Source organism: Ceratotherium simum, chromosome 28, assembly GCF_057802395.1.
Source record: "Ceratotherium simum simum isolate JZ-2026a chromosome 28, ASM5780239v1, whole genome shotgun sequence".
Classification (NCBI taxonomy): domain Eukaryota; kingdom Metazoa; phylum Chordata; class Mammalia; order Perissodactyla; family Rhinocerotidae; genus Ceratotherium; species Ceratotherium simum.
The window spans coordinates 16174423-16294366 of NC_141927.1; the positions used below are offsets into that span (position 1 = coordinate 16174423).

Consider the following 119944-nt stretch of genomic DNA (forward strand, 5'->3'; position numbering starts at 1 on the left):
CATATAACGTAAAATAGGAGTGATAGAAAGGCACCAACAAGCCCATTTTGGGGCTTGTACCAGCAAAACTTATTTAACAAACATATGCATTTCCATCTCCATGTAAATTGTCTTCCTCCCCTCTGAAGTCCCAAACCACTACCCCCAACATCCTCCTTTGCCTTTAGCTGAAGATGATATTTAAGGTGGCAGTTTTGGCCAGATGGCCGTTACTCAGTTTTCCTGGGTTTCTCCCATGTGTACATTATAAAGGTTTGTTTGATTTTCTCCTGTTATTCTGTCTCATGTTAATTTAATTTGTAGCCCAGCCAGAAGGACCTAGAGTAGGTAGAGGAATTATCTTCTTCCCCTACACAATGCATATTTAAAATGTTAATTTTCTCTGAATTTTCAGTAGCTTTTCTCAGCTGGCCACTTCCTCTGGAAATAGTTTCTTCCCTTGGCTTCCCCACCTTCGGCTCTGGCAGCCCTTTTCAGCCTCCTTTCCTGGGTCTCCAAATGTTGGAGCCTCCTCCCTTTTCATGTGTACCCTCTCCCTCAGTGGAATCTCTAGGTACAGCATCTACAAGGCCCTGCACCATCTCCCCTCCCGAACTCATCTGCTCTCCCTCTTGTTGACTCTCCTACAGCCACGATGGTCTCCTCACTGCTCCTTAAACCTGCTAGGCAGAAATGAGTTTTTGGAAATATTTCAGTAAAATCAGTGAATTAGCTTTCAACACACTGGCCAAGCATGCGTCCCTCTAAGGAAACTGTGTGGGCCTATTAGGTCCCTGAGCTTACATTTAAGTCACCTAAAAACAAAGCATAAGAGGTAGATTAGATAATGAACTCTTTCAGCTCAAACATACTACTTAACAGTTTTTGTATCAAGTTTTTTTTTTTTTTTTTTGTGAGGAAGATCAGCCCTGTGCTAACATCTGCCAATCCTCCTTTTTTTGCTGAGGAAGACTGGCCCTGGGCTAACATCCATGCCCATCTTCCTCTGCTTTATATGGGACGCCGCCACAGCATGGCCTGCCAAGTGGTGTGTTGGTGCACACCCGGGATCCGCACCAGCGAACCCTGGGCCACCGGAGCGTGCGCACTTAACCGCTAGCACCACTGGGCCGGCCCCTGTATCAAGTTTAAATCTGGCAAAAACATTTTCTTGAAAGGGAGATGCTTGCTTTTTCTGAACATTCCTAAACATATCAGTTCTTCAGTTCTGTTCGTTATCAATGTAGCAGAGATTCTGTGCATGAAAATTCTTTTGTGGATATTTTTGGCCTGCTCATCATGAGATAATTTATTACCATCATCTTGCAAAGGATAAGGATGGAACAATTAGAGAATGAATTAAGAAACGAATGTGAATAGACACTTCACAGTTTGCTCCTTCAACTAAAAAGCTGATACTGATGATTACTTCAGGCTCAAGTTCTAATATTAAGCTTGTTATGATTTCTCAAATAATACCTACAGAGGTTGAGGCAAAGAAGAAAATAAATAAGCTAAACAAAATCCCACAGCATGGCTATTGGAAAGGGGGACCCTCTGCTCCTCTCCCCATTGGACTGATCCATGTTTTGTGCCACCCCACCCCCCTTGATGCAATTGCATTTTTGAAGCCAGGTAATACATTAACATGGTTCAAAAAAGTCAAATGATATAGAAAAGTAAACACACACGGAATCTCACTTCAATCTGTGTCCTCATCCACCATTTACATTTTTACTAGTTTCTTTATCTTCCTGGTGCTTCTTTATGCAAATGTATATTCTTATTCCTGCTCCCTTTTTACACAAAACACAGCCTACTATCTATAGTGTTCTGTGTTTCATCCTTTTCCACTTAATCATATATGCTGGAGATCGTTACCTATCCGTTGAGGAGGGTCCTCCTCATTTGGTTTCACAGCCAACTGTGTTCCATTGTGTGGATGCATCCTCGTATACTTGTCTTCTTCACAGTTGGGCTGCTGCCATTTTTCACCATTAAAACAATGTTGTGATGAATAATCGTGTATAGAATTTTGTACACATACAGGTGTGTGAGTAGTCTGGATCCCAAGAAATGAGACTGCTCCTTCAAAAAGTAAATAATTTGATAGGTATTGCCAGATTCTCCTCCCACTAATGGGAGAGTACATTTCCCCATAGCCTTGCCAACAGAATATCAAACTTTAGGATTTTTGTCAATCTGATAGATGACGGATGATACCTTAGTTTAATTTGCATTTCCCTTATGATGATGGATATTACGCTTTTCACCTGAGTGTCAGGGACATTTGGTCGTTTTCTGTGAACTCTCTATTCGTACCCTTGGCCCATTTTCCTATTGGGTTCTTGGTCTTTTTTTTTTCAAGGTAGTTTATTATTTCTTAAATTTTTATTTTATTGAGGTCACGCTGGTTTATAACATTACATAAACTTCAGGTGTACATAATTACATTTCAGCTTCTGTATAGACTGCATTGTGTTCACCACCAAGTCTAGTTTCCATTCGTCACCATACATATATGCCCTTTTACCTGCGTTTTGCCCTCCTGGTCTTCTTTTTAATATCTAAGACTTATTTATAAATAGTAGGGGGATTAGAATGGGCTCAATTTTCTCAACATATTACAGAACTACAGCTTTAAGAGTCTTAAAAAAGTTATTCATGCCACCCTCTACTCCCTGGAAACAGGAATCCTCTATTCCCAATTAGCAGAATTTTATTTAGTTTTCTGACCTAAAAGTAATATATGTTCATTAGAAGTATTGGAAGAAATTTAAAACTACTCATGTTAGCACTTTCTTATATTCCTTTACTCACCACATAAAATAAAAAAAGGGGAACATCTTTCGCTATCACAACCTCATCTCCCAGAGGTGGCCATCAGTGAACATCAATGGTTTGTTGCATAATCCCCTAGTTCTTTTTCCTCCCTCTATTAGTCCTATTTAAAATTTATGTGGTGAAAAATGGTTTCATTTCAGCAATATCCTTTATACTCTGTTACTCACCATTTCACAAAACAAGGAAACAAAAACATGGTCATATTTAGGGACTGCGATCCACGCAAACCCAGTATCCTTCCTGGCATCATGGTTGTTTTAGGAACAGGGCCTTCTGGGAGGGCCCGGGAAGAACAGAAGTCTGCTTATTCTGTTTGGTAATTTGACACCATTTCAAAATATTTGATTATAGGGTCCTGTTGCATCCTCTTTGGCCCTTCCAATTTAAGTTCTTGGTTAAAAATATTTTAACTCCAATTAGCAGCACAACATCAGAAACAATAACCAAAAAAACTTGAACGTGTTGGTAATTTTAAATTAGAATTTATATTTTGAAATAAAAATTCATAATAAATTTTTAAAAAATTGTCACATGAGAACACATCTTAAGATACCATTACATACTTCATTTACTCTGAAAAAGTTACAGACACAATAAAAACAAATAGCTGTCATTTATAAATGTGAGTTGTTTTCTTTGAGCACAAGCAAGCTCACGTGGAACATCAGACTGACAACCAGTGAGGCACCAGGATGCAGAGACGGCTCAACACCTCCCTGAGTGAGGAGGCTGGAGCCTGGCCTCTCTGGCCGGGGGCCCCTGCTGTTTCTTCTCTCGGCCTTCAGTTTCCCCATCCACCAAAGGAGGGGAAGACCAGATGATTTCTCAAGTCCTGTGTACCATGGTCTTTTCACTTCAGGGAACAGTATGTAATTATAACAGTATCATTTTCGCTTAACTGTAAACTTCAACAGAAAATAACTTAACATGTTAGCTCAAAAATTTTACTACAAAGAGAACTATGGTTTTTATTGTGACCCTCATCAACTTTGGAAAATTTCCATTTCAGAAATTTCTGATTTGGTTCACTTTCTTGGAGATTTCTGCCTTGGGGGCATCCTCCACACACATCAGTGCATATGAAGAAAGCAGCCAGCAGTCCTTTGTCTGAAGCCACGGTCCCTGGCTCTGCCTTCCTCACACAGGCTGCACCATGCCGCTGCTGGGGCTCAAACCAGCTTCTAATTACAGAGTGCCCCGCTGACTGATTTATTGTTTCTTCCTTAATTTCACTGTTTATTGCAGAAGTTGTATTTTAGTATGTTCCTGTAGAATTTCTTCAAAACACACTGCTATTCAGTTTGACCAATAATTTCAGGTTTTTACATAATAGCTCTTCAGATATTTTGCTGGTATGTGAAGCTCAAGAGATTGCACAGGGACGAATATGGCAGGACACATATGCTGGTGGATGAGCTGTATTTCAGCACCTTATAGTTCTAACTCTGTCTTCCTCTATTAATGTTGCATTTAGTCTTAAAAGAGTCAACTTAGCTTGCTCACACTTTCTCCCAAGTAAAATACGTAGTTTCTTTTTCAATATTAAACACAATTTTTTTTTACAAAGACATGCTCAGGATAAACATCACAAAACTATGCACTCAGATATATGATCTAAAAATACAGTTGACTTATCTCCAAATACCAATGCTAAAATCAAGGTCTTTGAGCCTTTGACCATGCCCATGGATGGATCCCAAGTTCTAGGATACATTATTCCACATCATCATTTCTATAGTTTGACAAAAACTAGGATGCATACTTAAATGAGAGCATATCAATACCACTGAAATTCATTACTGCAATGTTTACCTTTTTCCATAATTACTTGAAAATTCATAGCACAGCATCACTAAAAATTGCAAATGATGAGAGCTGTTAATTTACAATCATTTTCTCTCATGATTGTACCACTATCCATTTTTATTTATTCCTAATTAAATTCAATTTCAACTACCTGATTCTGAGTTTGAGGTAGCTTCCCAGTAGTTCTATTGTGAAAGTGGCATGTTTCAAAGTACCACCTGGAGGATCAGATTAGAGTTAAATGAGAAAAGAAAATATAGTATCGATTATACCATTTCCTCCATTGACATACAAACTTAAAAAAAAAAATCACCCATTTCTTTAGTGATAAAAATACAGTTCTTTTGTCAGCATAGACACAATACATGGAATCTGCTTCTTTGCATGAAAAGCTGCGTCAAGGGAAAAGGACTCAAATTCCATGGCTACCTTTCGGTTAACCCGAGTAAGAATGTGCATAAGCTCGAGCTTGTGAGCGTACAGTTTCAGCATAGCACAAAGTGACTGGATGAACCAGGATCCCTCCTTCGAATTTCGCCAGGAATAGTAACCTGCAAAGCAAAATATAACCAAAATACCATGGATATGTGATCTTATAAATTATTACATAATCATAAAGGTAAAAACAAGCATAAACTTTCACAGGTATTATTAGCTATATAAACAACAAACAAACGACACCATTGGTTTCAGGGGAAATGATGCTGGAGGGGAAAAAAAAAAGTATGTTGTGTATACACCTATGCTTTCAACAAGGCAAAAAGAGTTGTGGACTAACTTCACTGTTGAATTTTTTAGAGTTCTACTGTCTGGGCTTCCCTTCCAACAGGGAAGAACAAGGAAACACGCAGAAGAAGATGCAAACGCAAAGATACAAAAAGGATCATTCTAAGAAGCATGGTGTTGCAATCAGACTATTGGCTTATCCAAGAAATAAACTGCTTATGCACACACACACATTTGAGTGTCCCAAATCTGTCTACAAGGCATCCGATTAAAGTATAATAAATATATTACAGAGTATTAAAAAAGGACCCAAAAGGGAAAATAGTGTATTGTACTTTTTTCATCTTAACTACTGGATCCATTGTTTTTAATTTAGAAGTACTTTACCCGGAAAGATGCTTGGAGATTAAGAAGGAAACATGTTGACCACATTTGAAAATGTAACACTGTTTAAAAATACATTTGTCCTATATTTCCAATCTTTGTGACACCCTGAGTTAGTCATACAATAAAAAAAAACTGTATGACCAATAACTATTTATTTATATGATGACATGCAACATAACTACAAAGAAGTGGAGGTTAGTAACCTCTTCATACGTCATATTTTACTTTATTTCTTTACCTCATTCCATTTCAACCCTCTCACATACTATTCATGTTTCTCTTTTTTATTTTATATCTTCCAAAGAATTCCCGGAAATCCTACCTCTCTCTCATTCTAAGAAGTGGACGAAGCTCTGACTTGGCCTATAACACAACATCGTATCCTACCTGGTATCCAGTTCATGAAGACACTGGGTAAGTATGCTTTCTTATATAGGCATATTTTCTAGCCAACCTTGGCTAAAGACAATTTTTTGAGACTTCTCTGTGGTTAAGGTACCTTGAAATACAGCCACGTTAGCTGTTTTTATGGATATCAAAATCTTGACAGCCTTTGGCGTACATTCTTCATTGTTTAAAATCTACATGTAACATTCCTTATCTGTGGCTTTCTCACCAGGTGCTGTAGAATAAGCGTACAAGAAGTCCGCCTCAACTGGTATTTTCTGACACGCCATGTCATCCTCAACACCACTGTCAGTCTCAATGCCACAGTCCAGGTCTGTACCTCGGCAGGCCTAGAGGTTAAAAAACAAACATTTATTTAAAAAAATGTGTGTGTCGGGGCCAGCCCTATGGCGTAGTGGTCTAGGTTGGCATGCTCCGCTTCGGCGGCCTGGGTTCGGTACCTGGGTGCGGACCTACACCACCCGTCGGTGGCCATGCTGGGGCGGTGACGCATATACCAAACAGAGGAAGACTGGCACAGATGTTAATTCAGGGCAAATCTTCCTCAAGCAAAAAAAAGAGGAAGACCGGCAACGGATGTTAGCTTAGGTCAAATCTTCCTTAGGAAAAGAAAAAGTGTGTACATAAATAACTGTAATTTCTACGAAATATAAAAGCCGTGTAAAAATTGATGTTAATTATGCAGAATCTTTCTGATGTAAGTCTAAAATTAAAATTTATTCTGTATTTCCTAAGTGGTGGTTTAAATGAATAAAAAAGTAACAACAGTTCAGTAGCTTCAGGGAAAAAAATAAATCCCTTGGATAATCCACAAGTGAGTAAATTAATCTCCAATTAATCCTCAATAACCGAGTTGCTCAGTTATCTATTACCTGAATAATGAAAAGTTTGGGTTTTCCAGTTAGACTTCTGCAATAATCCCCTCTGAAGAAACATGTTAATTTTTTCAGGTCAACAGGTCCATCTGTTCCAAAAATTATTCCTTCTTCACCATGGCTTAGAAACACACAAATAAAACTGCTCCTTCTGCTATGATCTTCTTTAGAAACTGGAAAAATGTTTACGAATAAGAAAAAACAAACAAAAAACAATGTAACTTTATTCAATAATCTCATATATACTATATGGGAATAAGATGAAGAAACCTGAGAACAGAACTAAGAGATCATCTAAACCCCGCTTGGAGCAGAGCAACATACCTCAAACCATTTTAGGTAGTGGGCATTCAATGAATAACTTCTATTTTACTTATATAAAACATAGAGTAGGATTATGTACAGTATAGTTCCACAATTCTCATGCTTTATTATTATATGTGTAATTATATCTAGACTGTAATACAAAAGCGGACAATGAAGGTAATTCTTTTAATTATTTCTTACCACTGCGCATCAATGCCACAATTTCTTCACGTGTAAGATCATTTTTATTCCTGACTTCGTATTTCAAGTTTGTGAATGTTTCCCTGAGGTTTGCTGCATCTACATCCGTACCAGACCGAGGTGACATTCCTTGGAACGGAAAAAATTACTTTTAATTGCATTTTAAGAAAGATAACTGCTCTGAAATGAAATAAACTATTCAGCAATTCACACGATCCACAGTAAGTTTTTCCTTTCAAATGCTAAGAAGATTCAATTATTCTGATCATGGTGACACAAAGTCTCTTTAACTTCTTAGCATTTATAAGACGCTTCATAATACAAGCTGTATCAGTGTCACAGTCACAAGGATATCTTTCACTGCTGCTTAGACAGTGAACAACAGAAACAAATGCCTACTGAGAAGGGTTTGGTTCAACAAATTATGATTCATTTATATAATGGAATAATGGAATACTATGTTTCATTAAAATTTTTGTAAACAAAATTTTGCCAGGAAAAATTGGTCATTGTTTAAAAAAAAAAAAAGACTAGGAAACAATATGATCCTACTTTTAAGAAAAAATTATATATATGTAACAATACACACATCTCGCACACTCAGAGAAACTGTATTTCTTTGATTTTAAGTTCCCAATGATTTTAAGATACATTACTACTTTCACAGTATCTTTTCAGGAAAAAAATCACAAACCACTACCACGTTAATACTGTTCATCAGGCATTCTGCTGTGGGTAATCTCCTCTAAGCCTTCCATCCACCACCAGACAGTTATTATGACTGCTTCATTGTGCAGATGTGGGACGTGGAGCACAGAGAAGGCCAGGAACTTGTATGAAGGACACAGCGTGTGCTAGATCTGCATCCCAGGGTCCCGGGCTTTCCTCCCTCCTTTACAGTACCTTCCACAGAAACATACGGACTGACTGTACGACGCACTCAGATTTGAAAATGCTAAAGCATTGGGGGTAACACGTCTTAGAAGTGAGTAAATTTAATACGTATGAATGGAAAAAAGACTAAATATCTTTATCGCCAAAATATTGTTCTCTCTGAGTAGTGTGATTATGAGTGATCTTAATTTTCTCTTTTGCTAATTTATAATTTCTGAAATTTCTATTATGGTCGTATATTATTTCTGCTAAATTAAAATAAGCTCATCAAGGTTTGACATTGGAAAGGCTGAGGACACAATGCAGCTGTGTGACTTGGTGACTGAATTCTGGTCCTGGTTTGTGAGCCACTTAGCAGTAAGACAGAAAACACCAGGCTGTCAGAGATCGTTGTGAGAATCTGACCTTCAAATTTCAAAGCAGAAAAGGAGCTCACTCTAATGCCTAAGCCAGACTACTGGTCCAAGTATTTTTGGGGAGGAGTGGAACTATGTGCTTTTTTATTGTTAAAGAATAGGTTCAGCAACGTGAATTTCTATAGGAAGAGGGCATCATAACTAGCAATGTGAGGCAGAATGTCTAATGGTTGAAGGTGGTATCTCAACTTATAGCCAAAAGTAATAAAAATGATACCATTCAGACTTCCATTTTCAACTACTCTTTCTCTCACTCCGTATAATCTACCACCAAACCCTGCTTATCTTTCCAGTGTAATCTGGCTTCTTTCCATTTTCACCAGCACTCTGGTAGACAGCCTCCTAAACTGGATCTGCTGCTTCTAGTTTCTTTAATTAAAAATTAATTCTAATATGATTAATATGCCAAGTCAAAGAATTATCACATCACCAATTTGAAAATATAAAATGGGGAAATAGCCAAAATGTTCACTCATAGGGTAGCTTATGCAAATTAAGGGAATGGGTATGTTTCAGGAATGGAGTATCATACAATCACTAAAATAACATGAAAATTCTACAACATGAAAAACGCTAATATTACATGAAGTGGAACAAGCAGGATACAATATTGCTTGCATATTATGAATAAAATTAAGCTTTAAGAGAAATTGTCAAGGAAAAATGTATCAAGTAATACATCACGATGTTAATTAGCTTTTTAGGATCATAAAGGATTTGATTTTTTTATATTCTCTGAAAAAAAAATTCTAAAATGCATTTATTAGATTCAATAGTACACAGAATAGAGACTGCGAAGGGGATTTTGTGATCAGGCCATGGTGAGCCTGAGAAGGCAATGTCAGCAGAGTGGCAGGGGTAGAAAACAGAAAAACAGGTTCAAGAGAGATGGAAAGAAGTGAAGATGGCAAGCTTAAAGTACATGCTTGCAAAATTTAAGGAAGGAGACAAAAATCAGATCAAAGCTTAAGAGGAAGCAGAGTAAAAGAAAGGTCTCTTTAAGATGCGGTCTGTCATCTTTGTAAGGAAGAAGAAAAAGTCAGTAGAGCAAAGGAAGACGCAAGGGAGTGAGGCAGCACAAGTGGATTCAGAGCTTGGACTGGTGGGTAGGCACAGCAGGGCTGTGTCCCAGCGCTGCTACTGAAGTATCTGTGTGAGTCTGTGCAAGGATGCTACTTTCCGCATCTAATAGAGGTTCCTTTTCAGAGTTGTAAAAATTGAATGAGACAGTATCTGCGAAGTACCTTGCACAGTTCCTGGAAAGGAAAAATACTACTACTTACTATTTGTTGTGACCCTTCCATTAGCATAAAAGAGGGAGCAGGAGGATAAAGAAGCAAGGGTTACAGAGAAGTCAGGGCAGAAGAGGCCAACATACAGATAGGAGGCTAGCTGTTGGAAAAGGGAGCGATTTTGATGATGGGCAGAAGATTAACAGCTTATGTTGTATTGTAGGACCTGTAGGTCCTGCTCTAGCTCTACTTCATGGCTATTGTGTCATAGTTTACTAACTAATAATATCAACACTATTATTTATACTACACCAAATACAAATGGTACAAATATTTGAAAAGGATTAAAAATTATGTTATGATACATACCAGTACTTTTATGAAAGTTCTTATTATTAATTATTATACATAAACCCATTTCAGGATAATCCATTTTGTAACTATTATCCAAGGATATTCCAGAGTCTGTTGATTTGCTTCCACGTAAGATCCTTCTGTTTGGAAATCAAACAATAGTTTACACAGACAGAAATGACCAGTGCTGCTGTTCACATTAATACAACTTTTAAAACACGTAAGAACAGTTAACATTTTTGGATGTAATGTGTCAGGCTATGTGCTACAGGCTTTTCCTCACTTAAATTTCACAAAAACCCATTTCATAGATGAGGAAAGGACCACCATGAGGGTAAGGAACGTGCTGACGGTTATGCAGACACCATGGTGTCAGAGCCAAGGCTGAAAGCATCTGTTGGACTTCAGAGTTCAGGCTTTTAATCTCCATATTTTGTTTCCCTGTAAATTTTATTAAAATTTCATCAAACACATTTTATACTTTAAAAATTTCTTGTAACTTTGTGAAATATTTTATCCTTCAAGGTAAGAGTAAAATCTTAAAAATTACCCTGGAATTATAGGAAATCAACAAAATGCAAATATGACTCAAAGCACAATATTTAACACAATTGCTAAATTGTTCCTTAAACCCTATGAGCTGAATAAATCAATAATTTATTAATACATAGAATGACTATTGTGAACAATTGATAATACTTGTCTGAAGGTCACTTATTGAAAAATCTCTGTTATCTAGACCAGGATCAGTAAACTTTCTCTCAAAAGGGCCAAATATTAAGTCTTTTAGGCTTGTGGGCCCTACAGTCTCTGTTGCAGCTACTCCATTCTGCTGGTGACAGCAGCTCAGGACAATATGTAAATGAATGGGTGTGGCCATGTTCCAATAAAACTTGACCAAAACAGACTGCAGGCTTGACCCCTGATCTAGACCAAGAATCAGGATGTAACAGGTCTAGGAACAGCCAAACATGGATACCTAAAGTCCATGTACTCATGCACTTAACCTGCCAGTATACCACATTACACACAATTCTAAAAAGATTAAAATAGTAAATTAGCGCAGTCAAGGTCAGAAACAAACTATTATATTTAGCTAGAGGTGAGGATCCCCACATTTTACAGATGAAAAAATTAAAACTCTTGAAAGCTGAGTGACTTGTTGAAGGTCATACAGACAATGGATCACAGAACTGTAATTCCCTACCACCTGCTGCAGCCTCCTCAGGAGGTAGGTGCCCCTCTACCAGCAGTATGATAGCTAGACAGGCAGGGGGCATGCCTGACAAAGAGCAGAGACTCCAAAGGCCTAGGAACTCGAGGATAATTTATCACAGGATCAAAACAGACCTAAATCTGTTTTGGGCTCCCATGCCCTTTGCTATTAAATTATATTCTGTACGATATGAAAAGGTTAAGAAATGTGTAAATCACTTTAAAAGGGTTTTTTTAAAAAAAAACAAAAAACTTCTAAAATGAGATCACATTTCAAAAGTTTAATTTCTAGGAAAATTCCTTTGTGAAACAAATATTGCTAAATCTTTATGGGTAACCTGTTAATAGTATTGCTGTAATACTATTGTTTAGTACTAAAATTAGTTTGTAATTCCCTGGGTTGTTCCCAATAATAATACTGGGTCTCAGAAATAAACTTTTAGAATTAAAAGTATCACAAGAGATCCCAAATGGTTAATAACAGATGTGAATTAAATCAAGAGTGTTTGAGTTTTATCTTTTTCCTTTCTCCCTCTGCTGGTTATTGGAAGCACTAATAAGCAGAATATTTCAAAAAAAGGAAGACTGAGAAAAACAAAGCCTAAAAGATAATCTATAAACAGGCAATTCTTCCCCAGACTGAGAATTAGCAATTCATTTTAGTCTTAAAACTTATAAATAGATAGGAGGCCAAAACACTCCCTGAAACATAAAACCTCTCATCCTACAAGTGATTTGGGAAGGTACAGAAGCATCCAGACTTGCATGTTCTGCCTCTCCCATGCATCCTTCTGCTTCTGAGATGGGGTTTCCACTATGGGTAAGACACAGTACCTGGTCTTCCCCTCAATCCTCCGTACAGTTCCATGAAAGTTTTATTTTAAAGACGAGATTCTAGGGCCAGCCCCGGGCTTAGCAGTTAAGTGTGCGCGCTGTGCTACTGGCAGCCCGGGTTCGGATCCTGGACAAAAGGCGGCGTCCCACAAACAGCAACTAGAAGGATGTGCAACTATGACATACAACTATCTACTGGGGCTTTGGGGAGAAAAAGGGGAAAAAGAAGGACGAGGATTGGCAATAGATGTTAGCTCAGGGCCGGTCTTCCTCAGCAAAAAGAGGAGGATCAGCATGGATGTTAGCTCAGGGCTGATCCTTCTCACCAAATAAATAAATAAGTAAATAAAATAAAATAAACAAATAAATAAATACGAGATTCAGAGAGGATCAGTTAACACGTGTAAAGCCACACAGCTGGTGAGGTAGAAAGTCAACTGGGTCTCCCTGGCTTGAAAGCCCACCCTCTTTCTGCTTCCTCACTCCTCCAAGTCTCCTGTATTACATACACCTGTCTTTTCTGATTATAAAAGATTCCATTTAAATACTTACGTTTCCGAATTTTTAAAGGATTTTGAATCCACTGAGTTTTCAGAGTTCTCCATGGATACTTTTATTAACTAGAATATATAGAAAACAGAAGTTAATCAAAGTCAGTCATTAAGAGCACTGCACTATATTAATTATTCCAATGATTATCTCTCCAAATACTTTATATGGACATTTTCACATTAGGATTATCACTCCTCCCCAAGCTTCACCTCTACTGTTAAAGGTTTCTGTGAGTCAAACTTGAAAACAATAATCCTTTGTAAGGGTATGTGTAATATAGCCCATCTCTCTCTCTCAATCTCTTTTAATTGAGCTATGAAGTACATATAGTACACAGATAAGAAATGTGCAGCTCGATAAATTTTTACATTTGTATACCCCCACCACATCAAGATACAGATTGCCACTTGTTTCTATTACAATAGATCAGGTCATTGGTAAGAACTCAGCCTTCAAACTCAACACAGTTAAAAACCAAAAACTTGAAAAATAAGGACGAAACAATCTTGACTTTCTCCAGCCTCTAGAAGCCCTGGCAATCTCAAAAATTCCAATCAAAATACAACTTTAACTTAACTCCTATGCTAAAATCATAAATCTTAAAAGAATACACAACCCCATCAACAGGACTCAGTCAACCATAAAAGCCTTTACAGAAAGTCCAAGCCTCCCACCCCCTTCTTAAATTTTTTAAATTGTCATAAAATATACACACATTCTACCATTTTAACCATTTTTAAGTGTACAGGTCAGTGATATTAAGTACAGTCATCCTGTTGTGTAACCATCACCACCATGCATCTCCAGAACTTTGTTATCTTCCCAAACTGAAACTCTGTACCAAAGCCCCTTCTTTTCAAGGTCTCCTGAAAGCTAAGTTCTTTCTTAGCTCTCTCTTCTTGCAAGAACTCTCAGTTCTACTCTTCTCTAAAGCTAAGTTCTTTCCTCCTCTCTCCATAAGTACTGTGTGCACGTACAGTGGGGAAAGATGGCAAAAACAATATGGAAAAGAGGAAGTGTCAGGACCCCTGTTTAACCACAGGGGAGGGCAGTGTTTCACCTTCTCTCAAAGGTAGTCTTTGTTTTTGCATTTCTCTAACGGCTTTTTGCTTTTCTACCATCTTACTTCCTGTAGGTTTTCTAGAAAACCAAGGGAAGATGACTACAACTGGAATGACACATCTTTTAGTCAGTAAGCAAATATCTGGTGGCACGTGCTTTGTGCCAGCTACCATTTTGGGCACTAGGACAGGGTGGAAGATAAGACAAAGTTCCTACCTTCAAGAATCTTTCATTCTAGAGAGGAGGACTAATTATAGATTGATAATAAGATTTCAGATACTGACAGGGGCTATGAAGAAAATAAAACAGGGTAAAGGAATAGACTGGGAGTGTGAGCTCCTTTAGCTAAGGTGATTGGGGAAGTCATCTCCGAGGTGACATTTACACTGAGATCTAAGTGACACAGAGGCTACCAACTGAGGCTGTTCTTGCTGGAGGAAGGACCAGCAAGTACAAAGGCCCTGGAAGAGCTTGGGGTATTCATGGTGCAGAAAGAAGACCAGTTCGACTAGTCCAGGGTGAAGGAAGGGAAGGCGTGAGAGGAGATGAACCAGGAAAGGCAAGATCACACAGGGCCTTAGGAGCCAAGAGGAGCTTCCAGTCTCTCCTAATTGCAAGGAGAAACCTTTGGAGTGTTTTAAGCAGATGAGGGACGCATGCTTTAAAAAAATCACTCCGGCTGCTGAGCAGAGAATCGACTGTAGAAGGTTGAGTGGAAGCATATAGGCCAATGAGAAGCCTTCTGGAACAGTTCCGGAAAGAATGCTGGAAGCTTGGACTAGAGCTCAACAGTGGATATGGGTAGCTAAGAACCTGGAACTGAGAGGGACATCAGGGCCGGAGATTACCGGGGCACTCTGATGTTTAGAGGGTTATTAGAGGAAGCAGGGCCAGCAAGAGACTAACGAGAGTGAAGGAAACGGGGGAAAATCAGATGACTGTGCTGTACCCAAGCATGCAGAAGTCTTTCAATGAGTGTTGGATAGTTTCGAGTCTTGCTAAGTGGTTAATTTAGATGAGGAAAGAAAACCACTTGCTTTGGCAAGAATGTCCATATAGTACAGATTGTCAAAAAAAATTGTCCAAGACTTGGAATGGGCAAAAGAAATTACTAGATAATTTTAGTGCAGTGCTGGGCACTGTCTAGAGGAATCTCGGGGATTATCTGATTTTATGGGGTGTCCTCTTTTGATCGACCTTCTACTGACTAGGCTATTTTACAGCTCTGTGGGAAGTTAAGCCATAAAAAACAGATAACCAGACAAATGACTCTTGTCTACAGAAATGAAAATTAATTTTATCTTGTTGTCTTTGATGCAATGGATTTCCAACCTGTAGAAGAGATGCCCCTCCCAAACTACATTCTATTGCCTGACAGGACATTAACCAGTTTTGCTTCTATTAGCAAATTCGTTTTATTATACCCAACCGTCTACATCTACGTCTGCTCTTCAAATTCTCCTTTGAACTGGTCTTAACATCTTACTGGTTCTATTATTAATCAATCAATTGAATAAAATATTTGACAATTTATTTTATATTTACACAACAGCCAAGTTTTACTTTTTGAAAATTGTATTTTAAAAGGATCAAGGTTGCTGCAGTGAGTTGAAAGAATGGGAGAATGAAGATGAGTAAAGATGACAAAAGTGAGTTAGCACAGTTTTGCCATGAAGGGGAAAGGAGAAATGGGACAGTAGGTGGAAGGGGACAAGAGGTAGAGGAGATTTCTTGTTTTGTTTGGTTTTAAAGATGGGACATATGTGTCCCATCAGCATGTGTTTATGCTGATGAGAATGATCCGTGGAAAGTGAGAAACTAATAATAGGCAAGAGGAGAGAAAGTGAAGTTCTTGATGGGATGCAAGGCTTTGCAAATCTAGCTCACATATGGAGAAGCATTAGTCTCAGATAAGAACAAGCAGGGTTCACCTACTGTATTGTGAAGGAAGGATGACTAACTCTTTGCACCCAACATGTGGAGGCTGGTGAATCTGATGGAAGGACGATGAGGTATTTCTTATATGATTGCACATGATAAACTATGAGACAAGAATCCCCAAATATCCTACCTCTACTTTCATGTGTACTTACCACATATTTTACCAAGTAGTACCAAAAACTAATCACCCACAATGCTAGCAAAAGTGTATCAGACAGGCATTCTCATATACTACTAGAAGGGACACAAATTGGTATCATCTCTTGAGAACATTTTGACAACGTGTCCCCCCACGCCTCAATAAAAGCCTTGACGTTTGATCTAGTAAAATTACACTTCTAAGAATGTAGCCTAAGGAAGTAACACCAGAGATTGGGGAGAGGCGGGAAAGAGCAGGAAATGCATTATTCATGAAAATATTGAGAATTTGAACAGAGAAATAGTTAAGTTATAGTATATCCATACATTGGTTAATACAGCCATAAAGCTTTTTGAAAGAACCTATCAATAACCTGGGAAACGCACGTAACATAAGGCTAAGTAAAAAAAAGGCTATAAAACTGTGTAAAACAATATAATCTCAATTAAAATAAACACAAGAAAAAGACCAAAAGGAATTATACAGCATCTTTACATATTAACCTATTTATTAACAGTGGCTATCTCTGGGTGATGGGAATACTGACAACTTATTTATTCCTTCATATTTTTCTGTATTTTTTCATTTTTCTGTAACAGCTGCATTGTTTCTTAAGTTATAAAATAGTAACAAAGATTATTTTATAGAATAATATCTATCGGGGCTGGCCCAGTGGCATAGTGGTTAAGTCCGTGCGTTCTGCTTCAGTGGCCCGGGGTTCGTGGGTTCAGATCCTGGGTACGGACCTACACACCACTCATCAGGCCGTGCTATGGTGGCATCCCACATACAAAATAAGAGGAAGATGGACACAGATGTTAGCTCAGGGGCAATCTTCCTCAAGCAAAAAGAGGAAGATTGGCAACAGATGTTAGATCAGGGCCAATTTTCCTCACCAAAAAAGAAAAAAAAAAAAACTCTCTCAACAATGGTAGACTGCATCAAACAGGATTATGCTAGCCAATTTCAACTCTCAGCCCTGTTTCAAGAGTGACAAAAATAGGGATTCTCTACTACTATGAAAGTTGCAATGCTTCCTTAACTGCTCTCTACCATGTTCCAGGCCATCTGCTTTTCTCTTTTTCTTTCATACATACAATAAACATGTATTAGGTGCAGGGAAATCTCAACTTCCTTGAATCATAAATATCATAGAGACCAACTACTTGCCCCTATGCATGCCAATGCTAAGTGGGCAGACCATAAGTCAAAGTAATTATCCATCCATGCTTGAAAAACAAAGTTGTGGTTACTTTGATTAATTGAGAGAACAGTACAGAGTGGCTAACAATTCTGGAAACACAGGCAAATACATAATAAGTAGTTTATTGACATTACAATCCACAAGAAAATAATCTTATCTGTGTTTCAAGGCTTTATGGCCAGTCTGTAGAAAATCTGGAGTGAAAACACAGTGGGAAAGAAGACTTAATAAACATGATAATTTCTGAAGCTGGACACGGAGCTTCTGCCAGTGTCCTTTCTGGCCCCAGGGTTCACCTCAAATTGGCCCTGGGAATGAGTTTGCCAAAGTAGGGTACACAGTATGTGTTCAGGAACACCTAAATGCTGATAGGTTCCCACCAATAATCAAGGCCCTAACAATATATCTCTTATCAAACACTTCTGCAAACAGTGCAGTGATTCTTGGGCTGAAACAATAACTTCTTACAACCTTTTGATCTCTTGCCAATGATAAAGCTGTGGGATAAAACAATTCTATCCTATGATTGGAATAGACGGTTTAGATTTAAAGAGTGATTAGCTTTCCAGAGTTTAAAAATATTTGGATTCTCGGCTTGTACCAATGTTAAGATTTAATCGAAATATTAGGTAACTTTTAAGTAGTCGTTTCCTTTCCATACATTTAATCAACTTTCTTTAACCAAATAATCCTTAAAATTTAAAAGTTTCAGATAGATCAGCCCTAATACAAGTAATTGTAATTTAATCATTTCTGATATTAGACATGAGATAGACAATTTTGTTTGAATACGGTAGTTGGTGGCTGAAAGGAAAAAACATGACTTCTTCTAAAATAGGATCTAAAACAGTGTTAAGACTATTTTGATAAGGATTTCTCAGGAATGCATACACATATAGTATATAATGGACTACATATAGTCCGTTCCCTTCATTATTAGTATCTGAATAATATATATTGCAACAGTATCAGCTGACTTTCATATACTATTAAAAATTTAGAGGCCGGCCTGGTGGTGTAGTGGTTAAGTTCCTGTGCTCCACTTTGGAGGCCCGGGGTAAGCGGGTTTGGATCCCAGGCGTGGACCTATGCACCACTTGTCAAGCCACGCTGTGGTGGCATCCCACATATAAAGTAGAGGAAGATGGGCACAGATGTTAGCCCAGTGCCAATCTTCCTCAGCAAAAAGAGGAGGACTGGCAACAGAGGTTAGCTCAGGGCTAATCTTCCCCACCAAAAATTATAATAAATTATACAACAGTAAATAAATCCTGTTGCATCAGACATGTGCATACTTGCTCTCTACTTGTCACCATCTGCTTTTTCCACATGAACACACCAAATCCACCCTCTTGGGAGCAGAGCTTTCTTGCAGAACGTACTAAAGTGTTAACACTTAGCATTACCTCACCTCCATTAGCTAACGCCTGGCTGAATACAAGTTATTCTGGGGATGGTGATCTCATCCTAGGAAGACAAAACATTATCCCCCCAAGGGAAATATTTAATGCCCTAATCAATAACAGGAGTTTAAGTTCTTAGAACATTTTAATTTGACAAAACATAAATAGGAAAATATACAACAGGGGTTTAAAAAATATATCCTGGCATAGCAATGGACTTAACACTACTTGTTTCTTACTTACTGATGTATGTAATTCTTTCCATCAATTCATGATGCTGATGATAATAAAGTAAACTTTTTAATATATATTAATTAGATCTCAGAGAAGTTCCAAGTGGACCAATGAACATTAGATGGCAACCTGGAACTCGGGTCTTAGCATCACCTCTCTAGTTCCTAAACCCCTTTAGCACTTGCCACTAAAGCTACAACAGATAGATCTTCAAAAGTTAAAATATGTTGTCAATATAAATTTACTGTCACTCTAAAATAGATATTTAAGTATTTCATGCTGTGTTTTCCTAAAGTGAAAAGTTGTAATGTTTTCCCTATTTATATTGTGGTTAAGCCAACTAAAGGGACTGTTGTATACTGCAATAATGAAGTAAAGCAGAATAAATTAGCTACAGAGTTAAGGCAGAGAAATAAAAATTAATTTCTAAAATTGAAATTTCTACATGAAGTTATAAAGTATTAAAAATTTGAAAAAAAAAACCCGTTATTAAAAATAAATAGTTTGAAACTGTGCCTATAGTAGAGATTTCAAAATGAGATATGAAATTAGTATAACCAGTTTGAGAGAGTCCTACTCAGCTAACCTGTCACCTATCAGTAGGCTGTTCTTGGTCCTACAAGGAAACTGAGGTAAGGGATAAAACCTGGTCTCTGCTCTGTTTAAATCTCAAAATGAGACATAAGAAGCAACACTGCTTACTTTTGAATCATCTCCATGAATATAAATATCTTTAAAAAAAAAATTTATAAGTAAAGATTTACCAAAACAGGTAGTCAAAGAAAGGGCCAAAGAACCACAATGTCTTGTGTGATTAGAGTGTTATGTAATAACAGTTCCTCTCACTGCCAGCTCTTATGGGCTTGGCTCTGAGCTAAAAGGTACTTTTATTGATTGATTGATTGATTTGTTATTTATTTATGTATTTCTGGTTAGTCCTTCCAACGATGCTGAGGCATAATGATCCTCTTTTTAGAAAAAGTTCAGTTGACTGAGACTCAGAGCAGGTAAGTAAGTAACTTCCAAGTGGCAGAGCCAGGATTCAAACCAGGATTTGTCTGCCTTGAGAGGGCAGACACCCGCTCTTCTACATGGCTTAGTACCATATAGGAGGGAGAATACTATCTATGATTTCAGGGAAGGAAACAAAAGTCCATAACCTAGAAGCTCTAATTAAGATGAGACAAAGAGCACAAATAACACGATAGAAACTGACTGCAGAGACACTGAAATAGTGTAAAGCTCACTTATTCTTATTAAAGAAGAAAACAGGTTATGGTGTTTCTGATGCCTCTCGGTAATTCACTTCTAAAAGTAAAATAACTGGTGTCAGGTTAAGCATTCAGCATAAGTCAGTAAGACATATTTTCTACATCTCTGTTTGCCTCTAAAGGAAAGGTGAAGTCGTTCCAGTATGACCTCTAGGGAGACTAAACTTCTGTCAAAAAACTTGAAAAACACCAGGATTGTATTTATCATCAATCAGAGAGGAAAAAGTCTCAAAAGCAGTCCCATTTCCAGATTTAGTAAGTGAAACAGAAAGAACATACTTTTCACAACAGTTTACATAAGAAGACTCTAGCTGTAATGTGCCAGCAGTTTTATTGAAATTGTTTCCCATCAGGTCTCTGAATTTCTTTGGAAACTTATGACAATCACCAAACTGGATACTGTCATTGGGCCTGATAAAGCCAATCTTTTAATATTTATTTTGTAATTAAGGTGAAAACACACAAGCAGCAAGTAAAATTAATTACAGAATAAACTAAGTTCAGTTGTGCCATACAAACAAATAAAACCATTCTTTCCTTTTCTCTGGAAAGGGCGACCTGACCAGGCAGACAGACTGGTGAGCTCCCCACTATTCAAGGCCATTGGCCAGAGAGAACACAGAACTTACTATGCAAGGGGTCTGTCTTCCTCTCACCTGAGGTCCTATGATGGTACCTTTAGAGGGACAAAAGGAGAAATGGGAAAGTCCTTGCAAACCTAAATATTTTGTATCAAATAAATGTAGAATGAAGGATCTTGGATGCCTTTTATAAAAATCACAGGGGCTAGCCCAGTGGCACAGTGGTTAAGTTCGGCACATGCTACCTCAGAGGCCTGGGGTTCGCGGGTTCGGATCCCGGGCGCGGACCTACGCCACTCATCGAGCCATGCTGTGGTGGCAACCCACATATGAAAGAGAGGATGATGGGCAGGAGGAAGATGAGAAGAAGATGAGATGAAAGGAAGACGTTAGCTCAGGGCCAATCTTCGTCAAGCAAAAAGAGGAAGATTGGAGATGGATGTTAGCTCAGGGCCAATCTTCCTCACCAAAAAAACAGAGAAAGAATTACAGATAACTTGTAAGGCCTCTTCCCTCCCCCTGAGAACCACTCCTCTGTAGAAGCAGATTTAGGTTTATAACCACCTGATTCAAGAAATCCTGCCTTCCAGAGAAGGTTTGAAATTGTGAAAAGTCTGAGTCAGTAGTATTTACTCAATTGTCATTTGTGCCATTAGCATTTACTGAACACCAACTGTGCACAGAGTACTGTGGTAAACCCTGAGTGTATGAAGTAATGGAAGACAGAAAGACCCTGTCCCTGTGTGGGACTCACAACCACGCTCACCGGCATTCAAAAGTAGCTCAGCAAGGCAGATGCCAGACAGTGTGCACTACACATCAGATAACTTTATCTTACTCTCCCCTAATTCAGAAGCCCTATAAGCAATCTGAAGGCAAGAACAAATAAGCAGAGAAATAACAATATTACACAGAGATTTAGAAAGCACTGTCACAGACATTATCTCATTTTATCCTCACAACCCTGTGAAGTATGTATATCACTTATGCCTATTTACGGATGAGCTAGTAAGTGTCGTCCTTGGGACCTGGCCTTAGGTCATCTGACAAGAGTACCTATTCCCCTCCATTACATTTGTATTTGTTAAATATCTACAAAACAGTTATCTAACAGTCTAAGAATTCCCACATCTTTTTTTAGGCCCAAACACCAGTGCTTCCCATCTTTGAGGCAGAGCTTAAAGAAGTATCTAATACTAGGCACCAGAATCAATTTAATACCATTCATAAAAATAAAGACTGCTTTCTAGCATTACAAGGGGGATGCGGCAGTAGGAGACTGTGTTATAGCAGGTTTGAAAGCAAAACAGTAAAGAAGCATTGCAATCGCCCATATCAGTAAGACGTGAGTCTCTTAAAACCGCAGGAGGCAAGGCTTTCTCAGGATAGCAAAAAGAAATCCGATTTAATTAGGCACAATGTTTCATTTCTTTTTTACTGTCAACAGGTTTTATTGCCACACTCCAAAAAACTGTCCGTTCATTAAAGCACATTCTAACTTTCAAAAGCCTTCTTTTGCAAAAGAGCAAAGCAAAACCAAAGCTCAAATATCAGGTTGCGATAGGGGTGATTTAAGCTTTACATTTCATTCTTAGAGATTATGTAACCACAACACATTCAAAGCGGCCAAGCACGTTTTGATACAGGCTGGTCTAAACCACCTTGCTAAGCAGCTCCTATTACTATCTTGTATACTCACATCGTGAGTATCCATATTTCACCTCTACCATTCCTTCCTAATCCAATCTTTTAATTATATTTTGCTAAGTAATCCTAAAACACGTTTATTTTTTCTAGATAGGGCATAATTATTAAAAAGCATAAGACTGTAGTATAGGCGTTCACTTGTGCAGGCCCTGGACATGGGGAAGGGCAGTAAAGAACAAGACAAACGCAGTTCCTCACGGAATTTGCTTACAAGCTAGTAGGAAAGATAGGAAACAAGCAACTGCAAAGGATATGACGTTTTCCTCTATGAAAATCCCGATGCGAAAGGAACACATAATAGGAAGACTTAACCTTGAAGTGTTGAATGAGAACAGAAACTAAGTAGGAGTTCTTCAAGCAGATGTGATGCAACCAGAGTGGGAATGCAGGAATGTTCCAGGCAGAGAACAGGTATTAAGATCAGCCTGGCTGTGTAGAAAGTGAAACAGGCTATAATGAAATATAAGGCAAGTGAGGAGACCAAGGAGCCAACCTGTGCTTGGCTATGTTACCATGCTAAGGGACTGGGATTTTCCTATGGGCAAAGAAACAGTTTTCTAGATTTTTATTTTGTAAAGATCCCTCAGCCTGTGCTGTAAAGAATGGAGTGAAGAAGGGCAGAGGGTCTGGAAGTATGGAGGCCAATGAGGAGGCTGCTGTAGCCAGGTAAGAGCCTAGGTTGACTTAAATCAGAGATGGAGCGCAGTGGACAGATCTAGCGGACATTTAGGAGGTCGAGGAGGCTTTGGTGGCTAACTGGGGAAGGACCGGGGACAGGTAGCTGAGAAGGTTGGTTCTTGGTTTTTTGGTTTGGGTTCCACTTACTGAGAATGGGAGAGAGGCAGCTGCTTGGGAAATAAGGCTTGAGAGAGAACAAGGGTGACAAGTGTGAGAAAGGCACTCGCATTCAACATGGCCTGAGTGAATTTCAAAGCAGCTCCTAGGTGGATTTGGCCATGGACACACAGTCACATGGCCGAGCTGGACGGACTCACGGAGACCTTCAGGTCTCAAAAGGAATTAGAGTTTAACGCCTGAAATTGCTTCTCCCGAAAACTGAGTTACATAGTCAACCAGGGAAAATCTAGGCCCGAGACAGAGAAGGCCGCAGAGAGCACACCCTCATCCAACAATGGGAGTGAAGTTCAGCCCCGAGGGCCAGCGCCACTGGGACGGCACCGGGCCCGCCTCCTGCCCTCGGGGCATCGTTTCTCCGCGCCGACCATCCGCTACTCCCGTCCCGGCCGCGCTCACTTCCCTGGCATCCCGCTGCCTGCCGCTCCCGGGCCCGACCTCCCACCACCCGGCCTCGGCGCCCCCCTCCCCCGCGCCCCGCTCCCGGGTCCGACCTCCCACTACCCGGCCTCGGCACCTCGGCGTGGCCTCTCGGTTTTCGGTGCGCCTCCCGTCCCGCGGGCTGGGCATCTCCAGTCGGGTCTCCCCTCCGCGGCCTCCTCATCCCGGGCCCGGGCTCCCGCCCCCCACCCGCCCCCCGGCCTCGAGGCCCCCAGCCTGGCCTCTCGATCTTCGGTCCGGTGTCCCGTCCCCCAGGCTCGGCATCTCCAGCCTGGCCTCCGCTGTCGGCCTCCACACCCCCAGCCCGGCCCCCCGACCCGCGGCCGGGCCTCCACACCCCGGGCCAGGTTTCTCGCTCCGCGGGCTCCAGCGCTCCTCCTCGCGCCCGTCGTCGTGGCCAAACAAAGGATCCGCCGCCCGGAGCGTGCCCCTCTCCTCCGTCTCCCCGGAGCAGCTGCAGGCCCCAAGGGACCCCGGGGCGCGCGCCGGGCTGGAGGCGATGCAGGGAGCGGGCCCAGGGCCGACGGCGCGGCGTCGGGAAGACTCGAGGGCGGCACTCACCGCACAGCCTCCACGCACCAGCCAAGCGTCCACTCCGCTCTGCGCCCCGCCAGGTCGGCTTCTGCGGCCCACCGCCCCCAGCCCGCCGAGCGGAGCTCGGAGCAAGGCCCGCCCCCCGCTGGCCCCACCCCCGGGGCCCCGCGCTCCCCTCCGCGCTGACACGTCCCTCCCGCCCCGGCCCGCCCCGCCCCCGCCGCCGCGAACGCCCCTCCCTCAGCGGCCCCGGGCGCTCTGGCCCGCCTTCCCGTCCCGGCCCGCTACGACCTCGCGCTCCGGCCCCGCCCTGCGTGCCCGAGAACACCGCTCCCTCAGAGTCCCGGCGCGCTCCCCGCTGCCCCGCCCGCCTGCCGGAGAACACCGCCCCCTGCCGCGTGGAAGCCGCGCCCTCATAGGCCCGGCGCGCTCTGGCTCCGCCCCCGCCCCGAGAACACCGCCCCCTGCCGCGTGGAAGCCGCGCCCTCATAGGCCCGGCGCGCTCTGGCTCCGCCCCCGCGCCAGGCTTGAAGTCGCGACCGCGCCGCGGCGCGGGGTTCTGGACGTGAGCGGAGGGAGACCTCAAAGCCGCGGCAGGCCCGAGGGGCGGAGAGAAGGGAGTCAAGGTTGGACGTCTGGGAGGAAGGAGAGCAGGCCGACCCGCACTGGTAATCTCTTCCCCTCGGGTGACCTGAGGCCTTTCCTTAGGTCACCCCCCCCCCATTCGTCCTTAAAGCCTTAACTGCCTACTGGTTCCCGCCTATTTTGGGTCACGAACGCCTTTCAGACCCTGATGCAAACTCTCAGTCGTTTTCGCAGAAGACTACACCAACTCGACTGAGCAGGAAATTCTGCATCAGATTTCTAGAGCTTCATGACATTCTGATAAGTCAGGGACCCCATGTTAAGAACACTTCTACCTATTCGGATATAAATCAGGGGCCGTATTTTGTACATGAACATACAGCGTTATATACGTGGCTACCATTTGTTGAGCGCTTATTCTGTGATGTTACGTGTTCGCAATACACTTTCTTATTTTATCCTTTCAACAACCCCGGGAGGTAGGAATTCCAGTTCCCATCAGGGCTTAAAAAGGTTAAGTAGTTTGTTCTCGCTAAAAGGAGAGTTACAGAAGTTAAACTGGGATCCCAGGAGTAAAACTTAGCCCTTTCTTTATCCCTCCCAAGTTGAGAGAAGACAAAAGTGTGGCAGTCCTTTTTCTGCTGCAATAAAACTGAAGAGGACCCACTCCCACCCCTAAGTGGTTCAGCATGCAGCTATTCGTAAGGGAGGCACCAGTATAGTTGAACAAGTCCTCTTACGCCCTTGTGATGCCCAAGCCTCTTCCTGTGCTAAACTTTCTTACCAAAATGATGCTTCAGTTAAGGCAGCAGCAGTTTTCTGCTTTCGTGTAATTATACTAGTTTACTTAGTCTAGAGAAACTTTAATTATAGTAAAACAGTTGGCTGGAGCAAATGTCTTCTGACCGAGTCCAGTAATTTGTTTTTACAGAGGTGTCTCAGAGGTGGCGGAACTTGATCCGGGCCTTGAAAGGGAAGAATTTGGAAAAGGGAAGTGGGGCATTCCAGGTGAGAGAAACATGCAAAGGGACTTTTGGAGTGGGCCAGATGCAGGAAATGGTTATTATCATTCATTTGGTGATTGCCATTTGGTGATTTTCATTCATTTGGTTCAGAAGGCTGAAAGGTAAGAAATAAAATGGGTAAGTGGTTTAGGGCCAGATTCTGGAGAGAGTTTGGACCTCTTGATGTTAACTATAGTGTGAATTGAGTGATGCTCTGAATCATTAATGGGTGTCCCTATGAAAAGTTATGAAAATGGTTTTAAAAGTCATTAGTCTGGCAAAGTTAGGCTGTTTGGGTGGGAGAGCCTGTGGAGATGGTAGAAAGGGGTAACTGGAAAAGAACAATATATCACTGTATGTTTTCTTATCCCTTACAGGAGAATTTTGGGGGATTTAAATGAGTTACTTCTGTTCAAGCATAGAGCGGCAAAGTGACTGAAGTGGAAGAAAAAGAAAATTCAGTCAATTAGTATATTTCTTAAGGTGTTACTTCATCTGAGAAGTAAACATATAATATTACTATTAATGAATTTTAATTACATACTTTATTATGAATACTTTAGCAGTATTCCAAGAGGCCACAAAAGGGATTATATTAAGAAAACATTGCCAGATACCAGAACATTACTAAATACTAGAACTAGAACATACCTGCAGAAAACACAAAATACTGATGAATCTATTCTGAGGACAGAGGAAGAGGTTGGAGTTAGGGAATAGGAATTGACGTGTGATTAGACAAACAATGGGAAGAATCTAGGAGAAGTGGACTAGGGAGAATCATGGCAAGGCAGGCTTCAGATCTCCCTAGAAGCCAGTAATCATGAAGCACGTGCCCCCTATCCAGCTGCTCCTGGGAACCAGGGCATCAAGTGTCCTAGCTGGGCAAGTCTAGGCATAAACCCAGGGAAACCAAGGCCATTACATAGGATGGCCATCTGAGTCATCTCTCCACCTCCATCCCCACTTCCCCTTTTCTCACTACACTACAGTTACTCCCAAAGGACTAAGCCAGACTCTTTTCTAGCCTGACCACGTTTAGTTGTAAAATTGGTATCCAACATGGTTAAATCAACATTCTGGTGCAACGTTAAGAAACGGTAGTGCTCTTAAGCCTACTATTTTAAAATACAACAAATATTTTTCTTTGGAACTTGGAAACTGTTACCAAAAATAGTTATGGTCCCTGTGTGAAAAGGGGTTTTGATGTACAATTCTATAAAAGAAAGACAGCACTCTTTCCCCACCAGGAATTAAAAGCATTTCTAAAATGGTGACGTTCTCTCAGAGGATAGGAATAAGGAATATGATAGTCCAAAACCAGAATGCCAGATGCCTTCCTGTTCTCTGTTTCCTTTGCTTTTGTCATTCACCCTCCTGCTCAAATAGTCCAAGCCCCAGTTGTCTTCTAACCCTCAACCCAGCTGTTAAAATTTTCAAACTGTGCAAAGAACATGAGGGTGTGGGGGAAGAGGGAGAAGCCCCCTCTGCCCTTTCCCTTAAGGTTCTTATGGCTGGCCAAATAATTAACAAGATAGGTTAGCAGGAGAAAATAATACCAAGTTTAATAACATGTATACATGGGAGAAAGCAGGGACACTGCATTTCTCAACACAATAGCAGAAATTCTAGTCTTAAATACCATCTTTAGCAAAAGACAAAGGAGGATGTTGGGGGTGGGGAGTCAGTTACTGGAGATTACCACTAAAGCACAGTAAACAAGAGTAAGGTTATTATGCAGATTTAAGGCCTCACCTTCCACATTGATAAGTTTCTAGAAATGAAGTCATCCCGCCTCTTCCCAATACAGAAACGAGATACCTTTACAAATGGAGATTTCCCTTATAAATGTAAATGTTTGTCTGGCAACTCCTCTCAGGGCCATCCAGAGAATGTGCCCAGAGAGACAGAACTTCTGATAAGATGGGCTTGTTGGTGCCTTTCCTATTGTAACATCTATTTTACATTATATTACAGATCTTCTATGTCAAATTCTTTAGGCAGTTAGTGGGGGAGGTCAAATGTCCATCAGAGAAAACAATCAAGGTAAAGAGAGATGTTTCAGGGTAGCCAAATCTTGATCTCCCACAAGGGCATAACATATATTGTACTTCTCTTTTTTGTTTCTGTTGACATTCATGGTTTTCTCAGTCCAGTAAGTGTCAAACTGATTTTCCACTCTGACTCCTTGATTTTCATGTATGACACACTTCCATGGTCATACCAACATTTTTACAAAATTAAAATTTTCCTGGTATCAGTGTCGATAAGTGTGAACGTCCACATGGTTATTCCTAGTCAGTTATTGGGTAGATACTAGAGCTATAAGTCACATCTGATTGTAGTCTATTTATTTTCTTCATTAAGTTCTCAGTGGACTTTATTGAAAGTTAATTTCATAGGAGAAAGTCAGTTTCTCCGTTAGGTTGCTTAAATATAGGGGATTTCTATCTGTATGTGAAGCAGATTAAAGTAAACAATACTCAGATTCTATCTAGCAATAAGGAGCCGTATAACTTTGTACTGAAAAATTAAAGCAGTTTTATTTAAAATTGCCCCATCTTTTTAATCCAATGAAATTGTATTCCTTTCCTAGATATATCTGTTATGAAATTTATGTTGATACCTTTAGAATTATGTTTCTATTTCTTGGTTTATAATTATAATTTTCATGTGGATTAGGTGTAACTCTGAGAGAATAATCTTTCTTAGGTCTGCTATAGTTGAAGTCAAATTTGAAATCTAACAATGTCATGACATTCCTACCCTGTCTTAATCTTTCAGGGTGATTCTATTTTTCCTTCTAGGGGACGGATCATTTGCCGTTGAGTTTGTGTTGTTGCAGCGTTTTTGGCTAAAATTCAAGAGAATATTTATCAACTTGATAAACACAGGTACTGGAAAGCCATTGCCAAAGGTACATAGGAATATCACCCTCAAATGCTCTAGTATATATTATTATTTCACTTAAAAAAACTAACATATCTGTTTTCTACATAAATTATGACCCATGGATGATATTAATGAAGAGGGAAACTGTATCAGTTACCTATTTCTGTGTAAAAACCAGACCAAAACTTACTGGCTTTAAAAAAAAAAAACGAGCAACAGATTAATTTTTTCTTACAGCTCTGTGGGTTGGCTGGGCTGTTTCTTTGGCAGATCTCACCTGACTCACTTGGGCTGACTCAGGCATTGGATTCAGATGATGTCTGGATGATCCAGAATGTCTTAACTCACATGTCTGACAGTTAGTCGGTGCTGGCCGTTAGGTGGGATCCCTTTGTTCATCTCCAGATGGCCTTTTATCCTCTGTGAGGCTGGAGGTATAGCATGACAGTTTCAGGGCAGGACTCCAAGATAGCCAAATCCAATGCCAAAGCAATTATTAAACCTCTGCTTGCTTCACATTTGTCAATGTGACATTGGCCAAAGCAGTGGTTAAGCCCAGAGTCAGTATAAGGGATTGGCTTTAGTATAATGGAGGGATTTAGATGGCATCTCTTGATGGGAGGAGTGGCAAAGAATTTGGGGCCATTTTTTATCTACAATGGAAGCTTTTACCCCCTTCTTCTAAAAAAACCTATCCTTTTTCCTTTGTAAGTAAACCATAATCCCAGATTGGAAAAGTATTGCCTGGCCCCCTTACCTTGGTATGGCTAACGTGGAAGCGTTGTCTGCAAAGAAAAACACGTGTCATTAATAAACAAGGGTTAAAATACAATCATTTCAAATTGGCTAATCACAAAAATACAATCATTGAATTAACAGACATAGCTTAAGGTTTATTTATTCCTTTCTTTAGTCATGCTTATGATAACCATAGACATCCTAAACCAAAACTAGCCAATATTGTAATTCCCATTGATACACTGGGTTATCCTCCCAACGTACAGTTGTGTTGGGAGAAAAGAAGAGCAATGAACAGAAACAGAGGAAAAGGGAGCTAAGACCTGCACAGCGGTGCCTAGAAATAAACTTTACACTAAGATATAATAGCACAAGAATGGTGGCCACGGTAGCAGCACGAGCTGGGCAAGGTAGATAGCACTTGACGCAATAAAATGGTTATAATAAAAACCATAATGATACAAAAACGCTTATATTTACATGAGGCTTTGTAATTTACAAAACATTTTCATGTATCTTATCACATTTGTCCTCAAGTAACTACGTAAAGTATTCAAGATGATAATGATTCCCATTCTGCAGTTAAGATTCAGGAAGCTTCATTAACCTGGCCAAAATCCTATCACTCTTATTTGGAAGAGCCAAGATCTAAAGATTTCTGACAACCAGGCTTGTTCTCATTTCACATTAAAACTTCATGCAAAACATAAAATATAAGGCAGATAAGGAAATAAGCATTAGGAAATGAGTTTTGAAGTTTTACTAAAGAAAATATATTCTAAATGAAGAAATTGATGTCCTTGTTTGTTTTAGTAGTAATCGATAGGAATCTTACATGTGATAGGTTTTAGTCTCCCCATAGTTCTGAACCAATGAACAGAACATGGGAAGCAAAACTGAAGCAAATTGAAGAGCGAGCATCCCGTTATGAGAGGAAACCGTTGTCCTCAGTGTACAGACCAAGATTGTCCAAGCCAGAGGAGCCACCTTCCATTTGGAAACTATTTTATCGGCAAACTGAAGCTTTTAATTTTGTTAAAAGTTGTAAAGAGGTAATTTTCTCATCTCCTGCTTTTTTTTAGAGCTACCATAATTTAAGATTTCTAAAAAAAAATGTATTGTTTGTCTTCATTTCAGGCCACATACTCTACCAAAAGAATTTAATTGTAATCCTAATATCACAGTATTACAGAAAAATATCCCTATGAATCATTAACCATTTACTTTATACTAATAATGAAAAAGAATGACATATCTAGTGTCAGTTAATTTTTAAAATTTGTAATGACGTTTAAATGAAATTATGCTGAAAGGAAGAGTGACCATATTATTGGGCCAAAAAATAATAGAATGACTGAGTTTAAGAGTAAAACTAAAGCAGTACCCACAGAAATATGAGGAAATGAAGGAGTGAAGTGTGAGATTTTTAAGGATGAAATTAGGGAAAAGAGAATTGAATTTATTTATTTATTTTTTATTATTTTTTTAAAGATTTTATTTATTTATTTTTTCCCCCCAAAGCCCCAGCAGATTGTTGTATGTCATAGCTGCACATCCTTCCAGTTGGTGCACGTGGGACGCGGCCTCAGCATGGCTGGAGAAGGGGTGCGTTGGTGCGCGCCCGGGATCCGAACCCGGGCCGCCAGCAGTGGAGCGCGCGCACCTAACCGCTAAGCCACGGGGCCGGCCCGAGAATTGAATTTAAATGATAAGAAATGAAAATGTCTCAAATACTATAGCTTAGAGTTTATAAGGACTAGAATTTAAACCACAGTGTCAAAGCACACAGGTATTTATCTATCCCTATCTCCTTTTGTGCTTTGGAGTGGTAGAGTGGATGTGTCATAATTTCCAGCATATATGGGGCAAGTGCAAGTAGAATAATTTCCTACACAAGTGTGAGGAAGAAGTGCTTGCTACAGGCTGGCCTCGCGAAGGGTATGGCACTCAGAAATGAACAGATGTGTACTGCACATCATTTGTTTATTGGGCGCTGTGGGGAATGTAAAGAAGTATAATGAAAAGATGCATATACGAAATCTGACATTGTGATTCTGCATTCTAGCATTATGATTCTAGCAAATCATATTGTGATTCTGATTATTGATGCTGTATAAAAACTCAAAGTACTGAAAGTTTTTTAGGAGGAGGATCTTTCTTTCCCTACTAAGGAGATACTAACTCAGATCTCATCAGAATGGTTTAGGAAATGTAAGAAAAATCTTTTGTGCTTATTTTGTGTAAACCTAATTCAGGTATCAGAAAATACTGACAGATTCATTTGATCTTGAATTAAAAAAAATATAGGAGTGGGCCGGCCCCATGGCTTAGCGGTTAAGTGCGTGCGCTCTGCTACTGGCGGCCCGGGTTCGGATCCCGGGCGCGCACCGACGCGCCGCTTCTCCGGCCATGCTGAGGCCACGTCCCACATACAGCAACTAGAAGGATGTGCAACTACGACATACAACTATCTACTGGGGCTTTGGGGAAAAAAAGGAGGAGGATTGGCAGTGGATGTTAGCTCAGAGCCGGTCTTCCTCAGCAGAAAAAAAAAAAAAGGATTAGCATGAATGTTAGCTCTGGGCTGATTTTCCTCACCCACACGCACACACACACACACAAAATATAGGAGTATGATTGCTGGACTTACCAATCACCAGTCAATAAAGTTTATCTCGAAGATTTTTTATAGGGTCATGAAACTTAATCCTCCTCTGATTTCTCACTCATGAAAATGAAAGTTTGTTCCTTCATAGGCTCAACAGCTACCTTTAGCTAAATGGAAACATAAGAACTTGTGCATTCCTTTATTAGAAGAAACTCTTCATGGCCGCAGACATAAACAGTTAGATCAAGTGCCACAGCAATTAACTTTTAAAAAATTGGTTTCTCACAGAAAAGACAATTTATAGTTACTTGTTCAAGTTAAGCATTTAAAAACTTTCCTGAAGCTTTTAAGATTAACTTATAAATATTTCATTAAAAAAATTGATTCCCACATATATTTTTATAGGTACTAGAGAACTTAATTAATTTTAGCCCAAACTATTTAAAATAATGTTTAGGTAGTTTTAAAAAATAAGTTTAATTTTATAAACTAACAAAACTATACGAAGAAGTTAAACTAGAGTGTTGAAAAGTGAGTTTTCTCCTTTTTTTCTTTTTTTTAATTTGGATATTCTAATTGTTTCTGCCTTGAACATGTATTACTTGAATAATGAAAAATAAATACAAATAACTAGATTTTGATTGGCATATAACTAGTGATTATTTTTCTTGTTTTTAACAATACAAATGTTCAAATTCTAGTTTTCGAAAATTTGAATGGTAAAGTTTTTATGAACATTGAATAGCTACAGTTGATTTTAGATTTGCATTTTATTAAATTTTTTAATATTATTTTTGATTTTATAAAGGATGTTCATGTATTTGCTTTGGAATGCAAAGTGGGTGATGGACAACGTATTTACCTCGTAACAACCTATACTCAACTTTGGTTTTATTATAAATCCCGGTAAGTAGTTTATAAAGGACAACACATTAAACTAAAGTTACATTTCCTTTATCTAGTAATGTCTGTGAAATTAATTCAGGCAGAATTGGCCTTCATAGTTCTCAATCACACAGTTAGTTACTCCTTTACTGTTAGAATTGAATTCTGGAGTTTCCTTGTCATAGCGACATTGAATTATCTCACCAGGTGTTGGGAGAAAAGAAATTGTGTGTGTTTGAATTCCTTTACTTCTGGTGCTACTTGATGACACAATTCCCCCATTACTTTTCCTTGTTCAAATTACTACAGAGCTTTTATTTGTGTAGGATGCCATCGAACTTCACCCAGCAAAAGTTAGCATTTACGTATCAAGTCAGCGTCTATTCTTATTAACCCACGTTAAAGTCATACCTCTTGATGCCAGCAAGAATGTTAACTACATACGTAAGCACTGAAAGCTCATTGAAGTCAAGTGATCTGGAATGTTTCTAACCAGTTTTTAAAATATCTTCCTAATGAAAATAGGTAACTTAAAACCTCTCATAAAAAAAATTTATGGCAGGCCGGCCCGGTAGCGTAGTGGTTAAGTGCGCGAGCTCCACTGCAGCGGCCCAGGGTTCGCACGTTTGGATACTGGGCGTGCATTGATGCACTGCTTGTCAAACCATGCTGTGGCGGCGTTCCATATAAAGTAGAGGGAGATGGGCACAGATGTTAGCCCAGGGCCAATCTTCCTCAGCAAAAAGAGGAGGATTGGCAGTGGATCTTAGCTCAGGGCTAATCTTCCTCACACACACACACAAAAATTATGGAATCCCAAGAATATGTGATTCTGGGATCCTAGTTTGAGAAAGAAAGTTCTTTTCTGAAACAAAATTTGCTTCATGGTGACATCAAAAACAAATAAAGCATTGTTACACAATATCAAAATCATCTGTGAATAAATAACAGTATGAAGTTGACCATATTTTCAAGTTAAATAATGTTACAGAACATCTTGTTTAATAGAAACTCTTGATACTATGTTCTGTAAACCTATGGTGAGGCATTTATCGTGTCTTCATTATGTCATAGTTATATGTCATTAAAACACAGTTCACACAATATCTTGAGATGTAAGATAACTTCTGTGATTTAAAAGGTATAAGATATAAACCTAACAATCTTGAATTATTCAATTCAGAAAGAATCTGTTACACTGCTATGAAGTCATTCCTGAAAATGCTGTGTGCAAACTGTATTTTGATTTGGAATTTAACAAACTTGCCAATCCAGGAGCTGATGGGAAAAAGATGGTTGCCTTACTCATTGAGGTAAATAACAGACTTAGGATTTTCTCCTTATATCTCTCTGTATATCTCTTCATTCACCATTCATTCATTAAGTGAATCCAACCTATGTAATATATAGGTTCTGTGTTTCTCCTCCCTTTTCTTGCTACTTTTTCCTTTGACTTTCGTTTCTTAGTATCACTTCTCTGAGTAAACTTCTAAAAAAGGAGAAAGGTTCAGTTTATGTCTTTATATTTCATAATAATATATCTAATAAAAGCTTTGAAAAAGGTGGCAGTTTGGGAATTTTCTGTGTTTTTGGATTATATATTCTCTGAATTACATTACAAATAGCTGACTCTTATAAGGATTAGGCAAAGTAATTTTTATTGTAAGATAAGCCTCCAGAAGACCTTTGATAAAAATAGTACCAGAATTTTTGAGCTGGCGGGAATTCTGGAAATTATTATATTTTGCACCATCATAAATGAGGAAACTAAGGCCTAGAGAGGTGTAATTCCTACTCAAGGTCCTACAGCGAGTTATTGGCAAAGCCTGGTCTAGAAATACAATTATCACTGTTTTTAACAAAGAGAAAAGAGTGTAGTTCTACTATATATTTTTGATTTAGCAGTGTAGACCAGGAAGTTACTAACAAAAGGAATAATTTGGACTTGTGCAACTAAGCTCTATTAGGTTTGTTTATAAAATCCTTTAAGATTGTATTGCATTAAGTTGTATTCAAGTTATATTGACTATTTTTTGGCCTCAGAGTAGGTATTAACATTTATTAACTATTTTTTCTTTTAGATGTTAACTGGAGATGACTCATTTGATAACTTTAAAAATATATCCAAATTAAAATATTTTTGATAAAGACTATCTGCTGATTATGTTGGATCTCTACATGTTTTATTTGAAAAATATCTAATTTATTTGAAAAATGTATGTAAACACTGTTTTTTAAAAAATCATAATGTTAGCTTTCTCCTGGCTTTGAAGCAGAAGAAATATACATAAGTCTCCCTTCCCCCAAAAAACAATAATAACAAAAAGGTTATGTTTTTTAAAATAGCCATTGGACTCTTAAAAGTAATATTAAATATTTTATTTCATTATAGTTGATAAATCGTGTTTAATTTTTAGCCTTAATTACATTTTTAATAATTCATAGATATTGACTTTTTCCTGGTGTGTGATACACTTCTGTAGTTTAAGGTGGGATTTATTATGTGGCCTCTGTGTGGCCAACAAGGAATTAAGATTCAGGGACTTTGATTGGCGCTTTCATATGGTCATACTAGTAACAAAGAAGTACCACATTGTATTATAAACTAGCAATATCCCTAATGGAATCAACACTCTAGTGCAAATCCCATTTGTAGCATAGATTAATAAACACTGGTGTGGCAAAGATAATGTAGGTGCTTAAAATTTTTTTCCTTCTAATTCTTTATACAGTCTTATCCAAATGAGTTTTGAACAACTAATCTTCTACATTAGCAAAAGCTGGAAAAAGTTGTAGACATCTGAGTTTAAAATTATACAGTGTTTTTATTTAACATGTTTGTCATGTTGGTAAAAAAGCTATTAGGATTATTTTACTTATTATAACCTTTATAAATTATTATATTGAAATTAATTTCATTTATTGGTTACTTTGTATGTAACAGGTATATAATGCAGTAAGTACTTTTCCTTTGAGTCTCTGTGTGAAGAGACGTAAATTAGATTAGCTCTGCTAATCATGGAAGCTCACCGCTTCCGTGGCCCAGATTCACTTCCCAGTCACAGAACCACACCACCTGTCTGTCAGTTGCCATGCTGTGGCAGCGGCTCACTTAGAGGAACTGGAACGGCTTACAACTAGGATGTACAACCATTCACTGGGGCTTTGGGGAGGGGAAAGGAAAGAGAGGAATATTGGCAACAGATGTTAGCTCGGGGTAAATCTTTCCCTGGAACAAAAAAATTAGATTAGTTCCTATCTTAATTTAACAGATGGTTAATAAACAACTGGCTGATAATAACTAGTGATACTATATAATGCCCTTTCATTCAATGATTTACTGAAAAATTTCAGTAAGCCACTTCTCCCAATTGGAAAGAATTCTGATGCTAAAGCATTTTATAAAACTATGTTGACAGGTCACATTGCTCAAATAATCATATATTTTTAACTTCTGGATTTTTCAACTGAAATATTTAAATAACTTAAAATTTTAAAGTTTAACTTGGGAAAGAGAATTTAGGAGATTATGATTACTTTTATTACCTACAGAGTCATTACATTTATTCTGTATAGTTCCAAGGTACAAAACTAGACTTCATTCAGTTATCAAAATTTTTTCAGCCTCTACTAAAGTGTCACTGTGCTAGGCACTAGGAATACAGTGGTTAGCCCAAAGAGACATGGTTTCTGCCTTCATAGAATTTATAGTCTAATGGAAGATAATAAATTAGGATAGATTTAGCTGCCATAATAAAGACCTAAAATTAAAGTGGCTTAAACAAGATAGAAATTTATTTTTCTTTCATGTAATATCTGGATGTGTCTGCACTGTATTAGGGACTAGGCTTGCTGCTTTGCTCTTCCTAAGCTGTCCAAAATGGCTCACCATGACTGTCTGCATTCTAGTCAGTAAGAAATGAGGGAAGGGCGGGAATGCCACTCGCCTTAAGAAGTGGCCAACTTTCCTTCTGCTCACATCCCATTGGCCGGAACTTAGTCACATGGCCACACCTTACTGTGACGGAGTCTGGGAAATGTGGTCTTTATTCTGGAGGGCCTCATATCTAACTAATAATCAGCGTTCTATTTCTCCAGAAGCAGGAGAGAACAGATAGTGAGGGGTAGCCTCTGTCATACAGAGGAAACAGATGTCAAAATAATCGCGCAAAATAACATAAAATTGTAGCTGTGTAAGTACTACAAATAGAATATATAGGGCGAATTTGATGTAGGTGGGGAAATTGAGGAAGCCTTCTCTGAGAAAGTGAGAATTTACTGAAGAAGACTAGGATCAGAGAGCGTGGGGAAGGGGGTGCTATAATAATGCCAAAATAACATGAAAAAATTTAATTTACTGCGTAACTGTTAGGTATCTAGGTGCTTGACAGTTTACATTTTTGCAGCTCTCAAGATAACCCTGCATGGTAGTTCTTAGTAACTTCGTTTTGCAGACAAGAAGACTGAGGCTTCAGAAGTGTCTTGTCCTGTGGCTGTACAGCTAATGCTTTTAAGCAGTTACATGTGCCAGGCAGTGTGCTAACTCTTTCCTCTCATTTTCTCCTTTACTCTTTACAACAACCCCAAAAGTCAGGTCCTATTATTATCCCGTTTTGCAGCCGAGGAATGTAAAGTTTGGACTTGACCAAAGTCACAGAACTGGTAAGGGGCAAAGCCAGAACTCAAACCTAGATCTTTCTGACTCCAAGTCTTGTGCTCCTAACCTATGCCTGCTGCCTTCCTATAATGCAGAACTGCCTTCAATATCATGTCATCCAGCCCTCCCTAGAGGCTATGTTCTTGGAGCTAGATTTGGGCTCACTATGTTTGAGGAACTTCCAGAACAATGGAATTAATAACTTTTAAATTCATAGATGATATTTAAAGAGATACTTAAAAAGAAATATTTTTGTGATTTTAGAGGAGATTAATGTGTAAGATAAATTGTTTGACTTCTAAGAGGCCTTTAATCCTGACAGCCTGTGAATTTTTGAACATAAACGTGTAATAATTTAAATACGATATATATTTCAATACATAAGTAATTTGGTAATATTATTACATAATAAATATTCTGATAGCAAATAAAAATAAAAACAAGTTAGACTTGTACCAAGATATTTGAATTTTGCTCATGGAAAAATTTTAAAACAAAAAATATTAATTATTTACATTTTACTTGTGGTTTTAGCATGTTTGTAAAGCACTTCAAGAGTTATACAGGGTTAATTGTTCAGCTGAAGATGTTTTCAACTTGGATTCTAGCACTCATGAAAAATTTAGCTGCCATTTAATATTTCAACTCCCTGATGTGGCATTTAAAGATAACATTCATGTTGGTAAGTATACTATTTTTTTAAAAGTCATGGGGTTATATTAAAAACTCCTATTTTTCTTTTCCTCTTAAAATTTTGTAAGTATTAGTTAGATTTATTGTTGTTAACCTATTCTAAAAAATGAAATGTGATTTTTCACATTTTCAGGATTTGCCTTTAGTTCTAGATGTATCTTCCTATTCTAGACACATTTTAGATACACTAACCTACTGAGGATATCCCGGGCATTAGTGCCTCTGGCTATAGATGTTGGGATGGCTATGCATGCCCTGGTACTGGTTTCTGCTCTAACGGAGTCGTGTCAGAAGTTTTCTGGGTAATACATGAGGGGCCTAATTCAAGTCTTACCTGTGATGTCTCACATCTGGATTTCTGACACTGGCTTCAGCCTTGCCTTAGCCTCAGCTTTTAGTGCATGAGGACTGGGACTTCGGTTCCAGGCCACATCCAGGAAGGCTTGTTTATTGTTCCAGGCTGAACTTCAGGGTTGGGAAGTCTAGAGGTGTAAGCCTGAAAGTGTAACCAGAGTATTTGTTCCAAGACTGGACATTTAGAGATATAGGCCCAGGTATAAAATGAAGTCAGTCTGAAGGGGAACAAATAGGCAGAATGAGAACACCGAAAACCACAGTCTAAATAGAAGCCAAAATCCTGAGTGTTTATCAAAGCAGGTGTAGGCCAAGTATTCCTAGGTCCAAACAGCAGACAGTTAACTGAAGTTCAGGTAATCCATTTCAGAACGACAAGTGTCTGACAGTTTCAAGGGTACCAAGGGTAAAAGGCGTGAACATAGTCACTGAAGGACTGGTGTAAAAGTCAGGAACCTAATTGCTAGATTAGGGTAGCACTAGGTCACAGTGACCTGGCGTGCTATGTACGTGGGTCTCATTATCTCCCTGTTTTCTGTTAGCTTAGTTGGACATTCCTTCTCTGTCTCTTTCGTCCCTTAGATATTAGTAATTATAGAATCTATCCTTGTCCCTCTGTTCACTCTCTCTGTAACCTTGATGATCATCCTCTGTCATGGCTTCGATTACTATCTATGTGTTGATGACTCTCAAATCTTTATCCTCAGCCAAGATTGGTTCTCCTCCCCACCAGAGTCATACAGCCAACTGGCTATTAAACATCCTCACACAAACACTTCAAACTCAGCGTGTCCTAGACCAAACTCCTCATCTTTTCCCTAGAACTTACTCTTTCTTCTGTGATAGTTATATCAGTGGGTGATAAACCCAGTTAGCCAAGTAGAAACGTTAGTGTCAACTTTGACATTTATGTGTCTCTCAGCTTACTTTTTAGTCAGCTAGTTAGAATGATCTCATTCTACCACTTGTGTGCCTTAGACCCTGCAAGGATTATTCATTGCCTTCAGGAGAAAGTCCGGATGTCTTGGTTTGCACAGTGAGGCCCACTCTCCAAGGGCCCTTTCACCACCCGGCCCTCCTCACTCTGTCCTACACTCAGCTCCCACTGAGGCCACATTTTCTATAGTCCTCCTGCCTTTGCACTTTTTCCTGCTGCTGTCTCAGTGGACATACTTCCATTTCACCTAGTCTGTTAAGACTCTGTAGGTGTTGTCATCGGAGATGCCATTTCTGTCACATCGCAAACCCTAAGACTTAGCGTTTCCTCGGGGTTGCAGAGAGCACCCGGTGCTTATTGTGTCAAAGCTTTCACCACTTCCTGAGGTAATTTCCTGGGGGTTTTTTTTTGTCCTCTCTATTCCCACTAATATTTGTTTAGGGCACAGACTCTTTCTTATTCACTATTGTATTCCCAGAGCTTATCGCATAACAATATCTTTATCAATAATAATAATATAACAATAACAGCAGCAGCAATAGTAAATACAAGTAGGCATTTAATAAATATTTGCTGAATGAATGACTGAATGTTAAGTAGGCTCTACTGTGAGAGTGTAGGGGCAGAGTCCTAAGCAAGATATTTCTTTGATTCCTATTTACTCCTCATAGTTTGCTCTATGACTCCTAGCCACAAGGCTGAAAATTGAGATTTGTTGCTAGGGAAGAAGGGGAGGACAGAAATTTGTCAGGTAATTAGCAGTGTCTGCTACAGATCTCTTCTGAAAGAAGATGACATTCAAACTGGGCTTCAAATCAGGTACCATGATATAGACAAAGGTAAGAAAGACTTTACAATCAGAACAGCATAAGAAAAAGTATAGATATACGAGTTAGTGGCTAATTTGGGGAGCAGTGGGAGTAGTATGTGGCTAGAGTGAGAGACACACACAGTCAGACTTGATACGTGGGATGCTATCAAAGGGTTCTTTCCTCTAAATTTATAAACTGCCAGAACCAGAGATGCAGACATTATGAAATACTAATCCAAATTTTCCCTTTAAATTCCCCTCCTTCAGTGTATCTCTTGGTGACATCTCTAGTTCCTATCGTCAGCCTTTCAGAAAGGGGAATTAGGGTAATTGTAAGAGATCATAGAATGTTAGCAAAACATGTAAATTTGATTCTGCCAGCCTACCATAGGATGTGAAATTTCTATAATTGATACTTTCTCTTGAGTTAATCACAGCCACTAAAATTGTCCCTGTATTAATGATGAGGTGAGGGTGGTAAGATTGGGGAAGGGAAGTAGAAAGCAGAGTTGTTTGCTGGGAGCCTGTGTTAGTAGTTATGCTGGTTGTACTGTCATCATATCCTGGCTGTGTCAGCTCCCTGCCAAAGGTCAAAGGCCTTCCTGGCCTCCTTCGTGCTGCCTTAGCAACTGGTTCTGCAACCGTGCCTTCACTCTCTCGTTGCCTAGTCTCAAGTAGATGTAATTCTGTATTTCCAGGGAAATTAACTTTATCAACTTATGTTTGTGTTGCTTTGTTGTCTTTTGATATATCACGATTTCTTTTCACTCGGTATTTACCTTATCTCCCTCATTCCAGAGATAATCATGTCTGCATATCATTGCGAGAATCAAATTCTTTTGCTTTCATTTTGGTGTTTAGCATTTTATAAGATAGTGGATTTGTTTCTTTGAGTAGGGAAGTAATTAAGTCTGATTTGGAGAAAGAGAATTTTGAATTGAGAGTATGCGTATCGTATATAAGGGTTCAAGTTGTCTGGTAAATAAAGTGACAAACCCAGATGTACCAGTTTTAGGTTAAGTTTTTCTTACAGTATTGCGTTTCTCCAGTATTGTTATACATGAAGCAATTTAACCAAATTATTACTTGATTTTATGATATAAATAATTTATGAGAGCTTAAAGAAGTTCCAGTTTGTTATGTCATCTTTTCTTGGTAAAGATAGGACCACTAATATTTAGAGCTCTTAGAATAAAAGTTGAAATACAATAAATGTATTTAATTGCTGTAGTCCTGGACTTTAGTTCTGAGGCCACAACCCATCTAGTGACCAAAAATAGGAAGAGGCAGGAGGAGAAACAACTTTGGAACTGATAGCTATGGATGTCAGCGTCCTTCGGGCATATTATATCAGGTAAAGGAGAGAGAATAAGCTCCTGAGAAATTTGCTGACGTCCTGACTCAAGGAGAATATGGCAGAGATTCTCTCAGTGTTTCTGTGCATTATCTTGGCAGCACCATTTACTCATGTAAACATTTCATTCTTTAATCATTGATTGTGAAGATAAAATTCTACTCAATTTCTGTTTATAAAAGTGGTGGTTTTTTGGTGACCGTACGTTAGGCTCAGGCCCATACCAGCAACATTGACACATCTTCTCAAATTAACTTTCCGTTCTAAGATGATTTGTTTACAAATGACGCCAAGCTCCTGTGTGCCAATGGGAACTGAGAAAGTAAAAGATCGCGCAAGTGAAAGGAAGTAACAGGAGAAGCATATTACAGTTTGTAATAACTCAGGGTTTTTTTTTTTTTTTTTTTTGGTGAGGAAGATCAGCCCTGAGCTAACATCCATGCCAATGCTCCTCTTTTTGCTGAGGAAGACTGGCCCTGGGCTGACATCTGTGCCCATCTTCCTCCACTTTATATGGGATGCGGCCACAGCATGGCCTGACAAGCGGTGCCTCTGTGCACTCCCGGGATCTGAACCCCGGGCTGCCAGCAGTGGAGCACATGCACTTAACTGCTACGCCACGGGGCTGGCCCCCATGTAATAACTCAGTTTTAAAACCAGAAATCAAAAGAAGAAGGCTTACTGTGTAAAATAGTCATGTGTAGATTTGTGCCTAGATCTTAAGTTTAGCTTGCGGAAAAGAAAAATTAGATTAATCATGATATTTTTTTTCTTAGGGAATTTTGTGAGAAAAATTTTGCAGCCTGCTTTTCACTTCATTGCTAGTGAAAATGATGACAGGATTCCAGAAACAACGAACCATGGATTTTCCCATTTTTCTGCAACACCAACTAAACAAGGAATTTCCTTTAGCAAAACGTCCTCAGAGAAGGATATAGGAGAGAGCTGGACGTTGAATTCAAAGAAACTGGAAAGGCTGGGGTCAGCTAAGCAAAGCAGTCCTGATCTTTCATTTTTAATTGTCAAGAATAACAAGGGAGAAAAGCATCTTTTTGTAGATCTAGGTAAGTAAAATTGACAGCTCTCTATTACCCTGTCCTTGTCTACTTCTGTGAGAGACCAGTCTGTGCCTACTTGTCACTTTGTTTAGGATTCTCGCTACCACCACTACTCCACCGTGACAGTGGAGTCACTAGCGGAATCTGATCAGTGACCTCAGGTGCTGGAAATCTACTAGGTTTCTGTTCAGAGATCTTAGAGAGGCCCCTGTGGGACATAAGCACCAGGCTGACCTGAGCTCCAAAAGAGAATGGTTGTGGGTGGCTTCTGCTCTGACATGTCCAAAGGATTTGTATCAGGGGAGCCTTGACAGGATGTTTGGACCAGCATTCTCCAACACTGCTGAGAGGTTTAATCAGATGAAATAAATTTTAAAGACAGACACAATATAAAAACGGTGCTCTTATGTGTCAAAGTATGGCTGGTGTTTTCTTCACTGAAGAGCTTGGCAGTAGTGGCAGGGGCCATTTCATCAACTTTCCTGCTACGATCAAACTGGTGGCTTCTTCAGCCGTGCTGTCTTCTGCCCTGCTTGCTTCTGGCCTGTGACCCTGAGGATGTATGAAGCACTGCGCAACAAGACTTCAGCCTGGTTAGGTAACACGCAGGCCAATCAGGACCCCCAATTCAGCCAGCTCCGATTTGGTGAACTAACCCTGATTTTTATATTGAGATTCTAGCTCGTGATTCGAAAAGCCAGAAGAGTAGCATTTGTGCCATTGACTATTAGAGCAACTCAGCTTTGATGTCTACAGGTTGAGAGAAAGTAGATTTAAATTATAGGCAGGATTACCAGGCCAACCATGCCCAGCGTAGGAAAGTGTTCCTGCTGTGTTGTGTATCTTTCTAGCACCGCTGACAACCAAGTACCAGAATTTGGAAATACAGACAGATAGGTGCAATGTACTGGTTTGGGTCTGAACAGTACATATGAGTTATGAGTAGAGGAGCATTCTTCCAAATGACAAGTTTTGTTTTGTTATCAGAACGTCCTCTCCAAGTTGGACTAGTGTGCAGTAGACTAGGAAATATGCCCAACAGGAAGTTGAGTCAGGGAGAACAGCGGTAGCCATCACCTAGCTCTACCTCTACCCCAGTGTTAAAGCCCCAAAGCAGAATACCCCAATTCATGACAGTTCTAGCCTTGAAAGTTAGGTTACTGGACTGGCAAGGAAATTTCTCTGATATGCTTGAAAGAAATATTTCAATAGTGTACCCAGATTTGTTTATATACCAAAGCAGATGGGGAAATCATTCCCTAAAGTGTCCTTTGAAAAGTTTGGAGATTTAATAGTACAGGCCAAAACTTTTTTAGGAAACTTTTTTATTGAAGTATAACATTGAAACAGAAACATGCATAATTTGTGAGTTGAGTGCACAGGTCAGTGAATTATCACAAAATGAACATACTCTATACCACACCACCCAAGACAAAAAAACAGATTGCCAGGACCCCAGAACCTCCTCCCTGCCCCTTCTGTTTAGTACCCCCTCCTCCTCCCCAGAGGTAACCACTAATCTATCCTCTAACACCATAGATTAGTTTTGCCTATTTTTGAACTTTTTATAATCTGAATCATATAGGATGTGTTTGTGGCTCGCACTTTCACTCTCTTAATGATGTCCTTGATGAATAAAAGTTACTAACTTTAAATAGTATTAGTAGTCTTTTCCTCTGTGATTAGTGTTTCTTGTATCTTGTTAAAGAAATCTTTCCCTATCCCAAGGTCATGAAGGTATTCTACTTCTAGAAGCCTTATTTTTTCACCTTTTATACTGTATTTAGATCTACTCTCCACGTGGAATGGATTTTTCGCTTATTGAATAAAGAGGAGTCAAGATCCATTTTTTCCTATATGGATATCCATTTGTCACAACACTATTTGTTGAAATAACTGTCCTGTTTCTGAAAGGACATCTTTGTTATAAATCAAATATCCGTATATATTTAATCTGTTTCTGGACCATGTTCTGTTCCATTGTTCTGTTGATCTGTTTTTGTGCCAATACCACAACTGTCTTAATTAATATGGCTTTTTTTAAAAGTCTTGTTATCCAGTAGAGTAAGTCCTCCAACTTTGTTCTTTATTTCTTGGCTATTCTTGACCGTTTGTGTTTCCATTTAAATTTTAGAATCAACTTGTCAGGTTACACACACACACACACACACAACCTGCTAGAATTATGATTTAGATTGCACTGGATCTATAGATCAACTTGGGGAGAAATGACCTTTTTATAATATTGAGTCTTCCAATCCATGAACATGGTATGTCCCTCCATTTACTAAAAATAGATGTTCTCTAATTTCTCTCAATAATGTTTTATAATGATCTGAATAGACATCTTGTACGTCTTTTGTTAGATTTATTGGAGATATTTGTTTTTGTTTGCTTGTTTTTTGGCTTAAGCAACAAATATTTATTTCTCACAGTTCTGGAAGCTGGAAGTGCGAGATCAGGGTGCCAGCCTGATTGGGTTCTGGTGAAGGCCCTGTTCCTGGTTTGCAGATAGCTGTCTTTTCATTGTATCCTCACATGGCAGAGAGGGGGTGAAATTTTATTTTTTGATGCCTCCCTCTTCTCCGAGATTTTGGCACCACAAATCCTCCCTGCCTTGGAAACTGTCCAGTAGTCTCAAATTTTTTTTCTACTACATTTGTCCAGCTTTTCTATTTATTTACAAATAGGAGGGTTGCCCCCTAAAACCTAGTTTGCTGTTTCTGGATGTGGCATTCTTGCATGCCAACTCCAGTTTATTTTAATGTATATATTGCTTTTATTTTATTTACAGCTGATAGAAAATAGTTTCTTTTTTTTCATTTTTATTTTGTATTTTTGTCTGAGATGATTTTTTTCACCTTAATTTTATTATTTTTTTAATTGAGGTATAATTGACATACAACATATTAGTTTTGGGTATACAACGTAATGATTTGATATTTGTATATGTTGCAAAATGATCACCACAGTAAGTCTAGTTAACATCGATCACCTTATGTAGTTACAGAATTTCTTTTCTTGTGATGAGAACTTTTAAGATCTACTCTCTTAGCAACTTTCAAATATGCAATACAGTATTTTTTTTTTTTTTAAAGATTTTATTTATTTTATTTTTTCCCCCCAAAGTCCCAGTAGATAGTTGTATGTCATAGCTGCACTTCCTTCTAGTTGCTGTATGTGGGACTCGGCCTCAGGATGGACGGAGAAGTGGTGCCTCGATGCACACCCGGGATCCGAACCCGGGCCACCAGCATTGCAGCGCGCGCACTTAACCACCAAGCCACAGGGCCGGCCCTGCAATACAGTATTATTAACTATAGTTGCCATGCTGTACATTACATCACCATGACTTATTTATTTTGTAACTGGAAATTTGTATCTTTTGATTCTCTTCACCCGTTTGGCCCACCCTTCACCATTCGCCTCTGGCAACCACCAAACTGTTCTTTGTATCTATGAGCTTGGTTTTTGTTTTTAGTTTTTTATAGAGTCCACATATAGGTGAGATCATATAGTAGTTGTCTTTCTCTGTCTGACTTATTTCACTTAGCATAATGCCCTCAAGGTCCATCCATGTTGTCACAAATGGCAGAATTTCTCCTTTTTTATGGCTGAATAATATTCCATTATATATCTATACCACTTTTTTTAATCTATTCATCCATTGATAGACACAGGTTGTTTTCATATCTTGACTATTGCAAATAATACTGCAGTGAACATGGGGGTGCATATATCTTTTTGAATTAGTGTTTTTGTTTTCGGATAAATACCCAGAAGTGGCATTGCTGGATCATATGGTAATCCTATTTTTAATTTTTTTGGAACCTCCATACTATTTTCCATAGTGGCTGTGCCAAGTTACATTCCCACTAACAGTGTACAAGGATTCCCTTTTTCCACATCCTCGCCAACACTTTTTTTTATCTTTTTGATAATAGCTGTTCTATCAGGTGTGAAGTGATTTCTCACTGTGGTTTTGATTGGCATTTCCCAATGATTGGAAACGTTGAGCACCTTTTCATGTACCTGTTGGCCATCTGTATGTCTTCTTTGGGAAAATGTCTATTTAGATCTTCTGACCATTTTTCAGTTGGATTGTTCGTTTTTTTGCTATTGAATTGTATGAGTTCTTTATATATTTTGGATATTAACCCCATGTCAAATATATGATTTGCAAATATTTTCTCACATTCAGTAGAATGCCTTTTCATTTTGTTGATGGTTTCCTTTGCTGTGCAGAAGCTTTTTAGTTTGATGTAGTCCCACTTGTTTATTTTTGCTTTTGTTGCCTTTGCTTTTGGTGTCAGATTCAAAAAATCATTGCCGAGACCTGTTTCAAGGAGCCTACTTCCTATGTTTTCCTCTAAAATCCTCTAGGAGTTTTATGGATTCAGGTCTTGCATTCAAGTCTTTAATCCATTTCAAGTTAATTTTTGTGTATGGTGTGAAATAGTGGTTCAGTTTCATTCTTTTGCATGTGGCTGTTCAGTTTTCCCAACATCATTTATTGAAAAGACTGTCCTTTCCCCATTATATCGTCTTGTCTCCTTTGTTGTAAATTAATTGACCATATATGAGTGGGTTTATTTCTGGGCTGTCTATTCTGTTCCATTGATCTACGTGTCTATTTTTATTGCCCATACCATAGTGTTTTGATTACTATAGCTTTGTAATAGAGTTTAAAATCAGGGAACGTGATGCCTCCAGCTTTGCTCTTCTTTGTCAAGATTGCTTTGGCTGTTTGGGGTCTTTTGTGGTTCCAAACAAATTTTAGGATTGATTGTTCTATTTCTGTGAAAAATGCCATTGGAATTTTCATAGGGATTGCATTGAATCTGTAGATTGCTTTGGATAGTATGGACATTTTAACAATATTCATTCTTCCAGTCCATGAGCACAGAATATCTTTCCATTTATTTGTGTCTTCTTCAGTTGCTGTCATCGGCATCTTATTGTTTTCAATGTATGGCTCTTTCACCTCCTTGGTTAAACTTATTCCTACATATTTTATTCTTAAATTTATTTATTTATTTATTTATTTTAGTGTGTGTGTGTGTGTGTGTTGAGTGTGTGTGTGTGAGGAAGATCAGCCCTGAGCTAACATCCATGCCAATCCTCCTCTTTTTGCTGAGGAAGACTGGCCCTGAGCTAACATCCGTGCCCATCTTCCTCCACTTTATATGGGATGCCGCCACAGCATGGCCTGACAAGCAGTGCATCAGTGCATGCCCAGGATCTGAACCCAGGCCACCAGCAGTGGAGCGCGTGCGCTTAACTGCTACGCCACAGGGCCGGCCCCCACATATTTTATTCTTTTTGATGCAATTGTAAGTGGGATTGTTTTCTTAATTTCTCTTTCTGATAGTTTGTTATTAGTGTGTAGAAACACAACAGATTTCTGTTATTATTGCTATCAGATTATTTTATTAGTTCTAACAGTTTTTTGGTGGCGTCTTTAAGGTTTTCTGTATATAATATCATGTCATCTGCAAATAGTGACAGTTTTACTTCTTCCTTTCCAATTTGGATAACTTTTATTTCTATTTTGTGTAAATGCTCTGGCTAGAACTTCTAATACTATGTTGAATAAAGGTGGTGAGAGTGGGCATCCTTGTCTTGTTCCTGTTCTTAGAGGAAAAATGTTCAGCTTTTTATCATTGAGTATGATATTAGCTGTGTGCTTGTCATATATGGCCTTTATTATTTTGAGGTGTGTTCCCACTTTGTTGAGAGTTTTTCTCACAAATGGACGTTAAATTTTATCAAATGCTTTTTCTGCATCTATTGAGATGATCATATGATTTTTATCCTTCATTTTGTTAACGTGGTGTATCACATTGATTGCTTTGCAGATGTTGAACCATCCTTGTATCCCTGTAGTAAATTCCACTTGATTGTGGTGTATGATCCTTTTAGTGTAGTGTTGAATTTGGTTTGCTAATATTTTGTTGAGGATTTTTTCATCTATGTTCATCAGGGATATTGGCCTGTCATTTTCTTTTCTTGTGGTGTCCTTGTCTGGTTTTGGTATCAGGGTAATACTGGCCTCATAAAGTGAATTTGGAAGCGTTCCCTCCTCTTCTGTGTTTTGGAAGAGTTTGAGAAGGATTGGTATTAATTCTTTGAATATTTGGTAGAATTCATATTTGAAGCAGTCTGGTCCTGAACTTCTGTTTGTTGGGAGGTTTTTGATTACTGATTCAATCTCCTTACTACTAATTGGTTTGTTCAGATTTTCTATATCTTCATGATTCAGTCTTGGAAGGTTATATGTTTCTAGGAATTTATCCATTTCTTCTAGATTGTCCAATTTGTTGGTGTATAATTATTCATAGTACTGTCTTATGATCCTTAAAATCTTATAATCCTTTGTATTTCTGTGGTATCAGTTGTAATGTCTCTTCTTTCATTTCTGATTATATTTTTTTTCTTGGTGAGTCTAGCTAAAGGTTTTTCAATTTTGTTTATCTTTTCAAAGAACCAGCTCTTTGTTTCATTGATCTTTTCTATTGTCTTTTTAGTCTCTGTTTCATTTATTTCTCCTCTGATCTTTTGTTATTTCCTTTCTTCTACTAATTTTCAGCTTTGTGCTTTTTCTAGTTACTAGAGGTAAAGTTAGGTTGATTATTTGTGATTTTTCTTGTTTCTTAAGGTAGGCATTTATCGCTATGAACTTCCCTCTTAGAACTGCCTTTGCTGTATCCCATGAGTTTTGCTGTTGTATTTCCATTTTCATTTGTCTCAAGGTATTTTTTGATTTCTTCTTTGACTCATTGGTTGTTCAGTAATGTGTTGTTTAATCTCCACATTATTTGTGGATTTTTCAGTTTTTTTTTTGTAATTGATTTCTAGTTTCATACTAGCGTGGTCGGAAAAAGTTGTTTGATATGATTTCAATATTCTTAAGTTTGTTAAGACTTGTTTTGTGGCTTAACATATGATCTATCCCAGAGAATGTTCCATGTGCACTTGAGAAGAATGTGTATTCTGATGCTTTTGGATGGAATTCTCTGTGTATATCTGTTATGTCCATCTAGTCTAATGTGTTTAAGGCCAAACCACTGCTCTAGTATAAAACTAAGGCTACAGGAAGTTAAAACTGGCATTTTAAGAATACGGGCAATTGACATGAACTCAATCTACACAGCACAGGATGATTATGCATGTCATTAACAAATTAAGAACTATAATTACTTTATTTAAAACAGCAGTTAATTCTTTCCTGTTATCTGTTTAGAATGTGCCACTGTGTGCGTGTGTGTGTGTGTGTGTGTGTGTGTGTGAGAGCATGAGTTTCATTTTAAATAAATTTGAAGCTTCTCTGACAGCCACAATTCTACTAGTAAGTGATCTTTGGAATACTTTTCTTCTCACCAATAATAATTAGATATTCTCTCTCAGTAGCTATAGAGACAGGATGATAGCAAGAGTGTCTTCTCTAACAGAAGCACCTCTTTCATGTTTTTTTTTTTTACTTTCTGGGAAAAAAATCCTTATTGATCTTCTGTCTGGATGATTTATCTGTTGGTGTAAGTGGGGTATTAAACTCTCCAACTGTTATTGTATTGCTGTCTGTTTCTTCCTTTAGGTTTGTTAATATTTGCTTTATATATTTAGGTGCTCCTATGTTGGGTGCATAAATATTTACAAATGTTACATCCTCTTGTTGGATTGACCCCTTTATCATTATGTAACGCCCTTCTTTGTGTCTTATTACAATCTCTGTTTTAAAGTTTGTTTTGTTGGATATAAGTATAGCTACCCCAGCTTTCTTTTGGTTTTCATTTGCATGGAATATCTTTTCTATCCCTTTACTTTTAGTCTGTGTGTGCCCTTATGTCTGAAGTGAGTTTCATGTAGGTAGCTTATGCATGAGTCTTGTTTTTTTAATCCACTCAGCCACTCTGTGTCATTTGATTGGAGCATTTACATTTAAAGTAATTATTGATAGGCATGTACTTATTGCTGTTTTGTTAATTGTTTTCTGGCTGTTTCGTAGTTCCTCTGTTCATTTCTACTTCTTTGATGACTTTCTTTAGTGTTATGCTTAGATTCCTTTCTCCTTGTCTTTTGTGTATCTACTATAGGTTTTTGCTTGTGTTTACCATGAGGCTTACATATAGCAACTTATATTTATAAGTCTATTTTAAGTTGATAACAACTTAAGTTTGAATGGTCTACATTTTTACTCCTCCCTCCTACATTTCATATTTTTGATGTCACATTTTACATATTTTTATCTTGTGTATCCCTTACCTAAGTAGTTATTTTTACTACTTTTGTCTTTTAACCTTCACATTAGCTTTATAAGTTATTAATCCACTATTTTTGCTATGTATTTACCTTTACCAGTGAAATTTATACTTTCATATGTTTTCTTGCTACTAATTAGCACCCAATTTTTCCAGCTTTAAGAAGTCCCTTTAACATTTCTTGTAAGGCTGATTTAGTGGTGATGAACTCCTATAGCTTTTGCTTGTCTGGAAGACTCTTTATCTATCCTTGAGTTATGAATGATAACTTTGCTGGATAGAGTATTCTTGGTTGGAAGTTTTCTTCTTTCAGCACTTTGAATGCATCATGTCACTCCCTTCTGGCCTGCAACGTTTCTGCTAAAGAATCTGCTGATTGTCTTATGGGGATTCCTTTGTATGTAACAAGTTGTTTTTCTCTTGCTGCTTTTAAGATTCTTTAACTTTTGACATTTATAATGTATCTTGGTGTGGGTCTCTTTGGATTCATTTTGTTTGCAGCCCTCTGGGCTTCCTGCATCTATATGTCTATTTCCTTCCCCAGGTTAGGAAAGTTTTCACCCATTATTTTTTCAAATAAATTTTCTGCCCCTTTCTCTCTTCTTTTTCTGGGTCTCCTATAATGCAAATGTTAGTCTGCTTGATGTTGTCCCAGAAGTCCCTTAAGGTATCTTCACTTTTTAAAATTCTTTTCTCTTTTTGCTGCCCTGTTTGGGTAAGTTCCTCTGCCCTGTCTTCAGGTTCACTGATCCTCTCTTCTGCTTCAAACCCCTCTGGTGTATTTTTCAGTTCAGTTACTGTATTCTTCAGCTCTGTGACTTCTGTTTGGTAGTTTCTTATATTTTCTACCTCTTTGTTGAAGTTCTCAGTATATTTCAGTGAACATCTTTATGACCATTATCTTGAGATCTTTATCAGGTAAATTACTTATCTCTTTTTCATTGAAGTTTTTTTTTTCTGACGTTTTATCTTGGTCTTTGTTTGGAACATATTTCTTTGTTTCTTTAATTTGTTTGATTCTTTGTGTTGGTTTCTATGCATTAGATGAAACAGCCACCTTTCCCGCTCTTAAAAGGTTGGCTTGTGTAGGAGATGAACTTCATTGTTCAATTCTGCCTTAGCTCTTGGTTGTCTCTCAAACCTTTGTGATTGTGCAAGCAGCCTGTTTTATTTTTAATAGCTCCCAGTAGTTGAGACTATGCCAAGACTGGTCATTATCTCAAAGGAGATCTCTGTTAGCACTTAGATTCATGCTAATTAGAAGCTAAACCCTCAGGCAGCAGCTTTTAAAGAATGCAAATATATACAGTCCCCAGGGCTGCAAGTGTAAGCCTTGATGGCCACCAGAGCCAGGTGATCTGGAGGTATCCCTTGGGCAGCAGTCACAAAAATCAGGGCTCCAGACGAGTGTATAAGCTCCTTTCTGGGAGAAACCAGTGAGCTGTATTGAGGTAGAGGGAGATTGCAAAGAGAGCATCCCTTGGCCTACATTCCCTGAGAGCAGCTCCGTGTGCAAAACCTGAATCCTACCCTTAAGGCCAAAGCTCCAGGACAAGCAAGTAGGCCTCTTTCATAGAAAGGCTGCAGGTGTGTTTCAGTCTGCTGTCTGTGCAGTGCCCTAGGGGTGGTAGCCTGCCAAGAACTGTCTCTCTGTTTGTTACAGCCCTGTTGGACCCAGGAACTCAAGCACCCCTGGCCTCTAGACCCAGACGATCAAGTGGTATCCCCTCAGTGGCAGCTGCAAAAATTGCGTCACAACTTGTAAAAACTGGGGTACCGGACATGTGTAGAAGCTCCTCTCTGGGAGATACTGGTGCTCTGGAGCACAGCAGAGGGAGAGTATGAAGGTGGTGCCCACTGGCTGGAGCAAGGCAGAGGGGAGTGCAAAGATTGCAGCCGCTGAAAAAAGGAAAAAGAAAATAAAAAAGATAGCACCTGGCAGTTTAGCAAGCAGGAGATCATGGAAGCTGGCACCCACTGATTGGAGCCTAAATCTTTAGGCTTTAGTTGCCATTTGGCAACTGCCCGAAAAGAAAAAAAAGACGGCACCTGCCAGCTTTAGCAAGGCAGAGGGAGAGCAGGAAGATGGCGCCTACCAGCCTCTGTCCCTGGAGAGTATCCTAGCAGGAGCCCTGGCCTATCAGACTAATGCTTTAAAATTAGCAAGTGAGTCTCTTTCACATAAAGTCTGGGTGCTTTTTAAAGGGCTGCTTCTGTGTTGGGCTCTGGGGTCGGTGAGTGTGCACACGAGCCCTTTATGAGCTGTTCCTCAGTTTGCCACAGCCCAGCTGGTCTTGTGGGTATGAGCCCAGTTGGTCTTCAAAGCCAGATGTTTTGGGGGTTCGTCTCTCAGATGCCACTCTTAAAAGTTGGTGCCCAGTGTGGGGTGCAAACTCTTTGCTCCTCAGGAAGAAGCTCCAGGTTCTGAGTTCCCTCCCGATTGTGGGTTGCTGTGCGGGGGCGAGGTTTATGGCAAGATGGTCTCAGCCTTTTTTACCCGCTTCTGTGTGGTTTCTCTCTCGTTTGCCCAATGTGGATGGGTTGCTCCACCAGTTTTCAGTTTTTTTTCACAGGAAGTTTTTCCGTATATAGTTGTAGATTCAGTGTGTCCCTGGAAGGTGGTGACTTTAGGATCTTCCTACGTTGCCATCTTGAGCCAGAACCAATTGTTTCTTCTAATAATGCTATACAAATTAATTTAGTATGTGCTGACTATAAAAATAAGTCATTGAGGGCCGGCCCCGTGGCTTAGCGGGTAAGTGCTCGTGCTCCGCTGCTGGTGGCCTGGGTTCGGATCCCGGGCACGCACCAACACACCACTTCTCCGGCCATGCTGAGGCCGCGTCCCACATACAGCAACTAGAAGGATATGCAACTATGACGTACAACTATCTACTGGGGCTTTGGGGGAAAATAAATAAATAAAATTATTAAAAACAAAAAAAGTCACTGAAAACGTGTTCATTTTGTTTTATTAATTTTTGATATAGGAGTTTATACAAGAAATAGAAACTTTCGTCTATATAAATCATCAAAAATAGGAAAGCATGTGGCTTTGGAGGTCGCTGAAGATAACAGATTTTCTCCTACACAGTCAACGAATATTTCTGAAGAATATCAGTATTTCCTCTCTTCTTTGGTCAGCAATGTCAGGTATATGGTACCAGAATTAAACCATTGTGTATTCATGAATATTTATTAAGCAGTGAATGGCATTGTATAGTACTAAAATGAGAATTGTGTAAACTCATTCTTCCTTAAGAAAAAGAAAGTCAGTTCTTGGGGTTGGCCCAGTAGCTTAGCGGTTAACTTCGTTTGCTCTGCTTTTGCGGCCCAGAGTTCGCAGGTTTGAATCCCAGGCACGGACCTGTGCGTCGCTCATCAAGGCATGCTATGGCAGCATCCCACATACAAAATGGAGGAAGATGGGCACAGATGTTAGCTCACGGCCAGTATTCCTCACCAAAAAAAAAAGAAAGTCAGTTCTTTAAATTTTAGATAAACTGTTCTCTTTTGTCCATTAACTGAAAAATGATAGTAAAAGTTCTTTTTTAACCACTTAGTCTTCTCTTTATATCCTTTTACAGTTACATTTTATATATTTTCCAGTTTTTCTAAAATGATTATCACTTCTGTAAAGAAGAAAATAAAAACTACTTGTATTGCATTGGGAAACATCTCATTTTCTTTTCATATGTGCACTTACATACATATAATTTATATAGCTCGTTCCTTCAAAAAATATTTCTTTAAATCATTATTTATATGGTTATGTCACCTGTTTGATCCACTCAACATTACATCATTAATATTTGCCAAGTTAATAACTTGCTAACAGTGAACTGTAAGTAAAACTTTTAATGCCTATATAACTTTCCATTATATTGATATACTCTAATTTTTTGTAAGTTCTATTATTGAACTTTTAGATTTTCATGTTTTGGTCATTTTTAAAAAGTGTGAAAGACATCTTTCACAGAAATATTTACCTGCATTCCCTTTCATTCTGGGCTGGCAATTTTTGTTTAGTCTAAACCATGTGATTAAGGATCAGACTAAATTGCCTTGCTAAATTAACTTGCTCTAATTCTTCTCCCTCTGACTTCCCTAAATATAATTTTAATGAGAAATTTCATAGAAATGAATTTTAATAAAAATATTTAGAATGCATTTCTCTAGGGAAAGTTATATCTGGATGTCCACTTGGCAGCGGTTGGTTACCCAGGAGCGTGGGAAGATGCGTTGTTTGTCTTCCTATATTTCTGGACTTTTTTATTTCTTTCATAACATATCTCAGAAGTAACATCAAAGTCTTAGTTTCCTTACCTTTATTTATTTATTTATTTTTTTGTGAGGAAGATCAGCCCTGAGCTAACATCCATGCCAATCCTCCTCTTTTTTTGCTCAGGAAGACTGGCCCTGGGCTAACATCCGTGCCTGTCTTCCTCTACTTTATATGGGATGCCGCCACAGCATGGCCTGACAAGCTGTAAGTTGGTGCGTACCTGGGATCCGAACCCGGGCCACCAGCATCAGAGTGCACGCACTTAACCGCTACGCCACAGGGCCGGCCCCTCCTTACCTTTAAAATGGAAATAATATCAACACCTATCTTCGGGAGTTGTGAAGATTAAGTAAGTTAAAGCTGTACATGTAAGACATTTACAGCAGTGCCTGGCACGTGGTCTTTGTTCTGTAAACATTAGTTGTTAGTAGTAGTCGTCTCTGAGATTCTAGAAGTAGTATGGTAGTAGTGTAAAAATTATAAATTATATGACTGTTGCTGCGTACTATGTTGACATCAGAATAAGATCACGTTCTATAACGTATGGGAAAAGCAACACAGTTGGCCTGTAGTACAGCCTCAAGTACAGGTAGTCTCCCGATTCCCAAATCCCATTTCTTCTGTAGTTTCAATGTAATTTCACAGAAGTGGAGAGTTCTTCTACTCAATAGGGTTACCTTAACTGTCTTTTGTGTATCCTAGTAAATTATCAGGTATTTTTCTTCCTGAAATAAAGGCTAAATTCTTTATGGTTATGAATATATCTTTTCTTTCAGTTAATTTGAATCCATTTTCCCCATTACTTTCATCCCTCTTTTCTTCTGTCTTCCTATTATTCACACTTTTTAAATTATTGTAACAAACGTTTCAAAAGCTCTGTATGTTTGGGGACTAGATTTATACTTTATTCTGTAGCTTCAGCTGTCCTAGAGTCCTCTGATGCACTTTATAGTTTAGGAAAGTTATTTTAAATGTTCACCAAACTACTCTTTTTCATATGGGTAGGGTTGGTGCTTTTGTAGGCAAATGTGGCATAAATGTCCTAAAACAATTAGCTGTTGAACAAAGGATTTTAATATGGAACTATTTGAAATTCATTTTTTCTGTAGCCGTGTCTCTTTTTATTTATTTTTATTGATTTATTTATTTTATTTTATTTATTTATTTTTTTTGAGGAAGATCAGCCCTGAGCTAACATCCGTGCTAATCCTCCTCTTTTTGCTGAGGAAGACCGGCCCTGAGCTAACATCTATTGCCAATCCTCCTTTTTTCTCCCCAAAGACCCAGTAGATAGTTGTATATAATAGTTGCACATCCTTCTAGTTGCTGTATGTGGGACGCGGCCTCAGCATGGCCAGAGAAGCGGTGCGTTGGTGCGCGCCCGGGATCCGAACCTGGGCCGCCAGTAGCGGAGCGCGAGTACTTAACCGCTAAGCCACGGGGCAAGCCCAAGCCATGTCTCTTTAATTCTAATATAATGTTACTATGTTGTACATATTTTCTTCTTCAGATTCTCAGATACTTTACGAATTCTTACATGTGACACATTTCAGAATGAACAAAAACGAGTCGAGGATTTTAATGGTACCAGCACTTCAGGTAATTTTAAGAAAACAATTTCCTATGAAAATTTAAGGATACAAAATTTATTTTATTTTAAAGCTGATTCACAAATTTTCATTTTATGATGTTTTTGAAAAAAATACAAAAATAACCTAGATTGTTTGTATAAATAAACACATATTAAAATAAAAAAAACTAAAAGTTTTCTTCACCCCTCTGTCCACAATCAAAGATGGGTAACCACTGTTAATAGTTTCCTATTTAACCCAGCAGAGCTTTTCCTGTATTTCCTATATGTGGAGAGCTTCCTTATTCTTTTAACGGCTGCATAGCTTTTCATGAAATCTGTATGTCCTTCATTTCTATACGGAAGAACAGATATGTTTTTTCTAAGATTTCAGACATAAACTCTCCAGTAAACATTTTTATACACATATTTTGGGCTATAATTGTTTATAATAGTGAAAAACTGAAAACATTCTAAAGGTACAACAAAATGGGATTGGTTACATTGATTACATCAAAATACTCTGTAGCCGTTTAAGTTTATAAAGCCTGTATAAGATGGAAAACGTTCATTTATGATGTTAAGAGAAAAGGTAGACTCTAAAATTATATGTGAAGTGTGATCACAAGTTTTATTAAAAAATATGGATAACATATATTCTTATATGTGTTTCTTCTAGATGTTTAACAGTTATTTCTAGACATTGATTTGAAGTTTATTTCTCTCATTTCTGCTTTAATATATTTTCCAAAATTTCTCCAATTATGCATATTACTTTTGTAAGTGAAATATGGGCTTTCAGAAAACTAGATTATTCTGTATTTAGAAATTAAATGAGATTTTAAATAAATTATTCTAAATTATTCCAGTAGATTCTTAGATACAAAATATAACTGAATTGTCAGTGCCCTACAGCTAAAGACCACATGTGTAGTGAGCAAGCTGAGTTTATCACTGGCAGCAGCGATGGAGAACGCACACCATAGGGAACCGTGGGGCATCACAGTGAAAGGGTGTTAGGAATAACTTACAGGATTAAGGCTTGGGTTAGGTGCTTTTGAGGAGTGTCCAAGGAAGCGTGGCTTTGTTCTGAACTGTGTGCTGTCAGCGACAATTCAATATTTGAATATGTTGATAAATCTTATCTAGAAAGAAGGCAGACTGCAGACCGACTAAAACTATATAGTTAGTAAAGAAGGAACAGTTACTTATATTAGACAGGATGGGGGTGGTTGGTCATTTTTGTGGTCTGGAAAATGTTCCTGTTTTGTCTGTGCTCACACATGATTACAGAGTGGTCTTGTTTTTGTCTTGAACCGTCATGGCCACAGAGTCATCTTATCTGATGTTGAAGTTCTGTGGAATGGTTTATGATTAACAGGAGAACACAGGGCTGAGCTGTGAGTGCCCGGCCAGCTTATAGCAACACCAAAGCCTAACTGATAATAATAGGCCAGCTCCTGGATGTAAGGGGCTGCCTTTCTCTTTATCAGAGTGAAGAAAGCAATTGAAATGATTATAAATGCTTTTCAAGAAAATTAGTTAATATTTGACCTGAGAGGTTTGAATCTTCCTGCTTCCTTGTAGGTGAATAAGAATCCATGTTACTAGACTTATTGTGGTGATCGTTCTGCAATATATACAAATAGCAAATCATTATGTTGTACACCTGAAACTAATATAATTTATGTCAATTATACCTCAATTAAAAAAAAATAAGAATCCATGACTGGATGAAAGGCAAATTGCCAAAAAGGAAAAATATCTGGAGGGTTGCAAATTGTATTAAACAACAACTTAAATCAAGATTTAACTCCTCACCTTTTAGCCATTATAATTTGTAATTAACTTTTCTCTCTGTTGCAGTAGAAAGAATTGAAGGTTTTCAGTGTTCACCCTACCCTGAAATTGATCAATTTGTTCTTTCTTTGGTGAATAAAAATGGAATTAAAGGAGGTAAAGATAATCTTATTCTTTATTAACTGTTATATGATAGAGTAAAAATACCTTTAGAAATATTATTTGCATTTTAGGAATTCGGCGTTGGAACTACTTTTTCCTAGAAGAATTATTGGTGTATGATATTTGTAAATATCGCTGGTGTGAAAACATTGGAAGAGCTCACAAGAGTAACAATATCATGTAAGTAATATTGCTTATTAATGAATTCTATGTATTTAACCAATACTATGTTTTAAATATTTATAATTTTTAAATAAATTTGAGAATATAAAGATGATTTTGTCTTTTTGATAAATTTAGTTGTAATTCAATTTATGTCATTTTTGGTTCGTGTTTTACAGTCTTTAATTTGAATATCTTAATTATTACCTTTTTCTAGCACATATTATCTCTATTTGTACTTTATTTGGTAAAGTAATCTAGATAGTATAGTCTGGAGAAGACTAGGGTAGACTTGAGTAGGGCTAGAAGGAAGCTAGAGGCGGTGGAGAGGTGGATGAGCAGTGATGATGGAGGTATGTTTCTCCTTTGTGGCCCCTGGCCTTTGGCACCTCGTGGAGTCTAAATCGAAACTGAGCAAACCTGGGCAAGAAGGAAACTACTCAGTGTTAGGCGTTGGAGTTAAGGCTATGTTGACATGTTCAAGACAAAGAACGGTATGGAAGGGAACCAATAGTTATTGAATGCTTGCTGTATATGCCAGGCCCTGTGTTAGGAGTTTTCTTTAAAATGCCCCTGGCAAAAGGAGAAGTAAAGGATGAAGTAAAACCAGAAATAGAATTTTAAATAATATAAAGATATGGTTAGAATAGGGATAAAATACAAACTTAGTAGTTATCAGTTATGGGAAATTTTGCTGTTTTATATTTAATGTCAAAGCTGAGACTTCTGTACATCAGGCATAACCAGCGCATGTGCCAGACATGAGAAGATGCTCATGAAACTTGCTAGAAAGCTGGAAAACATGTTGGGTAGCATGATTCAGTGCTATACTTACATATAGATTAATTCAGTTTAAAAAAAAAACTTCAAAAACTAAAGGTTTAGTACACAAAACTATAACATAGAAAAACACAAAGGAAAAGATCCCCCATAGTCACAGAACCAGTAATAACTACAGTTATGATTTTGGTGTGTCTTTCTAGTTTCTTTCCTATGCATGTAACTTTACAATGATCATCTTTTAACTTTTCGAGATTCTCAAGTTGCGATATATTTCTTTCTGAAGAATTACCGGGTTGTATTATGTATCCATAATCTATTCTTTTTCTTAACTGTAAAATATATTGTACATATAAAAGAGTGTATGTAATGTATATATACATTTTAAAGACTAACACTAGAATGACCACTTGTCATATCTGCTACCCCCCTTAAGAAAGAGAACTTGATCAGACCTCAGAAGCACCTTGTGGGCCCAACCCCAATTTCTTCTTCTCTGGCCCTCAGAGATAATAGCTATTATCCTGGATTTGTGTTAATCTTAGCTTTTCTTTATGGTTTTTTCCATATATATTTGTATCCCCAAACAATATATTGTTTCATTTTATATATTTTTGAATCTTATGTAAATTGCATCCTTTGACTTGCCTTTTGGTCAACACTATTTGTGAGGTTCATCCGTATTACAGCATGTGGCTGTAGCTTCCTCTTTTTTCTTTATTGTATAGTATGCCTTTATATAACTATACATATGCCAGTTTATCTGTTGTCCTACTATGGACATTTGGCTTACTGTTATGAACAGTGAAGCTACAGATATTCTTGTATGTATTTCCTAGTGCACATATGCAAGAGTTTCTCAAAGGATATATCTAAAAGTAGAATTTCTGTGTCATGGAATGTGCACATGCTTTACTAGATAATAAATTATTTTCCCAAATGGTCATGCTAACTTATACTCCTACCAGCGGTGTTTTCAGATTTCCTGCTGCTCCGTATTTTCACCAAGACTTTGGTATTGTTAGGTTTTGAAAATTTGTTTTGCTAATCTGTGGGTATAAAAAGATTTGTAGTTTTCATCTGAATTTCTCTGATTACTAATGAATTTGAGGATTGGATTGTCCAACCTCACTCATACGAATCAGAGATCTTACCCGATGTCAAGCCTTACTAATAATTTTAAAGGTACAAGGAGTCAGAAGGCACAGGTGAAGCAGAGTGAGGGCTGAGGCATCTGGCAGGGTTGGCGCCCCCGGGCCTTCTGCAGTGGACACTCTCTTGACCCAGGGTGAAAGCCGAGGCAGAAGTGAGCAGTCACCGCACAGAGCAGGGAGCACTGAGGTTATGAAACATCTGCATTTTATACTCATATAGTTAGATAGCATGTGTGACATTTCCAGGGAACCGTGCCTCATAAATAAATAGACTCTAGGTTTATTTCCTATAGGCAGAAATCAGAAACATCCTGCAAAGAGCATTCTGTAGCTAAGGACACTCCCCCTAGCAAATACCATCGGCCCAGAGGTTCCCAGGCTTTCTCGGTTCATGTAGCCCTTAGTATCTTAGTAATTTTTTCACATTGTTGTGAGGCCAAAAGAAATACCTAATGTTCTGTTTATTAATTAGTTTCAAACACCTTAATAAGTGTTTATGTTCTAACAATTTAGTAGCTCTTTGAAAAAACAATATTCATAAATTGAAAGAAAATAATATTTTTATTTCATTCTTTTTTTATTTAGGTGTAATTGACATATAACATTATATTAGTTTCAGATGTACAACATAATGATTTGATGTTTGTATATATTGTGAAATGATCACCACAATAAGTCTAGTTAACATCTGTCACCATACATAGTTGCAAAATTTTTTTTCTTGTGATGAGAACTTTTAAGATTTACTCTCTTAGCAACCTTCCACTAGGCAATACAATATTATTAACTATAGTCATCACACTGTACATTATACCCCCATGACTTATTTATTTTCTAACTGGAAGCTTGTACCTTTTGACCCTTCTTAATACAGTTACTTATTAATGGAATGTGTCCTTTTGAGCACTGCATAACCTCTTAAACCTTGGAATCAAATTGGACACTGCTGTCCCCACCGTCATGTCTCGTTCCACATTGATGTTTATGGTACTTTTTATCAAAGCTCTACCAAAAAACCCCCAGCTCTACAAAGGTAGGACATCACTGAAAGGAATGAAAGGTGATGTAATATTGAAGTCATGAACTGCAAGCAAGTAGTTTGTGGGGTGCTTGACAGAGGTCAAGTATCACTGTGTTTCTCTGGGAAGATGTCACGGTCCTACATGTCCTGGGGTACTTTGGTAGACAGTGGGGATCTGCAGCATCAGTCTGTTTATTAGTAAATCTATTATTGGAATGTTTATGAGGCGACTAGACTGAGTCACCTGCATTTTTCTCTCCTGGGTACGTGTCCCACTGCCGCAAGGAACGTTAGCCTTTTATGTTTCCTTTTCTGTGAAATGTGGGAAGATTTTAAGCTACTTAATCAAATTTTTAGAATTTTATTTTTTATGGTTATAGGATTGTCTAAGTTTTCTGTAATGTTTTTTTTTTTTTTTTTTTTTTTTTTAAGATTTTATTTATTTATTTTTCCCCCAAAGCCCCAGTACATAGTTGTCTGTCATAGCTGCACATCCTTCTAGTTGCTGTATGTGGGACGCGGCCTCAGCATGGCTGGAGGAGTGGTGCCTCGGTGCGCACCCGGGATCCGAACCCGGGCCGCCAGCAGCGGAGCGCACGCACTTAACCGCTAAGCCACGGGGCCGGCCCTCTGTAATGTTTTAAGTTTGCTTAGTTTGTTATATTTTTATCTAGTATTTTGTCTATTTTACCAGAATTTTCAATGTTACTGGCAAAAGTCGTTCATAATATTCTTATATTTTTAGTCTATTCTGCATTGGTACTTACATCTGCACTGAATTTGTAATTACATATGTGTCTTTATTTTTTGTTTAATCTTGCAAGAAACTTATTAGTTTTCACATTTTGGCCTTGTTGATTCTTTTTAATTTTTTCTCTTTATTACTTCTTACCTTTTATTTTATTAAGTTTATGCTGTTGTTCATTTTCCAAGTTACTTACTTAACTCATTTGTCTTTAGCCATTCTTTTTTGTAAATAATCTTTTCAGATTCTAAATTTCCCTCTATAGATTACTTTAGCTCTATTTCACATATTTTAATATGTATTTTCAATTCCATTCAGTTCTAAGCATTTTCTAATTCCCATCATGATTTTTCCTTGAGTCGTTGGTTATTTAGAAATGTTTTTAATTTCCAAGTTATGGGTTTCTGTTAAGTGTCTTTTTGTTATTTCTAAATAATTTGCTATGTACTCAGAGAATGTGTTGTGTGAATGAATACTTTTAAATTTGGTGAAATTCACATGGTACCTAGCATTGTCAATTTTTTTTTTTTTGCCGAGGAAGATTCACCCTGAGCTAACATCTGTTGCCCATCTTCCTCTTTTTGCGAAGAAGATCAGCCCTGAGCTAACATCTGTTGCCAATCTTCCTCTAGTTTGTATGTGGGTCACTGCCACATCATGGCTGCTGACGAGTCGTGTAGGTCCACACTGGGGAACTGAACCTGGGCCACCAAAGTGGGGCGCCCAGAACTTAACCACTAGGCCAGAGGGCCAGCCTCTAGCATAGTCAGTTTTTATCATTGTTTTATATGTGAATGTAAAGAGCTGCTTCTAATTATTTGAAGCATTATTCATATATGACTATTATATCACATTTGTTAATTGCTTTTTAATTATGTCATTTAAATTTTCTGTATCATTACTGAATTTTTTTGTGGTTGTTGTATCAGTTATCAAAAGAATGCTTTTTAAAATCTTGATTTATGGTAGAAGATTTGTTTATCCTGGAAGTTCTGTCAGTTTTGCTCACATACTTTGAAGTATCTTGCTGGGTACAGATTGGGAATTAGTCTGTCTTCCTGGGAGGAACTTTTGTCAATATGTCCTTTTTGACCTAAAGTCCATTTTTTTGTGATTTTTGGCAACCACAGTTTGCTTTTGGTTGGTGTATATCTATGTCCATCCTTTTACTTTTTAACTCCTCTCCATGTTCTGCATATCTCTTGTAAACAGCATGAAGCTGAATTTTGTTTTCTATCCAATCTGGGTATTAAGTAATAATTTTTTTCTTTTTTTTAACGTAAAGGATTTTGGTTGATCTGAAAAACGAAGTTTGGTATCAGAAATGTCATGACCCTGTATGTAAAGCAGGAAACTTCAAATCTGACTGTGAGTTATTAATTTTTACTTTTACCACAAAGTAAAAATTAGGTACCTATATAAAATAATTTTACTGTTTCTGATTCAGGTTTTCCATTACCTGCTGAAGTATGTCTCCAGTTTCTTCTCAAAGACGTAAGTGCAGTTTTTATTTTCTTTCTCATTACTAACTAGTTCTTGGTACAACAGTATAAATGAGCTGTGAGTAGTGTCCAAATGTGTCCAGATTTCAATTTCTAGAATTAGAATTGTGTCAAAGGGTATATGCATTTTTAGTTTTGGTAGATTGCCAAACCAACACTTTGCCTTTAAAAACTTTTATTGGGGCCGGCCCTGTGGCATAGCCTTTCAGTGTGCGCCCTCCACTGCTGGCGGCCCAGGTTCAGATCCCGGATGCGCACTGACGCACCGATGCACTGCTTTTCAGGCCATGCTGTGGTGACGCTCCACATAAAGTGGAGGAAGATGGGCACAGATGTTAGCCCAGGGCCAGTCTTCCTCAGCAAAAAGAGGAGGATTGGCATGGATGTTAGCTCAGGGCTGATCTTCCTCCCTCACCAAAAATAAAACTTTATCTACCCAAATAATTCACATTCATTGTAGGAAAAAATTAGAAAATACATAAAAAGCGAAAGGGGGCAAAAATAATCATCCTAACTCATAATTTGACCACTCAGAGATAACTGATGTAAGTATTTTGGCATATATTTTCCAGAATTTGTACCTATGTATGCTTATATGTATATATTTTAAAGTCATGGTATACATATTACTTTGCAGGCTTTTTTCCCTACTTAAACTATCACAAATATTTTCAGTAGTACATATTACCAAATTGCTCTCCATAAAAATGATAGGACATTAGGCTTCACAATTTATGAGAGCATCTGTCACCCCAAACTTTTGCCAGCATTGCTTATTTTTACCTTTTAATCTTTACCAAAGTGGTAGGCGAAAAGTGGTATTTCAGTTGTTTTACTTTTTTTTCTTTTTTTTTGTGAGGAGGACTAGCCCTGAGCTAACATCTGATGCCAATCCTCCCCTTTTCTCTTGAGGAATATTGGCCCTGAACTAGCATCCGTGGCTGTCTTCCTCCACTTTATATGGGACGCCGCCACAGTATGGCCTAACATGCCCTGCCTCGGTGCACGCCCGGGATCCAAACCTGCAAACCCCGGGCCGCTGCAGCGGAGCGCACGCACCCAACTGCTTGCGCCACCGGGCTGGCCCCTACGTTTCTTAGTTAATTAATGAAGTTGAACTTTCTTCAGATTTACTATTTGTATTTCTATTATGGATTACCTGTAACTGACCTCTGTCCACTTTTCTATGAGATCTTATTAATATTTTACAAGAATTTTTTGTTAACTACTCAGGTTATTTTCTAGACTTTTTAGTGTTTTCTGCCCCCTCATCTATCAGCCTTTTCCTTTATTGTGTTGTGGTTAGAGTAAAAGTTACCTGCTGCAAGCTGAACAAGGGCTTGAGTCGACCTTCTAGATAATGGTCTGGTATCTATTCAATTTGATTTAAAAAATTCTCCTGAAAAAACTCAGACATCCAAGATAGAAATGGTGGGAAGCTCATTCGTGGTCTGTGGGAGCTGTACATAAAGTAGCTGAGGGCCGGCCCCGTGGCTTGGTGGTTGAGTGAGCGTGCTCCACTGCTGGCGACCCGGGTTCGGATCCCGGGCTCGCACCGACGCGCTGCTTCTCCGGCCATGCTGAGGCCGCGTCCCACACACAGCAACTAGAAGGATGTGCAGCTATGACACACAACTATCTACTGGGGCTTTGGGGGGAAAAAATAAATAAATAAAATCTTAAAGTAGCTGAGAGCCAGCTTCTCTGGTAACCTCCGAGGTTAAAAAAAGGGTTTTGAAATAACCAAGAACAAATTAAATTTTTAAAAATAAACTTTGCCTCTAAGAGGAGGAGGAATATGTCATCCTTGTTCGTTTGGAATGTTATTTTGGTGTTTGTGGTTTCAGTGGATTTTTAAAAGTACTTTTGGTGCTTATCTAGTAACCTCAAAAATGCCAAGTTGAAAGTACTTTTGGTGTACGGTATTGCCACTGCTTGGACATAACTTATTTTGGTTTTTTTATTTAAAGTAAAAAAATAAAAAGAACACCCATGTACCTATCACTTAGTTTTAACAATTAACATTTGTCATTTCTGCTTCATCTGTTTTTTTTTGTTTTTAGTATTTTAAACCAAATTACCACTCAGTGTTATTTGCCTGTTTTTTTATTGCAGTCTTTTAACATTATTTTAAAAAACATGCAGAAATAACCTGCAGAAATGTTGCACAAGAACAAGAAACTTTTCCCTATGCCCTTCACCTAGATTTGCCATTTGTTAACATTTGGCCACATTTGTTTTCTTCCTCTACTGTGCATATACATATTATTTTTGATGAATCTTGCAGTCATTTTGGGCTGCTATAACCAAAGGCCATAGACTGGGTGGCCTATGAACAACAAATTTATTTCTCATGGTTCTAACATCTGGAAAGTCTAAGATCAAGGTACAGGCAGATTTGGTGTCTGGTGAGAGCCAGCTTCCTGGGTCAGAGAGAGCCGTCTTTTTACTAGCTCCTCACGTGGCACTCTCTTTTATAAGGGCACTAATCCCATTCATTAGGGCTCTACCCTCACGATCCATTCACCCTCTAAAAGCCTACCTCCTAATACCATCACATTGGGGGTTAGGATTTCAACTTATGAATTTTGGGGGGGGATACAAACACTCGGTCTATAACAAATCTCTTGAAAAGTTGCAGACATCAAAACCCTTCATCACTTGAGCATGCAGCTGAAGTATAAGGACATTCTTAAAGCTATGGTAAAATTATTAAATTCAGAAAATTTAATGTTGCTACAATATTATACACAATTGATAGTCATATTTTGACAATTCTCTCAAAACTGTTCTCTATAACATTTTTCAATTCATGTTCTTAATTTTCTAAAATAATTAGGGAAATAAGTCTATCATATAGACATTTTGTTTGGAAATAAGTCTTGTTAATATAGCAGATATATTTTCCAGTTTGCCCTTAGCTGGACTACCCACTTTTTAAAAAATTCAGTCTACCCTTGCTCTAGCTCCATCTGTATATTTGAAAAGAATGCACCACAGAACTGCAGGCATTTCCACGTTTGGAGTTTCAAGGGTGTCTGAGCTACAATGGCAGCAGCATTTGAATTAATGAACTTATTCCCGTGGTCACTATATTGGAGACAGTATCATCCAGCATATTCATTTTAATATCTGTTGAAGAACTAGTCTGATACTACCTTAATTCAACCCAGATCGGCTATGTGGTGAAATCATCACATATTCTGACTGATAACTTGTATTTTCTTTCTATTGCACTCTCCTGTACCCTCCCCTTTGGAACTCAAGGAAGAGGAGTTGACAACAGATGAAACAACAAACAGTGAAACCAAGAGTCCTCGTAAACCATCATCTTGTACGTTGTCAAAAGCTACATTGTCTGGTGCTGACTGGGATAGTGGAATTGATGATACTTCTTTTTTGGAAGCTACTGAAGATGCTGAACTAGCGGAAGCTGCAGAGAACAGTCTTCTCAGCTATAATAGGAGAGTGGATGAAATTCCCGATGAACTAATTATAGAAGTATTGCAAGAGTAGCTAATTAACTATGGACACTTACATAACCAGCCTGTAATTTGCCTGAAGACAGATTTAATAACATAGTAACTTATTATTAAAACTATTTATATTATCAACTAAATTTTATCACTTTGCTTTCCAGTTCTTATTTTTTATTGAAGTAAACCAGTTTTATTGAAAATTAGCTTTCGTGTATTTAAATTCAGTAGAAATCTCCTTATTGATTAAATGTTAGTCTGTGTTTACATCAATTTAATTTTGCATGTTTATTTATAGGTTAAATCTCTTTCTTTTATATGTCTGGGGGCTGATTAGGACTAGGTGTCAACATTTTAAAACTTATTAAGACAATAACAAAAAAGTTAATTATGGCCTCTAAAACTACTATACAATCAAACTGATGCCTCTTAACATTGTTCATTCACTTAATTTGAATGACAAAGTAATATTAAATCCTGATGACAAGGCCATACAACCAGTCTGAACAATTAGAGAAGTTTACTTTTTATTATTATAGCAACATTCTCAGATACATTAAAAAAAGAAATGTTCAACTCAAATTAACAGTAATAAAGTTGGGGTTTTCTCCCCTAATCTCCTTTGTGGAAAAATGAAGTAAAAATATATATCTCCCCTTTTGATTTTTCAAAAAGAATTTTTATTTATAAAAGTACAGTTTCAGAAGGCAACAGACTACCGGTAGCATGAGACTAATCTTTATATAGGCACATATTAGAAGACTGGTCTTCTCATTCCTGGTCAAGTAGCTTCTCTAATTGATGGTTGATATGTTGCAGATGGTTTTCAGCTCCCAAAAGGGTTCTTGCTTTGAATAACAGAGCTGGAAGGCTGGATGAATCGTACTGTTGAAGGAAAATTATTTAGATTAATAAATATCAAAAACTTATAACCCTGTTTTACATAGTTCAACGTTATGACCAAATGCCAACTGTAATAGAGCCTTCTATTAACTACGCTTCATTATTCTAAACTAGGACCATTAAGAAAATTGGTTTTAATCCATAATTGATAAATAAGGTTGCAAGGGAACCGCTTTGCAAAGCTTGAGCTGATCTCATCCCAGAAGACCAGTTGGTTCAAAGAACTGTGGCATCTGAATTATTTAGAACAGAAAAGCATACTTGGGACAGGTCAAGACTTGGTTTGGGCAAGTCTGCTAGAGCTCTGTGGGTTCTGCTTGATCTCATGCCTATTTTAAACACAGAAAACTGTGAGGCAGATTTACTTTTACTGCAAAAACTAATGAAATGAGAACACCAGGTCCATAAAAGTTCATGAGAAAAAAATCTCTCTAGAAACATTATTTATTGGGAAGATCAACCAAATGCCTTAAAAGTTGCCAATCCAAATGTTCTTAATGATTAAAGACAAAATTAGACACAAACCCAACATAAAATAGAAAACAAAACCCAACTCATAATTTTGAAATAATTAACAAAGCCAAACTTTGTGTTGCAAATTGTATCTAAGGGTGAGTGACTAAATTCCCCTAACAGAATTTTGTCATACTTATGATAGTTTGTTGTTTAATATGTTTTCAAGGTGGTTTTCTTAGAAATGAAAATTGAACAGAAAAGCTGTCAGGCTATGACTACCACCCACCTAACAATGGAATTCTCTCTAGAATATAACCTACTACATCACTATGGAATTCAGTTTAACAAATATTTGAGAGCCTAATGTGTTCAAGCTACCTGCTCTCGGAGGGGGGAGGGGGGAGAACTAACAGGTGGTGCTAGATTTTTAGTTTAGGAAAAGATGTAAGGCATGTACCCAAATAGCTACACTCTATAAAGCAAAAAGGAGAGATGCCATAATGGAAGTACAGAAGGCACTGAGGGCATCCAAGACAGGATGTCAGTAAGCACAGTGTATTCCAAACAAGGTAGAATCACTAAATCAAGTTTCCACCAAAGTTAGGATGTTCAGATTCAATCAGTGCTATTGTTAATTTCTCCAAGTTTAGTCACCAAATCCCCAACTCCAAATAAGCTTTAGACTAGTTGGGAACTGGCACAGAGAAAAATAATTTAAAAACATTCTATTTCCAGATATCTAATATATGAACCAACCTTAGGCTCAGGAGAATTACCTTTTAGATCAGTGTCAAAACCTTAAAATTAAATTTAGAAGTGAAGAATACAAGTGTGATCGTAAGACAGTTAATACATTTTATATAAAACTATTGGGTATACAATTTTTTTCCTGTAATTTAAACACTTCTATTAATCTGAGGTGGTTATCGTAACAGTAGCAAAGTCTGCAGCAAAAATCCAGAAGCAACTACAAAATATATTAAAACAATAATATGCCACACTTTTCCCTACTAATGCCCTTTTCATGTTTCTCAACTTCTAAAATTACACCTACCATTTATATGGGATAATGGCTTGTTTTTTAGATACAAAAGATACCACAAACATGGGCTGAACAAAGAACAAAAAAGGTTGGTCTTTAAAACACGTCTGAGTGGTCTTATGTGGATGACACTTTTAATAAAGCAAAGCATAGTCGTTCACTTGAAATTTGTACACAGAGGATACAATTCCCTTGATGAAATTCAGTTCTCTGAAGCATAAATGCCTGAATAAAATCAATGTTTCTGGATTTTCCTCTACTCCTCTAGCCTTAATTAAGTAGCTAAAGAAGTGATATAACAAATTTTCACTGATTTACAGCAATGATGTTTTGGGTAGACTCGAATATTGCATCGACATTTCTCTTTTTCTCTTTCTGCAAAGCTTCTGGTCCTCTAGCCTGCAAATGCCCTTTACGTTCTGAAGCACAGTGAGAAAAGTAAAATTCAAAGTTACCGTTTCCTTTACATTCGGTTCTTTCTTGTGAATATTTGAATAATCTTGATGAAGCTGTTTTAAATTAGATAAGAAATATGCTGCATTTCTAAGGGAAGATTTTCTTTCCTTAAGTTCATCATATTTAATTTGTAGTTGTTTCAGCTGTGGTTCTAACCTAAAACAAAAAAATATTTTTCCCGAAAATAAATGACATATAATAAACTGTAGCAGCCTGTTATGTATGAGACTGAGTACATAAGTACACTGAGTGCAGCAAGAAACAGCAGGGGAGGTGGACTAGATGGTTTAAGAAATCTTCGGCTCTGAAATTATGAATGTGTGAGAGATTCTAGATTTTAATTTAAAATATAGAAAAAACTCTGAAATACGACACAATGAGTAATTAGCAATGAAACCCACAGAAGAATATGCCTTCTATATCCTAAAATTCATCAAATCATTTTTAGGGCCTTGGGAACTACTGAATTAAAACCTTTACTTAGTTAACATTCTAGAACCTCAGGCAGGCCTTACAGTTGAACGGCAAAAGCATGGACAAAAAAGCCTTCCCTTTACCCCTTCCTCTTATCAAAATCACGTCCATTTTCCAAGGTCCAGTAAAACCAGTGGGAAAGCTATCACAGTGCCTGGATGAAAAATGTTGACCTTGGGCAAACTGCTTTCTCTCTCCATGGCTTAGTTTCATAACTATAAGGGATACCTTGGATTTTATGGACCAGTAAATAAAAGGAGGGGGAGAGCTGCCAATTTTTTATTCCCACAAATAGAGATATAAAAAACAACCATCCTCTAACATATTGTACATTGAACCAATGCAGCATTCTGGAAGGCTCACTATTGTTCTGGCAGGGTTGTGGTCTGGAGTGCAGACATCAGAGCCTGGTTCCCCCACTTCCCAGGGTGTGACTGTGGGGAAGTTACCTCCCCATGCCTTAGGCTTTTCACATGTAAAGTTAAAATAATGATATACCACATTTTTTTCTATGCCTTTTCAAAATATACTTCTCAACTTCTAAAATTCTATCTTGAAACAGGAACAAAAGAGGCTGATCTTTAAGACATGTCTGAGTCTGTTATATAGCCAGAATAACCTACCTCGCAGGATTATTATGACTAACGAGTTTAAAGCATTTAGGACAGTGCCCAGCACACACAGGAAGCTATTTAAGTGTTAGCTATCATTATTAGAGTATCTTTAATATTCTTATTTTTGCCTGGGCCAGTGAAAGCTCTATCATGGGCCAGCACGTGTCCATACATAGACTAGATTTGGAAGCCAGTGGACTAGGCAAACAATTTCTCCCTTCTTCTAAACTCTGTGGCAGTCTCTTCTTTAAAACACTACTTAATTATAGGCTGTCTTTTCTGATAATACCACTTTCTCAAGCTCCTTTAAAGCTCCTTTAAGAGGAGAGCATATCTGATATTGCTTATTCTTCCACTGCTTTACTACCAACACTCCAGCTCACAAAACAGTCCTAACCGTTTAGAAGAGCACCAAAGAATACTGGTTGGTTGACCGGCTGATGTAGCGTGCACCGGTCTTCCTAACCAGACCACAGGGACGGCCCTGGCAAAGTCCTCCTGGCCCAACACGCGGGAATGGATTCACAGGAGCACCATGCCAAGGTATATGTTTCAACAATAACAACAAAAACTTAACACTTACACAGCACTTACTGTATGCCAGTCACTATGAAGCACTTTCTGTATATTCATTTAATTCTCACAACACCCTGTGAGGTGTGGGTTTTATGCTCATTTACAAATGAGGGAACTGAGGCACTAGGAGGTCAAGTGACCTGCCCAAGGTGGCACAGCCAGTAAATGGCAGAGCCTAGATTCAAACCCAGGCAGTCTAGTTCTAGAGTTGATGCACTAATCTCTAATTAGGCTGCCTCTCAGGCCAGAGTTGAGAGATCTGATAGCAGATAGATGAGTGCCAAATTCTCCTACGCTAAAAGCTTCTCCAACTTGGCAGCATAATCTACCTTCACTGAGCTTCCAAGTTCAAAGGAAACCTGGGGTTTTCATGAACACAGCAGCAAGTGTTACTAGCCCCACATGACGTTATAATTAAATCCTTCTAGGTAAGTTCTCTGAGGATTCTCATATCTTACCGAAGCAGTTCATCCTGGATTTCAATCAAACGCTGCCTTTTCTTTTCGGTATCTGAAATCACCTAAATAATACAATAATTTGTTAAACTGATTTTGCAAATATCTGAGCACTGCAATGTACACCGTACCAGGTATTGGAAATACAGTGAGAAACCAGACCGACCCCATTCTTACCACCACGGAAATTTGGTCTAACAGGGAAGATAGGTGTTACATACAAACAGTATGTAGTTACAACTTGTGATATGCGCTGTGAAGGAAAAGAACAGGGAACTGTGAAAAAGAAGAGCAGAGGTTTTTACTCCAGGACAACTTTGAAGAGGAAGTGGGGACCAGATCTTTATTACCCTATGAGCTATAAAGTAAGGAGTTTCCTTGTGTATCCAGGTACACAAGGAAAATATTGAAGCAGGGGGAGTGTCATGATACAATTTATATTTTATTTTATTTATTTATTTTTGGTGAGGAAGATTAGCCCTGAGCTAACATCTGTTGCCAATCCTCTTCTTTTTGCTGAGGAAGATTGGCCCTGGGCCAACATCCGTGCCCATCTTCCCCTACTTTATATGTTGGACGCCTGCCACAGCATGGCTTGAGAAGCAGTACGTGATCCATGTCTGGGATCTGAACCTGTGAACCCTGGGCTGCTGAAGCAGAGCATGTGAACTTAACCGCTACGCCACCAGGCCAGCCCCACAATTTATATTTTAAAAAGATGATTTCAATAAAATAAATATTATTATCTCAGCCATCACTTTTAATGACTACCTAATATTCCACTGCTGGACATTCAAACTGTTCCCACTTGCTTATCAGCAATGCAGAATTGACCAATAAGAGATTAAAACTCAAACAAACAAAGCCTTGGAAGGAAAACGTATATGTTTCAAATCTATTTCTACTATAAATGTAGAGGGAGCTGCTCTTCTACTCCTGGATTCAAACACGTTTAGAGCTAGAACCTCAGAGGTCATTTGGTCCAACCATACACAGATGGGGCAAGTAGGGCCTAGTGTTTACTGGCTTGTTTCTCCTCGCAGACCTAGTGGTGTACAGTTTTCAAAAAGGTGATACAACATTGAAATAGCAGAACCAGGACAAGAAACGGGGTCTCCTGCCCCTTAGTCCAGTATTCTTCCCAGACTTTCCTTTTACCTGGGACAGTTATTTATTCAAAAAGGTTTTGCTTTTTGACATCCACAAAAGTGACAAATATATATTACTTGATACTTATCCATATAAGTGGTCAGGTTGGGCTCGAGAGCCATTTTTAGGCTAACTAGGATGCCCCTTCCTCAGCTTGTATTAACAGTACTCTACCACAAGATTAACCCAATAAAAGCCTGACTAAAAAGATACAAAATCTTATACAAACTCTGAAGGTCATAAAACCAGAGTCGAGTCTTGACTTAACCCTGCATGTTAGTGTTCTAAATGACTGTATGCACCTAATCACAGGTGGTTTACCTTAGCATTCTTCCTTTTCAGAGTTTTCAACATCTGGACTTCTTTAATCTACAAAAAAACAAAAAATATTCGCATGCATTTTCCAAAATTAAACGTTTATAGTTTACAATATATCACATTTAGTTTAAAAACAACTTGTGAAATATGGATAGCTCTAATGAGTTCTTCACCACATAACCAGCAAATGCAAGCTTTTCTAAGATAACAGTATGCTACCTCAGGATTAGTAAAAAAAATTTAGACCAATAAATAATAAATTTATGTCAATGAACTTACCATTGTGATGAGTTCTTCTCTCATATGAGAATGAAATTTGTCGACGGCTTCCTTACAAATTTTAGGTCCTATTTTTTGTCTATAGTGGAAAAAAAAAAGATAAAACAAGGTATCATATAAAAGATTTTGAAAGGTGTGTTTCATTTGCTTATTAGCACATCAACAAATCTACAATTTGACATACGCCATCTTGAATATCTAAGATGGCATGGTCAGCTTGCAGCCCCTTCTCGGCCTTAAAAAAATACTGGAAACGTCTCGACAAAAGAAAAGGAACAGGAAAGATTTTCCCTAAACCCTCAGGTACGTGGTCAGCTTAACTCCCGGACACTGGCCACATCCACAGGTGATATCAAGTGTTGTGGAAGTGCTTACAGCCAATCCCAGTCTTTTCCTGCTGCCTGATCCAATGACCAGAAGACTTTAGCCCCTCCCTCCCTGCCTGCTAACAACCGGAGGAATAACTGTATAACACATTTGGACTAACCAACAAGTAAGCAGCCAAAAGCCAGCCATCCAGTTCTTCAAAAACTGTAATGTTGACCCAAAGAAAGAAACTGGTTCCTGTCATCAGGGAGAAGAGAGTCCAGTCTCCCAGTTTGGCTCACTCATGGGATGGCAGACCCATAATGACTGTGCAGCAGCAGCAGCAGCAGACACTCTGCCAGGGCAGCTGTTAGACCCCTACTCTGCCTCGGCATAGTAGGATACTATAGTGTCCTTTTAATTGAGTAATAAAAATAATTAACAAGACTAAGAGTTGTTTTTTTGTAATGATCAACAAAATTGACAAATCCTTAGACTAAGAAAAAGATTCAAAATCAGAAATGAAGGAGGAGGCACTATAACTGATGCCATAGAAATAAAAAGGATGATGAGAGACTACAGGAACAATTATATATCAACAAATTGGGTAACCTAGAAGAAATACATCAATTTCTAGAGACATACACCTACCAAGACTGAATCATGAAGAAATAAAAAAATCTGAACAAACGTATAGCTAGTAAGGAGATTGAATCAGTAATCAAAAACCTCCCATCCAAGACCCCAGGACAAGACTACTTTACTACAGCATTCTACCAAACATTTAAAGAAGAATGAACACCAGTCCTCAAACTCTTCCAAAACATTGAAGAGGAGGGAACACTTCCAAACTCATTCTATGAGGTCAGCATTACCCTGATACCAAAATCAGACAAAGCTATGACAAGAAAACTATAGACTAATATCCTTGATGATTACTGATGCAAAATTGCTCAACAAAATCCTAGTAAACAGAACTCAACAACATATTAAAAAGATTATACATCATCATCAAGTGGGATGTATTTCTGGAATGCAAGGATAGTTCAACATATGAAATACAATCAATGTAATACATCACAATAACAGAATGAAGGACAAATGCCACATGATCATCTCAATTGATACAGAAAAAGCATTTGACAAAATGCAACACCTTTTCATGATAAAAACTCTCAACAAACTAGGAATAGAAGGAAATTACCTCTGCATAATAAGGGCCATATATGAAAAGCCCATAGTTAACATTGCACTCAATGGTGAAAAATTGAAAGCTTTTTGCTCCCAGATCAGGAACAAGACAGGGAAGCCCTCTCTTGCCACTTCTATTCAACACAGTACTGGAAATCCTAGCCAGAGCAATTAGACAAGAAAAAGAAATAAAAGGCATCCAAATTGGAAAGGAAGAAGTAAAATCTCTCTTCACAGATGACAGGATCTTATATGTAGAAAACCCTAAAGATTCCGCAAAGAAACTCTGTTAGAACTAATAAACGAATTCAGCAAAGTTGCAGGATACAAAATCAACAATCAAAAATCAGCTGCATTTCTATATACTAAGAAAACAATCCCATTTACAACAGCATCAAAAAGAATAAAATACTTAGGAATAAACTTAACCAAAGAGGTGAAATATTTGTACACTAAAAACTAGAAAACATTGTTGAAAGAATTTAAAGAAGAAACCAATAAATGGAAAGACATCCCATGCTCATGGATTGGAAGATTTAATACTATTAAAATGTCCATACTACCCGAAGCAATCGACAGAGTCAATGCAATCCCTATCAAATCCTCAATGGCATTTTTTGCAAAAATAGAAAAAAAACATCCTAAGCTTCATATGGAATATCAAAGGACTCCAAATAGCCAAAACAATCTTGAGGAAGCAAACCAAAGCTGAAGGCCTCACACTTCCTGATTACAAAACATATTACAAAGCACAGTAATCAAAATAGTATAGTACTGGCCTAAAGACAGACATATAGACCAATGGAAGAGAACAGAGAACCCAGAAATAAACCATCATGTAAATGGTCAAATGATCTTCAACAAGGGTGTCAAGGCTACAGAATGGGGAAAGGAGAGTCTCTTCAACAAATGGTGCTGGGAAAACTGGATATCCACATGCAAAAGAATGAAGTTGGACCCTTACCTTACACTATAAACAAAAATTAACACAAAATGGATTAAAGACCTAAATGTACAAATTGAAACTATAAAACTCTTAGAAGAAAACATAGGGGAAAAGCTTCATGACATTGATCTTGGCAATGAATTTTTAGATATGACACCAAAAGCACAGGCAACAAAAGAAAGAATAGACAAATGGGACTAAATCAAACTTAAAAACTTCTGTGCAGCAAAGTAAACAGTCAACAGAGTGAAAAGGTAACCTATAGAATGGGAGAAAATATTTTCAAACCACATGTCTGATAAGGGATAATATCCAGAATATATAAAGAACTCCTACAACTCAACAACAAAATAACTCAATTAAAAAACGGGCAAAGGACTTGAATAGACACTTCTCCAAAAAAGATGTATAAATGGCCAACAAGCATGTAAAAATGTGCTCAACATCACTAAATATCAGGAAAATGCAAATCAGAACCACAATGAGATATCATCTCACACATATTAGGATAGCCACTATCAACAAAACAGAAAATGACAAGTGTTGGTGAGAATGCAGAGAAATTGGAACCCTTGTGCATTGTTGGTAGGATTGTAAAATGGTTTAGCTGTGACAGAAAACAGTATGGAGGTTCCTCAAAAAATTAAAAATAGAACTACCCTATGATCCAGCAATCCCACTTCTTGGTATACACCCAAAAGAATTGAAAACAGGATCTTGATAAAATATTTGCACACCCATGTTCATTATTCACAATAGCCAAGGGGTAGATGGATAAATGGATAAAGAAAATGTCATATATACATACAATGGAATATTATTAGTCTTTAAAAAGGAGGAATTCTTGTCATACGTTACAACATGGATGAACTTTGAGAACATTATGCTAAGTGAAATAAGCTTGTCACAAAAAGAAAAATATTTCATGATTCCACTTACATGAGGTACCTAAAGTAGTCAAACAGAAACAGAAAGTAGAATGGTGGTTGGTAGGGGCTGGGGGGGCTAGAAATGGGAAATTGTTGTTTAATGGGTATACTGTAGAGTTTCAGTTTTGCAAGATGAAAAGTTCTGGACTAAGTTCATAACAAGGTGCATACACTTAAAACTACTGTTACTGTACACTTAAACATGGTTAAGATAGCAAATTTTATCTTTTTGTGTGCGTGTGTATTCTTTTTTTTTTTTTTTGTGAGGAAGATCAGCCCTGAGCTAACATCTGCCAATCCTCCTCGTTTTTCTTGCTGAGGAAGACTGGCCCTGGGCTAACATCCACGCCCATCTTCCTCTACTTTACATGGGACGCCACCACAGCATGGCTTGCCAAGCGGTGCGCGCCCGGGATCCAAACTGGTGAACCCCGGGCCGCTGCAGCAGAGCGTACGCACTTAACTGCTCGCGCCACCGGGCCAGCCCCTCTTTGTTCTTTTTTTTAACCTCAATTAAAAAGGAAATATTTCAACACTACACACCTACCAGAATGACCAAAAAAAAAGTGACAACACCAAATGCTGGCAATGATGCAGAGCATCTGGATCATTCATATACTGTGGAAACAGTTGGACAGTTGCTTATAAAACCAAACATGCCATTACCATATGACCCAGCAAATGCACTCTTGGTCATTTATCCCAGAGAAATGGAAACTTACATTCACACAAAAAAACTGTATATGAATGTCGATGGTTGTGTATTTGTAACTGCCAACAACTAGAGACAACCCAAATGTCCTTCAGTGGGTGAATGGTTAACCACGGTACATCCATACTGTGGACTACTACTTAACAATCAAAAGGAAGGGACTACTGATGGATGCACCAACGTGGATGAATCTCCAAAGAATTACACTGAGTGAAAAAAAAGCCAAAAGGTTACATACTGTATGACTTCTATTTATATAACATCTTGAAATGACGAAATTATAGAAATGGAGAACAGGTTAGTGGTTGCCACAGCTTAGAGAGGGTGCGGGAGGGTGAGAGAGAAATGGGTCTAGGTATAGAAGGGCAACAGAAGGACACAGGCAGCGGGACACAAAAGATCCTTGTGGTGATGGAACTAGTTTGTATCTTCACTGGCGGTGGATACATGAACCATTATAAAATTGCACAGAACTAAACACAGACAAACGAGAATAAAACTGAGGAAATCTGAATAAGATCAGAGGATTGTATCAATATCAATATCCTGGTTGTCATATTGTACTATGGTTTTATGAGATGTTGTTACCACTGGGGGAAATTACATAAAAGGTACGTGGAATCTCTATTATTTCTTACAACTGCATGTGACTTTACAATTATCTAAAAAGAAAACACAACTAAAAAACAAATAAAGATGTAACTGGTTATAACACGCTGAATTAAAGAAAAAATTCATGAATAAAAAAGTATTTCTATACACCCATGTTCACTGCAGCATTAGTCACAACAGCCTAGGGGTGGAAGCTACTCAAACGTCCACTGATGGATGAATGGATAAACAAAATGTGGTATATTCATACAATGGAATATTATTCATCCTTAAAAAAGAATGAAATTCTGACACATGCTACAACGTAGATGAACCTTGAGAACATTATGCTAAGTGAAATAAGCCAGTCACAAAAAGACAAGTACTGCATGATTCCATTTACATGAGGTACGTAAAGTAAACTCTTGGAAACAGAAAGTTGAATGAACGGTGGTTGCCAGGGGCTGGGAGGAGGGGGAAAGGGGAAATTGTTGTAATGGGTATACTGTAAAGTTTGTTTTGCAAGATGAAAAAGTTCCGGATATTTGTTGCACAACAATGTAATATACTTAACACTACTGAATTATATATTTAAAAATGGTTAAGATGGTAAATTTTGTTATGAGTATTTTATCGCAATTAAAAATTTTTAAATACCTCAGCCCCATCTTTAAAAAAATTATTTGTAACATAAATATGAAATCATGATTTTAAGATGTTAAAAATACATAAAAAGTTAGAAAAAATGGTCAGACCTTTCTGCATAGGGCTTATAATGATGACAAATTGGTGGATTCTAGCAATCACAATGGTGGTGGTCTACAGACGATACCCAGACACAGCTCTTTCAAATTCTAGTACCTTAAAAATCTGGTCACTTCCCTACCGATAATTAATTGAATCAGCTAGTGAATATTCTAAGTTTGTAATGTTTGCATTTCATGGCATATCTCTCTACTTATACACATTGATAATCTGCTTATAACCAGTAAGTTTATTAACAAAGAAACTATTCAGGTGTGAGTGCCAGGTATAGGATATTAAAAATAGCAGACTCTCAAATAGTTAGTTAACTTGATTTTGAAAGAGTGAAGCTTTTCACGTGGTTGAGAACACTTTATGTCAAGAAAATAAAATGAGATCAGTGATTCGCCAGAATTATTTGGTATGACACAAACACAAAAGTTTTAAAATTTTAAAAGTCTAATGAAAATACTAAGCCTCTTCTAAATCATTTCTTACATCAAGAACTTACTATGCTAAAAGGCAAGATAACAATGCCACTTTCCCTAAAACATCAGAAGTCTATAATAATCTTCCTTTAAACACAATCAAGATGGTCTTGGGTATGTTAAGGGAACTTCTGTACTCGTTTTAACGGCAAACCGGCTCTGGAACATGCAGTACAGAAGAATAAAACAGACACTTCCTACAATGATAATGATGAGTTAGCGTGACAGGCTGGCTCCTTTTCCCAAAATCAGCCTCTGAAGAACTACAAAGGGACAACTCCCCAAAATGGAGAACGCTGTGAAAACTCCTGAGGGCTGAGGCAAAGAGGTGTTTAGAACAGGTGAATTGGTGTGACGAGTGGTGACTGTGGCCCAGGGTGGGTAAAGAGCTGTTGAGGCTGGCTCCTGCTTCTTCCCCAGCACTGATTCTCACAAATCGTGCCTCCCTGACACTGCAGCACCGTGTCCCCTGTAAACCCCCTGCCAAATCCCCCAGGGCTGGAGAATGAAAATCTAAGGAGTATATCTACTCTCAATGCTACTTATCTCTGGTGGGCAAAGGGTGAAGTCCTGCCCTGACAGGTGATTTTGTGGGATGAGTGACAGAGGCTTCCCACCCTAGGACTCATCCACCCCCATCCCTTGCACTCACGGGAACTGACAGGGATCGAGGTTGGGCCTTCCCTTATACACACTGTCTGACAGAGAAGCTGACAGCCCCAAGGAAAAATAAGCTCATAGGCTTGAGTAACACGACACTGGAGGAACACAACCACTTCAAAGGGCAAACAATTTTTAGACCATAAATTCAACCAGAAGCAGGTATTTCACAATAGTTGATACAGTCATTTGAAATTAGTCTAATAAGTATTCTAAAGAAGATATTAGCAACATAAAACATGAACATAAGACATAAAAAAGAACCAAACAAATATTAGATATAAAACTAAAATAGCTAAATAAAGAACTCAGTAGATGGGATAAGTGGCAGAATAGATATATCTGAGAGATAAATTAGCAAATTTCTGATTTCTAGATTGAGGAAATCTCCTAGAAGAATGAAGCAAAAGACAATGATATAAAAATAGAGAGGACAAAAATATTTTTAATTTTTGGAATTGAAAAAGAACCTTAGATTGAAAAAGTCAGATCCAATATAGTGAAATTTAAGAATATCAGAGACAAAATATTCTAAAAGCTTATATAGAGAAAGAGCAGATCATATACAACAAAACAAGACTTAGACATCAAATTTTTCAAATCAACACTAGATGCAAAAGAAGACGAAGGAATAGTGATTCCAAAGTATTTAAGGAAATGATTTAGAAGGCAGAATATTATATCCAGCTACACTCATTCAAATTCAAAGCCATGATCAAAATAATCAGAAGGATTTAAAAATGTTACAACATAAAGAGCCACAATGAAAAGTGTTGGATGAAGCATTTAAATAAGAGAAGAGATATATCCAGAGGATGTTGCAAGGAATATATGAAGTAAAGGTGATCAAATAAATACCTTAGTAACATCTGTCGCTGTCTTAGAGTGCGAGAGAGAGAGAAGATAAAAAAGAAAATTTATCTTAACCCAGAATTAAAAGTGTCTAGGTATTATAAATCTGATGGAGTTTGGGGTGGAGGAAAGGGAGAGAAGACCAAGAGATTAACAGAGCTTGCCAAAGTTTTAATCTTATTAGTGGGGAGTTATAAATTCTATTTTTAAAAAAAAGTTAGAAAAGATTAAAAACATCAAAAAATAGAACAAAAATTTAAATAAGTAAAAACAATATATCAATACATTCTTCCAAATATATTGATAATTACAATAAATGTAAATGGACTAAAGTCAATGGTTGAAATTCAAAGATGGACACGTGGGATTTAAAAAAGATTTTATAAGAAATAAAGTTTAAGGTCAAAGATTGGAAGTTAAAAAAATAAAAAGAATGTATAATCTGGCAAACGCTAGCAAAGAAATTTAGTGACACTATATTAGTATCAGATAAAATAGATTTTAAGACAAAAGAATTTTTAGGAATGGAGAGGGTCACTACACAAGGATAAAATGTTCAGTCTACAAGACAGAGCAATTTTAAACATGATGCACTAATAAAATAGTCTCTAAATACATATAAGCATAAATTGGTGGAAGTACCAGGAAAAACAATAATATTGATTCTACATAGATCCAATAATTAGAGAGTCTACATAGACACACTAATTAGAGATTCCCCATGGCTTATGAGCTAGGCCATAAAGAAAGCCCCCAAATTTCAAAAAAAATAGGTATCACCAGTCCATGAAATGTGACCACAATATATTTAAGTTAGGTTAATACAAAAACATAAATTAAAAAGTCACATATTTGGACATACAAAAACATACTACTAAATAATTCACAAGATTAAAGAAAAAATTATAATGGAAATGTAAAAATATGTAAAACTAAATGATAATGAAAATACTACATATCAAAAGCTGTGGGTGAGCAAAAGTGGGGCTTCATGAGAAATTTCTTAGGTATATATATCACAGCATCAAAACACTTACTTATACTCTAGGAGGGTTTTCTCAAATGCAGACAAAACAACATCTAACTCCATGATGTCACTGGTTTTCTTTCCTTTTAGACACCAAATATGTACACAATCGGAGATATCTAGAATATTAAGATAAGTCAATTTAATATACCGATTATCAATAACTTGGTTCTAGGTCCAGCGATCTGAAAGCCTACAACAAAAATTGTCCCACCAAATTGCTAAAAATAGCTACAGGTGAAGAAGCATACAGGCGACATACTCACTTCTTCCTATCTCAGTGCATAGTCTCACAAACCCGTCTACACTGTCACTCGCTAACTGCTGTCTTTTAATTGTTGATAGAGCTCTTCTTTGTTAACTGTATTTTCTTAATTTTAATCTATCAAATAGGCCACTATTGGTGGTTATTTTTGGGTGATGGAATTGTAGGTGATTTTACCTTCCTTCCATACCCTCTAAATTTTCTAAAATAAACATATTTTTATAACAAGAAAAATACATAACTTATCTTTAAAGGAACTGAATGGAGGGGCCGGCCCAGTGGCGCAAGCGGTTAAGTGCGCACGCTCCGCTACAGCGGCCTGGGGTTTGCTGGTTCAGATCCCAGGCGCGCACCGACACACCACTTGTTAAGAACTGCTGTGGTGGCGTCCCATATAAAGTAGAGGAAGATGGGCACGGATGTTAGCCCAGGGCCAGTCTTCCTCAGCACAAAAAAAAAAAAAAAAAAGGAGGATTGGCATTGGATGTTAGCTCAGGGTTGATCCTCCTCACAAAAAAAAAAAAAAAAGAACTGAATGGAATCGAGAAAATGCTTTATCCTCCAAACATTTTTCAATAAACTTTTTATTTGTGTCAATAAAAATGATGCAGAATAACATGGATGAATCTCAAAAAAAAGTTATGCCAAGTGAAAGAAGCCTTATACAAAGCAGTACATATTATGTGATATATGAAAACAGTATATATACAATGTGATGAAAAATTGAAATGGATTAATTGATAGCTGATAAAACAAGTACAATAAAATTTAATAGTAAAATCTAAATGGTAGGCATATGAATATATACTATAAAATTCTTTCACCTTTGTTGTATGTTGAAAATTTTCACGAAAGATGTTGGAAAAAATCAGTTACTCCAAAGTCACATATTTTAACTTTTTAAAGTGGCAATTTTACATACTTACAATTGACTACTTTAACAAATTAAGAAATATGTTTTTTTAAATGAGATTCTTGAATGATTGTCAAATATAAAACACAATTCTGTACCTGAGTCTATGGATTCACGTCTTGGTTTCTTCCTTTTGCCATGAAATATCTTCTCCTTTCTCTGAGTTTTCTACAAAAAAAAAAAAAAAACACGGCAAAGAATTTTATTTAAGAAAAGTTTTCTTTCTCTTAAAACATAATGATTAAGAAGACAATATTATGAAACACTGTCAGTTAATATTTTAGCTATAATTCTCATTTACTTCTAAGTTAATGTATTAATTGTATAAATTATCTAAATTAATATAAGGGAACATTAAAAAAATTAAACTGTCTCAAAATAAAAAGTAATTAAAACTTTCAGTTGGCTTTTAAAAGTGGTTGCTTTGGAGGAAGGTGAAGTTTTACATTATTTAAGATAATAATGTATGGAATCAGCTCAATTTCTGCTCCCAGCTATGATGAAGTAACAGCTTCTGAACTAGCTCTATTGCCATAAACAACCATAAAATGGGAGAATGAGGGTGACAACTTTATTCAGGCATTGGGCAATAGGCAAAACAAGACTGGGGAACTCAGAAGGTGAACGCTATGCCCTGCCCCTCCAGACTGGGGGACCACTTCCAGACGGCAGCACAGCAAGCTACGTCCAAGCAAAGCATGGTAATCCTACTCCGCTGAGCAGGCAGAAGTCAGAGTACAGCAGCTGAAGCACTTGGAATAAGCTGCTCAGAGGAGAGCATCAGATGTCCAGGTGGAGGGTCCCCAAAATCCTTGACTGAGTACTCCACATGTGCAGGGTGAGACTATATCAAGTTTACTAGAAAGCGGCTATCATGGGGTTAATAATATAACAGGTAATACAGGACAAGCAATGCTGGTGGAAATTAGATGCACAAAATGCAGAGACCTCATTAATGACTATTTAACACTGTCTATCTAGCTGAGCTAGCAGAAACTTAGGGGTAAGAACCATACTCTAGAGCATGCAAACTCAAACAGGGCAATATTGTTCCCAAAGCCTGGGGGGGTGGGGGGGAGTCTATTCCTTGTTTCCTCCAGCTTTGGTGGCTGTGGCATTCCTTAGCTTGAGGTCACATTACTTCAATCTCTGCCTCCATCTTCACATTGCCTGCTCCTTGTGTGTGTCTGTCTAACCTCCCTCTGCCTCTCCTATAAGGGTACTTGTGATGATATTCACAGGCCACCCTCAAAACCCAGGATAATCTCCTGGAGTTAGGACCTGGACATATCTTTGGTGGGCATCATTCAGCCCACCACATATGGGCTTAACCACAGATTGTAAATGGCAAAAGAATGGTCAGTGAAATTGTAGACAAAGCAATAAAAATTTATCCAATTTGCAGATCAGAAATAAAAAGAATTTAAAAAAAACAATCAGAGAGTCTTAGGAACCTGTGTGACAATACCAAATGACCCAAAATACGTATAATAAGAGTTCCAAAAGAAGAAAAGAGTGAGCGTGGAATAGAAAAATTATATTTGAAGAAATAATGACTGAAATTTTCTCCAACTTACAGATCCAAGAAGCTCAGTAAACTCCAAAGCAAGATAAAAACATATCTAGGCATATCATAGTTAAAATGCCAAAAACCAAAGAAAAAGAGAAAATCTTGACAGCAGCCAGAGAAAACGGACATAATCAATATACATGGGAACAAAGACAAATCTCAGAGACTTCTCATCGGAAACAATAGAAACCAGAAGACAACAGAATGACATAGTTAAAGAGCTGAGGAAAAAACTGTCAACCCAGAATTCCATATCCAGTGAATATATCTTTAAAAACAGGGTGAATAATGACACTTTCAGCTAAACAAAATTTGAAAGAATTTATACCAGCAGACCTGCACTGCACTAAAAGAAACGCTACAGGATGTTCTTAAGGCTGAAGAGAAAAGATATCAGATGGAAACTCAGATCTACAGGAAAGAGATAAGAGAAGTGGAAAAGAAAAATAAGTGGGTAAAAATAAAAACTACATATTTTTTTCTTCTCATAATTTCCTTAAAAGACAACTGTTTCAAGCAAAAATGACAACATTGTAAGGTTAGGTTTATAAGGTGTGTAGAAGTAAAATACGACAAAAATAGCACAGAGGATGATGGATGGACAAATGAAACTATAATATTGTCATGTAACAACATTCAAGTAGTGGGAAATAGTTAATTGTCATGAAGTACAATGTACGAAGTGGTAACACGTTGATTCTAAATAGACTTTGCTAATTGAAGGGTTCATATTTTCAATCGAGGAGTAATCACTAAAAAATTAAGAGGTATAGCTAAGAAGACAAAAGAGGAAAGAAAATGGAATACCAAGATATATTCAATTAATCCAAACTTAGCAACAGAGGGACAAAAAACAACCCAAGGGAAAAATGGAAAATAATAAGTAGGATGGAGACTTGAACCTAATCATATTTAAAGTTACATCAAACATAAATGGACATTTGGAGGGTCAAGAGAGGGACAAAACAGAAGAGATGAACAGAAAATAGAAACATAACAGACTTAAACCTAACCATATCAATAACTACATCACAAGTAAATGAACTAAACATTCCAATTACAACGTAAAGACTGTCAAACTGGATAACTATTTGCTGTTCTACAAGAGATACACTTTAAGTTTAAAGACAAAACCAGGAGCATCACAGCTGAATCAGATGTTCCTTGTTTGTGTCTCCCACCTCAACAACAATTTGGAATCCACCCACAAATAAAAGCGCCTTTATGGGAGCTGTGGGATCCAGCACCATATGTCAAGGGACCCATGACATATGGGAGGAGTCTTGCCCACCCATGCATTGGGTAATAGGCATACAGACCTCTGTCTTGGCTATGGACCCCGCAGTTGCCTGTGAACTGGCTCTAGCCTCTCTCAGCCACAGTCTGGGAGCTCCTGGAAAACACCACCTTAGACAATCACTCATGGATGAGAAAGACTCTGTAGAAGTCCAGGTTTCCAGAGGAGAAGTTCTGGTACATGGTTGGAGCAAAAAAAATACAGGTTTGGACATACTGGAGAGGGTAAGAGGAACAGTTTGACTACCTGCATGAGCCCTCCCCCACGGCAGCACAGCTTAGGGCCAAGACAGATCTTCTTGGCCCGAGATTTCTCCTGTGGGGTAAAGTGAGAGCATGTGAGCAAGAGCCCGGCTTCCCCAGCTGTGTGCCAAGCTGCCAAAGAGACTCATGCCTCTCTCACCTCATCCAGAACACTGGGTCATGAGCTGCATGACTGGGGGCGGGAAAAGGCTGCAAGAGTGGCACAAAGGACACTCAGAGGGCATTAAAGGGATGCAGATCCTAACTGAATTGCGGATTTCATCAAGAAGGCCACCCATGAGCTGCTAGGAATGACTTGCCTGTGTATCCCAACTGGCCCATGAGCACCCCCAGAGCTCCATGCCTCACCAATACACACCCCCACCCTGTGGTCAACTCCCTATGCACACTCCTGATGGTAACACAAGAGGGAGCTTTGCCAGGTGGCTAGTAACCACACACAAAAAGTCAGCTTGAATCTGTGGGCCAGGGAGACACTACAAACTTGAGCTTTAGTACCACCTTTGGGAAAACAAAATAGAGGCTGTCACACTCAGCCTGGTGTGTTACAAGATCAAGAGAAAGCAAACAGCTTAAGAACTCTGCCACAAGAGGGAGCAAGAAGCATGGAGAAGGTGTACCCACCCATAGAAGGTCTGAGAAAGTCTCAGAATCCCTAGGGCTGATGGAAGGTACTTCTCTCCCAAAGGCAGTTAGTAAGGATGGGAGGAGGTGACTGCTACTTCAAATGTGAAGACAGAAACGCAAAACTTCAAGGAACATGAGAAATCAAGCAAACATGACACCAAAGGATCACAATAATCTTCCAGTAATCAATCTCAAAGACATGAGATCTGCAATTTTACCAATAAAGAATTCAACATAGCTGTTTTAAGGAAATGCAATGAGCTACAAGAAAACACAGAAAGACAATTCAACAAAATCAGGAAAACAAGACATGAACAAAATGAGAAGTTTAACAAAGAGACAGAAATCACTAAAAAGAGCCAAACAGAAATTCTGGAGCTGAAGAATACAATGAATTAAATGAAAAATGCAACAGAGAGCAACAACATCAGAATGAATCAAGCAGAAGAAATAATCTATGAGTTAGAAGACAGGAACTTTGATATTATCCAATCAGAAAAACACAAAGAAAAAACTGAAAAAGAGTGAAGACAGCCTACATTATCTATGGGATACCAACAAAAGAAACAACTTGCAAATTATTGGAGTTCCTGAAGAAGAGAGGGAGAAGGGGGCAGAAAGCTTATTTAAAAAAATAATGGCTGAGAACTTCCCAAATCTGGTGAGAGATTTGGACATCTAAGTTCTGAAGCTCATAGGTCACTAAACAAACTTAACCAAAAGAGATCCTCTCCAAGACACGGTATAATAAAATCATCAAAAATCAAAGACAAAGAGAGAATCTTAAAAGCAGCAAGAGAAAAGAAGCTTGAAACTTACAAGGGAACCCCTGTAAGGCTATCGGTGAATTTCTCAGCAGAAACCTAACAGGACAGGAGAGACGGGGAGGATACATTCGAAAGGCTGAAAGAAAAAAACTGCCAACCAAGAATAGTCTATCTGGCACAGTTATCCTTCAGAAATGAAGGAGAGATAAAGACTTTCACTAGTAAACAAAAGCTGAGGGAGTTTATCACAACTAGACTTGCCTTACAAGAAATGCAGGAAGGAGATCTTTAAGTTGAAATGAAAGGCTGCTAATGTGTAATATGAAAATATACAACACACTGGTAAAGGTAAGTATATAGTCAAATTCAGAACACACTAATACTGTAATACAGTGGTGTGTTAACCACTTAACTCTAGTATAAAGGTCAAAGGACGAGTACTAAAAGATAGTTATAGTTACAATAATTTGTTAATGAATACACAGTAGAAAAAGAGGTAAATTGTGACATCAAAAACAAAAAAGGGTAGAGTAAAAGGGTAGAGTTTTTACATGCAATCAAAGTTAGGTGGTCATCAGCATAAAATAAGACTGTTACATATATTATAAAACTATTTTATATACAACTATAAATATGTATATGTCTTATGTAAGCCTCACGGTAACAACAAAGCAAAAACCTACAGTAAATTTACAAGAGATAGAAAATCAAAGCTTACCACTACAGGAAATCATCAATTCACAAAGAAAGACAGCAAGAGAGGAAGAAAGGAACAAGGAAACTACAAAATAGCCAGAAAACAATAAGATGGCATTAGAAAGTCCTTACTTATCAATAATTACTCTAAATGTAAATGGATTGAATTCTCCAATCAAAAGGCATAGAGTGGCTGGATGGATAAAAAAAAAAAAAGACCCAACTATACAATGCAAGAGGCTCACTTCAGCTGTAAGGACACACATAGGCTCAAAGTGAAGGGATGGAAAAACATGTTCCATGCAAGTAGAAACTGAAAGAGAGGAGGGATAGCTATAATTATATCAGACAAAATAGACTTTAAGCCAAAAACGGTAACAAGAGACAAAGAAGGTTATTATATAATGATAAAGGGGTCAATTCATCAAGAAGATATAACAATCATAAGTGTATATATATATATATATATATATATATATGCACCCAACATTGAAGCACCTAAATATATTAAGCAATACTAACAGATATGAAGGGAGAAAGACAACAACAGAGTAATAACAGGGACCTTCAATATCCTACTCTTTTTTTTTGTGATTCCTCAAAAAATTAAAAACAGAACTAGATATATGATCTGGCAATCCCACTTCTGGGTACATACCCAAAAGGAACGAAAACATTTTCAATCAACTTTTTCTTATATCCAAGGGGATGGCAGACACTCTCTTACTGGCTGACTTTCTGTTGCCAGGGTCTCCTCTTCAACAGAGGACTCTGCACTAAGGGGTCCTACCTTTGTACGAGTGACCGATGCCCCCGGTTTCTCTGCAGGTTCTGAAGATGCTGCAGCTGGAACAGCTTCAGGTTGTTGTGGACTTGTTTTCTCCGCTGGTTTAACTTTTCTTCTTATATCACTTTCTTCACTGCTTTCAGATTCATCACTAATGGGCTTGAGTTTTCTTTCTGACTATGTCAAGAAAACAGCATTACTGGTTTAGAAAATACAAATGCCTATGATTCTTATTGTAATAGTAGATTACTGTCAAGTCCACATGTCTCATTGCTAAACTTCAAGACTGCACACAGCAGGAAGATGGCAACATGATTAGTGGATAGGATGGGACATCCAGATTAAAGAGCTCCAAATAAACACTCCCAACAACACTCCGCCTTTGTTAAATCACAGTCTAAACACATTACATGTACACTATGAAAACTGACATGGTACGTAGAAATTTGAGACCTCTGTAATGAAAAATGCTTCAGATATAAAAATATTTCACTTTTTATTATAAAAGTATCTTCTAAAACAATATTCTTTCTCTTTGTTGCGATAGAACATTTTCTCTATTTGCATCCAATCTAAACGGGATATGAAATATTTTACAGAACATTTTCTCTGCTTGCATCCAATCTAAAGAGGATATGAAATATCTTACAAATTAAGATAGAAAACACTCCTACATACCTTTCTTGCGCTAATTATCACAGACTCGTTTTCACTTGCTTCAATTTCAGAAGTGTTCGAACTGTACCAAAGAACAAGCCATCAATATCTTGCACACATTTCATTTTTATTCACGTATGTCTCCCATAAGTTGCTTGTCCAACAGAAAACAAGCTCAATGTAATGAGATTTCCCCCTTGTCATGGGCAGGCCTGCCACCTTCCCAGATTTGCTGGTCATCTCCCACATCTTCCCACACCCAGGCCACATCAGCTTATCCTTGGCAGGCAGCTAAGCGTCCCATTACTGCAGCACCTCGTGGTTGTGTCTGAGCACTGCACCTTCCTCCATGTAACCACTTCCAGGTGGATGGGCCATCATTTGTACTAAAAGCGAATCCACAGACACCAGGCCCATCATTAGGAGACATAACAGGAATACCTTCTTTTTTCCTTTGAAAAGGAAAAAATAACCCTAAACTTCCGATGAAACATAAGAGTTCTTTCATTTTTTCATTCAGTTCAATACAACAAATATTTATTTAACACCAATCTCAAAATACAAAAGCACAGTGAATAAAATTATTTTAAAAATGAGAAGCCTTCCTTCAATGGGTTCGCTGTCTAGTAGGAAGGCCAGAGACAGCGCGGGCCTGGTCATTTCTGCCCCATACAGGACTCCTCTGATGGGCACTCTGTCCTCCAGAGTTCCCCAGTGGGTCGGCAGGAACTGCGAGAGCTGCATTGTAGTCCGAGGCCACTTCGGCCCAGTCCTGACTCTTCCCCCTTTCACTTTCATAGGTATTACCACAAAGGCTCTTCAATTCTTACTCTGCCTCAGTGTCTACTTACCCGAGGATCCAAACTGGCACAGATGCCGTCTATGCCATGCATACAGGCAATGCGAGGCTCTTAAAAGGTGGGAGGCATGACAGTGAGATAAGACTTGCATTCTAGAAAGATCACGCTGGAAGCTGTGTGAGCAGGTGGGTGGACCAGAGGAGAAAGAGCGATTCCGGAAACAAGGAGACCAGGCAGGAAACTACTGCAGGAGTGCTGGTGAGGGTAGCAGGTGCCTAACCTACAGCAGCTGCAGGCAGGTGGCAGGGCTACAGAGAGGGAAAAGTAGATGCTCCAGGCAGTCACAGGCTCGGACAAACAGGATCGGTCAGAGAGCAGAAGATACCAGGAATGACTCCCAGATTGCTTTTTTGGGTGACTAGGTGACAGCAGGCCCATTAACATAGAAAACACCAGAGGAGCTTGTTGACACTGGACGAGGGAGAAAAGGACTGAGCTTGGTTTTGCCTTTGCTGAGTCTGAGGTGCCTGCAGGCATCTAGGGAAAATGGCCAAGATGCAGGACGTCTTGGGCCTTGTGAGAAAGGCCGGGTGACAGAGCGACCTGGTGAACAGCGGCATACGGGTAATTAAAACCCTGAGAGTAACGGGGTGGGGGGGGTGGAGAGGAGAGGGCGAAGAGCAGAATCGCTACATGTAAAGAGGAGAGAGGGAGGGAGAAGGTCTAGGAAGGAAGAACAGAACATCCTCGGTGAGGATTTGGGGCCTGGATGATGATGCCTCCATGAGACCTAGGAAATGTTGCTGGTCTCTCTCTCTCTCCAGAGCAACCTTTCTGCCCTGACTTCCTTTTGTATCCACATACAAACCCTGTCTAACCCAAACATTTTTTGTTTGGACTTATCACACCACCAAAACCAAGATTACCAGGAATGTCCATACTGTTAAATGCAGTGCACGTGTACAGTTCTTACCTTACTTGCTTTTCAACTGCACTTGACCCCCCGATACACATGCATGCACACACGTGCACACACGCACGCACACAATCCCCCCACTACTCTGAACAAACACTGTCCTGGTTTTCTTCTTTCCCCTCTAGCTACTTTTATTCTCTCTCCTCTGCAAGCTCCTTCTCTACAGGGACAGTAGGCGGGTTTTCTTGAGGGTTGGTCCCAGGTCCTTGCCTTCTCTCAGGCCACCATCTCTCCCGTGAGCTCTCATCCATGGCCACACCCATCCATGCACACCACCTCTATGCAGACAACTTCAGTCTCAACTCCAGCTTAGCCCTCTCCTCTGGGCTTCAGACCCAAGTATACAACAATCTCTTTGAGATCTACATACCAAATTCGTGATCACCTGATAAGGACAGGGTTACTCAATCTCCTGGTAACCCCTACCTTACTTAGCCAACGGCACTATCATCAATCCATTTACACGAGCCAGAAAGCCACAAGTTGTCTCTGACAGCAACTCCTCCCCACCCTCCTATATGCCACCCATCACTAAGCCCTGCAGATTTGCTTCCTAACTATTTCTTGAACCCATCCACTTATCTCCATCTCTGTCACAATTACCCTAGTCCTCCCTGCCCCAGACCACTAACACAGCTTCAAAACTGGTCTCTCCATTCCATTCTTGCCTCTCTCAAATCCATTCTCCACACAGCAACCACAGTGATACTTTTTTGTGTGTGTGAGGAAGATCAGCCCTGAGCTAACATCTGTCAATCCTCCTCTTTTTTTTGCTGAGGAAGACTGGCCCTGGGCTAACATCCATGCCCATCTTCCTCTACTTTATACGGGATGCCGCCAAAGCATGGCTTGACAAAGCGGTGCGTTGGTGCACACCTGGGATCCGAACCGGCGAACCCTGGGCCACCGCAGTGGAGCGCACACACTTAACCGCTTGCGCCACTGGGCCGGCCCCCAAGGTGATAATTTTTTTTTTGTGAGGAAGATCAGCCCTGAGCTAACATCCATACTAATCCTCCTCTTTTTGCTGAGGAAGACCGGCTCTGAGCTAACATCTATTGCCAATCCTCCTCCTTTTTCTCCCCAAAGCCCCAGTAGATAGTTGTATGTCACAGTTGCACATCCTTCTAGTTGCTGTATGTGGGACGCGGCCTCAGTATGGCTGGACAAGCGGTGTGTCGGTGCGCGCCCGGGATCCGAACCTGGGCCGCCAGGAGCGGAGCGTGCACACTTAACCACTAAGCTACGGGGCAGCCCCAGGGTGATAATTTTTAAATGCAGAACTAACTATGTCACCCAGTCTTAAAATTCTTCAATTGTTGAGGATAATACAAGTTCCTTACCAAGTTTATGAGATAAGATTAGATATGGCTGCAAATGTTAGAAAATACACCCCCAAAATGGTTTAAATGAGATACTTTATTTCCCTCTCAACAAAACTTCAGAGACAATTCAGGGCTGGTATAGCAGCCTCCCATCATCAGAGCCCAGATTCCTTCCATCTTATTGCTCCATTTTCTAGCATGCTACCTCATGGTCCAAGATGGTTGCTCAAGCTTCAGCTGTCACATCCCACTCCAACCATAAGGAAGAAGGAAGGAAAAAGAAGGGCACAATCCTCCCTTTAAAGACACTGCCAGAAGTTGCAGGTACTTCTTTGGCTAACATTTAATCATATAGACATCTTAGCTGCAAGAGAAGGTAGGAAATATATTCTTTGTTCTGACAGCCATGTGTTCAGCTAAAATCAAACATTCTATCACCAAGGAAGAAGGGGAAGACATTGAGGCAGACAACTAGCAATCTCTCCCAATCATGACATTCAAAGTAATTACCATCTTGCAATGTGTTCCTCTTCTTCATCCTGTTTACTTTGAGGCATCCCAGATTTTTTCAGTCCCACAGACTCACCATGGTTCCTCCCACCACAGGACCTTTATACATGCTATTCCCCTCGTATGGAATGTTCCTCACTCCACCCCTCATCAACCTAACTCCTACTCATAGCATCACACCCATCCCTATATGTGATTTGTCCGTGATTCTTCATTAATATCTATTGCTCCATAGGCTCCATGAGGACAAGGATTATGTCCATTTTGAGTTATTATTATAAACCAAGAGCCTAACACAGTGCCTGGTATGTAGTCAGTGCTCAATAAATGTTTGTTGAAAAAATACCAATAACAAAAAGCTAACATTTGAAAGTTTACTATGTGTCAGCCTGTTTTAAGAGCTTAAGAGGATAAATTCATCTTAAAACAATCATATAAAGTAGGTTGTATTATTATCCCACTTTCCAGATGAAGGAACCTAGAAGTTAAATGTCTTTCCCAAGGTCACAGACTTAGTGGCAGAACAGGTTTTTGAACCAGCACACTGTGTTCAGGGCCAGTCACCTTAACCATGACACCACTCTTACACGGCATGGATGAAGAACGAACTCAAATATTCACTGAATGCCTACCATGTGCCAGGTGTTCTATAGCAGAGAACAGAACAAAGTCCTGCTCTCTGAAAGCTACCTCTATTGGGGAGAGACAATGAACAAACTAAAAAATGACATAAAATATTGATTGGGTAGAGATAAATGCTATGAGAAAAAGAACAGAGTAAAGGAAATATATTGATGAAGAAAGGCAATATTTTCTATGAGGTATCAGAGTAGACTGCTGTGATCAGGTGATATCTGAAATCTGAAAGGAAGCGGGGAGCGAGCCATACAGATATGCAGAGGAAGATATATGGAATCCAGGCACAGAGAACAGTACATGCAAAAGCCCTGAGGTGGTACATATTTAAGAATGTGACACTGACATGATGCTCAGTGAAATAAGCCAGTCACAGAAGGACAAATACCACATGATTCCACCCATATGAGGTATCTAAAATAGGCAAATTCATAGAATCAAAGAGTAGAACAGTGGTTGCCAGGGGCTGGGGAAATGGAAAACTGCTAGTCAACAGGCATAAATTTTCAGTTAAGCAAGATGAATGAGTTCTAGAGACCTTCTATACAACATGGTGCCTATAGTGAACAATACTATATTGTACACTTAAAGATTTGTTAAGAGGGTAGATCTCATGTTGAATGTTCTTACCATAATAAATAAAATTTTTAAAACATAAATGAAAAAATAAAAAAAAAGACAAGCCAAACAACATTATTTAAATGCTATTTTCCATGTCTATGGAAAATAGACACACTCCAAACAAAATGACACAAAGTTTAAAAATGCAGGATAGGGGGCCAGCCCTGTGGCGTAGTGGTTAAGTTTGCGTGCTCCACTTCAGCAGCCCGGGGTTTGCAGGTTCGGATCCCAGGCATGGACATATGCATCACTTATCAAGCCATGCTGTGGAGGCGTCCCATATAAAGCAGAGGAAGATGGGCACGGATGTTAGCCCAGGGCCAATCTTCCTCAGCAAAAGGAGGAGGTTTGGCAACAGATGTTAGCTCAGGGCTACTCTTCCCCACACACAAAAAAATGCAGGATGGAAAAAAATACTAAGTAGAAACATTTCAAAAAAAAAAAAAGAATTTGAAGATCAGCAAGGAGGCCAAACCAAGTAGGTTTTTTTTTTTTGATCCCAGGAATGCAAAGAATTTAATACAGGAAATCTATTCATGTAGATCAAATGAATAAAAAACATATAATTTTCCTAATAGATTAATTCTGACAAAATTCATACCTTATTCTTTTTTTTTTTAATGGTAGTACTAGGTATCTTCATCTTTTTTTTATTTTATTTTTATTTTACATATTTATTTATTTATTGCTGGGAAAGATTTGCCCTGAGCTAACAACTGTTGCCAGTCTTCCTCTCTGTCTTTTTTTTTCCCCTCCCCAAAGCCCCACTACATAGTTGTATATTCTAGCTGTAAGTCATTCTAGTTCTTCTATGTGAGCTGCCACCACAGCGTGGCTACTGACAGACGAGTGGTGTGGTTCGGTGCCTGGGAACTGAACCCAGCCCTTGGAAGTGGAGCGTGCTAAACTTGAACCGCTAGGCCATCAGGGCTGGCTCCATACGTTATTCTTAAGTATCCTTAATAGGGTATTCTTAGGGACAATGTTTTATTCCTTATTTTCCAACATCTAGCATAGTATTTGGCACGCAGTAAATATTTAATGTTATAAAATAGAATAGATTAAAAAATTAATTCCTACTAGTAAAAAATTAATGCAAGAAATTCATAGCTTTCCTACAATCAACCACAACAAAAAAGATAAATGTAAGAAAAGACCTCATTTATGATAAAAACAAAAAAAGATAAATTTCCTTGGAATAAACTTAAGAAATGTACAAAATCTATATGAATAAAAATGAAAACAGCACTAAAGCACACAAAGAACTGGAACGAATGGAAAGGCGTTTGCTCATCATCATACAAACATCCACTCCCCCTAGTCTAATTTATAAATTTAACTCAACCCAATAAAGACCACAATAGTTTCTTTGCTTTTAACAAGTTGATCTTAAAATTCATATAAAAAACAAACAAGGATAGACAACAAAACTCTGTAAAGAAGCTCAATGAGGGAGCAACTGGCACTACCAGATACTCCAAACGTTACAAAGCGTCAGTAATTAAAGAGGACAACAGTGGAGCATGACTAGATAGAAGACCACCAAAAGAGAACAGAAATTCTAGAAACAGACGCAAATACAGATGGAATTTAATATGTAAGAAAGGTGACGTCTCAAACCAGTAGAGGAAAGACAGGTCATTTGATAAATGGATCTGAGACAGTGGAGTAGCCATCTAGAAAAAAGAACACAAGTTGTATCCATACCTCACACCTTACAAAAGGATAGAAAGGATCAAAGATGTCAACATAAAAAGAAGTCATAAAAGTTCTATGATGGGAATTGATTAACTATGAGTCAAAATCCCTAACCCCTAAAGAAAGATACTGATAAATGTATCAATGCATCTATACAGAAACAAAAAATTTCCATGTGAAAAAACACCATTCGGTGTTCTGTCAAAAGACAGATGGACAAACTAGTGAAAAAAAAAAATCTATTACATCAGGTTAATTTCACTAACGTTTAATGAAGTCCTAGAAGTCAAGAAGAAAATGACCAACACCTACTAGAAGAACGGAAAAAGGATATAATGGGTTTGCAGAAAGAGAAACTCAAGAGCTTTTAAACATATGAACAGATGCTGCTCAACTGAGTCATAAGAAAAATACAAACGAGAACTGGACTGAGATAGCCCTTTACCGCGTTAGCAAAAATGCAAGTTTGAGGGGCTGGCCTGGTGGCATAGAGGTTAAGTTCGCATGCTCTGCTTCGGCGGCCCAGGGTTCACAGGTTTGGATCCCGGGTGCGGACCTACACACCACTCATCAAGCCATGATGTGGCAGGTGTCCCACATATAAAATGGAGGAAGATGGGCACACGTGTTAGCTCAAGGCCAATCTTCCTCAGCAAAAAGAGGAGGATTGGCAACAGATGTTAGCTCAGGGCCAATCTTCCTCACCAAAAACAAATGCAAGTTTGATGCCACTCTGGTGGCAATGTGGCAATAACTATAAAAACTACTAACACACATTTCATTTAACCCAGGATTTCCTTTTATGAATATATCCTATAAATGCAGAGGCACATGTGTGAAATGGCATATGTACCAGGTTACTGACCACAACACTGTTGGTGACAGCAGTAGACTGAAAACCACCCAATTGCCTGTTGATACGGGACTGGGTAAATAAACTGTGGAATATCTCATATCCATATATGAGAAAGCTCCATACGTATTGATATGTAACGATCTCCAAGACATATTAAGTGAAAAAAGCTAGGCAGCAAGGTATACTACCTTTTGTATATAAGAAAGGTTAAAAATCTGTATTCTTATTTAGTTTACATGCACAAAGAAACTGTGACAGGACATAGAAGAAATTAATAGTGGAGGAGAGGGAGAAGTGGGTGCAGGAGCTGGGCGATGGTAGAGATGAGACAAAGACTTTTTATTATAAACCTTTTTCTATGTTTAAACCATGTGAATGTGCTACCTATTCAAAAAATCCCTCTTTGAAAATCACCTTCACCGCTGTTTAAAGTGAAGTGTGTGTTTTTCCAAATATTTGGCTTTTATTCTTGATTTTTCAGTAACATCTCATAGAAAAACTGGAGTCTCCAGGATAACCAAGAACCATAAACCTTCCCTAATGCTGATAACCTCCAGGAGACTTCCTAATTGAGATTTCTGCCTAAGTGGGAAATTTGTTTTAAAAATGCAGTTTTGCTACTTTCAAAATATATTCAATCACTAGAACTGACCTATTACCTAACAGAGGTTCTTAAGTCAAGGATCTGCTCTAGCTAATAATTTATAATTAGTACTAAAGTTACTGACGAGTTCATCATTATATAAGTTGTTCTCGAGTTGTCTCTATGGAGTTATTTTTACTTGATTTACCTGACCCAGGCCTTCATATAAATTTGTAAAACTCAAACCAATGCTCCTTACAGATAACACACCCAAAATATACAACAGACTTCGTAGCCCCTTTGTAACTATCAGCCTGTCTCCCCTACTCCCACCTTGCACTGAAGAACATTTCTTTTGTGACAATTAAGAGAATCTGTAAATTAAAGAGATCTTTCAAAATCACCTAAAATTCTATGCTCATAAAGCCTTCCCTCCCCCCCTTATTTCTTTTACCTCAAAGATGACCAATGTCACAGGCATGTTTTCTAGGATAATCAGGTGTCAATTATGTCAATTTTAATTAGTTATTGTAAGTAACGTCAATTATTGAACAATTAAGTTTTTATGTTCCAGTTCTCTTGAGGCAAAATAACCTGGCTCCGAAAAGATCTTTAAAAAGTTTTAATTTTATAAGCTTCTATCTTAAAGAGTTCCTCAGAAACTCCATTAACCATGAATAAACAATTGCTTGAGACATAACCATACCTTCTTTTCGCTTCTTTTCCTTGAGGAGTCGAAGGGATGGATGACCCACAGTGCTTGGAGAATTCTTCTTCATCAGCATATATAGCAGTGCTGTGTAAGGGAGGGTCTACAAAAGAAAAAAAAAGTACAAAGTCTGGCTGTTTGGGCAGTATTTATGTTTGTTCCCTTACAACGGAGTACAAAGCAGTCTTTGTTTAAATGGCTAACAAAATCAAAATCAGTTACACAGGCGACTTCTCAGATGATTTTAATCTCACTCCTCGACAATGAAAAATTTAAACCATTTCACAAATAAATACATGGATACTAATCAATCATACCCTGTATTACTGTACTTATATACTATACAGAAATTTTTTAATGAGATAAAAGATAAATATAAACAGGAGTTTGGCATTCTTTTTCCTCATCCAATGGAGTGTGACACACTCTCCTTGGGAGACCACTGCATTAGTTATAAACTCTAAGGCTTATTGGCCCACTCTCGTGACTCTATCACCTCACAAAGTGCCTAGCATAGGGCAGGCACTCAATATTTGTGACTGAAGGAACCTCTGGGGAGGGATTCCAGTTCTCTCTCACTTCCTCTCCTATTTTACTCTGCATTGCTAGAGCCTTTAGCTAGCATAAAAAGTTAACTGGAATGAGGAAGAAGATAAAAAAGGAGACCAAGTGGCCTTGGTGGAAAGGCACAAAAAGAAGATGCTAAGAGGAGGAGGATGCTCCTAAAGAGGAGTAGGAGGAGACCTCAGCACACTGGGTCGGGCTCAGGGCAGGGGTGGAGAACTTGTGGGGAGGAAGGTAGGTGGCCAACAGCGGTGGAGTTGAATTGCTGCAGGGGAGCCTGCTAACAGCCAGGCAACTACTTCTTCACGCTCAAATTTTAGCATGATGGTGCAAATTTAAATGCCATGCTTTCAAATAAACAGCTGCTTAAATAATGAACATAACTGCACAATTTTAAAGTTAGTAATATACTTTGTATTGTCCTCAACTAGGCCAAGGGATTTATTTACTCTACTACTATGAATAACAAGGAAAAAAAGAGAAATAGACCAATCCCAAATCTCCATGTGCAACTAGTCGTAGAAACTGGACTCTTACAACTCAACAATAAAAAGATAAATAACCCAATTTAAAAATGGGCAAAAGACTTGAAGAGACATGTCCTCAAAGAAGATATACCAATGGCCAATAAGCGCATGAAGAGATGCCCAATATCATTAGTCATTAGGGAAATACAACTCAAAACTACAATGAGAGACCACTTCACACCCGTTAGGATGGCTATTATCAAAAAAACAGAAAGCATCAAGTGAGCATGTAGAGAAATAGGAACACCTGAGCACTGCTAGTGGGACTATTAAATGGTGCAGCCACTGTGAAAAATGGCATGGTGATTCCCCAAAAAATTGGATTTAGAATTACCATATGCCCCAGCAATTCCACCTCTGGGTACACACCCAAAAGAAGTGAAAGTGAGGACTTGCACAGCTACTTGCACACTCATGTTCTTAACACTATTCACAACAGGCAAAAGGTAGAAGCAACCCAAATGCCTATTGACAGATGAATGGATATATACAGAGGATAGATTATCATTCAGTTTTAAAAAGGAAATTCCGACACATGCTACAACAGGGAGGAACCTTGAAGACATAATGCTAAGTGGAAATAAAGGACACAAAAGGACAAATATTGGATGATTCCTCTCATATGAGGTACCTAAGTAGTCAAATCCATAGAAAACAAAAAGTTGGGCTGGGGGAATGAGGAATGAGGAACTGTTGTTTAATGGGACAGAGCTTCAGTTAGGATGAATGAAAAAGTTCCGGAGATAGATGATGATGGTTGCACAATAATGTGAATATACTTAATGCCACAGAACTGTACATTTAAAAATGGTTAAAACAGTAAATTTTATGTTATGTATATTTTACCACATACACAAACAAATGAGATACCACTTCACACCCATTAGGATGCTAGAATCAAAAAGTCAGATAACAACAAGTGTTAACGAAGATGTGGAGAAACTGGAACTCTCAGACTGTGCTGATGGGAACGTAAAGTGGTGCAGCCGCTTTGTAAAACAGTTCCTCAAAAAGCTGAAGTGGAGTTACCACACGACTTAGCAATTCCACTCTTTGGCGTATACCTAAGAGAAATGAAAACATATGTCCATACAAAAACTGGTACACCAATGTTCACAGCCGGATAACTCATAATGGCCAAAAACAACCTAAATGTGTATCAACTGATAAATGGATAACAAAACGAGGTATATCCAAAGAATGGATTATTGAGCTATAAAAATTTTTAGGAATGAAGTACTGATACTTGCTACCACATAGATGAACCTGGAAAATACTACGCTAAGTGAAAGAAGCCAGTCACAAATGACCACATAGTGTATGATTCCATTTATATGAATAGGCAAATCCACAGAGAGAGGCAGTAATTTATGGCTGCCAGGGGCTGGGGGGAAGGAGGAATGGGGAGTGACTACTAATGGGTATGGAGTTACTTCTTGGGGTGATTAAAATGTTCTGGAATATTTCTAAGAATAGAACTACCATATGATCCAGCTATTCCACTTCTGGGTATTTATCCAAAGAACACAAAAACACTAATTTGAAAAGATATTTGCACCCCTGTGTTCATTGCAGCATTATTCACAATAGCCAAGACTTGGAAACAATCTAAGTGCCCATCAATGGATGAACGGATAAGGAAGATGTGGAATGGAACACACAATGGAATACTACTCAGCCATAAAAGAAAAGATGAAATTTTGCCATTTGCGACGACATGGATGGACCTTGAGGGTATTATGCCAAGCAAAATAAGTTAGACAGAGAAAGCCAAATACTGTGTGATTCCACTCATAAGTGGATGATAAAAACAACAACAAAGAAACACATAGATACAGAGATTTGATTGGTTGTTACCAAAGGGTACGTGGGGAGGGAGGAGAGCGAAAGGGCTGATTCGCACATGTGTACTGGGATGGATGGTAATTAGTCTTTGGGTGGTGAACACAATGTAGTCTACACAGAAATCGAAATATAATGATGTACACCCGATATTTATATAATGTTATAAACCAATGTTACCTCAGTAAAAAAAAAAAACATTCTAGAGTAGTAGACAATGGTGATGGTTTTACAATATTCTGACTATACTAAACCACCACTGAATTGTACACTTTAAAAGAGTGAATTTTATGGTAAGTGAATTACATCTCAATTTTAAAATTATGTGATTTCTTTTAGATTTAGATATTTTACATTTATATTTCTTTTAGATAAGTAATTAAAACATTTTTACCAAGTCATAATAAAAGATGTATTCTGGTAATGATTACTTTTCATCTTACAAAATGTCCAACATTTTCTTGTATTAACAAAAAATTAGATTGAAAAATATTAGATGCCAAATTAAAGATATGTGAGAGGGTATATGTTTTCAAAGTTCCCTTAAAACTGATTCCAGCAAGAATGTCTGATCACTGCTGTTCTAGATGTGAGGGCACGTGGCACTTTCCATATCATTTCTGGCCTCTCGAATGGCCAGTGAGTGACACACTGACAGAAGTGGTGCCCTCTGGAACAACTCACAAAGTCCTCGTCAACCAGGTACCAGCCCTGCTTTCTTCACACTCCAAGGAACACCAGTGAAGCTCTCCCACCAGCTCTCCTGAAGCATCCTCTGCCTCATGTGTTCAAGAAAAGGGAAAATTCCCCCTCTTCTCCTCCCCAAATTAAAGCCCCTTACTGAATGACTTGACTGGTGGTATGGAGTGAGAAATAGATTTTATATTCCTCTTGTTACAGAGTACTATAATCGGTGTCCTAATATGACAGGCTTGTTGACAAATGCTACTAGAAGAGTTCTACTCTGATAATGTTTAATAGGGTTCTTAGTTCCAATGTACTTAGAAATGAGAAAAAGTAATTCAAACTATCAAGTGCTCCCCAGAACATTATATTCATATGCAGACAACTAATTTTTATATTTGAAGATATTTCTATATTTTTATTAGTACCTAGCCTATGTTGTTGCTTAAACTACTCTAAAGTTTTTAGGATAAATACTTAAAAGTACTAACCAAAGGTTTCATAAGGTTCTTCATCTTTCTCATTTTCACCCAGCTCGCCGATGCTGGAAGCATCAGAACTATCAGGAAAATCAAAGACATCAGGAGGCTTGTGCTTTTGGCCAGTTTTCTAAAAACGAATAAAGTCAAAGTCATTGAATTGGTTCTAACAAACAAGAATATTGCAAAGCTGATTTATTTAGCAAGGATATTCCTATCACTGCTGCTTAAAGAAGCGATCCTTAACACTTTCTGGGAGGACACAGACTCCTTTGATAATCTAAGGAGCGGTTGGCAAACTTCTACGAGGGACTAGAGAGTAAATATGTTAGGCTTTGCAGGCCATCGGGTCTCTGTTGCAACTATTCAACTCAGCCACTGTAGAGTGAAAAGCAGAAAGAATAAGCACGGCTGTGTCGCAATAAAACTTTATTTATGGACACTGAAATTTGACTTTTGTATCATTTTCACATGTCATGAGATAGTCTTCTCTTGATATTACTTTAACCATTTGAAAATGTAAAAACCGTTCTTAGCTTGCAGGCACGTGCAAAAACAGGTGGCAGGCCAGATTCTGCCCACGAGCCAAAGTTTGCCAACTCTTGATCTACGGAAGGCTACAGGCCCTCTCCCCAGAAACACGCCCATTTACCTGAAAGCTCCTCAACAGTTCTGAGGAGGGACAGGAGTAAAGACTCCTGATTGAAGGAGAGACCACGGTTCAATATACTAAAAAGCCCCAGGAAGTTTGCCACCCCAAATCCTAATGAAAGACCAAAACATACAGAAAATGAGAAAAACTCCCACAGAAACTTTGGAAAATGTGGAAGGGTACTATTAACAGATGAGGAAATTCTGGAAGATATAAAGGAGATGGAATGAAACTGACAAACGAAACAAAAACTTTACCACGCACAGACCCTCTCTGAAGAAACGATTCGTGGAGTGTTTGGGGGTGGCCTGCCAAAGAAGAGAAGCCGACAGCGCTCCATCCTCCCTCCAGCACATGTAAGGCAGCTGCTTTCCAAAGGAGGGAGAAGACAGGCCAGAAGAAATCCAGCCCAGGCACTCGGGACTTTCGGCTGAGGGAGGCTGGGAGCAGGGCTGAAGAGCTCAGAGAAGTCCTCCCCAGGCACGCTGGGCTTTAGCCACCCAGGTGGAGAGCTGAGAGAAATCCATCCAAAGAACAAGCAAGCTAGGGCTGGGGTGGGAGGCAGACCTGAGCGCAACCCTGCAGAGGTGTCCCAGGGATTCCCCGAGAGTAAAACAGCAGGTCCTCTGAAGGTTGGGGTTACGGCAGCAGGGCGGGCAGAGGCCACGCAAGACAGAAGGCCAGGGGCAGGACAGAGCAGAGAGAACTCTCAACTCTCTAGCACCCTAAGAACAGGCACTCTCATACCGTATTAATGTGAGTTTCCACTGCCAACCAGACAAGCCATTGGAAAATCATTTGAAATTAGCTACCAGGAGTGTTCAAGAAATGTACCTGCCCTTAACATACATTTATTCTAAGACTCTACCTTAAAGTAAAACTATAATGTGGACTAAGTGGAATATTATGAAATCATAAACAATTGTTGAAAACTATAGTAACACAGAGAAATGGCTAAAAATGAAACAAGCAAAATACAGAAAGTTGTACAATTTTTATATGATGTCAATTATCCAAACGAAAATAAAACCAACCTAGGCCCAGAAAAAGATGCAGAACACTAACAATGGTCCTTTTCTCCAATATGGTGGAAAAAGTGGGAGGAAAAGAGAGATGCTTTTTCACTACACTAAAACACTGAGCTTACCAAGTAAAGTCTACGAAACTCTGAGGCTCCCACAAAATGTTAGTTATTTTGTATTGTCAACTATGAGAAAATTATATTAAAATATAAAAAGATAACTTACCTTTTTTGTGGAATGTGTTCTTCCCACAGTGTTCTTTGAATATCTCGCACTATTAAACAGCAAAAACACACAAAAGAATTAGGAAATATTTTAAAATAATTGGGGAAAACACCACAACTTGCAACTCTGTCCAAGTATTTTTTTTCCAAATCATATTCCTTACTAGTTGCAGTAATAAATAGTGTGCACCCAGTGAAATTCAGGTTATAGCAAAATCCTCTTAAAAAGCAGAATCCATATCTCACAAATTTAATTATATTTTTTTATAGGTCAAATCATATCACCAATGTATAAAACAGCATACTTTTCTCCCTCAAGGACATGGAAAACTCCTAACCGTGCTGTGAGGTCCTAATCAATAGCAATGACTGACTGTTTCTGCAGAATTGAGCAAAGGGAGATTCACGTTTACTGAGCAACCGACACCTGTTCTAACCCGTGCCTGGCTCTTCTACATACATTTGCTCACTTAACTCTAACAATCCCATAAGATAGAAGGGAATCTCACACTACAGATGTATATTTGCCCAAAGCAAACACAGCCAGGAAGGAGGGCAGCCTGAACTAAAATCTGCATCAGTTCAAGTCCAAAGCCACTCTCTTTCCCGTCCTTCATGCTCCCTCCCTTGGGCACAGGATAAAAAGAAAAAGTTGCATATCTTCAACAAGCTTAAAGGAAACAAGATGTAACAATAGCAACTAGAATAAAAATTGCAAATAAGAGGGCAGGAAATTACATTGTCAGTGAATACGTGTTGAGTATCCTCTGTGCACCAGCCATTGTACAAGAACAGTGGGATGCTCTATAATACCGTACAGAGTCCTTGACTTTAAAACAGGCCATGCAGACATCCATTTGTAGACAGCAAAATCAGTTTCATGTGTTTGAACCAATATTTGAATAACTTTTTATTTGATATAATTTCAAACTTCCACAAAAGTTACAAGAACAGTATAAGGACCTTCTGTATACCCTTTACCCAGGCTCGTCAATTGTCTACACTTTGTCTCATTTGCTTTCTGTGTGCAGATGTGTATGGTAAATAGAGACACTGTGCACCTTGACCCCTAAATGCTTGTCTTTCCTAAGAGGGCATTATCTTGCCTCATCACAATATAATTTCCAAATCAATAAATTTAACACTGATATGATTAATCTACAGTCAATATCAAAATGTCATCAACTGCCCCATAGTAAAAAAAACTTTAAGGTTTTTTCTCCAGCATTTTAAAATCAGAAATACAAGAGAATATAAAAGACTGAATTGGACATAATGTTTTCATGAAACTTTCGTTTTATTATGTATGTGTGTGTACTAATTGTGATATAAAACATGATTATTGTGAATCACAGTAAAAAAGTTGGAAAATTGTTTAGAGCAGTGGTTCTCAAACTTCAGGCATGAGAAACACCTGGAAGGCTTGTTAAAACAGATTGTTTGGCCCCATTCCCAGAGTATCTGATTCAGTAAGTCTGGGTTGGGGTCTCAGATTTTGCATCCAAAGAAGAAGGTAGGACAGGTATTAATTTTATGGCACTTATGATTCTGGGGTTCAGAGAAGTTAAGTGACTTATCAATGGTCACACAGCCAAGTAACAGAAATGGGACTAGAAACCAGACTGCATAACTTCTTAACCTAAACTCTTTCCACTGTCCCTTGCCTTGTCTGTGCTCAAAGAAATGGTCAAGTTTCCTCCTTACCTTAGGCTAGCAGCACCATGAGGCTTCCAAAAGATGGAAACCTCTGTGATACTATCTGTAAAATTTTTGGTGTAGGTGCACCAGTGGGTTTGGGGGGAGGGATGAACAGATTTCATGAGTCTTAAAGGCAAAAACGCTATATGTATGTATAGAGAGAGAGAGAGAAAGAAAAACCACTGGCATATCAGATAAAGTTTAACTCTTGTCAGCTGATGTTCAAGGCCCCTATATTGTCTTCCAATCCTCCTCTCCTTTGGGGGAGTCTTCATTTCTTCTCCACTGGCCGCAGGTGTCTAGTGGGTTTACTCCACCTCCCTGCTCTGTCCTGTTCCAGCCTTTCTTTTCCCTGTGCTTTCCACCCTCACGCCACATCCACAAGTGCCACCTTCTCCAGGCAGTCTTCCCACAGCCCAGGAGGAACTCCTCAATGCAGGATCTTGTGTACCGACCACAGCAAGCAGAGACTCCTCCGGCCTAGACCAGTCTGGGCCTTGGACACGCTCCAGACACCGCCAGTAGGACACTTGCCAGTGAATCCACGAAGAAAATATTTTAGGGAGCAGTTTTGCAACCTATTGTTAAATGCATGCCCTGCTTGATTAAAATAAAAAAATTTTTGCTTGACCCATACTGGAGTACCCCTTTTAAGAAGAACAAGTGGCAGCTTGGTGCCCCCGCTGATATCTGGTTCAGCTTTACGATCTGTGGTTGGTGTTATCAAAACAGCAGCGTCTTGAAAATACGAATACTGAGTACCAGCCAGAGTGTAAACGTCACTAGAACGGAATGTCTGGCAAGCAGTAGGCACTCGAGTAATTGTTGGATACTTTGGTTCAAACTATTTTTAGTCCCCTTTAGACTACACTCACCCACACAATGTAATGCTAACACTAGCTAACGGCACAGTCTAAACTGTCACTCCTTTAAGCCTCACGGTAATCCTATAAAGTTGGGACTATTATCGTTCCCATTGTACAGACGTGGCAACCGAGGCCCTGAGCCATGAGTCACTCGCACTAGTCCCACAGCAGCAGAGCCAGGGAGCCTCGGCACGCAGCCCGAACAGCTCCGAGAGACACAAACCGCCGCAGGAGAGGAAGAAGGTCAAGCCGGGCTCCCTGCACTTACCCCGCGCGCCCCGGAGGCCGCACCCGCCGCGACGGAGCCATCCGAGCCGACCGCCCTCCGCGCCGGCGGAGACCACAAATCTCCCGCCAAACCCCGCGCCACCCCGAGCAGCCAATCCGGGCCGAGCTCGCGCGCACGCCCCCATGCCCCGCCCCCGGGCCGCGTCCCCGTGCTGCCCAAGACTCCACCCCTTCCTAGAGCGCGAGGGAAAATGCGGCCTGGTATATTGCAAAAGCGGAGCTGGAGTCCACGCCTTACAACCAGTGCTGGCGGTCCATGAGACAGAAAGCTATGCCAGGCTTTGCCTCCCACCTGCTCCCCGCGCCAGTTTCCCAAGGCCCCAAAGGTCCTGAGCCGCTTGGCCCCGCCCTCGGGGGTGGGGAAGGGGGAGGAGCCAGCGCCGAAACGTCAGCGAGAGCTCGCCACTAAGGGGCGGGTCCAAACCCAGGGCGGGAGCTTCTGCGGCTAGGGCTCCTGCGCAGCTGTCTAGGGCAATGTATTGCCAAATGGACGGGACTTTGATCTGTTTTGTGAGCTTGGCATGTTGTTTTACCTCTACCCGAGTTTCTTCATTCGTTAGTGGGGAAGGCCCTTTCTGGAGCTAATATTCTCCCATTCTTTTCTTTCTGTTTAAAAACATATTGTTCTGCAAAAGAATGATGTTGGACACCACACGATAAATAAAAAATTAACTCAAAATGGATCAGACCTAAACGTAAGAGCTAAAACTATAAAACTCAGAAGAAAACAGGGCAAAATCTTCATGAGATTGGATTTGGCAATGATTTCTTGGATATGACGGCAAGAGCATAGTTTCAGATACGGAAGAGTTCTGGAGAGGGATAGTGGTGGATGATTGTGAACAAAGTCAATGTACTTAAGTAGGCCACTAAATTGTACAGTTAGTTAAAAAGGGTTAAAATGCTAAATTTTACGTTATGTATATTTTACCACAATAAGAAATTATAACATATTTCGTGCATACAAAAGAATATAAATATATAATGTAATGAAAAAAAGGAGCACCTTTTGTACTCACCACTGGATTAGGAAATAAACCATTATCATTCCTTCCCAGGATACCCACACTTCTGCTTTTGTGTTTATCATTCCCATGCTTTTCTACCTTGATATATCCATAAGTAATGTATTAATTATTGTATGTTTCTAAACTTTATATAAATGATATTTGGTATATATTCTGCAAGTGCACTTTCATACTCAAAGCTATGACTTTTAGATTTACCCACGTTGACGCATGTAGCTGTAATTCACTCATTTTCATTGTCTTTGGAATGCATTAAGTGAATACACCACATTCTATTTATCCATCCTCCCTGATATGGATACATCAGTTGTTTACAGCCTTCTTGCTGTTACCAATAATGCAGCACTAAACAGTCTTGTTAAGCGTCTTGCAGGGCACATATCTAAGAGTTTCTCTAGGGATAGACTCAGTAGTAGTATTATTGCATCATAGGATAAAGACATTCTTGCTTTACATGATAATGCCAATTTTTACACATTGTGTTATAGACTGTATAATTTACACCCCAATCAGCAGTATATAGAAGTCCCCTTGGCTCCACACACTTGTCGATAATTACAATTTAGAGTACTTTTAAATTTTTACCTAACGAGTGAGTTGAAATTGTATCCATTTCCCTTAAGTTGATCATCTTTTCTTGGTTTATAGATCCTGCCTGATTCCTCTTCAGTGAAATGCCTGCTCACCCCACCCAGGAGTCATTTGGCCAGTGGCCATAGAGGAGTAAATCACCTTTGAGGTACCGAAGGGAGTTCCCCGCTGAAGGGGAGAAATAGGGATCCTGGAGCCACTAACTGTTGTCACCTTTAAGAGAGTGGATAGTAGCTCCATTTCTGGGAAAGAGGTTGTAGTCAAACCTTGTGTGCTTGTGGGTCTGAAAAAAGAAACTACCCAATTGTTAAGACAGGAAGAGGGTCAGCACTCTGGATGGAAATAAAAACTCCACCCAAAGAGGTTTAAATAATAAGAGGAATGTATGAGCTTGTGTCACTAAAAAAGGTAGGAAGGCTCAGTTTGATCTAGAGATTTGAGAAGCCATCAGGGCTCTTTCTTGCCCTCCGTGTATGCCAGCTTTTCCCTCAGGCTGGATCCTATCACCATCACCACCGCCACCGCCACCGCCACCATCACCATCATCAATCATCATCATCATCATCACCATCAGGAATCATCATCATCATCATCATCACCATCACCACCACCACCGCCACCATCACCATCATCAATCATCATCATCATCATCACCATCAGGAATCATCATCATCATCATCATCACCATCACCACCACCACCACCACCACCATCACCATCATCAATCATCACCATCATCATCATCATCATCATCATCATCTTCATCTTCATCTTTGTCTTCATCATCATCGCCTGGATTTATTGAGCGTTTACTATGATCTAAGCATTGTTCTAAGTGTTTAGTTCCTATTAAACCATTTAATCCTCTCAATAACCCTGTGTGGTAGGCACTATAATCCCACTTTACATATGAGGCAACTAAGGAGCAGTCCCACAGGTAGTAAGTGGCCGTGCCTGCATGAGATCTTAGAATTCTGGCCCAGAGCTTGCACCTGGGAGCTGTTCCAAGTCTCACATCTGAATTCCACCATTCAGAGAAAGAGAGTAGCTATATCCCAGCATTCCCAGAAAAAGACGTAAGATTTACTCTACTTGGACCAGCTTTGGTGACATACCCACCTGTATTAGTCAGGGTTCTCCAGAGAAACAGAACCAATAGGAGATATATATCTCTCTCTCTCCTATATATGTATGTATACTTATCAATATAAAATAAATCTCTCTCTTATCTATATATTTACTTACGCATATCTTTATTATGTAAATGTATCTTTATTTATATATCATAATATCTTTATTATATAAATATACATAAATATATTTTATTACATAAATATATATAATATTTTTACTATGTAAATATATACATAGATCACAGATTTATGTTAAGGAGTTATCTCACACAATCAACTGTAGAGGCCGGCAAGTGTGAAATGTATAGGGCAGGCTAGCAGGCTGGAAATTCAGGTAAGAGTTGATGTTGCGGCCTTGAGTCTGAATTCTGTAGGGCAGCAGGCTGGAAACTCAGGTAGAATTCTTTCTTCTTCTGGAAATCCCAGTCTTTGCTCTTAATGCTTTCAACTGATTAGATGAAGCCCATCCACATTATGGAGGGTAATCTGTTTTACGCAAAGTCTACTAATTTATATACCAAGCACATCTAAAAAATACCTTCACAGCAACATCTGGACCGGTGTTTGACCAAACAGCTGGGCACTATAGCCTAGCTAACATTAACCATTACGCTACTCCTGAACCAATCCCTGTGTACAAGGAAATGGAATATACTCATTAGCTTCCTGGAACCACATGGATTCCTACTGGAACTGGCATGGTGGATGGGGGGGTTGGAAATTGGGAAATCGGAAACGGATGCTGCGGAGACAGACAACTCAAGTCCTCTACTGAAACTAGTCCCGAGTTGTAGAGCTAGTCACAGGGAAGCCAAGATTCCAACCCAGGCATTCTAACACCCAAACTCACATTTGTTCTACTCCATCATGCTGCTTTCTCAGTTACACTATTAGCCTAGAGCAGTGATTCCCAATGTGGGTGAGGGAAAGGGAGAGGGAAAGCAGCACATTCCAGGATCTCTAGGGTGTGTATAATATGATAAAGCAAATCAATACTATAACATGGAGAAGGCACCCAGTTTTCTCTGGTCAGGGGTTGAGTGGGAGCCTTGCCTAAGAATTTGATGCTGAATAGCAATTTCCAAGCTTCTGCTGGTTATTTGTACTGCTGGGGTGGGGACCAGAGCACCTTCCTGAGCACCTGAATGCATACAGCCAGGGGTAGAGCCCAGTTTGGGGTGGAGGAGGAGGATACAAAGGCTCATCATAAGACATTAATAGACACGTTTGGGCTGGAGGCTGGCAGCTGGAGAGGGGAGGAGGACCAGTTGATGGAAGAGGAGGCGCCCAGCAGATCCGAGAAGGTACAGCCAAGGGAAGATCTGGTCACTGAGAAACCGCCCATGAAGAGAATGGCGGATTATTTTGGGGGAAGTCATGGACAATATTTTCTATCTTAAGATGGTGCCCGTGTTGTGCTCTACTCTTTCCACCATTAACCTTTTGCGAATGTTTGGTAAACTCAATAACCTGTATCGCTGTGCCTAGAGGGGTTGTGGAGACTTAGGGGTAGTGTTCAGGATGGGGTGAACCATGGCGTTGGAAAGGGGCTGAAAACACAGGGGCGGAGACAGCGGGGTCCGGAGCCCTGGAGGTAACCTGCAGTGATGTGAGCAATGGCTGAGGAAGCTCAGAGACACCGGAGAACAGGCAGCTGCAGGAAGCTGGAGGACATCTACATGGCAGGTCCTTAAATTTTGTAATATACTTTTATGTTTGGAAAATAGAAAAAAAAACCCTATTGCTTTTATAATAAAAATACAGAAAATAAAGAACCACAAAATATCTTGGATCCTTGGGATAAACTGAGTGGTGGGCAGGGACACTTCCCTGTGGAAATATACCTCCCCTGTGAAGTGAGTTGATGTATATATTAGTTCCATATTTTGGAATTATTAGTTTGATATTTAAATGAGAATATTATTATTTCTCTTACAGGACTGTCATGAAGAAAGGAATATAAATATACCTCCATAAAGAATATAGAGGTCCTTAGATACATAGAAGGGCTATCATTTCTTACTGCGCCTTTTTGCTTTTTTTCTAGTGAGCTCTTCTGTTGAATATTCTGTGACCACTAGAGGGCAGATAAAGAACGGGACTGGAGATCTGAAAACGTAATTGGAGACCAGAGCTACTCATTTTCAGATTGTAAATATTGGTTCAAAGTCAGTTCAAGATTGATAAGACTAGATATCTTAACTGCCCTTGCTCAACTCATTTTTTCCCTTCATGGGCATTATCCTCTTCCATAATTTATCAACTCCATTCCTGTAAGTTTCCCTTAAGGCAAAGAGTATGATTTTCTACTGGGGATAAGAAAAGAATTTATTTCTCAAATTTTCTACTTTCTTTTTTAACTTCCTACAGCACCTATGAATTGTTGGGTACACAGGAACAACCCACTACACTTGGTAGTTATCAGAAATAAACTAGAGTCGTTATCTGTTTTACACAGACTAACAGCTCAACATCTGTAACTATGACGCAGAAAAACAAACTTGAAACCTCCCAGGAGGGCAAGGGTGGGGCAAGGAAGGAGGAGACCTTCCCTTGGATGTTCCCTCTACGAAAAAGAGGAAATAAAATTCAGAAAGGAAATATTAGTCAGTGTCTTTTCCAGTGGGAAGGCAGAATGATTTTTCCGTAGTAACCAACTGCACTGATATTAGATCACCCCACGTGTCACATGCTTTCCAACACTTCCCTGGCTCTGACACCCAACTACTAAACTTACTTGCCCTGTAACTAATGTGCTACTTTTTCCAGATCTAACTGGCATTGCTCCCACCCAAGCTGAGATCACATGGCTGAGTAGGTCGGGCCACTGCACCATGACGATGCAGGGTCACATGATTCTGACTGTTACCAGCTCCCTGCAGGGCTGAGAGAGTCTGGTGCAGGAATCCTGGCAGCAGCGTTCTACAAAATCCGGGATTTCTCTAGCGGAGGAATAGCCGACTTCCAAGCTGCACAGGAGATCATTTTATAACTCAGATTTGTAAAAGGGCTAAATGAGCCCATAAACTGAGAAGAGAAAAGAAAATGGAAGAACACCCCAAAGAAAAAATTTTTCTTAAGGAAATAAAATTTCTACAGTAGAAATATGTCTCCACGATTCTCTGGTCAAAAAAGAACTTTCTGAAAAAAGTTTTCATCCTTTTCATGACCTTGCTCACTCTGACACTACTTCTGGGTGGTCTGAGAACACGCAGTTGGGAGGCTGACCTAGTTCAGAGTTCAGGGCGACCAGTGTCCTTACCTCTGTGATCCTTTCTGCTCAGCCGAGAATGGAACAGTGGAAGAACCAAGGTACCACGAGACAATGACCCTTCAGACAAGCTCGGGTCACACAGGTGACAGAAAAACCTTCTTCCTAGAATCTTCTGTAGGAGGAAATGGCTCTCCCCACCCTCTGGCTGCTGCCCTTGACCTCATAGGCCAGCTCACTCACCCCTCTGACTTTGTCACTTAGCATAAAAACATCATTACGACCCTACTTATCCACGCTACACCATGGCCAGGCCACAAACATGCTCGACAATTTGATTCCTGTGCTTGGAGAATTGGAGAAGGCTTCCTAGAGGAAGTGACATCTACAATCTAACTGAAATAAAGGAGTAGGAGCCAGCCAGGCCAGGATAAGAAAGTGCTCTAGGGAGAACACATGTGCAAAGGCCCAGCAGTGAGCAAGAGCGTGATGCATTCTGGGAGCTAGAATAAATTCAGTGTGGCTGGAACAGAGTTGAGGAGGAGGCAAAAGATGAGGCTAGGGAGTCAAGCAGGGGTCCTCCAGCTCCTTGTTCCTCAAAGTACAGTGCACAGACCAGCAGCATTGGCATCACCCGGGAGCTTGTTGGAAATGCAGAATTTCAGGCCTGATTCCAGATTTATTGGATCAGAATCTGCATTTGAAGATCCCCAGGGGATCTGATGCACAATAAAGTTTGAGAAGCCCTCCTCTAAGTATATTAACCAGTTTAGACATGAGAGCCACAGGAAACATCTGAATGATTAAGCAGGGGAATCACGTGATGGACTTGTGATGTAAGAAAATCATTCTTCCCGAAAAGTGGTGGAAAAGTGGGTGAGTCAGTAGAGAGTGGCCTAGGAGACAAGGAGGTCAATTAAGAGGCTGGTGCAGTTGTCGCGGTACTGTCCCTGATTGGGCAGGAGGAACAGGAATGGAGGAAGTGGACAGATGTGGTGGCCGAGGCTGCCTGGGGCAGCCCCGGGATTTCACCCCAATGCAGGGCCACTAACAACTCAGCCGGGCGGGGCTGAGGAGCTGGCAGGAGGGCAGCAGGGTGGGGGAGGCAGTGTCAGTGGGTGTGGGAAAGCCAGAGACTCAAAAACAAGAGTCCCTCTGCGTCTGCACATGTTGCCTGATGTAGAAGGTGAGCAAACTGGTTTCACGCACACTTCACACATGGCCCATCCGTGCACGGTTCTGGTTCTCACTACCCCGAAGCAGGGGCTGCTGTCACTCCCGTGAGTCACCCTCGGATCTGAACAAGCCACGTGCAAATCAGGGAGCCTGCCTGGAGTCCTGGGGGCATCCAGCAGCCTTAGTATTTAGCAAGGACAACTTCTGTTAGAGAAATTTGACAGCAAAACCCTCCCGTCATTAAAAATCTCAGCAAAAGAGAGTGGCTAAGAACTAACATGCAAAACATATTTGGGAAAAAAACCCCTGCTTCCGGCCAAGAACAGAATCCCTCTGTACCTGAAGAACAGGGCTGAGAAGCAGAATTCTTCTAGCAAGATTCTACCATCTGAGCAAGAGTCAAAGGGAAAAATCTGGATTTCTTTTTATGCCAATTGTATGGATAATAAGTAGGACGGGTCAGTTTCCCAGTTACTCATGCTGAGTGAAGAAGTGAGTTCGTTAGGAACACAGATTTGGGCATCTATCCTAGGATACAGGGGTGAAAAGACAGCTGGGGTTGCCTTCGTGGATCTCATATCTGCAGGCTCCAGGCAACGTGGAGCTGAGGCTGCTCTGCTGAGAGAAGATATGGAGCAACTGGCTCTCTGCTGCAAACCTCAGGAGAGTACCCTTCACTCAGACTCAGGGCTGCAGCCACTTTCCAGAATAAATGCAGAGGGTGCTGGAGGCTGAGGCCTGGGAGGGATGCTCTGGGCTTGATCACTCTAACAGACCCACGGCCCTCACCTCTCAGGGTGCCGCCAGTGCCTCCTGCCCTCTGTCCACCTGCTCTGCCCCAGCAACTGGGGACAGACTGGCCAGTGCTCTTCTGCTTCTGTTCCCATGAAAAGAAATAATCGCGGGAAATATGGATGAAACCACAAAACGGAAATTCCAGGGTCGGTGGCATGTACCCCCCTCCACCTTGTGACATGACTTATACTGCAAACAGGTCTATTTGCAATGGGGAGTTTAACTGCGCCTGAGGATTGGCTAATTAAGAAAACTCATCCAACAGTGATTGGGTGCTCATGATGCTCAGGGCATAGGGCATCACACCAGGGAGGGGAAGGCACGGCAAAAAAGGGGACCCAGGCACAGAGAGGCCCTGGAGTCAGAAAATCCAGCCCAGCCACTTACTGGGATAAGTCAGCTGATCTCTCCAGGCCTCCATTTTCTCATCCATAACAAGGAGATAATATTTAAATAAAAAAAAAAGTATTCAGGTAGAAGCTCCCTCATTTTTCTACCTCAATCACCATGGATCTACCTATATCTAACCCACATTCTCTACCTCCCCTCCTGTCGCAATAGAAGCATCTTATTTACGGCCAATCTCTGCATTTGACTGTGGATCTATGCCTCCCACATCATCTCTCTCAAGACAGCATCTTCCCCTTTTTCCCATCTTCCCCTCTTTCATCACTCTCTCTCTCTCTCTACTGGACCATTCTCATTGGCATATCATTATGCTCTGGTATCTCCCATCTTCAAAACCACCACCACCAGCAAACAAAAGCAAACCTCTCACCCTCCCATCTTTCTCCAGTTACCACCCATTCATACGACTTCCTTCACTGGAAAACTTTTTTTTTTTTTTTAATTTCTGTTTATTTTTTCCCCCTAAAGCCCCAGTAGATAGTTGTATGTCATAGCTGCACATCCTTCTAGTTGCTGTATGTGGGACGCGGCCTCAGCATGGCCGGAGAAGTGGTGCGTCGGTGCGCGCCCGGGATCCGAACCCGGGCTGCCAGCAGTGGAGCGTGCACACTTAACCGCTAAGCCACGGGGCCGGCCCAGCACTGGAAAACTTCTAACCAGAGCTGTCTCCCCTTCTTCCTGACTTCCCAGGAGTTCATGCCTCAACTTAATCCAGACAGGCTTCTGTCCTCCCTATTCCGTGGAACACCTATGGCTAAGGCTGCCACCATTGCCCAATCCAGCAGACACTCCTCTGTCACCACCTTATTCCACTTTTCAGCAGCATATGACATATTGATCCCCACCTTCTCCAAAACACTTCTCTCTCTGGCTTCAGGGACACCACATTCTTGGTTTCCCACCTTCCTCCACGGCAGGTAATTCTCAATCCCCGTTGCTGGCTCCCTCTTTAACTCCCATTCAAATAGTGAGGACCCCAGGGCTCTGTTTGGGGACCTCTGCTCCCCAGGTTACCTGATACAGTCTTCTTTACCTTCTGTATGCTATTGACGTTCCAGTTGACCTGTCTTCTGAGCTGCAGACTCATCACATGGTTGTGCAGCAGGCACCTCAAAGACAAACTGTCCAAATCCAACCTCTTGGCTCCCTCCTCCGAAACCAATGTCCCAGTCTTCCCGGCTCTTAAGTGCAGCCCCCCCATCTGCCCAGCTGTGCCCAAACCTTGACAGTCCCTCTTCCTGATCCCCTACAGGGATAGCACTGGTTCCATCTCCAACCACTTTTAAATTTACTCTCTTCTATCACCATGCCACCAACCCGGTTAAGCCGCCATCATACACTACTCTGTCCTTACCTGGTCTCTGCTTCTACTCTGATCCCCCTGCAGCAGCCAGGAGTAGTCTTGGAAAAGGGTAATTCAGAGAATGTCACTCTTTGCCTCAAACTCTTCAAGGGTCTCTTCCTGATCCCAGAGTCGAATCCAGAGTCCTTTCTGGGCTGCAAGACCTCGTAAGTCGGCCCCACTGCTTCTCTCACTTCTTTCAGTCCTACTCTTTCCCCTGCTAATGATGCTGCCCTGGCGGCACCAGCTTCCTTTAGGTACCCGGACTATATCGAGCTCTTCCTCACCTCAGGGCCTTTGCACTCACTATTACTTCTTTTTGAAAACTCTTTCCCCAAATCTTTCCTCCTCTTTCTTCAGGTTATCACCCCAAGTGTCACCTCCTCAGAGACCTTCTCTGACCACAACACCTACAATAGGCCCTTGTGGTCCCCTCTCCAGTACTCTATCAATTGTTCTCTTCAAAGCACCCACCACACTCGGAAATTGTCCATTTGCTTTCTTGTTTATGGTCCATCTCTCTCCGTCAGGAAGTGAGCTTCTCCAGGGCAGGATCTAGTCTGCTGTGTCCCCACAGCACAGAAGCATGCTGGGCACTTAGCTGACAGTTAACATATAACTATGAATTCACCACCTGCCTAACGGGGGTTTGGGGAGAATTAAATGAGAATGTAAGTAGAGACGCAGCATAGCGTACTGCCCATAGCAAATCCATAATACCCGTAGCTATTACACCTCTGCAATTGATGATTCCGACCACTTCTAAGGGATCTCATGAACCTGCCATACGTCCGTGACCTTGCTTTATACATATTTTCCTCCTAAAATGGAGTGGCTGCTTCTACCAAACTTTTGGTCCTTGATGGATGTGGGGTTACCAACATCACAGAGAGCAACCCTATTTAATTTCTGATGAGCCATAAAACCAGAATAAAACTTTTTGTAGTGGTATTAGCCTCTGCTATGACAAAGAACAGTCAATAGATAGGAATCAAACCATTTGTACTGAAGCTTGTTTCTTGGTGCCAGCAGTAATCCAATGACATGTTTTGTCAGGAAGTTCACTGTCAAAGGTAGACAAGAAGAAACATCCAGAGCATGAGGTTGACAGCTCAGTGTCTAGAGCCAGACTGCCTAGCTCCAGTTCTGTCCGAGTGTGTGACATTGATCAATTTGTGTGCTTCAATTTCCTCATCGGTAATATGGGAATGTTAAAAACAAGACAACATGGGGCCGGCGTGGTGGCGCAAGTGGTTAAGTGCGCATGCTCCGTTGCGGCGGCCCGGGGTTTGCTGGTTCGGATCCCGGGCGCGCACCGACGCACGGCTTGGCAAGCCATGCTGTGGCGGCGTCCCATATAAAGTGGAGGAAGATGGGCATGGATGTTAACCCAGGGCCAATTTTCCTCGGCAAAAAGAGGAGGATTGGCAGATGTTAGCTCAGGGCTGATCTCCTCACAAAAAAAAAAAAAAAAAAAAGACAACAAGCCTAAAATGGAGTCACTTGTGCTAAGCCTACTTCACCAAACCAAGACTTAATACCTAACTTAATTACAATGTCAACTTCTCCCAGGAGTGGAGTCTTAAACCAGTCAATCTGGAATTACCTGGTCAGCACCAGTGAGGTCATCTGCCTGATAGACCCCCTCTCATCCCCCACAGTCCCTGAAAGGAAGTGACCTTGCCTGAAACAATCCACTCTTTGCTAGTGTAACATCCTCGTCCTGCCTCCTCCTATCTATAAGTCTTTCACTTTGTACAGCTCTTCCGAGCTCCTTTCTATCTGCCAGATGGGATGCT

At 39.2% G+C, this 119944-nt stretch overlaps 3 protein-coding genes across 13 annotated transcripts; 1 reads left to right on the forward strand and 2 right to left on the reverse strand.

Annotated features, from left to right (window-relative positions):
- Window positions 1–3289: 3289 nt before the first annotated feature.
- CASP3 (caspase 3) lies at window positions 3290–24523 on the reverse strand. Of its 3 annotated transcripts, none has more exons than XM_004428737.3 (7): window positions 24429–24523; window positions 13030–13097; window positions 10444–10568; window positions 7533–7661; window positions 7023–7198; window positions 6359–6479; window positions 3290–5180 (listed from the first exon to the last, which is right to left on the reverse strand). In XM_004428737.3, exons 2-7 carry the CDS (start codon window positions 13080–13082, stop codon window positions 4951–4953), a joined length of 834 nt encoding a protein of 277 aa, XP_004428794.1. In that variant the 5' UTR covers window positions 13083–13097; window positions 24429–24523; the 3' UTR covers window positions 3290–4950. The 3 variants fall into 3 exon arrangements, with proteins under 3 accessions (XP_004428794.1, XP_087274479.1, XP_087274480.1); XM_087418353.1 differs by having other exon boundaries at window positions 10444–10565; window positions 24429–24510; XM_087418354.1 differs by lacking the exons at window positions 6359–6479; window positions 24429–24523 and having other exon boundaries at window positions 4960–5180.
- A 418-nt stretch (window positions 24524–24941) lies between these two features.
- On the forward strand, window positions 24942–68159 carry PRIMPOL (primase and DNA directed polymerase). 8 transcript variants are annotated; one of them, XM_087418343.1, is made up of 15 exons: window positions 24942–25069; window positions 25918–25994; window positions 28775–28907; window positions 30465–30672; window positions 33037–33134; window positions 34297–34426; window positions 38305–38452; window positions 42696–42983; window positions 54226–54388; window positions 57031–57119; window positions 58957–59046; window positions 59124–59232; window positions 64200–64282; window positions 64362–64408; window positions 67684–68159. In XM_087418343.1, the coding sequence occupies exons 4-15, from the start codon at window positions 30493–30495 to the stop codon at window positions 67930–67932; spliced, it is 1674 nt and encodes a 557-aa protein (XP_087274469.1). In that variant the 5' UTR covers window positions 24942–25069; window positions 25918–25994; window positions 28775–28907; window positions 30465–30492; the 3' UTR covers window positions 67933–68159. The 8 variants fall into 8 exon arrangements, with proteins under 8 accessions (XP_087274469.1, XP_087274475.1, XP_087274473.1 ...); XM_087418349.1 differs by having other exon boundaries at window positions 58960–59046; XM_087418347.1 differs by having other exon boundaries at window positions 30472–30672.
- A 163-nt stretch (window positions 68160–68322) lies between these two features.
- Window positions 68323–108507, reverse strand: CENPU (centromere protein U). 2 transcript variants are annotated; one of them, XM_087418351.1, is made up of 13 exons: window positions 108443–108507; window positions 105612–105660; window positions 103725–103842; window positions 99614–99719; window positions 90924–90984; window positions 90249–90422; window positions 84337–84406; window positions 83071–83179; window positions 74615–74693; window positions 74339–74386; window positions 72872–72933; window positions 70749–70905; window positions 68403–68777 (listed from the first exon to the last, which is right to left on the reverse strand). In XM_087418351.1, the coding sequence occupies exons 1-13, from the start codon at window positions 108481–108483 to the stop codon at window positions 68664–68666; spliced, it is 1188 nt and encodes a 395-aa protein (XP_087274477.1). In that variant the 5' UTR covers window positions 108484–108507; the 3' UTR covers window positions 68403–68663. The 2 variants fall into 2 exon arrangements, with proteins under 2 accessions (XP_087274478.1, XP_087274477.1); XM_087418352.1 differs by lacking the exon at window positions 70749–70905 and having other exon boundaries at window positions 68323–68777.
- Window positions 108508–119944: the final 11437 nt, after the last annotated feature.

Coding starts and splice junctions, on each gene's coding strand:
- CENPU (XM_087418351.1), bottom strand. CDS start 108,483: ATGGCTCCGTCGCGGCGGGTGCGGCCTCCGGGGCGCGCGGG. Junction 72,934..74,338: donor TGAAAAGGAAGAATGCTAAG/GTAAACCACCTG, acceptor TGTATTATTTAG/GTGATTTCAGATACCGAAAA. Junction 68,778..70,748: donor AACCGAATGTAAAGGAAACG/GTAACTTTGAAT, acceptor TTCCTTCAACAG/TACGATTCATCCAGCCTTCC.
- PRIMPOL (XM_087418343.1), top strand. CDS start 30,493: ATGAACAGAACATGGGAAGCAAAACTGAAGCAAATTGAAGAGCGAGCA. Junction 30,673..33,036: donor TTGTTAAAAGTTGTAAAGAG/GTAATTTTCTCA, acceptor GATTTTATAAAG/GATGTTCATGTATTTGCTTT. Junction 34,427..38,304: donor TGGTTGCCTTACTCATTGAG/GTAAATAACAGA, acceptor TTGTGGTTTTAG/CATGTTTGTAAAGCACTTCA.
- CASP3 (XM_004428737.3), bottom strand. CDS start 13,082: ATGGAGAACTCTGAAAACTCAGTGGATTCAAAATCCTTTAAAAATTCG. Junction 7,662..10,443: donor GAACTTTCATAAAAGTACTG/GTATGTATCATA, acceptor TTCCGTTCCAAG/GAATGTCACCTCGGTCTGGT. Junction 6,480..7,022: donor CCAAACTTTTCATTATTCAG/GTAATAGATAAC, acceptor TTTAACCTCTAG/GCCTGCCGAGGTACAGACCT.